The 144,179-nt window shown below is 32.3% G+C and overlaps 13 protein-coding genes across 15 annotated transcripts; 7 read left to right on the top strand and 6 right to left on the bottom strand.

The window, feature by feature from the left end:
• The first annotated feature begins 36,869 nt into the window (after nucleotides 1-36,869).
• On the top strand, nucleotides 36,870-46,404 carry LOC143917290 (synaptotagmin-15-like). The gene is made up of 9 exons (XM_077438774.1): nucleotides 36,870-37,026; nucleotides 38,361-38,497; nucleotides 38,674-38,762; nucleotides 41,364-41,488; nucleotides 43,930-44,023; nucleotides 45,454-45,621; nucleotides 45,699-45,806; nucleotides 45,989-46,199; nucleotides 46,277-46,404. Exons 1-9 carry the CDS (start codon nucleotides 36,920-36,922, stop codon nucleotides 46,402-46,404), a joined length of 1,167 nt encoding a protein of 388 aa, XP_077294900.1. The 5' UTR covers nucleotides 36,870-36,919.
• A 3,020-nt stretch (nucleotides 46,405-49,424) lies between these two features.
• On the top strand, nucleotides 49,425-62,164 carry LOC143917289 (uncharacterized). The gene is made up of 10 exons (XM_077438773.1): nucleotides 49,425-49,545; nucleotides 49,674-49,807; nucleotides 49,897-50,730; nucleotides 50,822-50,979; nucleotides 51,060-52,027; nucleotides 59,344-59,460; nucleotides 59,555-59,688; nucleotides 59,767-60,615; nucleotides 60,675-60,832; nucleotides 60,911-62,164. The coding sequence occupies exons 1-10, from the start codon at nucleotides 49,458-49,460 to the stop codon at nucleotides 61,995-61,997; spliced, it is 4,527 nt and encodes a 1,508-aa protein (XP_077294899.1). The 5' UTR covers nucleotides 49,425-49,457; the 3' UTR covers nucleotides 61,998-62,164.
• Nucleotides 62,165-63,669: 1,505 nt separating this feature from the next.
• Nucleotides 63,670-68,774, top strand: LOC143916346 (arylphorin subunit beta-like). The gene is made up of 6 exons (XM_077437388.1): nucleotides 63,670-63,711; nucleotides 65,539-65,662; nucleotides 66,091-66,224; nucleotides 66,297-67,130; nucleotides 67,209-67,366; nucleotides 67,441-68,774. Exons 2-6 carry the CDS (start codon nucleotides 65,584-65,586, stop codon nucleotides 68,471-68,473), a joined length of 2,238 nt encoding a protein of 745 aa, XP_077293514.1. The 5' UTR covers nucleotides 63,670-63,711; nucleotides 65,539-65,583; the 3' UTR covers nucleotides 68,474-68,774.
• Nucleotides 68,775-77,859: 9,085 nt separating this feature from the next.
• On the top strand, nucleotides 77,860-82,703 carry TpnC25D (Troponin C at 25D). Its single transcript, XM_077438410.1, has 5 exons — nucleotides 77,860-77,940; nucleotides 78,630-78,801; nucleotides 80,672-80,774; nucleotides 81,594-81,742; nucleotides 81,829-82,703. Exons 1-5 carry the CDS (start codon nucleotides 77,938-77,940, stop codon nucleotides 81,855-81,857), a joined length of 456 nt encoding a protein of 151 aa, XP_077294536.1. The 5' UTR covers nucleotides 77,860-77,937; the 3' UTR covers nucleotides 81,858-82,703.
• A 4-nt stretch (nucleotides 82,704-82,707) lies between these two features.
• On the bottom strand, nucleotides 82,708-85,751 carry LOC143917038 (arylphorin subunit beta-like). Its single transcript, XM_077438409.1, has 5 exons — nucleotides 85,426-85,751; nucleotides 85,208-85,338; nucleotides 84,291-85,124; nucleotides 84,056-84,213; nucleotides 82,708-83,972 (listed from the first exon to the last, which is right to left on the bottom strand). The coding sequence occupies exons 1-5, from the start codon at nucleotides 85,505-85,507 to the stop codon at nucleotides 83,066-83,068; spliced, it is 2,112 nt and encodes a 703-aa protein (XP_077294535.1). The 5' UTR covers nucleotides 85,508-85,751; the 3' UTR covers nucleotides 82,708-83,065.
• Nucleotides 85,752-93,224: 7,473 nt separating this feature from the next.
• On the bottom strand, nucleotides 93,225-95,891 carry LOC143916919 (arylphorin subunit alpha-like). The gene is made up of 5 exons (XM_077438204.1): nucleotides 95,707-95,891; nucleotides 95,498-95,628; nucleotides 94,592-95,425; nucleotides 94,358-94,515; nucleotides 93,225-94,274 (listed from the first exon to the last, which is right to left on the bottom strand). The coding sequence occupies exons 1-5, from the start codon at nucleotides 95,786-95,788 to the stop codon at nucleotides 93,347-93,349; spliced, it is 2,133 nt and encodes a 710-aa protein (XP_077294330.1). The 5' UTR covers nucleotides 95,789-95,891; the 3' UTR covers nucleotides 93,225-93,346.
• Nucleotides 95,892-96,738: 847 nt separating this feature from the next.
• LOC143916539 (hexamerin 70b-like) lies at nucleotides 96,739-99,690 on the top strand. Its single transcript, XM_077437679.1, has 7 exons — nucleotides 96,739-96,897; nucleotides 96,973-97,106; nucleotides 97,187-98,011; nucleotides 98,094-98,251; nucleotides 98,331-98,578; nucleotides 98,653-98,865; nucleotides 98,961-99,690. The coding sequence occupies exons 1-7, from the start codon at nucleotides 96,828-96,830 to the stop codon at nucleotides 99,398-99,400; spliced, it is 2,088 nt and encodes a 695-aa protein (XP_077293805.1). The 5' UTR covers nucleotides 96,739-96,827; the 3' UTR covers nucleotides 99,401-99,690.
• Nucleotides 99,691-105,202: 5,512 nt separating this feature from the next.
• On the bottom strand, nucleotides 105,203-108,423 carry LOC143916465 (basic juvenile hormone-suppressible protein 2-like). Its single transcript, XM_077437587.1, has 5 exons — nucleotides 108,304-108,423; nucleotides 108,091-108,224; nucleotides 107,206-108,018; nucleotides 107,009-107,100; nucleotides 105,203-106,220 (listed from the first exon to the last, which is right to left on the bottom strand). Exons 1-5 carry the CDS (start codon nucleotides 108,392-108,394, stop codon nucleotides 105,356-105,358), a joined length of 1,995 nt encoding a protein of 664 aa, XP_077293713.1. The 5' UTR covers nucleotides 108,395-108,423; the 3' UTR covers nucleotides 105,203-105,355.
• Nucleotides 108,424-110,472: 2,049 nt separating this feature from the next.
• LOC143916530 (hexamerin 70b-like) lies at nucleotides 110,473-113,884 on the bottom strand. Its single transcript, XM_077437669.1, has 8 exons — nucleotides 113,824-113,884; nucleotides 113,584-113,747; nucleotides 113,313-113,446; nucleotides 112,411-113,235; nucleotides 112,136-112,293; nucleotides 111,808-112,055; nucleotides 111,518-111,730; nucleotides 110,473-111,399 (listed from the first exon to the last, which is right to left on the bottom strand). The coding sequence occupies exons 2-8, from the start codon at nucleotides 113,663-113,665 to the stop codon at nucleotides 110,954-110,956; spliced, it is 2,106 nt and encodes a 701-aa protein (XP_077293795.1). The 5' UTR covers nucleotides 113,666-113,747; nucleotides 113,824-113,884; the 3' UTR covers nucleotides 110,473-110,953.
• A 1,033-nt stretch (nucleotides 113,885-114,917) lies between these two features.
• Prp5 (pre-mRNA processing factor 5) lies at nucleotides 114,918-123,558 on the bottom strand. 2 transcript variants are annotated; one of them, XM_077437668.1, is made up of 19 exons: nucleotides 123,172-123,540; nucleotides 122,988-123,082; nucleotides 122,742-122,915; nucleotides 122,505-122,664; nucleotides 122,245-122,434; nucleotides 122,048-122,169; nucleotides 121,448-121,580; nucleotides 121,203-121,372; nucleotides 120,906-121,120; nucleotides 119,594-119,828; nucleotides 119,326-119,487; nucleotides 119,133-119,252; nucleotides 118,841-119,048; nucleotides 118,572-118,734; nucleotides 117,803-118,014; nucleotides 117,568-117,731; nucleotides 117,299-117,490; nucleotides 116,994-117,224; nucleotides 114,918-116,652 (listed from the first exon to the last, which is right to left on the bottom strand). In XM_077437668.1, exons 5-19 carry the CDS (start codon nucleotides 122,402-122,404, stop codon nucleotides 116,410-116,412), a joined length of 2,730 nt encoding a protein of 909 aa, XP_077293794.1. In that variant the 5' UTR covers nucleotides 122,405-122,434; nucleotides 122,505-122,664; nucleotides 122,742-122,915; nucleotides 122,988-123,082; nucleotides 123,172-123,540; the 3' UTR covers nucleotides 114,918-116,409. The 2 variants fall into 2 exon arrangements, with proteins under 2 accessions (XP_077293794.1, XP_077293793.1); XM_077437667.1 differs by lacking the exon at nucleotides 122,988-123,082 and having other exon boundaries at nucleotides 123,410-123,558.
• A 1,446-nt stretch (nucleotides 123,559-125,004) lies between these two features.
• On the top strand, nucleotides 125,005-128,017 carry LOC143916435 (myotrophin). The gene is made up of 4 exons (XM_077437541.1): nucleotides 125,005-125,278; nucleotides 127,094-127,204; nucleotides 127,293-127,376; nucleotides 127,456-128,017. Exons 1-4 carry the CDS (start codon nucleotides 125,210-125,212, stop codon nucleotides 127,540-127,542), a joined length of 351 nt encoding a protein of 116 aa, XP_077293667.1. The 5' UTR covers nucleotides 125,005-125,209; the 3' UTR covers nucleotides 127,543-128,017.
• Nucleotides 127,839-130,361, bottom strand: GXIVsPLA2 (phospholipase A2 group XII). 2 transcript variants are annotated; one of them, XM_077437538.1, is made up of 4 exons: nucleotides 130,161-130,361; nucleotides 129,762-130,014; nucleotides 129,401-129,643; nucleotides 127,839-129,305 (listed from the first exon to the last, which is right to left on the bottom strand). In XM_077437538.1, exons 2-4 carry the CDS (start codon nucleotides 129,991-129,993, stop codon nucleotides 129,160-129,162), a joined length of 621 nt encoding a protein of 206 aa, XP_077293664.1. In that variant the 5' UTR covers nucleotides 129,994-130,014; nucleotides 130,161-130,361; the 3' UTR covers nucleotides 127,839-129,159. The 2 variants fall into 2 exon arrangements, with proteins under 2 accessions (XP_077293664.1, XP_077293665.1); XM_077437539.1 differs by having other exon boundaries at nucleotides 130,110-130,360.
• A 937-nt stretch (nucleotides 130,362-131,298) lies between these two features.
• Nucleotides 131,299-135,054, top strand: LOC143916760 (uncharacterized). The gene is made up of 9 exons (XM_077438003.1): nucleotides 131,299-131,454; nucleotides 131,729-131,935; nucleotides 132,007-132,285; nucleotides 132,362-132,481; nucleotides 132,551-132,971; nucleotides 133,056-133,237; nucleotides 133,316-133,508; nucleotides 133,583-134,479; nucleotides 134,562-135,054. Exons 1-9 carry the CDS (start codon nucleotides 131,395-131,397, stop codon nucleotides 135,023-135,025), a joined length of 2,823 nt encoding a protein of 940 aa, XP_077294129.1. The 5' UTR covers nucleotides 131,299-131,394; the 3' UTR covers nucleotides 135,026-135,054.
• Nucleotides 135,055-144,179: the final 9,125 nt, after the last annotated feature.

Below are 144,179 nucleotides of genomic sequence, written 5' to 3'. Positions count from 1 at the left end.
CTTGTATTTTATGTACCCTTTCTTAATATTTTTAGAACACTCGTCGCTTTGGAGCAATCTGTTAGACGAGTGTGCTTGATTAATTATTGATGTCTTATAAAAATAAATAAATAAAATAAATAAATATTTATTGGGAAATAAGCAAATCGGTGCAATACGCTTATGCCAGAGAATATGTACAAAATCGTCTTTGAATTTGTAATATGTTAGTGTTTTACCCGATGACATATCATCGCATGGGTGTTGGCATATCAAGTTATTAAATAAAAACAAAACTTCATCTATTGTCACTACGTACATAGATAAAGTAAAAATTAAAAGAATTGTGTCAGTTCGATCCGCACGCGGTCGATTTTTTTCAAAAATATATTTAATTTATATTTAATTATTTAATATGAAAAAAAAAGTAAAAACTACTTACCCACCTACGTGTAAACAAAATGAAACACCAATAGAAAAAGTAATTAATTAATTAATTTTCAATAGATGGTAAACGGTAAATTCTCTGCCAAGAGGAAACATTGGTAGCAAATAGTATATGTATATAGAAGTTTCTTATTTTGTTATTGTATTCGTATATACTTTTCGGCAGTAGTTTAGATGTGACATACATACATATGTATGTCGAATCGAAACGACTATTATAGTATGGCGAGCCTTATCTCAGACAGACAGGAAGACAGAATAGCGATATTATATTTATATTAATATTGTATGACAAGTATTCTTATACATAAATAAATTTCACATTCCTTGATTTTTATTTATCATGTCCATGTTATTTATTTTATTTTTACATACATACATATTTTTATACATACATATATACAAACATATACCAGGAAGGCTTAACAGGTAAACCCCAAATGCGCCTTCCTGGTTCACATATTGATTGATACATGTAAGTCTGAACAATATCTGACATCTATGGTCAGATATTACAAACATCGTACGATAAATAACAATGAATAACTTATTCATGTAACAATACTCAATAATCATCCATAGAGACATCTATGGAGAAAATCTGGTGAAACCTAAGAGATAATAATATTAACTCTAGGTTTTTTCGCAACAGAAAATTGGATAATAATGCCAATTTCACAGGAATCGTTTCAAATCAGGAAAATTGACAAACTCTGATATGAAACGACCGACCTCGTCAAACCAAGGTCTGGCCAGCAATGAGACTCCAGCGGGAAGCGAACTCGTAACCTATAGCACGATAGAATACAACACTTACCACTAGACCACACTGCTGGTTAATGTTATATTTTATCATGTAAGCATAATAAAATATAAACCCGTTTATTGAAAAGATAATATTTATAACTAATTATAATACACCCCTTGTTAATTAATATTATATTGTTTTATGTAAAAGGTTAACTGAAAGCGTTGAGTTTGTCTTGTTTGTGCTTTTGTGTTTTCTTAATTCTTCATAGAATAAATCTTAACATAATACTTAAATGCTGCTTTGAAAATGCCCAAACGTACCTCTGTATTTACTTCAACATAAATAAGTATATAATTGATGTTATATTTAATCTATTGTTCACTATATTTACGGGGCTAAAATAAACTGGTTATTTGATAAGATTGAGTAATTAAAATCACAAACATACACATACATACTACCAAAAATGTAATCGTACACACACACACACACATGGCCAAGGATCATTTCTCTGAAACGAAAGCTTCAAATTAAAACTCCTAACGAAGCTCTATTCATGTCTACGGACCCCATTTATTAGGTGTAAATTAAAGAACGTCTCATATACTTTATTTTTATGGGAAATTTTGTGGAATTTTATATAAGGTATAATATAATAGATAGTAATGTTTACACTTCGATCTGAAACTTACGCAAGCTTACGCGTGATCAATATAAATGAATTCCAAGTGTTGAAAGCATGTGAAATTAATATCGTATACCGGCTAAAGGTTAAACTAGATTACGAGAGCGTTTTGATAAACAAACTTAACTTCAGTATAATATAATAGAGAATATTGATCAGTATCTATTATATAAAATTATGTATTATACATACATATGAGAGGTTGCTGTTAAAGACTTTTTCTCCGTCCCAATTTTATACTTCATAATTATTAATGATGGAATAAAGATATATTCAATTATTTTTATACATATACATAGATATATTATTTATATTTAGGGCAAATAATGGTCATGCCCAGTAGTAAATAATAGGAAATCAAGAGACTAATTAAATTAGGATGTATGGATTTAGAAATTAATGTATTTTTTTTTTTTTTGGTGCCATCTTATCGATTTCCGATAAATCATCACCAGCGATATCGTTGCTCTTCAGATCATGTACGGGCACTACGGAATCATCACTCCGTCCCCAAAATTGTGAATTGGGCTTCTGAATCTCTCACATTCAGAACACCAATTCGTGAGGCTTTTTTCGCTTTAAACGCCTCTGCTGGTGAGTTGTGTCTAATAGCTGCAACGCTTCTATGTTAGGGTGACGGTGCAGTCTCAACTCGTGCCTCCCGGCGCATTCTCGGATGACTTCTTTTACTTTTTTGATTTTAAGGTCCTTGTGGATCTCTTCATTTGTGACGAAGCGATATGCATCGGTGATAATCCTCAAAAACTGGTTTTGACATCTTTGCATTTTTTCGATATTGGATGGCTTACTGCATCCCCACAGTTGTATGCCATATGTCCATATTGGCTTCACGATTGCCTGGTATATCAGTTTTTTGCATTGTAGGTCTAATTTGGAGTGTCTTCCTATTAGCCAATGCATTTCTCTTTGTTTAATTCGAATCTGTTCTATTTTTTTTTTTAATGTGATGCCTCCACGTAAGCCTTGAGTCAAGATGCAGTCCTAAATATTTAGCTGACAAAGCTTGTGGAACTTGGATTCCGTTTATGAAAGTCTGAGTGCTGACACTATTTCGTCGCAGTGCAAATGTGACCTGCATTGATTTTAGCTCGTTGAGTTTCATTTTCCAGTCCTTGGTCCATTTGCTGATCTTGTCCAGTGCACGCTGCAGGCGTTCGAATGCTTCCTCCTGTGACTCGCTCGATGACATAATGACTGTGTCATCTGCAAATGTTCCAATGAATGTCTCTTCGCTTGTCGGGATGTCATCAGTGTATATCAGGTACATTATAGGCCCTATTACGCTTCCCTGTGGTACTCCTGCAGAGGCTGTGAAAAAGTTAGAGAATGCCTCCTCATGAGCAACTCTGAATTTGCGTCCGGATAAGTATGATTCCAGTAATTTGACATAATTTCCAGGTAATGACTTGCTGATTTTGTGGATAAGTCCTTCGTGCCATACCCTGTCGAAGGCCTGTGAGACATCAAGAAATACAGCCGGACAATACTTTTTTTCCTCTAGCGATTGCTCTATTTTTGAAATAACACGGTGCACTTGATCGATGGTAGAATGTTTCGACCTAAATCCAAATTGGAAGTCGGGAACATCGATTAAGGGCTTGAGTCTTTTTAATAATAGTTTTTCGAATAGCTTAGATATTGCAGGCAACAAGGATATTGGTCTGTATGATGTTACTTGTTCGGGTGACTTTTCTGGTTTCTTCAACATTATGATTTGAGCAGTTTTGAAGCACTCTGGCACATGCTTGAGCCGGAAACATGCATTGTATAAGTATGTTAGCATGATAATAGCCTTTTTCGAAAGTTCCTTGAATAGTCCCGGTGAGATTTCGTCAATTCCAGGTGCCTTTTTAGGATTTATGTTGTCATCTATTTCTTTAGCTACTTCCATAGGGGTGACAGTTTTGATTAGTTGCTGTGGTTGATGTATGATGTGGTATGTTTGTCATTACGAGGAGAGATTTGAAACAGAATACTTGCGTGAGAAGTGTGACAAAGGTAGTCGATATAGTGGACAGAGTGAAGATATTGAAAGATAATAGGTGGGTCACATACGTAGTTAGAAGAATGGCCGAAAGGTGGACAAAGGAAGTGTTTAAATGATACCCGAGAGAAAGTGAAAGGGTGAAAGGAAGGCCGCAAGGAAGATGGGTGTACAATGGATGAGAGTTGCGCAAAACAAAGTCGAATGGAAACGTCCATTCGTCCAGCAGTGGATGGTGAATGGCTATAGACGATGATGACGATGATATGTGTGTATATTACGTATATGTGGATCCAATTTACTAGCGTAATATTATTCAAATATACTTCAAATTGGTTCCTTTTGATAAAATCGAGACCACTCAATCGGTTGTGCAAATTAATGATTAAATACATACATTCTATTTACATATGAAGACCGGGAATAAAAAAGGAAAAAGTAAAGAGTAGTGCCATTTTAAAGATTTTGAGATACATTGGTTCTTGTCGATACATTGTACAACAATTGTATGAGCAATACAAACTTTCCTTTGATGTACACTATTTAAAAACGATTTTGGGGACTTGGACCATATTTTAAAACAAATCGGCTTAAAACCAATTTTGAATTTTTTGACACTTTATATGTACATATGTATATTTTGTATTTGGTATTTTATATGTATGCATATTTTAGATTGTATCTAATGTAGATATAATACATGGGAAAGTAATCTATTTTATAGGAGGTTCATTTCGTTGCATCCGAGCTAGAAGTTTGTCCTTACCCCAGTTTAAAATATGTACATACATACATACATATATGTGTATGCACGAGGATGAGTTTTCGTTATTGTCTCTTTATTTTGATAGCACTCTGCGGTGTAGTTACGTTGCATGAGATGCTTCTCGTTCAAAAGGTTGCAAGAGATATCCACAGAAATGATAAACTTCTTCAAAGACTAGTTAGTGTAAGGCTCATGCAAGTTGTGTTAGAGGCAAACGTGTGAGGATTTTCTATTTTTCGGTGGGACTTCTTAATTAATTCCAAAGGCATTTTTACTCCAAGCTTCAAAAAACTGCATAAATAATCTACAGGTGAATATTTCTAACCCAATCCAGACGAATTATAATATTTATGTTTTGATGTACATATATGTATGTATGTATATACCAAACTCTGACGGAAAGATTTTCTTTTATTAACGATAAAATTTTGATTACAGAAAAAGTCAAAAAAAGAAAGTAACAATTTAAATTACGAGCCAGGGTGACACAAAGTTAAAATTAAAACAAGAGCGGCGGGTTAATTTAGCCTCGACACTGTATCACGGAATTACCATTAAAAATATTTATGTAGGTAAACCGCATTTGCGCAGCACTTCGTCACAGATTGGCACATAAAAATTTAGTTGCATTTTTTATAATAATAACCGGGGTCGCATTAGGTTTCCATTAGGGTAAATTAGATTACCTCGAGGGACTATACCAAATATGGCAGCAAGTAGAAAAATATGGATTTTCATACTATACAAGTATATATAAAAGTATCATAATATTACATACCTACTAGATTTAATTTGATTGAAAGTATCGTGCAAATAAAGCTACATTTATATTATCCAGCACTGCACGTTAACATCTCGGCACAACACTGCGCGAAAAATACAAAATTCTGGCCGTGCTATACAGCACCGCTCGTTTTCGAAACGATCATGCTTGTTTTGGACGAGAGCAAGGAAAAATCGGTTTTTGGGAAGGTGAAATCGAAATCGGAAATTGCTTGCGTCCTATCGTCTAGTCAATATTGTCACGATATGACGTTTCCGAAAATATTCATATGCACATGATAACGCTTTTGATAGCACGGGTGCACTCGCCACTATGACGTCACATTATGTATGAATATTATCACGGTAGCTGAAGAAAACCGGTTCTTCTCGATACTTTTTGGTGACTTGTACTGTTGTATATCGGGAATATGTATGTATGTAATTAAGTTGGAAAGTCAAGTTTTTGTTTTGAACACATTCTTAGAGCTATCGTAATACGATACTTTATTTGTAATACCTACGAATATCAAAGCATTATTGAATTCTAAAGCATCCTTAAAAAAAACGTCAGAGCTGTCAAAACTCAACTGTTTATTGCTATTACAACTGGCGCACATTGTTGAAAGTGTATTAGCACTTGTAGAGATAAAATTTACTATTTGAATTTTATTCGAATATGAATGACGAAAAACGCCTGTTGGAATATATTACAATTTAAATTACACTTCGATTGAATGTATTAAAGAATATTTTTCTTGCTGGTGTTTACGCGCAATAACGGCTTCAGCTGTACTGGCATAAACGAACCTCAGTCTGATAATATATGTGACATATACATAATAATATTGGTACATATAATAGTAAAATGTTTTATCAAAATATGTGCAAAGTCAGTTTATGGATATTTTGTAATGAATTTCAAATATTTCAGATCCATTTTTTTACCAATATTGTTATGTATGTTAACCCGTTTCTCGCTTTACGGATTTTTGCTATAACATAATTGAAAAATCAAATCACGAATTGAATATATGTATATATGTATACAAATTGAATATGTAGATTGCGTTAGGATTTAGGTTGATTCATTGACAAGTTTCGTTTGAGTGACGAATACATACATATGTACATAGTACATCTGTTTTCGTTTGATGTACGAAATTTGGATTTGCAGACAACTTTCGATCAACTTCAATATGCAAAACGGAAGGTTGGATGTAAAGATACATTTTGATTTGCTAGTTAAAGGCTTCCGTTTATTTGTGTTTTATTTTTAACAAAACACGAATTGAATAACTGTTTTTAAAATTTGAATATTTTGTTTGAATTTATTTACGATATTCTTTTATTTTTATTATTACACCTTATATTATCCGTTTCTATCCCTGAAGATGACTTCCCGTTATCAAGGTATTTATTCTTAATTACTGTCCCTAAACTTTACGTATTAATACAGAATTCATGCTGAATTATACACTAATAGAAATACAATGTATAACCTTTGACTTTTAAGACAATTTCCTTACTCTACGTCGTACTGGAGTAATAGATTTTTTGTTGTATTTAAAACTTCAATCGAATCGTTAAAACTCCGAGCTCGTTAAATTCCGAAAAAATTACATTAAATTGTGAATAATTTTTCAAAAATTATTCAATGTAAGTACTTAATCGGACGAGAGCGAAAAATTCGCATTACGCTTCGTAAAAATTCGACGGATTTGCATATTATCGAAATTTTCTTTACGAGCTGAAATTTTTGCGTAACCTACAAAAGTAACAGTCGCTCTGAAAACTTTAGCCCGCAGTTACATTTTTAAATCACAATTAATTAAATACAATTTTAAAGTGGTATTGGATTGAAGCTCTAGCTCACATGTCCTGATGTAATTTCCTTTTCCTTTGACTGTGAGTCTTGATATGCCTGGATAACCAATTCGCGCCTAGTGTTGTTTGGAGACCAAACAAACATTTGCTTTGTTTTGTACGCTCGCGGCTCTAGAAAACAATTTCCCCAATTTCGTATATAAAACGATATGGTGGGAACAAAAAACGTGGGTGAAAACATAAAGAGAACGCTTATAAAATCCGACAATAACAACCTTTCCCGATCATTGTGAAGCCGACGCGTCAATAAAAGATCTCATGTAAGAAAATAAATAAAAAAAAGGAAAAACTAGTGTTATTTCAGTCGATGACTTCCGTTCGTAAATTCTCAATAAACTTGAATATTCATTGTAAAAGACACCTTTAATATTCTTTATAAAAATGTATCGTACACTCAAAGAAATGAAAAATATTTATAGAAGCAAAACTCGAACCTGTGTACATATTTGCATTCATATATTGTGTATAGTGTATGTGAAAAAAAAATATATATTTCAAAGTTACTTTATCAATTTTAAACCGTTAATTCGTTGAAAATTTTACGGTCGCAAATTCGAGAAACGAAGTAACGAAGATAATACAATGTCGTTTGCGGAAACGTTACTATTATTTAATTATTCGAAATTTATTTCGCATGCGGATTGTTCAAAGTGCGAAACCTCTTGTTTGACGAGCACACAAATTGAGGACAATTTAATTATAAATTGGAAACTTTGCTGAGCGTCAAAGCGCGGATGACGTATAAAGATGAGACTAGCTCGTCGAGTGCAAATTTCGCAACTAATAAATGATATGTACATACGACAATTTAGTCCAAAATCGGAATCAGAATCATTACTTACTATGTAAACAATTATTTGTCTTGTATTCTTATATAAAATGTTGATATTTTTATTAAAATCGCGTTTGCAATTGTTTCGCTTTATTATAATTGGTTTAAAATTTCTAATAATACAAACACTTGATACTTATAAAGGTTCGTATATACTTATACAGCTCAAGCCGGAAAGTGCACGTAAACAACAGTATGAAAAATATTATTTAATACATTCTATATGGATACATTCATACGTTCCGTAATAAATATGTATTTGGCGTATCCGTAATAGTAGTAACCGACGCGATCTATTTATATTATACAGCAATACATGTCATCGAAACGTATCAAGCAAGACCGGTTTTCTTTGGCTACTGAGGAAATATTCACGCATGACGTGACGTCATTGAGGCTGGTGCACCCGTACTAATGAAAGTTCTGCCGTATGCGTATGAATAGTTTCGGAAATGTCATATTGCGACAATTTTGACTCAATGTAAGCCGATTTTGACTTGCAATCATCCAAAGCATGTATGAACGTGCCGAAAATGAGTGGCGCTGTATAGTATGAATAGAACTAGTCTTTTCCGTGCAGTGTTGTGCCCAACTGTTAACCTGCAGTGTTGGATAATATAACTGGACTTTAATATGTGCATATGTGTATGTAGAACGTAAAGGTGACAGTAAATAAATAGCGAATTGTTCGGAATTGCTGAAATAAAAAAAAAACGAATGGATCTTTGTTAATATGTATTTAGTAATGTATTGTACTCTTTTTTCAGACGTTTTTTCATTGTGATTGTATTTGCATTAAGTTCGGAGAAATTAGCATTCCTTTTACTCGCCAAGAGCGTCAAATTAAACCATTTACCAATTTTAGGATTTTACTCAACATCTTCAAAAGCATTTGTAATATTGTAAAACTCTTGAGAATATTCTCGACAGTCGAAAATAGTCTAAAATACTCGACTTTTTTACTTATCATTTTTTTTCCAAAATTGCCTGTATAAGAGAACGTGATGTAACAGGAGTATTATAAGGCTTTCTGTTTTATTTAATTCTATCTATGTATTATATTTTTTCAACAGTATTCTGAAGTGGTTTATATTATTTTCAAATATTTTAAAATAAATTTTCTTTCAAGAGATTACACAATATCCTGAAAATTAGATATTTAGTAAGCTCGCAATTCCTACGTATCTAAAAGTTTATTATAATTAACCATGAAAAACAAATTTCTTAATGAATGGAAAATATTCTCGTTTTCGGGTATTTTCTTAACTCGCATCGCAAACCATTTGTATGATTTTGTAACATCAGCATCATTCGTTACTATTTTGAAAAAAAAAAAAAAAATATATATATATATATATATAGGTTGCCCATTTCAGATATGAAATATAAAGTTATTTACAAACTACTCTACACCCGACAATGTGGTTTCGTGGAAGTGAATACTTGAAACGTAATACTATTTAATTTGATTAGATCTATCCTTTGAAGGTGCACGACGAACGGGGTCTTGACGGACGACATGAATCATTTTAAACAATTTTACATAATTTAAGATGAAATTTGTACACGCCTCCGGCTAATTAAACAACGACGGAAAATCAATGAAACAGCCACTGTATCTATACATACGCACAAAAATATATTTAGCTTTATTAGGTTCGTTATAAATACTTTGCATGTATGTATGTTTGTATATTATAAAATCGAAGCAAAGCTACCGTGAAATATCTGCGTTATTTTTGCGCGTCGGGCCCTAACTAATTCGCACAGACGACGGACGCCAATACGATTTCGATTTCGATTGCGAATGACAAACGCAAAATGGAATATAATAGCTGAATTGTTCGCCAATATCATCACGTTGAATATCCATGTGGATTATTGGATGTGTCGTAATTGCGATCGCGACAAAGCTTCACCTGTCAAAAACACCCTCCGTCGGCACACGCAAAATATAGGCATTATTACCTTGTCAAAATGAAACGCACTATTGTATATGTACGTATACGTGTACATTGATGACATTCGAATAGGAAAATTAATCGTCGGGATATTGACGGAATATCTATCTATGTATATAAGCATAATAATACACCATCCGAATTGAATGTTTGCGCAAACGCGTTCATTGTGTCGAGTTTCATCTCCGACACTCGCGTAACTGAAAGTTTTGAACGGTTTTCATTCGCGAAAAGTCAAAAACAGTTCTAAAATACAAAAGATATCCGTTTCGTAATGCCAGCTCTATTGACGTCACGAATTCCCGACTCTAAATCTCGTTTCTTATTGGTCCGAACATGTCAGCGACCAATGGAATTCGTGAATTCTTCTCTGCTCTGAAAACAGTCGTGAAATTAAATATTCCTATGTATGTATGTAGGTAAAAATACATACGCACACAATTTAATTTCCTCATTATCGTATATTGATTTCAAATTGGTTTTGTGGTTGTTATGTAATTCTGTGACCTTTGATTTTGATTGATGCGTTAAAATTTTATTTCGATAGTCATTTTCGGAATTGGATTTGTAATGAAGCAAACGAACAAACATCAAACAAATCAAATAAATGCGAAAGAATAATACAAACGGAAAAATACATGTTTTTGTATTTTGATACCCTCATATGTACACGTGTGAGTAGCAACTGATCAAAATATTTTTGTATTATTTCTCCTTCGAATGTCAAAGTGTGTTTTCTATTTTATTTAAAAATGTGTATGTATACGTATTGTGCTTTAATGTGGAATTAAAAATTGATGGACGTTCAAAGAGTTATTCGATCTGATACTATGTAGAGAGAACAGAAAGGGGTTTCAGAGATATTTAAAGGTTTCGATATTATTTTATCAGCGTAAGATGATCTCGATTTATGGTGCTTTGCTTTGTGTGGAGGTATACATTTTTATATTTTCAACGTTTTCTTTTTTGCTTATCACTTTTATCAGTTTATTCGCCAGTTTTGACCACTTCCACTTACATTGTATTTTGTGCATAAAAATAATATAGAAAAGCTTATAAAAAGCTTGTAATAAGTCGGCACAGCAGATGGATCCAAGGGGTTTGTTAATACAAAAATTTATAATCCAAAACAAAAATCTAAATAAAAATCGAAATGAAATATAAAGCAAAACTAACAAAAAGAAAACTCAAAATGGAGGAAAATAAACGATAAAAAAAATAAAAGAATATACTGAAATAGAACCATAATTTATCCGTGATTATGGTTAGGCTTCTTTCACTCATGAATTTTCTCGTTATTACGAATACGTTTGTACGCTTATACCCACAAGTTGAATTTTACATAATATTCTATCGTTTGTATTGTTCAAAAGCTGTATTCAAAAGCTTTTTTTTCATCGGTCGAACAAAATATTTGAATATCTCAATTGAAAACTACATATCGTACGTATGGTATGTATGTATTTCAAAAGCAATCAACTCATATCTAAAAATAATATTTCATATTTTTTGTATACATGTATATGTATGTATATATTTCCCGATTGTGTAAGTATAGTTTGATATCAGTTATGGACTAACATCTGATATAAAACATAAATATGTACACGTATATAGTAAGATTTCATTCTTGAAAACTACACCGTGAAAATTTTGTTTACGTATATTGATGAAATCGGAAACTTACTCGAAATAGATACGATCCATTAAGGAAAATTGTCCAACATTCTAACCATATATGTATGTATACTTCATAACACACAAGTAGTATATTATAAAAAAATGAAAACGCTCTAAGTCGACCATTAAATCTCCTTTTGTTTGCAGTGAGAATTTCACTTTCGAGTGTTTCCTCTCGATGCTTAACTTTTCTTTAATATATTTTATTTCCACTGAAAAGGAGCACTGAAACGATAAGTGCCTTTTACCTTTCCGCATATCCGTCGTCTGACTTTAGAAAAGGTGAAGTCAAATAAGTGAAATTCTCTTGCGAAAATATTAGTACGCCGCAATTAAGATTGAGGCAAGAAGGTGGATTTTCGAATAAAATAAAAAAAAATCGCTTCTGCATACGTAAACGTATTCGAGTATGTGTGCGTGTGCAAATATTAGGATTGAACTTGTGACCTTTCGCAAAAAGCTTTCAGTGTCTATACAACGGTGCAGGTTCTTTAAAAATACCTACGTAACATCACAAAGAACAATGCCTTCGGATTACATTGTTATTACAAACTAGGTATTTTGCAAACCGAAAATTCTTAATTTTTTTTAATTTAAATTATATTTCAGCATTTAAAAATTAGTATACTTGTTACGTTTGAATATTAAGTCAATGGGCTGAAAGGTTCAATTTTAATCCACGATAATTTCTAAATATTTTCTGAATTGTTTTAACCACTAGTAAAATTTTCATTCGGTCTCAAAAGACAGCTTCGTTTGAAATTGACACCACTATTTTCATATAAATTCAATCATACTCATCCATTAATTATTTTTTTCAGATTTTCACCTGATCTTTTACTATTTACTTCAGTGTGATGGTAGAATATGTAGTATTTACATACATATTTTGAAATAAGTTCAACTTGTATATACAAATTTAATATTATAAGAGTTCTACGCATTATTAGTTTCATATTACTTTTTAGAAAGCGTATATCTATTTTGTTTTGAATTATTATAACGTGTGAAAAAGCTATGGTGGAAAAATTTATGCCAGTTACATAATATTTCCACATAAGTTTTTTTATGTCTGCGATATCATACTTTGTGAGCTCACTTTGTATATGAAACTATGCACATAAACTATTATACGAAGATGAGTGGAAAGATAAGGTGATTTTTAGTAAGACATCAAAACAGTCCATTCCAGACGCTCGCTCGCTCGCATGTTGTATTTTTAGTGTTCTTGAAAATAATATATGCATTTACCGCATGAATCTTTTATTATTTTGTTTTCCACTACGACATTTTCATTTGATATTCATTTCAGTTAAGTTATGAATGTATGTATGTATATCTTTAATTTTACCTTGATGGAAGATCTAGAATATTCAGCGGTCATTTTATCAAGTCTGGATTTATTCTTTAGTGAAATTTGAACCTCTGCGTATGTTGGCGATTTTCATTATGATGTTTTTCTTTCATAACTTTTAAACATTCTTCGGGACTTTTTTCATATCTTCTTTGAAAAGTATGAATTTCTTCGTCGTGGATAAGCGAACTTGAAGTGGCCACTACACCGACGGCTATTTGCTCATTGTTAGCGCAAGAGGCTATCCGCATCTCGAGTGACCCTCCCCTGTGTTTATGGCATGAAAGGGATTCCCCTAACCCCTTATTCCACCCCCTCGCTCGCTCGTTAATAACAGAGAAGGCTTTATGAAAGCTCCAGCGGGCTTTTAATCTCCGTTTCTTCCCCAGCGGCCGACTAGTCCCCTTCAATATACAAATACGGCCAGAACCTTTTATGGTCAAAGTTGTTTTGGTGTTAATGACACGCGTTAACGCGCTCTGTTTATGCAAATGTGATGGCCAAATTAGTGTGTGTGGGCTAATGGTGTTGAACATTCAAACTTACGCGGTAAAAACTATCCACGAAGATGGCGAATGTTTTAATGCCAACATTTCAGAATTGCTGTTTTGTTCAAATCTTTGAACTGTTCGATCAATTCAAAGCAATAATTATTATATGTATCTAATATATAATTTTGAAAGCGACTTTTTATGTTTGTATGTAATTTTTGGTTCATAGAATCCGTGACGTTAAATTTAATAAAGAAACAAATGGATATTCAAATAAATTTAATAAAATGTTTACTATTAGATTAGCCATGTTTAAGCGGTTTATATTAAAAATACAGAGTGAAGCCGGGTAAAACCACTTGTATAATATAAAAGTTAGTTCAAAATAGCTGTCATAAATTTCTTCAAAACATATGTACATCAACTTCATACCAATGTCGTGTGAGTGAGGTAGAACATACATATGTACATATGTACTTGAGGTTAAATCATCTATGTATGTAATATGACTTCCACTGATCCACTGTGTGTGTAGATCAGTGGAAATATTATCGTATATAATAATTGTCTAATGCGTGCGTGCGTGCGTGTGTATGAATTTCTGTCCGTTAATATGCTCCGTCTCTCTTTCTCCCCTTGGAATCGTATATCGAGAAAATAGACGCGGCATAATGTAGGCTTTGCGCTTGTAACTCCTTTGCAGTAACAGAGCTTAGCTCAGATCCCAATCTGATACCAATCAAGTGGAAATGTCTAGCACCGCCTTAAATTTTCGTTACATGTCAAATTAAAATAAATCGGTAAATACACAATGTAACCTTTAAAGGTCTGTTTATATCTATCCAGCACGACCCGTATCCTGCAGGTGTCATGCAAGTGTGGATAGTATTCTTTGGTACACTATATGGACGTATTCATACTCCATTCACGCATGCGCATTTACGCATTCATGCGCGTCCATATAGAATGTAGCAAAGAATACTATCCGCACTTGCATGACACCTGCAGGATACGGGTCGTGCTTGATAGGTATGAACAGACCTTAATATGTGCACACACGGAAATACATGTCTACCAATAGTCTTCCCATAGCTTCGCCAGCATATGCAGAGTTTTCGGTAGCGATAAAATAATTTTCTCTTGTCAACGCACTGTGATCGAATGACAAAATGTTCGTTTTGCCAAGTGACTTGATGTCTCTGCCTAGTGACTTGATGACTTGATGTCGGAAATGCATACAACAAATCCTGAACATTCCACCGTAATCGGTTGAATATTTTAGAAGCCTTTTTTATTTAAATGTATGAAATGCTAGTTTCCCACATTACCTCATTACCTATCAATAACACTGATAATGCAAATGTTCGACGTCGCGTTTCAAGTAATGGTTGGAGTTGGCGGACTAGTATATCGCGCTTTAAGTGATGTTTGGAGATCAAACAACGTTTTTTCAAAGCCGTGTCCTCAAAAACCAACTGGCTATCGTGATTGTCAATAAACAAATTTCCTTGACTACACAATGGCGCTTCATACTTTCGCCTCGATAATACTAATTACGAATCGTAATTACAAATATTATTATTAAGAGGTTTTTTCCGGTTTTTTTTTCACAGTAAATTTCCCGGACATGCATACAACAAATACTGAAAGTTCCATCGTAATCGATTCAGTAGTATAAGAGCCTATTCAAGACAGACAAACATTCAATTTGATATATATATATATATATATATATATATATATATATATATATATATATGGAGTTCGGTCTTTCGTGTCATGTGAGGAGGACGTGCTTCTGCGTTCCTCCCGCTATTACTCGCTTAAACCCGGCTATTGCACGAAATTTAACTTAACCATCTAATCACTTATTTTACTAATTGCATCCTAGTATAATTTAAGTGTAAAAATAAACAGCAAATCGGTCGTAAAAAGCGGTTTTATATCAGTTATTTCGAAAAATTTTGTGCTAATTTTTGTGTCAAATCGGTGTCAAACGAGATACATCTCCCTACCTGAATACAAAAAAAGGGTCCTTCGCCAGCCAAGTCGGTCCCACAGAAGCAATAAATCTTCCACATAATTGCTTCCAGCCAAAAATCTTTAACGAACTTTACTTAATAGAATAATAGCAAACAGAAACGGTGTTTCCCAACTGTCTATCAGTTCTTTTTCATATTTAAATTATATTAAAGTAATTCGTGTAATTTTATATACTTTACTAAAGTTATTATTAAAATATTAAATTGCAAACCGCACTCACATATATAAATCCGTTGTCTCCAAAGAGGCGTCTCACGATAAAGATCTGTAAAAAAGTAGTATAACAATTGCTAATCTATTATTATCATAACTAACTACTTTCACTTACAAAGTAACCCTGTTAAATGGCATGTAATAACTCATAAGTGATCCAAGTGATACCTAGGATGACTATATGTCAAAGCTGACCACAGAGAAGAGTTTATGGCGGTAAGAACTCACTCCTTGAATGGAAATCTCTCTCAAGTACCGCCTTTTTCTCAACACATCTTGGATAAATGCGAGAAAAATAATATCCAAACCTCCAACAAGGTAAGAGTGACGATGGATGATAGCTTAGCTAATAGAAACCTGTATTTAGCCACGTACAATGTAAGAACGTTATCGAGTGAAGGAAGTGTGCTTGCATTAGAGAATGAACTAGAAAGTATCAAATGGGATTTAGTAGGACTTAGCGAAGTAAGACGAAAACAGGAAAACCAAATAATCCTAAAAAGTGGTAACTGTCTCTACTGGAGAGGGCTACCAAATGGTAGAATAGGAGGAGTAGGGTTTCTTATCAATAAGAGAATAGAAAGAAATATTATAGAAATAAACGACATATCGGAACGTATATGCTATGTAGTATTAAGAATCTCGAGCAGGTACACTTGTCAAATCTTCCAAGTGTACGCCCCCACATCTAGCCACCCAGACGAGGAAATAGAAGACTTCTACGAAAAACTACAGGGCGCATACGATAATAGCCGCCACCACTTTAAAATAATCATGGGCGACTTTAACGCAAAAATAGGACAAAAGGCAAACACAGAAAGAGCAGTAGGCAATTTTGGTACCGGCCAAAGAAACGACAGAGGCGATCGCCTCATAGAATTCGCAGAACACAACAGGCTCTTCATCACTAATTCATTTTTCAGGAAAAACACCAACAATAAGTGGACTTGGGAGAGTCCTAAAGGAGACAGAAACGAGATCGATTTCATCCTAACAAATGCCCTGCACTCCGTTAAAGACGTTAGTGTTTTAAGTAAAGTAGATATAGGCAGCGATCACAGATTAGTCCGTGCCAAGATGGCCATTAATATAAATTGCGAACGTAGGAAATTAATAAAAGGATGCAGTAACTCTCCAGATTTCGCTCAACTAAGGTCTAGGAAAAAGGAATTCGAACTCGAACTTGGAAATCGATACGGGAAATTAAACCCAGAAGCAGACATCGAGGAATTGAACACTGTAATTAGTTCGGTTCTAACCTCAACAGGTAAGAAATTAGGTGGTTTCAGGAAACAGATTAAATTAAGCAAAATTTCAGCGGAAACAAAAAACCTAATTAAGCATAAAAGGAATTTAGATAGGGATAATAATAAGCAAGAATACAATCTAGTAAATAAGGAAATTAAGAAGAGAATAGTCAGGGATGTCAGGGATTTTAACAGCAAGCTAATAGAAAATACCATTAAGAATAACCGTAGCCTGAAAAAGTGCAAACAGGATCTTTTCTTAGGCAAAAACCAAATGATCGCAATCAGATCAGAGAGCGGAGTAATAATTAGGAATAGAGAAGAAATCATAGACAGAGTTTACACGTTCTATGCAAAACTATACGAGAACGACAACGGCCAATTCCCCACTCTGGAATCGACACACGGCCAAAGGGTTCCTGCAGTATTGCCTAGCGAAGTAGAGGCCGCGCTAAAAACTGCAAAGAATGGTAAAACCCCAGGGGAAGATAATATTCCCATCGACTTACTAAAATGTGGCGGCCCCCCCCTAATTAATATCTTAGCTAGGCTTTTCAGCAAATGCATCCAGAACCAAGCTATACCAGAAGGATGGAATAACGCAACTATCATTTTAATACACAAAAAAGGCGACAAAAGCGATATCAAGAACTACCGACCCATTAGTCTACTTTCAGCGGTCTACAAGCTCTTCACGAAGGTTATTACAGAAAGGCTGAAGAATATCCTCGACGAGAACCAACCTATAGAGCAGGCAGGGTTTAGGGCAAATTTCAGCACAATGGACCACCTCCAAGTAGTTGGCGAACTAATCGAGCGCGCCAACGAATATCAACGGCCACTGTGCCTAGGTTTCGTCGATTATGAGAAAGCCTTCGATACAGTTAGTCATAATGCAGTACTTAACGCTCTAAAAACACAGGGAGTGCCGGAACCCTATGTGGGACTGTTAGCTACAATATATAAGAATGCCACAGCTTCAGTTAAAATTTTTTCAGGTACAGATAGATTTAGCATAGGAAAAGGAGTAAGACAAGGAGATACAATCTCGCCCAAGTTATTCAATGCGGTGCTTGAGGGAGTTTTCAGGAAATTGGATTGGGATACAGCCGGAGTAAGCATCAATGGTCGCTTTTTGAGTCACCTTCGGTTCGCAGACGATATAGTTTTAGTAGCTCGTGATTCAGCTGACCTACTTATCAGACTAACACAGCTGGACAGGGAAAGTAGAAAAGTAGGATTAAAAATTAACGTAGATAAGACTAAACTAATGTTCAATAGTTATTGCATGCCTGATAGCATCCCCTTAGATGATAAACCAGTAGAAGTAGTAAATAATTATTTATATTTAGGTCAAATAATTGACATGTCTGGTAGTAAAAATGAAGAGATAAAGAGACGTATGAAATTGGGGTGGAGTGCATTTGGACGGATGAATGCTGTTTTTAAATCAAAAATGCCACTCTGCCTGAAGAAAAGGATCTTTGATCAATGCGTTTTGCCAGTGATGACGTATGGATGTGAAACTTGGACACTGAACGCCAAGATGCAAAATAAAATCCAATGCACTCAAAGAAGTATGGAACGCTGTATGCTTGGCATAACGAGGAAAGACAGGAAGCGGAACACGTGGGTGAGAAATATGACAAGGGTAGTGGACATAGTGGATAGAGTGAAGAGATTGAAATGGCAATGGGCGGGTCACGTAGCTAGGAGGATGGACGAAAGGTGGACAAAAGAAGTGCTTGAATGGTACCCGAGAGAAGGCAAAAGAGTAAAAGGAAGACCGCAAGGAAGATGGGTGAACGAAATTAGGAAAATGTGCGGAATGAGATGGATGAGTGTTGCGCAAAACAGAGACGAGTGGAAGCGTGTTGGAGAGGCCTTCATCCAGCAGTGGATGGCGAATGGCTGTAAATGATGATGATGATGATATATATATATATATATATATATATATATATATATATATATATATATATATATAGATTGTATTAAAATATGAATTCATTTTATTTTTTGGTTTGGCTGTATGACAAATATAATGTCAAGTCGGTTAATTAATTATTTTTCACCAAAGTGAATATTTCATTATTGCTAGCGTGCATATTTTACTCAAATTAAAGCGGGGGCGGAGATAAAGTCGAGAAAAAAATTAAAATTGCAAAGCCAAATTTTCACCGCAAGTCGGAATTTTCCAGAAAATTCCCAAGGCGAGCGGAGATGCCGAGAGGGGGTTAATTGACATTGAGCCATTACCGTCGAAACCTTCGCATCATCATCATTTCCTTTCAACGGAGGCTAGGTTTAGCAGTGAGTGATTCTTCAATTTCATCCATTCGTTCTTATTATATGAATTATAAATATATAGAGGAGCTAAGTTTAATATATGTATGTACATACATATGTATATATCGAGAAAAGTAGAATTTTAAATTGTTTTCATAAAACAGAATGTATTTTGTTATGTACGAGTACATTATTAAGGATTTTTTTAATAATGTACTTGTATTTAATTCCTGATAATAAATTAGCAAAATGGCACTTTACATATAATATGTATTTACATATGTACGTATGTTGAATATAAATTATATATTTTGTAATAATTAAAAATATATATACATATATACAATATACATACATATATTTTACTATGGTGTCATTACTGGATTTGCCCCAAGGCGACTCCTATGATTAACTTTTTACATACATATTTACTATATATAAATTTGTAATCCAATAACGACTTCGTAACTATGTATGTATGTAAGGTTTGTTGGGAACATCGTAAACATATCAAAGTTTCTATGACGACAATATTATTTTATATAGTTCAAATAAATTTAATATAAAAATACGAATGTTTACTATTAGATTGTTTTGCCATGTTTAAGCTGTTTATATTACAAATACCGAGTGAAGCCGGGTAAAATCACTAGTATTTTTATTTCAATTTGGTAGGAACCATTTCAACAATTAAATCAGATATTTAAATTGGCAAACTCTGATAGGAAACAATCGACATGGAGTAACATATATCCGAAATGGAGTTACATATATCAGCAGCATAGCTCATTAAGTATAATTGTAGTGCTGCTGGTCAGACATGGATATTTGTGGCTCCAGGTCGATCGTTTCCTATCAGAGTTTGCCAATTTATCTGATTTCATTGTTGAAACAGTTTCCAATTAAAAATTGACTAAAAACCTTCCTACCTACTATGTCACCACTATTTGAGAATGATTAATGCACATTAAAATTTATGTACAATTCATAGATGTCTCGTTAATTTGCGAGTTTTTAGCGTCTCGTAATTCAGCGACTTGTATAATAAAAATTCTGTATTGTTTGTAATTGGCCAGGAATGCGCATTGGGGTTTACTTGTAAGGTTTTCTTGGTATAAAATGTAATAAAATAAAATAAAAAAATTTCCGACACGGAGTAACATACATATGTATATCCAAGGTCTGGTCAGTAACACAGGATCAGGGATCAAACCCATGACCCCTCAGTTGTTCGCATAATACGCCAACCACTGAGCTATATTGCTGGTTAAATGATGAGTATTTTATAAATAGTTTTGGCTTTTGAAGTGCATACATGAAGGAAATTTTGCACTGCAAATGTCGGAAAATTCCCAAACTACCCCTTTGTATGCAAAAGGTTATTAAAGATTCATTGCGATTGTTTAGTCATATCAAGTCGGTGTTTTCATATAATGTAATTTTAAACAGGGCTGGCCGAACCGTCGCCAGAGACCTGTTCAGTCAAGTTGCCTATTCGTCGTATCCTTGACCGATCTCACAAAGGATTACGCACATGATTCGCTCTCGTTCTATTAGCAATATTGTGACCTCAACACGCCATATCAACACGTGGCATTCAATGTGGTATTTAAGCTGATTGTGGTTCAAATTTTGCGAATGTGTTTTTGTAAAACGTTCACTTTGACCTTTCGTAGCTGGTGTGGGATTGGAAAAAAGCTTCAACGAGCTTACATTTTGTACAGATTCAGCGAATCGCTCGTTATCCTTCTACATATAATACTTTATGCGTCTCAAGAGACGTTGCCTAGTAATGAATCTACTTATTTTTAAATTTCGGGATCGGATTTCAGGGGATTTTTATGATATTATCGCACTTGAGATGTTTCTCAATGTGTATTTTGTACTGTATGAAATTACTATATAAATTTTAGCTTATAATATCATCATCATTTTGTACATACATATATAATATTATGTATGTACATCTGATATGAGATTTGGCATCTATTATACATACATATTTTCTGTTTATTTTTTCGCCTCGAGTATCTGGTGTACAGATACATCCGTGTGTTATACATTAATAAATTAATTCATGGTGGATATCAAGTGAAATATATGTATATATATGTAAGCGGGAATTTGCAGGCTTCGCTTATGTGACTGCGACCCGGGAATTTGTACCGTCTCCCCCCCCCCCTCCTCTCCTCTCCGATTATATATTATAATTTTTTTGATTTTAATCTGGCCACAGTGTCATATTGGGGTAACCTGTGAAGACAATTTAGTATATGTTTGTTGAAATAAAAATTGCATACCAGTGGCGTATGGTGGTGTTGATGTTGGGTGTACTATGTTTTAAAAATTGATATTTTTTAAAACGAATTTTATTATTATTTATACATTATTTCAATTCTTCGCTCTTGAGACATGAATTTTTCAATTACGCTTTCATAAAATTTATTTTTCATACACAGCACACCCAACATCAACACCAACCCGTACGCCACTGATGCATACATATGTATGTATGTGTCAATGCATTGAAATTCATAGTAATGAAAATTTAAATATGTATTATTAAATAAAAAAATCACTGCTTTTTTATACGAACCATTTTATATTTAAAGAATAGTTTTTTTTTATCTTTTGAATAGAATATCCGATTAAATTATAAGAAATTCAACCAAGCTTTAATATCTAGGGACAGAGAGACGCGCGACAAAGTGCTTGACGATGCGAAACAGAAGGTCAAAAGGCATTTAAGCATCCACCTCTCGATATCCTTACCGTCCATTTGTGGACTACAAAAGGACTACGATTGAAAGACGCAAAAATCAATTTATTTCACTTGTATCTGATTTTCTGCACAATGTGCGATTTCATCATTTGATAAACGCGAAAACGTTTGCATTCAACCCTTCCGCTCGTAATTAAATTTTGCTAGCAAAACAAACACAACACAGTACCTTTTTCATTACCATTCACTCAAAAGGAAGACCGTAAATGTTAATAAAGTTCGGAGGAAATTAGATTTCCGACAATCGAGTCGATGATTATACAACCGCGATAAATGCTAATTTGCAAATGAAAATGTATAAAAAGGAAAGTTTAGAAATACATAGTAAAAGAATGGTTTTTTTTTTCGTGTTTTATTTTCATCGATGAACGAACGGCGTCGATTTTCCCGTGGAATTTCCACGTTAGCTTTACACATCGAGCTTTGCAAAATTGTGTTTGGGAAAATTAGATTTTCGTTCGGCATGAAAGCTTTCCATTTAAAACGTCCGTTCGCTAAATTTCGCTTATTCGTCAATCAGAAATAATTTGATTACAACATTGACAAGTAATAAATAGCAAAACATTCAATTATATGTGCATATTTGACATTTAATTTAAAAACCATCCTCTCCTATGAATTTCTATATCTTAACGAAATCATCTGTTGTTGATAAGTTAATAATGTACAAAGCTGTCGTTTTATTTAATTGAACTTTCAAAACTGTATATGTATAAATCTTTCTAAAAACAATTTCAATATATTTTTTAAGATAACATTTATTTTTGTAGACACATTATTAAAGACACATTATTATAGACACATTATAATTTTTGAGACACATTATTAAAGTGTTCAAAGAACCTTGTTAGAATGTGTCTGACATTCGATTTTTAAATGCATTTTATTATTACGAAATTATGTTCACAATACATCTTATATCTATTTTAATAGCTACTGATCTACTGATCATTTTCTATTTTACAATTTAATTTAATTTGGTTAGTAATCATAGTATTATATTATTCTAATGTTAATGTACAGCATAATAGGAAAAAGAGCTCAAAAACCTTTGTCTCACATTTAACATCGATCAATTGCAAGTGGAAATTCATTTTTTTTAAACTCTCATCTAAAAATGTTAAATGTAATAAAGTCAAATCGTTCGAGTGGAATATGTAAATGCATTATATTTTTTTTCGAAGGGATAAGCCTGGAGGGAAAACAATTGCGTGAAATCCGCGAATAAATTGCTATTGAGCCGTGGTGGAAAAAATAAATATCGAAAATTCGACTAGGGGATTTCATATATATGTATTGTTTCATATATTTGCGAATATTTCCAGTTCATTCGATTGAAATTTTGCCGAAGGAAATTCGTCTGCGTTCTGAATTGTGTAAATGCAAAATCTTGAAGACGCTTTTATTTCATACTACCGAGGTATACTGAAGTGCGATATAAAAAGAGACGGTTGAGCGCTTCTGCTTTTTTAACCCTTCGGTTGCAGCGTTAGGTGGTTGGGTGAAGCGAAGTGCGTTGAATTTTCCTTTTGATGTTCAAAATGGCGTGAAAGTCAAATTTATAAACATAAATAAATAACATAAAAACGCAAAAGCTCGTTTATTTCGATCTTCAGATTCGTAAATGTCAACGAGGGCAATTATACTATGTACTTTATTTCCATATGATTCGTGGGTAGAGAACTTTTACATCAATTCAACTGGAAATTCGAATTTAATTTGAATTTTGAAATGTTCACTAGCACTGTTCAAATAATGAACGTATGTATTTACATTCTCGATTGATATAATATTAAACTTTTCCGAACATAAAACAGAACTTTGGATTATCCACCCTTTTGTGTGTTTATATTTATCGAAGTTATTTTATATGTTAATTCCAATATAAATATCGATGTTATTTATGATGTATCTCAAACTTTGTTCCGTGGAAATACACGTAGTAATTGAAATTCATATATAATATATCTATAATGCGTGTTTTTTTGGGGAAATTATGTGTAAAGGGAGTTTATCCGTTAAAATATTTACCATGTATTTTTTGCTGTGTGGAATATTTATAATTTTGTATATACATATCTACATACATAATTGCTTAAAAAATATATTATATAACTTTTTTTTCACAAATTCAGATTAATTTATTTTATATTTTTCATCAATGAAAATTTTCCCAGTGATATTTTCAACTAAACGAATACATACATATTTTTCAGACGTCTTTCTCATTCTTATCTAATTTTTTCGTAGAAGCACCATTGACAGTATTTTTATGACTGATCTTCAGACGTCTTTCTCATAGATTGAAGGTGGTGATAAAAATAACAGAAACGACAGCTTTTATGGACGGTACTGGTAATACAAAAACATCAAAACCTTTATGTGCTTTTTCGAATTGAGTTGTTTCTACCTCATTATAATATATATTTGAGTAAAACACGTATAATAAACAATATTTAGACGCAATTTCGGTAAGCTGTCACAACAGGCAGATTTCAGTAATACTTCCGTGTTCCGTTTTTGTGTAATATAAAAAAAATCCTTGTAATAATTGTAGACTTCAAAAAGCACTCAACCTGAATAGAAGCTTTCGCTACAGGAAAATCCGACCCGCTTTTCACGCGAAAATCCGCAAAACAGGAAACGTTGTTTATTTCTATTCGCTCACACAACACCACTTCTTTTATATATACATTTTTTTCGTCTGTTTTTTACGAGCATTTCAAAGCTGCGGTTAACAATCTAACAAAAACACATATTTTCCTTTACATTTTTCAATATGTACCCCTGCGGACTCGTTTCAAGTCGTACTCGATTACATTCGCAAGTGTGAACTTTTCGCAACTGCGATACGACGTCACGTACGCGTCATCCGTGGCGTGTCCGCGCAGTATTCGGTCAAATTAAGTTTTGGTGACAAACAACAAACAAGCGTACCACTTATACCGGTGGATCTTCGCGATTATGCCGTATATAATATTTTGAAAATTACCCTGCGATTGTGTCCCGGTGTACGTTACGCAAATATTGATCTGGGATACGACGCGCCGTGACGTCACGTTCACCCGCCAATCCTCGATTAATTCGAATATGTGTGTACATAAGCGCACGTGTTGCGTATGCTGAGTATGTGGTCCGTTGACGCGAGACGTGTTAATGGTCCGTTTATAATACGGCCGGGACGTGTGCGTTTGTTGCTGTCCGTGATAAAAAGCAGGGGTGACATGTATTAAGGGTGACGAATAGGGTTTGTTAAAAGAAATGAAGATAGAGCAGCCAAGTTTTCAAAAGCTCTTGATCGCGTCGTCGCCGTGCGATCACCGGTGGGCGCTTGAGCTAGGTTCGAAATCGCCACGTCCCCGCCTGTGGTCACATATGTAGTTGCTACAAATGAAGCTAAATTAATTTCGATTTTTTTTTACAGTTTTTAAAACTAATAAAAACTTTATATTTTTGTGAATTTTTCAAAAACATCTTTAGAAGTGTCTACAAAAATGTGTATTACATGAAATTAATTAATTTAAAGAATCGAACACGTATTTTACACTATACGAGTGAAACTCCCTTACGCAAATTCTACATACAAATCAGAAAAAAAAACCAGATTTGGGTTACAATATTACGTAACACGCTTAGTTGTATAAATTCGATTCACTCTACTATTTGTAAAGAAGTTTTCATTCAATAATTTTAAAATGTATAGTTGAACCCGGCATGTCTGCAATGCCACAATAACGCGTGCAATTTCCGTTCCCGTTCTCGTTCCCTTTCCACAGACATTCAATTTTATATATAGGTATAGATATATTTGTTGACGTGAGCCATCCGCTGTGTGTTTGTGGTACAGCCCTGAATGGTCAGTACATTCGAGTGTGAGGTAGGCGTGGCGCGATTATTGTCACACTCGCGGCGTGATGCGTTGAAGGGGATGGCTTTACTTCACGTCAGTAAAATCGTAATTACGAATATTATTATTATGATTTTTTTCCTGTTTTTTTTTCACAGTAATCTTCCCGGACATGCATACAACAAATCCTGAAAGTTCCGTCGTAATCGGTTCAGTGGTTTAGTACTCTATTCGGGACACACAGACAGACAGAGTTTTTATATAATTATATGATGATGTAGATATGAAATATATATGGATATTTTTCATCAAAAATTTCAATTAAAATTGTTGTGGATATCATCTGTTGTAGTGTTTCAATTTTTTTGGAAAATTTTATATGTTTTTGCTTTCTTTTTAATGGGAAGGCTTTTTTTAGGGGCAAACGGATTATTTCACATAATGTGATCGTAACTCTCGTTAGTATGATAGTTCGGGTGGGTAGCTCTCGTTGGATGGAATTTTTGGATGCCAGATGTTACGTGATCCAGATTTTAGTGACGTGAGTGAGATTGCTTTGTGCGGAATAATCACCGAACTGTTTTTAGGTGTCTGAAATATGTATTAACCAAAAAGTGCAATATTTGCATTTATAATTTTATAAATTAAACTTAAAAGATTAATTTTGAAATAATTTAAATCAAATTGAACATCGAACCGTTTAATTTACTAATTTAAAAAAAAAATAATTCTATATTACAATTTCTCAGAAAACTTTTACCTTTATAAAATTGTTTTATCTATTAATATAATTCACTGCAAAATACAGACATTATTAAATTTCACTCCCACGCTATACATAATACACTAAACTCAGAATTTTCTAAGAAACCTTCAATAAAAAAAAGGCTTGTAATAGAACGAACGTATTTATTGACCGAAATAGATAATATTATATATAATAGGTCTATGGAAAATCCTGGCGATTTACGGATGAATATATTACGATAACGAGGGCTTGTTATTTTAAAACCGCAGGTTTAGCCTTGATAATATGTGGACTTGTGACAAGGGATACTTGAAACTGACCATTTTTCGATTATTTTTATAAAATGTATCGTGCGTATATATATATATAATACATAAGTATACAAATAATCGTAGTCAAATCTGATAATTATTAAGATTCACTTTAATGAGATAAATCTGTTGAGATACAGCACACGTATTTCTCATATAAATTATTGGCACGGCCGATTAACCGGGTTTACTGCTTTATCCGGCTAAAGCGATGACAAATGCCAGTTTCAGACGATCCTCATAATTTATACAACTCATCCTTATTATGAAATGTCAAAGTTCGCATAAATGTATTATACGCACTTAGATATTAATTTTATTTCACTTTCTTTTACTATTCACATGTTGGGAGAATAATTTTCTCCTGGTAGCAATATTATTTTCACGGTTCTTTAAAGTTTTGTACAATGGAACCAAGTGATGTACATATAATATAATGTAAAAAATAACAGAGAGCATAAGAATATTGAAGGGAGTTCGTCAAGGATGTTTGCTCTCACCGTTATTGTTCAATCGAAAATACTATTTTTGAAGGCTTGAAAAACATGGATTCTGGAATCATAACCAATGATATGGTCATCAGTAATATTTGATACTAGTGATAAATCCAATGAAATATCATTGCATGACCTGTCAAAACCTTAGAGATGTCAAAACGCCAAGTAATTAAAAGGAAAATCCTATAGAAACCACATTACAAGGTTGCTATAATTCCCATTTCTGCTAATTGTCAAAATATTGAAACCCAGGGTAAACATACATTGTTTGTACCACATAGGGGATGGGACAAACAATTGAGAATACTTAAACTTATGTCTAATAGTTTGTGCGTGAACAAACTAGTTCGTTTGTCAATTTGTCTTTTGTGTGTACACTATGATTGGCCTGATTAGTTCGAATATAAACAAACTAGTATGTTCATAAATGAACGAAATGTACATTTGAACTGGAACATATTTATTATATTGCGTTTAATAATTTCAATGTATTTATTATATTGATTGTGGAGTTCATTTTCTGCATTCATGCTTGGATGTAATTTTTTTCAAAAGATAATACTACGTGAAATAAAAGAATAATGTTTTTAGAATTAATAGAATTTTTTTGAAATATCTATGGAACGAATTCATTGTTTATTTTACTTTTCATTATTATTAATTTATAACGTAAATATAAATGTTTTTTTCAATATACATATATGTGTATCTTTTACCACATATTTCTTAATAAAATAAACTTGATACACTTGCGTGTGCGTACATTCCGATATCTACGAATTCGACCGAACAACATAACAATGTATCGACTTAAATATTACATACATAGAAACAGAATGCTTCGATAAATTCTCCATTGAGATGAAATGCGAAGCATCCAACGTTTATCCAGAATATATGAAAACATCAGTATCGAAAACTATGTTTCTATGTAAAATATTCACGATATATGTACGTATGGGTATAAATGTGTATGGTAAAACTAAATTTTTCGCTCGAATTTTCTTGCATGTAATACGTGTGGGTAATGGTGCGAACCTTAAACGAAATCGCTTGCAGAGCATGATAAATTAGCCAAATTTGCTATACACATAAATTTTATGAGAAGGCACATTCTAATTTCGAATACATACGAATTTAATTCTCTACACACACGTCTCTACACACACATGTGCGATAAATTGTTTCACCTCGCCAGAATGGAAGCAAAACAAATTATTAATCATCGAAGACATCAAATTTCCGTTTGTGGAGAGTAAATCTCTTGGCGAATTGTTAATGTAAATTTCGATTGATTTATGTGGTAAATGTTATTAATTTTAATCAAACAGTATTAGTATGCATACATATATGTATTTGTATATGTACATCAAAATTCAACAAATATACAAGTATTTATTTATTTTTCATTAGCCTTTGTGTATTGTTCGCTGACTCACTAAGGGATGGTAGCGGAATTCTTAGGCTAATAAATACCGTATCTTCTGACAAGACTTCATGAATTCCACAACCTAACAATAAGTCGTGTACCGTTACATTCCACCGTTGTTAATAAGAATCTAAAAAGGCAGGATCTTTTTTTAGAATGCGATTAAAATGGAAAGCATCGATATATGGAGTTTATTTTTGGATTAAAATACATGTTGCTTGTATTGATAAAAATAATGTGAAATAATGTGAGAATGTGAATGCACGTTAAATATTTCAGCAATGTTCGGCTATGAAATTGATATAGACGGCTTTTTCTACCGTGGTTTCCTTTTCTGCCTTCTATTTGAACCGATAATAAAATAAATATTGAACGAGCACACGAGAAGCGTATTCGGTGAATGAAAATATTATTCACATATGTACATTCGCATCAAAAGAATATAAAGAGTGAATATATTTTGGAGGGAATAATGTGGGCGTACGAAAGGAGCTTAATTGCGGCGATGTCCCTTGAGATTTCGTCACAGGACACCCTTTGACACGTTAAGGATGCCTCGGGGAGAAAGGATCGGGGAGTTCGGTTTTCACAAACCGGACAGTCTATCTACTACTGGGAAAAAATTCAAGTAGATAGGAAGTGAACAAAGAAAAGATTACCGAAATCCAATAAGGATATAAAACGAACAAAGAATCCGACTATTTCGGTAAGGAAACGTTCTAAAGCGTTTGAACAGGCTAATAGACAATGCTTTAAGCATTTGGGATTATATGCTGTACCGACGAATAATTGGTTATTTATAAGTATATATATATATATATATATATATATATATATATATATATATATATATATATATATATATATATATATATATATATATATATATATATATATATATATATACTTATATACTTATATACTTATATACTTATATAAAAATTCATCCAAGCATTGCAAATGGAGAAATAATGTAACACATTTGAATTCCTTTGGCATTTATAACGTATCAGATACATAATCAACATACATAAGATTTACGTTACTATAATATATACATAGGTGAGAGACTCGTATGTTTTTATATACATGTATGTAAAATCCCATATAAACATAAATATTCAGTACGTTGCATATGTATATATTTATTCTTTTAAAAATATAATTTATATTTTCCCGTGTTTATATTTTACGGGTTGCTCCTGAGCGATATCTATGGTATTGAAATTGTACATATGAATATAAATTTATAGATCATAAATTTGAAATCATATTCAAATGGTGGTGACAAATAGTATGTAGGATAGTTTTGCCAATTTGATAAGGAACTGTTTCAACAATGAAATCGGATAAATTGGTAAATTCTGATAGGAATTGACTCAAACATCGAGCTATGTACTATGTTGCTGACTTGTATATGTATGTATATGAACGTATATGTATATGAAAATATATGTTTATGAAAATATGTATACGTATATGAAAATATTATGTATGAGCCGTTATATTTGAAAGTGGCGGAAGTCCAATTTATCACTTATTTTAATTCGATATGTCCAGAATATCGGAAAAGCAGAATAATCGTATTAGTGGCCACCAGTATTTTTAAATATTATTAGTATTTGTAAAATCTTAATTACGAATATTATTATTAAGAGGTTTTTTTTTCAAAGTAAGCTTCGCGGACAGGCATACAACAAATCCTGAAAGTTCCATCGTAATCGGTTGAGTTATTTAAAAGCCTATACGAGACAGACAGATAAACAGAAAAACAGATATTCAATTTTATATATATATATAGGTAATATACATAGGTATATAAAAATGTATGTATGTATATGAAAATATACATAGTACATATGTACATAAAGATGTATATATATATATATATGTATATACACATATATATATATATATATATATATATATATATATATATATATATATATACACATATATATATATATATATATATATATATATATATATATATATATATATATATATATATATATATATATATACACATATATGATAACATTTGTATATGAAAAAATATGAATATGAAAATATATGTGATAATTGTTAAAATAGAAAATATTCATATTTTGTTCATGACATACTTCATATGTGTACGTAATACTTAAATATCACGTAAATAGACGAAAAATGGGTTACGACCTACATTTAACGTTTTTTTTCTTTTATTTCGGCCAAACTTAACACGAATATAAATTAAGTGTTTGAGATCAAATATAATTCGTCGCATTTCCGTAGAATTTAAAGGCATTAAAAATATATTTTTCCAAAAGGTTGAATTCGAATCGACCAAAAAAAAACTTTATTATCTCTCCAAAGATACCTCAATTAAATTTTATTAAAAAAATACAAGGGAAGACTTTTCTCAGAAGAGAAAACGCTTTTAATTATTTGTGTGAACGTTCGAAAGCAATTTTTCACTCGGACTACGTTTATTATTTAACCAGTGATCATTTGAATCGGTATATGTACATTATAATTTCGACTAGGAGACGTTAAAATATATCTGGTTTCCTTTGGGGATTTGAATAAATCTCGTTACAAAATTTTAATCTACGTTTAATCCGTCACCTGTCTCGTAACGTTTTTCTGACACTAAATCCATTTGGGCGGCATATTCTACTGAAGTGTAGACCCTTTAAATGGATTATACTCATAAAATAATATCCAAAGCGAAAATTGGTAATTCTATATGAAAAAAACAACAAAAAAGTCTTCGATAGCTATAAATTAAAATGTTTTGACGCTGGCATCCTTTTTAAAACGTTCCGAGAAAGCTTTGTTATTTTCCATAGGAAATTTTCATATCACATTATTGATTTTTTGGTCGTAGTTGAAAAATATTTATAATATGATATTCATTACACATTTATATGGACAACACATACATAAAATAGAATGTTCAAATAATTAAGCTGGAGAAGCTTTTTCTCCAGCCTCGAATCTGTTGTATTTGTGAGCTTACAGTAATATCATTATCATTCACAGCCATTCACCATTCATGCTGGATAAAGCCTTCTCCAACACGCTTCCACTAGTTTCTGTTTTACGCAACTTCTTACCCACGTGTTCCGTTTTCTATCATTCTTCGTTATACCGAGCATACAACGTTCTATATTTCTTTGAGTGCACTGGACTTGGTGTAGCATCTTGGCGTTAAATGTCCAAGCTTCACATGCATACGTCATCACTGGTAAAACACATTGATCGAAGATCTTTTTCTTCAGAAAAAGTAGCATTTTGATTTAAAAATGGCAATGGTATTGCAATAAAAAATGGCAATAAAAACTCGGTCGTGTCTATTATTTGTCCCGAATATAAATAATTACTGAACAGTAATATAATACATACCTAGACAAATATATGTACATATGTACATATGTTTGTATAGAAATTACATAATTCATGATTTCAAACGGAAACAATTAACCTTTTGAGTGTTGACGTATTTTCTGTTGAAATCCCGCCACGGTGAAAATTTCGCCAACATTTCCAACTAGAATTATTTAGAAATCCAATAGAAAGCAGGTATAAAAATTGTAGCTAATCCAAACAAACCCTAGATCACTACCCTAGATAACTACCACCGTGGATTTCGAGTTTTGTAAAGGTGTATTTAGACTCTCTAATATATCTTGCAATAATATAAGATAAGAAAAAGAAGTCTATTAATGAATGTATTTTTCCAAAACTAGTTCCATTTTCTTCATTGTTTTTAAAATGTAATGCTCACAATCTAAATACCAAGCTACAATCTAAAATATTAAGGATACTACAATAAAAGTTAGGGATTTCCAAATTCGGCTATGGTTATAAATTCAGAAATTCCGGTATATACCAGTCTTTATAAACATTGACACGGATTACACGACCTGTGTTCAATGCATTTTTTTTTTCAATGCTACCTGGAAAGGCTTAGCGGGTAGTATTCTAGTTTATTTTTTACATACTCAAAAAACAATACCTATCGGCATATTTCAAGCTCGTGGTATTGATGGCTAAACGCCGATTGGCGTTGTTCAGCATTCAAAGGGTTAAGAGATATTTGCAAATAGAGAGTTGCAGGTATTGAAATACAAACTACATCATCGATCAGTATCAATTATTTACATAGTACATTTTTTCGTTATATCATTCTACTTAAACGTTGACTAAAATAATTGCTTAACTGGTTTCACGTTTTAAACTAAAGCGATATTTCTGAAGTGTATATTTGGCAATCAACACTTGGTATAAATCTTGGATACATTTGAAAATCAAGTTTTAGTAAGTTATCAAACCGCTAGGAAATAAAACGTTTAAATGTATTTAATCAATTTGTTTTGTATTGCAGTGTTGAATCGATTTAAACACAAGGACTATGAGACGCAAGAAAGGAAGTGATTTCGTGGACGGGCCTGGTTCTCGTCCGTGGTATTTGAGGCCGGCTTATCTTCGAGCCGAGCAGCAGCAGAGGATTCGACAGCTTCTGGAAGATCAGAGGTTCAGAGGGCAGCACAAGATCGAAACCGTTCCTCAACATGCTCCAGATTTCCTGGCATACGATTCGTCGACCACAGATTCGGCTAAGGACGAAGATATTCAACAGACCGTGACCACTGCGTTCGACGAGAGCTCTTCGTCTATTATTAGCGAAAGGTTGACCCACAATCCAGAATGGGTCACTTGGCTAAGTATGTCCTGAGCACCTATTTTGACCTTTCTTTCATCTGTACCACTTACTTGATACAGTACAATGTGTATATAAATATTAATTATCTTGTTGGAGTTCACGTACAATCTTAAAAAGATTATATTTTAATATCACATAATAAAATTCGTGATTCAAACAACATCGTGTAAAATGTATAATGAGTTGACTCGTATTTTTGTTGTATTATAAATACAATGCACGTCTCGCTTTTATTCTGGAAAATGGTTGCTTGAAAGTTCATAAAAATATGGAAACGAACTTTATTTCGCTAGCCGTTTCTTTTATGTGTTGTTATTGTGAACATTAACCGAGGCTTTGTTTATGTACTATATCATATAGAAATATTTATGTATATAATATAATAATAAAATATTACGAATATTTCTGGCAGTGATACAAAGAGAACCCGTTGACATTAGTACTCAAATATGTAGATATGTTATTAAATTATATTCCTACTTGTGTTCCACGTATCTCGTTCGCGAGTAATAGTCCCAAGAAAATGTTCAACATTGCGAATAATTTATCATCTAGTTACGGCTCTAATGGAGGAATATAAAGTACGGTTGTTTAGCGATACAACAATGTGAAATTATAAAATATGTACGACACGAACGTACGAAATATCTGTACATACATATGTATATAAAAATATTATATACATACATATGTATTGTTAATCTGTGTCTGATAGCACGGAGCAACAAAAAAATCATGTTTTTTTATTTATCGGAGCGGAAACTAATCAATCTTTACTAAGTTTGATCCAATAATTTCGAATATGACAATAACTTTTATTGGCTTGCTCTTGTTAAAGAGATATGATCGTTTAAAAAAATGGGCAACTTTTATAGATTTTTGGCTTTGGCAGTATTTAATTCAAAGATTAGTATTGCTATGCCAAAAATGAGTATTGTTAGATGTTTTTATGTATTGATTTCAATTTTGTATTGTTTTGATTAAAACACTTATAATTAATTATCTAGGGAATTTGTCAAAAATATTTTTTTTTTACCCATTTTTTCCGTAATATTATGAGCTAATTTCTCTATTTTCACTTTGCAACGTTTATGATGGTTGATATTTAATAAAATCAATAGAAAAAAACATCTGACTGTCGATTCCAATATTCACTTTTGACACAGCAATGTTGAATTAATGACTGCATAACTTTTCAACGAGAGCACGCCAATAAAAAGATTGCCATGTTCGAATTTAGTGGGACTGGGCAAAGATTGATAAGTTTCCGGTCCAGTATTTTTTTGTTGTTATTTATTTGTTCAATATATACATATGTATTTCTTCAATATAACTGTTGATGGGTGATTTCCGGTAAGGAAAATTATTGCTTTCTTTGATATACATACATATGTACGTAAGTATATGATGTAAAGGTATGTATATTAAAGACATTGCTTGCCATGTATTCCGCGTACATGAATTCGTTTAAAATATTGTCGAAGATGTCACACGTATTCGATTTCCCCGTGTTAAGCAGGAAAATGGGAAATGTGCAACGTCACATTGTATTCGACGTGATTTTATTCGTACATATAATATCATGTTCTATTAACATAAAGGTCCTTGTATATTAACCAGCACTGCACGTCGACAGCTCGGCATAACGTTGCTCGGAAAAGATTACTTCTATTCATATTATACGCACAGCACCGCCCCGTTTTCGGCACGTTCATATTTGTTTTGGACGAGTGCAAAGCAAAATCGGCTTACAAATACATTACAGAGCGCAACGATACAGCGCAATATTGCTTGCGCCGTATCGTCTAGTCAATACTATTACAATATGACGTTTCCGAAAATATTCATATGCGCATAACACCACTTTCGTTAGTACGGGTGCACTCGCCATTATGAGGTCACTTCATGCGTGAACATTTACACAGTGGCCAAAGAAATCTGTTTCTGCTTGATACGTTTCGGTGACATGTACTGCTGTATACTATTTTATTTTTATACATATATGCCAGGAAGGCCTAACAGATAAAGATTAAGCCAGCAGTATAGCTCGGTCGTGAAGCTTCTGCTTAGCGTCGAGAGGCGCCGGGTTCGATCCCATGAGCTGACCTCGATTGAAAATATTTTTTTGAGTTTATCTGTAGTGCTGCTGGTCAGACCTGGATATTTGTGACTCCAGGTCGATCGTTTCCTATTAGAGTTTGCCAATTTTCTCTAATTTAATTGTTGAAACGGTACCCGGTAAAATTGGCTAAATATCCTTCCTACCTACTATGTCACCACTATTTGAGATTAATTAATGTACAATAAAATTTATGTACAATTCATAGATGTCTCGTTAATTTGCGAGTTTTTCAGTGTCTCAAAGTTCAGCGACTTGTATAATAATAAAAAATGCTGCAATGTTTGTAGTTGGACAGGAAGGCGCATTGGGTTTACCTGTACGGCTTTCCTGGTCTATATGTATGTAAATAAATAAAATAAAAATAAACCCCAATGCACCTTACTGGCCAAACAATGCAGCATTTTTATTACAAGACACTGAAAAACTCGAAATTGACGAGACATCTATGAATTTTAAAGTGTATATAAATTTTATTGTACATATATACTCAAATAGTGGTGACATAGTAGGTTGGATGGTTTTTAGCCAATTTAATGGAACAACCGTTTCAACAATGAAATCAGAAAAATTGGCAAACTCCGATTGGAAACGATCGACTTGGAGTCACAAATATCATTCTCTTGTATCAAATATCATACTGTCTTGCCAGCAGCATTATAGATATACTCAGAATAAATTCTTTTCAATCGAGGTCCAACTCACGGGATCGAACCCGGCGCCTCTCGGTGCTCGACAAAAGCCCAACCACCGAGCCAAGCTGCTGGCTATGAATAGGTCGTGTTGGTTGCTCCTGTTTCAGAAATATACAAACGTATATGTATATCTACGTCACATATACAAACATTACAGAATAAATTAATGTGTCCGTATATAATGTTTTTCATACTGCTGTTTACGTGCAGTTGCCGGCTTGAGCTGTGCTGGTGAAAATTAAGCTTAATGCGTTACATATGTAGACATGTCCAATTCCAATTTCTAATAATATGTAGTATTAATTGTATTAATCTTTTTTTTTTCATTTTAGATCCTATGGTGTTAGCTATTGGCATTTGTTTTGGCATCCTCTGCGTCTTGGCACTAATGGTGAAAAAAGTTTTGAAGAACAAGACTCCTCTCGGCTCCCAGGAAGTATCCCCACCTTCTATCCTGGTCTACCCGGCACAAAACGGTCAAGCTCCACAGTTCTTGTAAGTTTTACTCCCCCCCCTCTCCACCCCATCCCTCCAGGATTCTCTCCATGAACTCATTAAGCGTGCGGATGTATACAAGTTTGTAAAGTTCAAAGGTGAAATGCAAATTTTGTTAGAGGTAAAACAATTTGATAAGAATAAGTAATTTCGCCGAGTGAGAGAGAGATTAGGCGAAAAAGTCGACCTCTTTGATTATATTTATATAAAAAAATGTTTTATTTGTATGTTAGATAACATTGAAGTCCAATTAATTAAAACGCATACAATGTATGTATATATTTATTGACATTCAAATTATGAGATACTACAAAACGGTATGACGTACAAACGAATCGATATATCCATGTGTTATGTATAATATGTAATAATTACAACATATCTTGAAAATACAATGTATGTTTAATATTTTCTTTTCTATGAAATATGTATGAATGCGAGGTTGAGAGCCGCAGTTGTACTGCGGTTTCTCAAATGCGACGTTTAATATGAATATGAAGAGACTCATTTGTCAAAAGTTTACATCTCTACGTACAATGTACATAAATATGTATTTAATACATTTACATATACAGATCCACTTGATAATTATTCAGTTTTGAATGATTTTTGCTAACTTGATAGACTAGGGTTTGTTTTTTTTTTTGCTCGGAAATATCTTAAAGACCTTATTGGTTATTCAATAAGTCACTTGTGCACCCGCTTCGGCCCGCATGCTTGCGTCAGTACTCGTTAATCTTGTTTTAAACCTCACAGTCAAGGGTTTTGAGTCAAAACCCTTGATCTGTGAGGTTTGAAAATTTTTGACAATGAGATATTTTTACAGCTCGTTTTCTTGACGGATGAAACCTAAAAAAGTCTGAAGATTTATTTCAGTTTAGTTTTGTATATATATTGTAGCTGTCTTTGTATTGATTCGCTCTCTACAAATACCTGTATATAATGTAAAATTTGCGTTCCGAAGGTGTACGTTTCAGAAAGGCATTCAATGTTCGAATTTTTCAAGTACCATCACAGCTCCCCGTTTCGCAAACAAACCCTTTTAATTTCAACGTCGATCTTTTGAAAATTTTCTGGCGTATTTACAACTTTAGAGTGGTTCTCAAGGTATCTGAAAGTCTTAGAAGGATATTTCGTGAATAATTTCGTTGATACAATAAATGCAAATATTTCGCGACACATTAATTTGCCTCAGTATCCATTATGACTATAGTGCAATGTCAATGTCAAAGTCATAAATTTTAACGGTATTTTTAGGGCTATTCAATGACATCTCATTTTTTTTCAAATGCAATAAAATTAACGCTATTCTTTACATTTTTCTGTTCAAATAGAACTAAGGAGATCAACTTTTCGCTTCCGTCACCAAGGTCGAGTTCTCTGAACGAGTTGAATGTGGGCTCGGGGGCGGAGACCGAGCCTGAAGACACTTTGGCCCCCATTCGCCCCCAACAACGCTCCAATTCATTCAGTAAGTGTACATATGTTTCTTACATATGTACATACATATTTTCTTTGTATGTATGTACATTAAAGGTATACTCAATTATGTATGTTAAGTCTCATGTATTGAATTACTGAACTAACTAACGAACGCTTTGCTACAATATACTTAAGATTATTTATTCCTTTTTATTTTTTGAAAAGCTGCTTGTTCAGATCTCGGCGTGATTGATCCATCACTGTATCAGGAGAATTTCTTGGACGACGATCTACTGTGGCCTGAAGGACATGTGGTAAACTTATAATTTTATATATACATATGTATTAAATGGGCTAACTATATACATACATATATAGGTTCCACTCGACTTCGCTCGGTACTTGTAATATAATACAATTAAAAATGGCATTTACGCATCTAATAGTACGCATTCATTTGTTTTTTTTTTTATTAAATTTATTATTGGAATCGAATTTATTTGAATCTTTAACGACAGCCAATCAGAAACGAATTTGACGAGAGCCAATCAGAAATGAATTACTCTACACAAAGCGAAAGATCTTTGTTTTATATATTTACTAGTGGCCTGTGTGTACATACTCGTGCACTCGGTAAAATATCGCAATTCGGATCAACTGAAGCCGACATAAACAAAAGACTAAATTTAATATACGATTTTTTTTTTTCAAAAATTTTAATTAAATTTTAAATATTATTAATGTGAACGAAGTGACATGCACAAAGCCCACGCTATGCCGCGTCTCTTTCCACGATATATGTACGATTCCAAGGGGAGAAAGAGTAAGGGCGCGAACACACAGCGCGGGATGTGGGATGTGGTATATGGGGCTTTTTTCAGATAGTTTTAAACATACAGAAAAAACATGTTATACGGCGGTCATATACACGGTAACGTGTGGTATATGTATGTATATGTACATGGGACCGTCTATTCATTGGAGTGATCTCGTTGAAATTTTATAGTATTGTTTATCCTTGCTTGACGGGGATATACATACATACATATACTAAAACGACCCTTTGGAGCATTGCTTGACAGTGATCGATAACGTTGTAAAATATATAGCAGAACTTGTCGAAAATAAAGATTACATTAAGGATTTCAAGCTTTTATTGTTTATTAATTCAGTTTTAAGCTTAATTACATAGCCATGTTTCGCGTGTGAATGGAGAGAAAAATGCATTTACATACAATATATTTATTTTAAAGTAACATTAAATATTTTGTTATGTGATTCATTTTACATGTTTTTGAAAAAAAAAATCGCTATGTGCTATTATTTTCATCACAATTATTTTAAATAACTGCACAATTTTCAGTTGCACATAATTTTTGCAATTAAAAGAAACCGACAATATCTTTCAGGAAAATGTGTAGTTATTTTATTTGTTAATTTTACACGTCTCAGAAAGACAATTAGCCTGCAAATTATAAACTAATATTATATTACATATACATATGTATATATAATTTTTTTTATATTTTTTCTATTTTCCTTGTATACAAGTATTGTATATTCTGATAAAAATTATTGTTCCATGACAATATATGTACATAAATGATTACTTGAGGCAAACATTTTTTGGACGTGCAACATTTTTTTTTTTAAATAGTGGAGAGACATTTTTTTATGTGGAGCATCCCGTTTTGAGTCTTGGGAAATATGGTGAGCCTATTTATAGAAAACATTTCTTAATATGAATTTCTAAAATAATAAAAGCAAGATATATATTTTCTTAACATAAATTATTGATGTTTACCATTTCAAAGAAATTTAAAAATAGAATATTAATATTGAAGTAGACTTTATTTATTCTTCGTATAAAAATACAAAAATAACCATTTCGAAACATTTATACATTTTATACAAAAATTCACCAAGAATGAGTTGCACATTAAAAAAATAGATTTTTTAATCATTTAAACGCCAGAATACAGGTATTTTGTCGGGAGTAACAATTAATTACGCATAAAAGACCCTCGGGAAAGAGATACGAACTTCTAGCGAAATTTGATTAAAATTATATGTACCTAAATACGTACATACGTGAAACACGACCTTTTTGTACATACATTTATTATGTACACTTAATCCTTGAATATATCGAGATTCGAGAGTGGGTGTCATTGTTATGAAACTGGAGGGAAAAAATAAACATGTAAGGCAAGATTATGAGGGTTTAGTTGAAGGCTTTGAGGGCTTCGTAGCCAAACGCTCCTACCCGGTCCCCGAAGTCTGTGTCTGTATATTAAAATACGAAAGGGCAAAGGGATATGGCTGGGACTCGATAAATTACTGTCAAACTTTACGCCAGCCCAGTTCATACCTGAAATGATCCGTTTAAATTTAATAATAATCGCAATGCAGAACGTCATATGTATGTATTTCACGTCGAAGTTTCAAAATTCATACATTATTAATTTTATACAACGGAATGTTATACCGAATTTTGCATACGCTGGAATATGCACATGGATAATCTGATAAGCATACGCTTTTAAACTGAATAACAGCATCAAAATGTTTAGTATGCAAAGGGTTTATTTCGGAACAGACGTCAATCAGAATCCCATTTTGTTAATGATGAATTAAGCATACTCGTATGTACAATGTACTCCGAGCTCACAATAATTGAAATTTATTATTCAATGTTTGGTCATGTATGTATGTATGTATGTACATACATTCATCTGATATGCATCGATAGTTATGTCAAATTTATGTCCATTAATATGATGACGATAAATTATTCTAGGCCATAATATTATATTATACCTAACATACCTGTTTATTTCAAAGATTGCTCAGTAGTGGTTTTCATCATGGATTAATCAATTATTGTTTATTATATGTTGTAATTAATTTTCCAGGGACGATTGTGGTTTAGTCTGCGGTATGAGAGTGGTACAGAAAAACTCCTAGTTACCCTGGTGAAGGCCAAGAATTTACCATCACGCACCATAGCATCGATCAACACGTGCGATCCTTACGTCAGGTAAACAAAATCAGTCTTACCTGTTTTCTTGTTTTGTAATTCTTGACAAAATAATAGATTTATGTATTAAGAAAAGCGCTGAGATTTTCTGTGTGGGTGGCACAATCATATTTGATTGTGCCATTATTTTTAAATGGTACAATCATATTAGATTGTGCCATTTTTTTTAATATAATAGAACATTTTCACAAAGAAGTGTCACAAAATAGAAATACTCTTTCGAACAACGGGCACTCTAAAGCCATTTTATAAGATTTGATTTTTTCCGATTTCTTTTTCTATCAGGATTTTAGCCCTGGATTTGAAATAAATACTCTGCTGACTCAAGGTAAAAATAAAATGATCTGAAGATTGCTGTTTTGTTAGGTGTGGTATATTATCTACGACGCTAAAGGGGTGGCTCTATGGCCACCCGCTCGGTTAATGGCGTATTGATTTATTATTCATGCAGTGTTAACAATTTGAAATTCATAGCAGCCACTCCCCGTGGGAGATAGTTGGTTTTGTCTCGGAATGTTTGCAAAATAATTGCCACCTCTGTCAGAAAATTGACTTACCAGTCGACCGTTAGTAAAGCAATTAATCCTGTGCAACTCTCAGATCCAATACAAATGTGAATAGTGAAAACAAACTTTGATTTCGAAGTTCTTTAGTAAAAGTTCTGAAGCTTTAGACATTTTACAGAAGATCGAAAAGTTTGATTTTTTGTAATTATAATAATTCCTACAGTTGCCGATTTATTATATTTATATAAAAACAATCATGGAAATTATGCCTTTTTATTTGTTGATAATTATAGTGGCGTGCTGTGACATTTAAAAAAGGGGACTAGGTATGCACAGCAAAAATATTTTGAATTTTTGAATTATAATAATCTGTCTTGAAGTGGTGACTATAATTTTTCATTTTTGGGCTAATAGAAATAGCTTATATAACCCACCTATTTTAAAAACATCTTGTTTGTCTTCAAAACTTAATCTTCTAAATGATTTTCCGAACAATCGTTCGAGAATGCAACATTCCAAGGCCTTGTTATTTGTTTCCGCACGCTCCGCACTAATTTGTTCTGAAGGAATCTGTTCGTGAGCCGAGTCCTTTACCATGGTTGTACTCATATAGTTATGTGTAAATATGTGTTATTTTAATTTAAAAAAAATTGTTCAGAATGATGTTTGATAGATACAAATCAGAATATTCTTAGTAAAAATTCCATATATACTTGAAGAGATGAGTAAATTAAAAAATGTTTTGTTTTCGACGGAACAAAGACAAAACTGCGAAGAAAATAGAATTCTGACGGCTAGTCCGTGCAAGCAAACGACGCGGTGGACCATACTAGGTACCACTACCTGAGAGACGATTCCGGTTTTGAACTTCGCTAATCTGAGTCAACATATGAACTATTTAAATTTATTGTAATTGAATTGTTGATATTTTTTCATTTTGGGGCACTAGCCTAGTCTATTTGGTTTAATGACGGTACGCCACTGCTTTGTATATTCATATGTATGTATGTATGTACAAATAAAATATTTACTATAGACATACATAGAATAGAAAATATATTAGAGTGCAAGTATTCAGTTTCGCGTGGGATAATACTAGATTAAATAAAGGAGGTGATGTTGTTTAATGTTATTTAAAATATGATATTTTTTAAATTTTGTTATTAAATCGCTCTTCAGAAAGTGTACAGCTTAAATTCTAAGTAGGTTTAGGTATAAAAACTATTATAAATGCTAATGGAATAGTTCCAATCTTCCTCGACAATCACATTATATTTATATCCCGACAATTGGAATAGCATATCTAGGATAGAGTGAGTACCTCTATTGACCCAGCTATAAATTACGATAACTTAAATTCGGGCAAACATTTCGGGAAATGGTTCACATCATCTTCTCGATGGGACACGGTGATATGTGCTGGCAATCATTTGCTCTTTGATATGGGCTAGAATTACGAAATCGATCACGTACACACACTCTAATCCAGATTGCGTATTTATACAAGTTCAAATGGTATTTATTTACGTACATATTATGTCGAGTACAATGTGAAGCTAATTATAAAATTGGCAAAGAGAAATTGTATGTATTTTTAACTCTAATTACTGTCGTTGTTTAAAAGTGCTTTTATTCGCGAATATAATGAACTGAGAAAGCTTTTTGCGAAATTACATGCGAGGAAAGAAAGCCGCCGATGGCACGAGGCAAATAAAGTTTTCCATTTTTATCAAGAAGTAAAAATTGTATTATAAAAATAGCATGTCAAAAAAAGAACAGCGCGTTGTTTATGCTAAAATGAAATTTTCGTTTACTTTGAGTGCACTCGAAATGTGTCTCTAAAATATTTTGTGTATTAAAAATATTTAATCTGACGTTAATTTCATTATAATGTCTATTTTCAAAATAATACATGATTCTTTATTAAAATTTCAGGTTGCAATTAATGCCGGACGAGCGTCGAACTTTACAATCTAAACAGAAAAAGAAAACGTGCAATCCATTCTTCGAGGAAACTTTCGTATTTCAAGTAGGAAATTTTAAGCAAATTAATATATTATAATATAACTGCTAGCTTTGAAGCTCATACATATTTACCTGAAAGTTTGAATTTTCACAAAGTCCGCTTTGAAAAAGACCCGGCACTATACGTAAACAGCACCGCACGAAGGAGACTAGTTCTGTTCATAATATACAGCACCACTCGCTTTCAGCACGTTCATACTTGTTTTAGACGAGTGCAAGGCAACATCGGATTACATATACATTACAGAGCGCGACGATACGACGTAATATTGCCACAATATGACATTTCCAAAAGTATTCACATCCGCATGGTAGCACTTTTATTAGTACGGGTGCACCCGCCACTATGACGTCACGTCATGTGTGAATATTTCTACAGGTGCCAAAGAAAACCGCTTCTGCTCGATAAATTTCGGTGACATGTACATACTGCTATATAATATGAATAGATCGGTTGTTACAGATTATAGAACATATGAATGTGTTCATATAGAATGTACTACAGAATATTTTTCGTGCTGCTGTTTACGTGCAGTTGTCAGATTAAGCTACACTGGTATAAACATATAAATATAAGTTTTTAATGTAAACGTATTTGCGTTTATTAATTACGTATATTAAATTTCGTGTGTTATAATTTTTTTTTTTTTTGATTTTTAAATGCTGTTTATTATTACGAAATTATGTTCACAATACATTTTATATATATTTTAGTAGCTACTGATCTACTGATCATTTTCTATTTTACAATTTTAATTTAATTTTGTTCTTAATTATAGTAATATATTATTCTAATGTTAATGTACAGCATAATAGGAAAAATAACTCAAAAACCTATTTACAATTTTTATAATTACTGATAATACATAATATTAATTAAAAACTCTCTAAAGCAGATTGTGTTTAGGTAATCTTCATAAGTATATGCATTTAAATCTATTGAAATAATTCATCAATTGAATTTTCCTCGAAAATTCTCATATAACGCTTTCCAATGACATAAAATAAATAATTCTAGCGAGAAGACGTTAAAGTTTTATAGATTAATCATGAAGATACATACGTTAGAGTACGTTTCATTGCCACGTTTTAACTTTTCACGGCTTATAAAGTTTTATAGCTTTCCTATCCCTCTACACGTTCGCATTTTCTGCTATTTACCATTACGCATTAACGGTTTTAGTATTTGTATTATTTGCGCTCTCCTTGACGACTACGAGTCAATATCGCACAACTGCATTGCGAATGTCACTTTTGCACTATCTGCATATAATTTTAATTTTAATTATCGTGTTACTATAGCGATTGCGTTTTTTTGTTTTTTTCTTACCAATATCAATAACGCTTTGAAAAAAAACGGGTCACGGCTTAAATGATTGTCTTGTTTTCATCGCTGTGCAAAATTATCTCTCCAAAGTCACCTTCATGTTTCAGGTGTCTACTAAGAGTTTCAAGGAGTTGATTTTGAAGATGACCGTGATGGATGGTGGAAGACCAAAAGCTAGACAAACTCTGGGCCACATACTTTTCCCCTTAGCCGCACTACCGGATGAAGAAAATTCCACGGAAGAACCTCACCTTTACAAACTCGATCTGGAAAAGGTGCAAATCAAATCAATGCGTGTAAACTCTGTTTGAAATGTTCGAACAATTGAACTAGTTGAAAATATTTTTTCTAGGATCCACAAGAGCCGACTTCTGATCTTGGAGAAATGTTGGTCTCGTTGTTGTATAACGAAAATTTGCATAGACTCACTGTCACTGTTATAGAGGCACGACGACTTAAGGTGCTATATTTGTTATGATTCAAAATTTAATCAAATACAATTATGAAAAACGTACTTATTGACATTCATAGAGTACCTACGTAGAGTAGATAGAATGACATTTCAATATTTTTTTATAGAAATAGAATAATTTTATATGCAACATCAGCAAATTAACTAAGCTTTTATTCTAAAATTCAAAGATCAAAGGAGAAAGGAAGCAAGTTTATGTACGAGTCACAATGAATTTGCAATATCGTGCTGTAAAGAGCAAAAGAAGTCGTTGGGCACCAGCTACTGGTGATGGAGAAGCGGCTATCAGCGAATGTTTCCATTTTAGACTACCAGCAACTGGAATACCACTGGCTTGCGTCACCTTGCATTTATTGCAAGCTGGAGCAAAATGTTCCAGAGGTGATTGTTTTTACAAAAACATAAATCCTCCGTATATTATAAATAAATAACTCATTGACCATTATGTGGTATTTCAGATAAGGTCATAGGAAAATTCGTTTTGGGATCATTTATGTTTGCTAGAGGAAAAGCGCTAGAACACTGGAACGCAGCCCTCGCCAACCCCATGGAACAAGTTCAACAATGGCATGCACTCAGTATTTAAATTATTGAAATTTTATTATAATACAATATTACTCTAAAATTAAACACATGTCTCATTCAAAAATACCTTGTACACATATGTATGTATGTGTGTGTACATACATATATACTTACTAATATTATCTTACAACTGTTAAGAGGAATTATACAATAATCTTGATGTTTAATATATGTACATGGATATTTACATATGTATATGTGCAGTCCAAGTGTTCACTCTGGTTCGTTCAGGGCCGCTTTAAGGGGTGCAGAACACCCGAGCGCCAAACCCGCAAAGGGCGCCAAGTTCCACGAAAAAAAAATTATATAGTTTCATATCATTTCAAAAATTATATGTGTCAAAAAGCCATATGTTCCATAGCCATTTGGTATAATATTTTAAGTAGAATTAATGTAGTAAGACATATGATTCAAAAATCTGACGTAATGTAGGCCTACAACATTAGAAATGCTGGAAATCGTCAATGATTATCTAAAAGAGTGTAGAACAGACGATGGCTTTAAATCCGTGTTGGGTGAAGCTAAAATAATTGCTGAATCAATAGATTGTGAAACAACATTTCCAATTGTTGGTATAGTTAGACCACTTAAGAGAAAAGCCATGTTTCTGTATGAAAATTTGGATGAGAGTATTGATTTGTCTGAACATCATTATAAAGTAAATTTTTATTTCACTCATAGATAGAGATTTACAAAATAGATGAAAGGTTTGAACCTATGAAGAAACAAAATCAGCCCTTTCAATTTTTAAATAATATAAATTCGTTATTAATACTTGATAAAGCTACAATAATTTACAGATCGAATTATCAAATTAGTGCTTAGATATTAGAAGAACTTCAAATAATTTCAACTTACATTAATATGAATGCATTAGCCGTTTTAGATAATATGTTCGAAAAGGGGCTAACTAATACGTTTCCAAATGTTACAAAAGCTCTTAGAATATGTTTGACTATGCCTGTAATAGTAGCCATCTGGGGAAAGATCGTTTTCTAAACTGAAAAAATATTTGTGATCTACCATGTTACAAGACACTAATTATTATTTTTTTTAATTGGGGGGGGGGGGGTGCAAATTTCGGATTTGCACCCGGGTGCCAACCACCCCTAGAGCGGCCTTGAGTTCATAAACATACTGGCTTGTTCATACACTTAGTGCTAACAGTCAAAAGCTATTTTAAAATAGACTCACCGGGTGTCGCATGAAATTTTCAGCTGTCAAAACCTTTGAGATAAAAGAGGTAAATCCTAGGGAAACTGCATTGCAACGTTGCTATAATTCCCGTTTCCGCTAGTATTAAAAATATTACAACCTAGGGTTGGCATATATACATATTATACATACATAGAGGATGGGTCGAACATTTGAGAATACTTAAGCTTATGCCTAATGTGTAGTTTGTGCATGAACAAACTATTTCGTTTGTTAATTTTTTCTTTTGTGTACAGTATAACTGGTCACATTGGTTCGTGTATGAACAAACTAGTATGTTCATGTAAGATCGAAATGTACACTTTGACTGTTACATATACATGAAAACTACACATATTTACATATTTTTTAATTCGCATATGTATATGTGCATATATTGATTCAATATGTAAATCAATAAATATTTATTTACAGATAAATAGTTATTATAAAATAAATTGGTTGAAATGAAATATTTTGTAAGTATAAACAATATTTACAGTAAAGTTTTATATCCCTGTATACAATATAAATACATAATATGTGTACCTTCCTAGTTAAAACTATTTAATATTTACATTCCATTATTAAATTAAATTAAATCCTAAAGTGATTGATTGAATAATTAGTATTTGTAAATTTATAAGGAAAATAATATATACATATATATGTACTTCTAATTATTAAATTATTTATTTGAAATTATATTAATTGAAAGGGTTTCAATATATTTTTTATATCTTTACACTCCAAATGCTTTTTTTATCATTTTTTTACTACCTTCATAAACTATATTACATTATATAATGTACCTTAAATCAATTATCATACTATGAAACTCATTCTGAAACATATCTTTACTATATGTAAAACATAAAAAATATGTACCTATGTATTTTATAATATCATACAAATTGCAGTTGCAAAGCACAAACTTTAAAATATTTATACCTATGTACATATATATAGGTATCTAAAAGGATAAATAATCATATTTATGTATGTATATTTTATTGGAAGTTTAAAAAAATTTTCTATCTACCTATATATATGTATATATATATATATACATATATATATATATATATATATATATATATATATATATATATATATATATATATATATATATATATATATATATATACATATATTTGATTCAATTAAAACAACACTTTACCTGCATTCTATACATAGTATATATACGAGTATGTAGGTAAATAATGTGAAATAAAATGTTTATGTGAAAATTTTATCTCTTGTTTGTATGATGAGTAATAAAAGAATGTTATATTTATAAAGAAAATAAATTATATAAATACATATAATATATAAAAAAAAACAAGATTCCAATATTAATGTTAAATAAAAAATAGTTGAAAATGTAAAACTATTATTCTCGAGCTATGTAATATAATACTATTTATTTTTATGCAAAATAAAGGTCCCAAAAAAAATTGAGTTTTCTTCTGGAATTAAATTAAGTCATTTTTGAACTTAAAAAAACTACAATTAATTTTGTTTATATAAAAAACTTAAATATTGGCTTCACGATAAAAAGTATTAGGAGGTTAAAAGTTCAAACTCATCTACCTGCATGGCTACAATTTGAAAATGATAATGAAATTTTTAAATGTTATAATAATAAAATTACTTTAATTAAAATACGGATGTGTGGATTGAAATTGTAATACGTATGTACATACATATGTAATCAATTATTTTTTCGAATGAATTTATCAATTTGTTGCAATTTTTTACAAAAAAAGTACGTCGGAGATAGTACGAATCTCGGAGACTTTTAGTATATAAGGAGACATCAGTTTTGAATCAAGCACTTAGTCTTTGGCAACGGTCATCATGAAGTTCTTATTCTTCTTCCTTACCGTCTGCTTGGCAGCTGCTTCTTGCAGTTTTCTCTCAGGAGAAACTGTACAGCAAAAACCAGGTATGTATATAATTACAATTCACCCAACATTTATAAATATTATATAATATAATATAAAAAATATGACTTTGTAAATACAATAATTATTTAACCACTGTATTTTTTTGATTAAATAATTTGTTTTTTAGCGACGAAAGAGTTCTTAGTAAGACAGAAGAATATATTCAGACTTCTTAACCATGTGAACATGAAAAATACCCACGAGGATCAAGTGATGATTGGAAATTCTTTCAACATCCATGCAAATCTGGAAAAATTTAATGTAAGCTATAATCAATATCCATCAATTACAATTTACATAGAATTTTCCCAGTGACTTCATAATTGATTCATAATTAATTTCCTCTCTAGAATGTTCTAGCTGTAAAAGAGTTCCTTAACTTCTACAGCCATGGAATGCTTCCCAAACACAAGATCTTCTCAATAGCATACCAAAGATTGAGGGATGAAGCCGTTTCGTTGTTCCATTTATTCTTCTTTGCCAAGGACTTTGACACTTTCTACAGATGCGCTTGTTGGGCTCGCATGCACATGAACGAAGGCATGTTTGTGTATGCACTTACCGTAGCTGTGATGCACCGCAACGACTGCAGAGGAATCGTCCTCCCAGCACCTTATGAAATCTATCCCTTCTTCTTCCTCAACACTGAAGTCATCCAAAAGGGACATCGTGTAAAGATGCAAGGAAAGATTATGGACACCAAACTCGCTGACTTCTATGGCGTTCACCAAGTGGACAAGACCTTCTTCTTCAACAGCAACTATACCGGATGGTACACGAAGACTAATGATGAAACTGCTATTTCTTACTTCACGGAAGATGTTGGCCTCAACTCTTACTACTTCTACTTCCATGCCGACTATCCATTCTGGATGCACGGAGATGTATACGGACTGAACAATGACAGACGTGGAGAAATATTCTATTACTTCTACCAACAATTGATGGCCCGTTACTACATGGAAAGATTATCCAACGGTCTCGGTGAAATCCCAAGATTCTCATGGAACTGGCCAATCAAGACTGGATTCATGTCCAATCTTCGCTTCGCTAACGGTTTAGACTTCCCATCCAGGCCCAACTTCTTCAATATGAAAACTGAAAAGAACTTGTATCGATTCATGGGTGTCGAAGATTGCGAAAGGAGAATTCGGGATGCTGTTCGAAGTGGATTCGTCTTAAACGTAATGAGCAAATACTTTTTTTTTTATTTATTTACTATATTTACTTAAAACTTTAAACATACTTTATACTTTTTTTCAATACTTTTAATAGGAAGATGGAAGTTTCGTTAGTATCAAACACGGTGAAGATATCAACGTTTTTGGAAATATCGTTCAAGGTAATGGTGATTCTCCCAATCATCGCTTCTACCGCTACATGGGTCTCATCGCAAAGGGTCTTCTTGGAAATACTGACAAAACTACTCACAAGTAAACCTTTTACTGTCAATTTAAAATTGTTTATTATTAATTTGAACGATTATTTTCAATCATTTGTTGCTTTTTTTTAGGCATTTCGTCCGTCCAGCAGTTTTGGAGCAATATGAAACAGCTCTTCGTGATCCCATGTTCTACCAATTGTACAGCCGCTACATGCATTACTTCTTCATGTTCAAGGATACCCTTACACCATACACCCAAGAAGAATTCTTCTTCCCAGGAGTTAAGATTGAAAACGTACTCGTTGATAAACTAGTCACCTATTTCGATGAATTCTATGTTGATATGACCAATGCAATGTATCGCAACGGAGAAGAGATGAACAAGGACCACGATGACTTTACATTTGTCGCTACCCAACATCGTCTCAATCACAAACCATTCGATGTCAGGATCGACGTTACTTCTGATAAGGCGACTGATGTTATTGTCAGAATGTTCATGGGACCTAAATACGATAGCTTTGGAAAGAAAATTGACATCAACAACAACAGATACAACTTCTTCGAAGTCGATTCATTCTTCCACAAGATGGAAATTGGAAAGAAGACTATTGTGCGCAATTCTCGTGACTTCGCTTTCACTCGTAAAGATCGCACTCCAGCACGCACTCTTATGCAAACCTTCGAAAACTGCTTGAAGGGTAATGAAGAATTCATGATGGACATGACTGAAGGACACAATCTCTTCCCCGACAGACTCTTGCTACCAAGAGGCAAAACCGGCGGTATGATGTTCCAATTCTACGTCATCATCTCCCCCTATCATCAAACCAAGACTGCTTTTGGCAAAGGATTTGACGCTAGAATTAGTGCTGGTGTAGGAACTGGTGCTCGGTTTATGGACAACCGTGCCCTTGGTTTCCCATTCGACCGCTTCATCAACGAAAACTTCTTCTTCACCGATAACATGTTCTTCACCGATGTTGTCATCTACCACAGATATGGAAAAGATATCAATAAAACTTTCATGGACGAAAAGAATTTCATGACCACGAATGAAAAGACTTTCATGGGTGACAGGAATACCATGAACGGTGGTGATAACTTTATGAACACGGACGACAGGCATTTCATGAACACGGATGACACCCATTTCATGAACACGGATGACAGGCATTTCATGAACACGGACTATAAGACATTCACAACTAATATGGATAACACGCACTTTTCGGACTTTGTAGATAAGAAATTTTAAGCCAGATCTCGACATGCAACTACTCTAACTATCATATTTTTGATAGAAATGTACATTACGATTTCATGTGATTTATGATTAAAGTTTTATTATCGAATATTAATATAATGCAATATTTAAAAATGTAACCAACACCTTCCAAATAAAGACTTGGGTTACAAAAAAAAACTAATTTATTTTTAATTTCTAAATTAACAAATCATTTACTTATTAACATGTATACACATGTACATACATATTATTTAGAAAATTTATTTTTAAAACTTCATACACATATGTACATACATACATTTACTGAGGAATTTACTAATATGAAAGTAATAGTAAGAGTTAATCTAAAATCCCTTTTTTTATTTTTAAATGCTTTTTATTATTACGAAATTATGAAATCCCTTTTTCTATTTTATTGTCTTTATACAAAACACTAGGTTAATATTAAATTTCATATGGAATAAGTAGCTACGGATTTAAATCAAAAATACACTTAAAGCAAATCTACCAAATACAAACAAAAATTCCAAAACTCATGGGTACCACTCAGTGTTAAAGAAAAGCAGTATACTTCATTTATAAACTTCTGACAATTCACGATAAAGTGCAAATTCATTAATAAAACAATTTTTCAATAAAGTCATTAAAAAAAAACTTAGTCTAGTTTTAGCATTTATTTAACATCAATTCGTTTTATTAATTAAAATTAGTATAACTAATTGATGTTAAACTATCCTAAGCTTAGCAATCTGTACGGAAAACAATTACTAAAATTCATTATACCTAATTTGGTAAACGATCTTCCAATTACACTAAGAAACAAAATAAATAACAAAGACATAAAAACTAAAAACTCATTTCTTGAATGGTCTAAGCCTCTAAAGCAGTGGTTCTTAACCGGGGGTGCGGGAAGGCATATCAGGGGGTGCGGGAGGCGTTTCTAATAATATAAATTTAGTTTTGTGATATTTGAAAACTTTTTCAATATACGATGACATCGACCAATTTTTTTCATTACGAAAGCGCTTGGCTAGCTACATATAACTAAAATAATATAATTTATGGCAGGATATTGCGTCAAGCTCTCTCCTCATATCTTTCAAATAATAACGACAGTTTTCTCAGAATTTGCACACCGTCGTCTCCACTGGTATACTGTTTACAATTGTTTTTGTGACAGTGGCAGATAGCAAAAAACTATAGATAGACAGCAAAAAACTTCTTGAGACTAGCATGTGTACACACGCGAAAGTTGAATTACAAAAGTTATCTACAATTTAAATGCAGAAACAAACATATACTTAATTGTTCAGTGATTAAAGCCCGAAAAGGATATAATGATCACACAAATGTAAGAATTTTCCTCGCAAAATTTTTAAGTACATATTATTATTATTTTATACGTTCTTTCTAATTATTATTTATTAATTATTATTTGACCGTAGTAAATACCGCCAGTCTAAATTCGATTATGATGGTTACGGATTCACTTGTATAACAGAAAAATATGGTACACAACGACCTCAATGCATCCTATGTTCTAAGATGTTTTCTAACTCCAAACTTTAGCCATCAAAGTAGTTAGAACATTTCAACAATGTGCATGGTGGTGAAGGTGCAGGTCATAGTCTGAACATCTTGAAGTCAAATTAGGGCTCGATTTGATGCCAGTGGTACAATCACAAAATTATGTGGCGCAACAATTCAAAAGCCCTTGTTCCTATCAAGTGGCATATCTGTGCGCTGAGAAAAAAAAGCTTGCAATAAATGTATTTATATAAATTAAAGATCCCAAAACTCATTTTTCAAGGGGTTGCAGGAACATATTTTCACATTCAAAGGGGTGCGGCTCACTGAAAAGGTTAAGAACCACTGCTCTAAAGGCATACTTTTATTAAAAAAATATAAGTATTATTATGTTTATATACAATATATTTATGTACATATTATAAAAAATATACATATAGTACATGTATATATACTTGGTTGTATATTGTGTACTTATACAACAAGATCTATATGTGTGTGACATAAAATCTGGATGGCGATAATCCAACGGTGTATGGATAAACCAAAAATGGTTTTTGTACACCGTTTTCATTATAATGTATGTATTTTATAAAAGAGAATAAATATATAGATGATGACTAGTACCAAGAACATTTTACATCAAGTTTCCTGAATTATTCGTATATTTTTAACACGTGAAACGTTTTTACGTTTGTAAAAAATTTTACCTGAGCACAAACTGTAAAGGAATCTACCTATGAGAATAGTTTTAAATTACGTGAAAAATCAACTACAACCTTGAGAAGCAGATAGATTATTTGATATTGATATTACTAATACAAGTGTTCTTAAAATATCTATTATAAATATTTTTGTATAGATTTTTTTAAGTCTGTTAACATTGATAGAATATTTGTAGTCATTCATGGTATTACGCGTGCTTTTATGCGATGATCCATGTATGTACGTACACGTATGATATATGATGTACATATACATATATGTATTATAGATTTGAATCCATGTAGTTATACATATAAGGCAACCATTTTATTTTAGGATAACTTTAAAACAAAATATTTTTACTGTTTGATTTGAGTGATTGTAAGCTGTATCAAAGGATACATTTACAGGCCGAATGATATTAAAATATTTATGATGACGTCAATTGGGTTGATCTTTCGTCCAATTTGACTTTTTTTCTATAGGGAGATAATTTATACTAACAAACTGGGAAAATTTCAACATCTTAACCAAAATATTCGTGACGAAATCAAACATTTCATTCAAAGATCTTCCCAAATTTAATGAAAAAGGTGGTCGAAAGTGTTTATACACAGTACAGTATTTAGTTAAAAGAGATTTTCTGAATGAAAAGAGCTTTTGGGGTAGCCTGTGTATTACACAGGCTTAACTACTGTGTACTACATAGGCTTAACTACACAGTGTATAGTTAATAATTATTACGGCATAATGGGAAAAATAAATTAATTAAAAGACTAATTACTCCAAAATGAAAGATGATAAACAAAGAAAAAATATTGCAAATAACAAATTTTATAATAATTAGTTGCATGACAACTTGAAAAAAATTATCGCACACAACAAATATTTGATAAATCATGACTTTGAAAGTCCTCAATATGCATGATGACCTTTTCAGGTTGAATGTTAAATTAATCAAATTACCTAGCAACTTGATTAAACAATTATGAAATCCACATCGCAATAACATATCCGAGAATAAGTATAACAAGAATCCGATGACAAAAACTGTAAATAAATTCCGATCAAACCTAAAAAGGACCCATATTTTTACATGAATATATACATATATGTACATACATATATATATATATATATATATATATATATATATATATATATATATATATATATATATATATATATATATATATATATATATATATATATATATATATATATATATATATATATATATAATTGCATTTATATATATAAATTAAATTTATATATATATATATATATATATATATATATATATATATATATATATATATATAAATTAATCAAATTTTCTAATACGCATATGTATCAACTTAAACGTACAAAAATATTTAAGTTTTATATTTCATAAGTGAATATGCACTTTTACTGTCAGGATGTTTTGTAAAATTTGTTTAAGAAAAATCAATATTATTTTCTTAAATTACAACCCCATCCCATTTTTTTCACATTTTTAGGAATAATCAATTGCACTGGAGAAAGATAATACTCGCTTTTGGTTTTCAAGCCAATAATGATAATGATTATAGTGCAAATATCAGTAAATGCACATATGTACATATGGGTATCCGGACATGTACCCCCTGGACACATACCCCCCGGACACATACCCCCTGGACACATACCCCCGGTCAAAACCCCCCGTGCTAATAACCCCCGCCAAGTATAAAAACATTTTATAAAAATTGACAGTATCTTTAATAAAAAGTCAGTATCAATACTAATTTATTTTAATTTATTTAATACTAATTTATTTTAGGAAATTAAAAAAATACGATTTTTTAATTTCCTGAACTACATTAAGAATTTTTCTTCTTGCTGAATCTAGACCATGAGAATGATTGTTTAACTAGCCCCCCCAGGTTTGCTCCACGGAGTTTTTGACATACTTAAACAAAAAAATAGCAAACGGTGCTGAAAATTTGAGTGTGAAAAAAGGCGTAACAAGTTTAAAGGCTAAAATTAAACTTGGTGGAGCAAACCTGGTGGGCCGGTAAAACAATCATTCTCATGGTCCAGATCCAGCAAGAAGAGTGATTCTTAAAGTAGTTCAGGAAATTAAATCGTATTTTTTTCTGACTGAAATAAATAAGTATTGATACTGACTTTTTATTAAAGATACTGTATTTTTTTATAAAATATTTTATACTAGGCGGGGGTTATTTGCACGGGGGTTTTTTAAACGGGGGGATAATGACCAGGGGGTCTTTGACCGGGGGTATGTGTCCGGGGGGTGTGTGTCCAAGGGGTAAGTGTCCTTGAACCGTAAATATGTATGGATGTATTGCATACATATATGCAGAAATGATAACACAAATGTAATGAAAATTTAGAATAACATCTGAAATAAAGCGTAGGATGAAAATAGAACTAAGAATATTTCAATAAATCATTTCAACGATCAATCACTTGTCCAATACATATTAGGTGGGCTGAAAAGTTCGTAGGCTGACACATATATGGCGCTACTAGTATTAAATCCATATAATTTGTAGTTAGCCCTAACCTTCAAAAGACACGTGTATAAATTTGACAGCTGTCGTATTATTAGTTTGTGCATATATATATAGCATTTTGAGTGAAGCAACTTTTATTAGTTTGAAAAAATGGATAAAAAGGAATTTCGTGTGTTAATAAAGCATTGCTTTTTGGCGAAAAAAATACTATTGAAGCCAAGGCTTGGCTTGATAAACATTATTCGGACCTTGCACCAGGAAAATCAACCGTTGAGAAGTGGTTTGCTAAGTTTAAACGAGGCGAAATGAGAACCGAGGACGATGCACGCAGTGGACCCCCCAAAGAGGCTGTTACCGACGAAAAAATCAAAAAAGTCCACAAAATAATTTTGGATAACCGTAAAGTGAAGTTGGTTGAGATATTTGAGACCCTAAAGATATTATCGGAACGTGTTGGACATATCGTGAATGAATATTTGGGTATGCAAAAGCTCTGTTTGAAGTGAGTGCCGCGCGAGCTCACAATCGACCAAAAACAACAACGAATTGATGATTCTGAGCAGTTTTTGGAGCTGTTCAATCGTAATAAACCCGAATTTTTGCGTCGATATGTGACAATGGATGAAACATGGCTCCATCATTTCACACCGGAGTCCAATCGATAGTCATTGGAGTGGACTGCACGTGATGAAGTGACTCCAAAGCGTGGAAAGACGCAAAAGTCGGCTGGCAAGGTTATGGCATCAGTATTTTGGGATGCGCGTGGTATAATATTCATCGACTATCTTAAAAAGGGAAAAACCATAAACAGCGACTCTTACGTAGCGTTATTGGAGCGTTTGAAGGACGAAATCGCGGAAAAACGGCCCCATTTGAAGAAGAAGAAAGTGCTGTTTCAACAAGACAATGCACCGTGTCACAAGTCAATGAAAACGATGGCAAAATTGCATGAATTGGGCTTCGAATTGCTTCTGCATCCACCGTATTCTCCAGATCTGGCCCCCAGCGACTTTTTCCTGTTCTCAGATGCTCGCTGGACAGAAATTTTGCGCCGATGAAGAGGTAATCGCCGAAACTGAAGCCTATTTTGAGGCTAAAGACAAATCGTACTATAAAAATGGTATCGAAAAATTGTATGACCGCTATAATCGTTGTATCGCCCTCGAAGGCAACTATTTTGAATAATAAAATCAAATTCTAACAAAAAAAAGATTTTTTCTATGCTAGCCTACGAACTTTTCAGCCCAACTGTTATGTATGTATAAACTATTTAGTTTTAACCTTTAATATTCAAATTATTACTCCATCAAAACCACATATTTTTTCTTAAGCACAATGTAAAAGGCTATAAATATTATAAATGTAGTAATACAAAAAAAAACTACTGTATAGTTCAATTCAAATTGGAAGCCTTATTTTAAAAAAGATAAGAAAAGAAAAGGAAAGTATATCAAGAAAGGGTCCAACAAAGAAGTACAAAAATGCCTTCCGAACTTAAATCACCTTAAAAAATAAATTCTACTTTGTAGACGAGAAGAAAGATAGATGATCTAATTGAAATGTATAAAATTATAAATTATCATTACAATTTTCCTATAATAAACCCCTTACGTTTAACAATATCACTAATCTGAGAGGTCATACTCTAAGACTCCAAAGAGATAATTACTAATAATTCAATGCTTTTTTTCAAATAGAGTGGCTAAAATTTGGAATAGTCTATCCAATTAATTAGTAATTTCTAATAACTTGAGTCTTTTTAAAAGGTATCGGCAACATAAATAATTTATTTATAACATACGTACATATATGCAAATTCCATCTGTAAAGAATATGAAATTCATTAATAGTTTTCGTATGTTTATGTCTCAGAATGATCTGTTCATCAACCATTAGTTACCCTAGAAGTAAATTATTCGGTTATATATGTACATATGTATGTACATACGTATGTTTTGATATAAATTGTATAATATTTATTTATTAATATACATATACGGCTGCAAGGACCATTAACCCATAATACAATAGATAAAAACATTAATAGAAAACAAAGATTAATATAATATAAGAATAGAAAAATTTGAGTTTTAGAACAATGAAAATAAGTGAATAAATGAAAAGAAATGAAATAACAATAAATTAAAATGCATTTAGCCTTTGTACATATTGCAGAAATGAAAATGTCACAGTTTTTTAAATTTTATATATTATATCTTTACCATTAGCCAAATTTTTGTTATTTGATAACTGAAAATGAGCACAATGTAATGTTGCAACATACAATTTGTTGTTTATCAATTTTTTTGAGCTTACATTGTAAAGCAAATATGATAATTAGAATATTTGTTTGTAAAAAATAGTACTTTGTATAATGAAGATACATAGAATCTTTGTTTTAATTTTGTTATAAAAGGTGCATTAAATGCAGCAACAGGCACTCTGTCATCGACATCAGTCAACATGAAGTTCGTATTCTTCTTCCTAGTTGTATGCGTAGCAGCTGGCTCCTGTGGTTTTTTGTCGGGACAAAACCTGCAAAAACCAGGTGAATATTTTAACCATCACAATTTTTACATTATATTTTTGCATATATTGTACATTAGAAATAATTTTAATATTAATCAAATTTCTAATTGCAGCGTCGAAAGAATTTCTCTTGCGACAGAAGAATGTACTGAGGCTGTTCTACCATGTGAACATGAAAAATGCTTTCCTTGATCAAGTGAACATCGGAAGATCTTTCAACATTCGTGCTAATTTGGATAAATTCAATGTAAGCCCACAAATATTTCAATATTGGATTTTGGTAAAAAATAAAATTAGATATCCTAATATTTATTAACTTTTACAGAATGTCGATGTTGTGAAGAAATTCCTTTACTACTATCAATTTGGCATGTTGCCGAGACACAAGATTTTCTCGATTTCATATGAAAATTTGAGACATGAAGCCATCGCCTTATTCAACGTGTTCTTCTTTGCCAAGGACTTCGACACTTTCTACAGGTGTGCTTGCTGGGCTAGAGAATATATGAACGAAGGCATGTTCGTATATACATTGAGAATGGCTGTGATGCACCGTCACGACTGCAAAGGAATGATCCTTCCTGCTCACTACGAAGTCTACCCTCATTTCTTCCTCAACTCTGAAGTCATCCAAAAAGGACAGCGTCTGAAGATGCAAGGAAAAGTTATGGACGACAAGCTTGCCGATTACTACGGCGTGCATCAAGTGGACAAGACTTTCTTCATTCAAAGCAACTACTCCGGATGGTACATGAAAACTAATGACGAAACCGCTATTTCTTACTTCACGGAAGATGTCGGCCTCAATTCCCTCTACTACAACTACCATATCGACTATCCATTCTGGATGTATGGCGATATCTACGGTTTGAATAAGGACAGACGCGGAGAAATCTACTATTACTTCCATCAACAATTATTGGCCCGTTACTACATGGAAAGATTATCCAACGGTCTCGGTGAAATTCCAAGATTCTCATGGCACTGGCCAATCAAGACTGGATTCATGTCAAATCTGCACTACGCTAACGGATTAAGCCTCCCATCAAGACCCAACTATGTGTCGTTGTTTACCGAAAAGAATCTGTATCGTTTCATGGACGTCGAAGACTGCGAAAGAAGAATTCGGGATGTAATCCAAAGTGGATTCGTCTTAAATGTAGGTTTATCAACAGTAATTAATTAATTTTATTCTATGATGATAATTAATTGTATATATTAAATATATAATAGGCGGATGGTGGCAGGGTTGACATTAGGAAACATGATGGCATCAACATTCTCGGTAACATTATTCAAGGAAATGGCGACTCTCCCTTCTATCGCTTCTACCGCTACATGCCGCTCATTGCCAAGCGTCTACTTGGAAATATTGACTTGACTATGGACAAGTATGTGTTAAATATATTATTATTTTTGTTTATGCTTTATGCTTCTTTTTTTATTTCACTCTTTATTAAATTTTTCAGACATTTTGTAAGACCAGCAGCTTTGGAGAACTTCGAAACGGCCCTTCGCGATCCCATGTTCTATCAACTGTACAATCGCTACTTGCATTACTTCTTCATGTACAAGAACACTCTCCCATCCTACACTCACGAGGAATTCGTCTTCCCTGGAGTTAAGATTGAAGACATTGTTGTTGACAAACTCGTCACCTACTTCGACTTATTCGATATCGATATGACCAACTCCGTATACCGCAATGGAGATGAGATCAACATGAATAAGGACAATTTCTTGTTTGTTGGTCGTCAACATCGCCTCAACCACAAAGCATTCGATGTTAAGATTGACGTCGTCTCCGACAAGGCCACCGATGTCATCGTCAGAATGTTCCTCGGACCCAAATTCGACAGCATGGGCAAGAGAATCAACATCAACGACAACAGATTCAACTTCTTCGAAATTGACACATTCTTACACAAATTGGATGTCGGAAAGAAGACTATCGTACGCAATTCTCGCGAATTCCTGCTGAGCCGAAGAGAACGCACTCCAATGCGCAAAATCATGAAATACGTTGATGACAGCATAGTCGGAGATAAGGAATTCAATTTGGACATGAGCGAAGGACATAATCTGTTCCCAGACAATCTCCTCCTGCCTAGAGGCAAAGAAGGTGGCATGTCATACCAATTGTACGTCATCATTTCTCCCCATAAATTGACAAAGGTTGGTTTGGGTACAGGATTCGACATGAGATTATCTGCTGGTGTTGGAACTGGTGCTCGTTTCATGGATGACCGTGCTCTTGGTTTCCCATTCGATCGCATTATCAATGAACATGATTTCTACACCCCGAACATGTACATGAAGGATGTCTTCATTTTCCACAAGTCGATGAAGGATTTGAACAAATCTTACGTTGATATCGATGCGACCTACAAAACAGACAAAGATTATTTGTATAGAGAAGATTACGTTGATAATCTCGATGATAAGATATTAATCGATGGAAAAATCATAGGCGACCGAAAATATGACGGATTCTATGACAAGAACTTGGGATTCCTGGACACAATCCACACTGGATACGTGGACAAGAAATACTAAATTTAGTCAACTGGCCACTTTTAAAATACCTTTGGCCTGAACTGAAGAAATGATTTTCTCTAAACTAATTAATGACGCTTTAAATTTTCTAATGAGTTTTAAATACATACATGTTATGCAAAATAACGTAACTGATGTTTTCAAAATAAAGACAAATAGTTACAAATATAAACAAGTTTTATTTACCAAATTTCCCATAAATCACATAAAATATGATACAAGACAATACTTCTACAATAAATAGCGATACATTTTTAAAACTGTAACCACATTTAAGGATGAAAAATAAACCAATTCGACAAATAACAATCTAAATTCAACACTTAAAAAAATATTTTGTATGAAACTTTGCACACATACCAACATTGAATGCATTAAAATTAAAATTACTATTACATCAGTGCTACTCAAACTTTTTCAGCTGGCGGACCAGTATATATGTATTTTTCAGTAATTCTCACGGACCAGCATAATATTTTAAAATAAAAAGGTTATATATGTATGTATGTACATATGTACATATATGGTTGAAAACTTCTAAACAAATAAAAATAAAATAAAATCTAAGTAATAAAATTTATTTTATTGAATTCAAAGAAGTACAATATGTATATACATACTTAGACAAAGATAAAAAATGAAAAAAAAAACTAATGAGACATGAGCTTGTTTGTTATTAGATAACTTTTGCAGTCGTGGTTTAATCGAAGACAATGCCACACGCAATGGATCATAAATATCCACACTATTACGATGTTTTGTTTTAATTATACTCATGGTTGAGAAACCAATCCGGCAAAGGTAAGTTGATGCAAATGGTAAAAGAGTTTTCACTGCAAGTTCATAAAGATCTGGGAATTCGACTTTTAATTTGATCCAAAAGCCTGCAAGTGAAGTTGTGGTTTCAAAACAATTTTTTTAATTCTTGATTTGCAGTCAGATCAATTAGTTTATCTTCCAAATTTGCCATCATTCCATGGCAAAAATGGATTTCGTATCCATCCTTTTCCCTTTCGTGCATCGTCATCTGGTGGAAAATAGAAATCGAATCGCTCTGACAAATTTGTCAAATGACAACTGATTATATCGCGCAAAGACGTCATAGTAAGCTCCTCTCCTCCTACGTAAATAATATCAGCCAAATTGTGAAACATGTCATAGCAATCTTTTGAAACACGAATCTTCCTAGTTTTAGTTTACGTTTCAACCCATCCGTATTGTCTGCCATTGTAAAACAAGATGACATTCTTCCTTGCATGGATAAGTCAAGGTCATTTAAAATGCGAAAAATATCTGTCAAATAAGCTAGCTTGGTTATACAGTCTATATTTTGAAAGAGTTCTGACATAGGTTGTTGGTTTTATTGTAGAAATATAGCGATCTCATCCCTGAGCTGAAATACTCTCTTCATCACTTAACCCCTTGACAACCAACGTATGTCAGCATGCGATAATAGTCGTTTATAATCAGCGCCCATATCTTGGCATAGTATCCCAAATAATCTTTGTTTGAGTTTGACGCGCACCAATTGATGCAGATCGACACTGACTGATTAATGAGGGGTATGCTAAAGGCGTACGGTGCGTGGTAGCGACAACATCGCAAAAAAGAGTGGGGTGGATAAGATGATGCAACGTTATCATAAGCTATTGTTTTATTTTTTTAATTACGTCTTTCTCCGCGGACCAGTACTGGGCTGCGGACCATAGTTTGAGTATCACTGCATTACATACATTAAAAATTAATAATACAATCCATCAGTTTTCTATATTCAATAATACATACTAGTGCTTCCAATCCCGGAAGGTTACTTCAGCACCGGGATTGCGGTGCTGGGAATTTCCGATCCCGGGATCCCGGTGCTAGCACCGGGATTTCAAATGTATAAGAAAAAAAGTTCAATTGCATGTTTTCATATTTCAAAAACGTTCAATTGCATTTTGCAAACTCTCCCGATGTTTCACGCAAAATATACTCCCACATTGGCATACTAATTTTGAGAGTTTGGCTACATTCTTTAAATTTTCGGTTCGCATCCATAAAATTCTAAGATTAAATAAAACACATCCGAAAATGTAATTAAATAAAGTAAAAAAACATCGATTTGATTCATTGATTCGTTTTATACAAATAGTTTGTACCGTCTAGTAATTATTCAACGAAACAATCTACCTAATATAAAAAAAAACTCCAATTATATTTACTTTATGTAAAAAATTCGGATGTGACCAACCCACGACTTTATCTTTGTATTTGAGGAATATAAGAAGGAAAAACAAAAATCGATAATCGAACATATGTATGTATGTATGTATGTATATATATACACGGTCACACATACCGGCTATAAGCGTTTTCAATAAAAATTGTAGGAAAACTTACACAAGACTAAAGTTCTACTTCCGGCTTACGAACTCCGACCAAAACCTTATCAACTCTATGTTAGTACAAAAAGAATACAAATATACATTTTCAGCTAAATATGTTCAGGGCGTGGAAAGAAACGTTGTCACAACATTTTTGACTTTTCTAAGAGAATAAATCCCACCTGTTTTATTGTATGTAGTATTTTTTGCAAGCCGGTGTCAAAACGGGTCAGAGAAAACAAATGGACTATGATTGTCATTGTTCATTATATAATGTTGTTTTATGATTATTACTTATTATTTTTGTAAAAATAAGATTTATAAACACATTTTTCCAGCACAGTAATCCCGGTATTCAGACTAGTTTCAGCACCGGGATTACCAGAAAACACCGGGATCCCGGGATTGGAAGCCTTAATACATACATATTTTGACATATGTATGTATACCTACATATATTGACATATGTATATATTTTGACATATGTATGTATATCTTGCCACATGTGGTTTATTGTGCCACTGTGCCTAATTTGTTTAGTGGCTAAGATTTAGAAAAAATGCAAAAAATATAGAATAAACCTATGAGAGGTATTTTGAATGTGAGTAGATTTAAGAGTGTTAGAAATATGTTAAATGAATTAGGATGGATGAGTATTAGAATTAGTCTAAATATTAGTACATTGTCTTTTGTTTATAAGTTATTGCCTAAGTACTTTGATGATTATATAATAAGGAATAGCGATAAACATAGTTTTTATACTAGAAATAAGGACAAACTAGTTGTAAGTAGAGTAAGAAAAAATAAGATAGCTGGGGGTGTTTTTCACAGGGGTGTGCTCATGTATGATGCCCTCCCTGAGTGCATCAGGTCTGCTAAGACCATGGATGCATTCTTGCGAGGTGCGAAGAGACACCTCTGTGAGGGACAGTACATATAAGTTAATTATATATTTTAGAGTTAAGTAATTAAGATGTATTTTTTAAATTAGCTTGATAGCTAAGATAATATATAAATAAATAAATTAATAAATATGTATATTAAATATATTATTTAAATTGTTTATTTAATCGAATAACTGATAAAGAAATTATTATATGAACTTTCAATTAAGTGTATCAACAAATACATAATATTCAATTGAGCTGATAATCGCAATCTTGTCATACTTTCAGTATAAAAGAGGCCGAAAATTTTCAATCATTACTCATTTCTCATTGATGATTACCAACATGAAGATCCTTATATTCTTCTTTGCCTGTTTGGCAGTGGTATCGTGCACAACTGGCTTTGGAACAAGTAAAAGAGTTTTTTATACTTGAAATAGTTTTTTACCTTGTTTAAACTTATTATACGGGAACTATGTATTTTTTTGGTGAATTAAAAATTCAGTAATTAGTCAGTAATTTTTTACTAATATTTTCTAAAATAATTCGTCAAAATATCAATTCTATTAAAAAATCATTTCTTTATGCATAAATGAAATTGTTCATTTATCTATAATATTGTCTAATCTAAATGAACATATATTCATATATTACTATTTAACCATTTACTTTATTAACCAACTATTTATTATAATAACTCTATAATAAATAATATGGTAATAAAAAGCATTCAATGTTACTGACCAATTAAATATAGGCAAATATGCATTTTTTGTGCTACATATATTTTTAATATTTGTGTTTTTGTATAATAATATATTACATGTATATTTATTAAAGCGAACGATGAGTTTACCGTGAGACAGAAGAACTTAATCCGTCTGTTTGTACATGTCCATTCGCCAAATGTCTTCCAGGAACAAGTCAATATCGGAAGATCATTCAATTTTATGGCCAATATTAAAAAATTCACAGTGAGTTGTAATATTTTATTTCTCTTACTATATTTTATAAACAACATTTTCTTATATTTTTATTTCTTGCAGAATGAAAAAGCTGTGAGGGAGTTCTATACCTTCTTCAAGAATGGCATGTTGGCTAAAAACACACCATTCGTCATCACCAACGACATTCATAGACATGAAGCTATTGCTCTATTCCACGTTTTCTTCTTTGCCCAAGATTTCGAAACCTTCTACAGAACTGCATGCTGGGCTCGTGAATTCATGAACGAAGGAATGTTCATGTATTCCATGACAGTGGCCGTGAGACACCGTGCAGATTGCAAGGGATTCTATTTGCCTCCACCATATGAAACACATCCCTTCTTCTTCTTCAACAAAGAAGTCATCGAAACGGGAAAGAATTTGAAGATGCACGGAAAATTTGAAACTCCCGACGTGAATCAATTCCATAATGTTTTCCAGAAAGGAAATGATTTCTTTATCAAAAGCAATTATTCTGGATGGTTTGTAGAAACAAATAAGGAACAACGACTTTCATACTTCATGGAAGATATCGGTCTCAACACTTATTATTTCTACTTCCACGTGGACAATCCATTCTGGATGGGAGGATACAAATTTGGATTGAATGAAATGAGACGCGGTGAATTCTTCTTCTTCTTCCATCAACAGATGTTGGCTCGCTTCTATATGGAAAGATTGTCCAATGGTTTAGGTGAAATTCCCAATTTCTTCTTCTCGCAACCTATTAAAACCGGATTCGAGTCAAACTTGAGGCATTTTAACGGATTAGAATTTCCATCAAGGCCCAACTTCTATAACATCCAAACCGAAGACAACGTGTTTAAGCTTCAAGATATGAAAGACTGTGATAGATTTATCAGAGATACCGTTCAACGAGGATTTTTCTTTGATGTATGTGAGATCATTTGAAATATAAGTGCCATATTTTTTATATATATACATATATTTAAACCATTAATTTTTACACAGGAAAATGGCGGAATTTTTAAATTTAATACTCCTGAAACTATCAACGAATTAGGTAACTTTGTACAAAGAAACCCAGATTCTAAATTCGGCCGATTCTTCTACTCCTGTGAATTAGTTGGCAGGAGAATATTAGGTGCTGGAAAAAGAACTACTAGCATGTAAGTGTTTATTTTTTTAACGTACATTTCATAGAGAGTATTGAATTTGTTTTTATGGTTTTATCGCATTTTAGGCACACCTCATTCTCTGGAGCTATGGAACACTTTGAAACTGCTGCTCGCGATCCGATGTTTTACCAATTCTATCAACGATTTTTACATCACTTCTTTGTGTTTAAAAACTTCTTGAAGCCTTACACTCACGAAGAGCTGACCTATACTGGAGTAACAGTTGAACATGTCAAAGTTAGCAAATTATTCACCTTCTTTGATTTCTTCGACACCAATATCAACAACGCTTTTGTACGCACTCAAAACGAAATGAATAAACAGCACGACGACTTTGGTTTCTTTGCAAGACAACATCGCCTCAACCACGGAAAATTCGATGTAACCATCGATGTCAAATCGGAGAAGACCACAGACGTCTTCGTCAGGATGTTCGTAGGCCCGAAGTTTGATCACACCGGTAATATAATCGACTGCAATGAGAACAGAATGAACTTCTTCTTATTGGACGCATTTGACTTCAAACTACAAACCGGCCAGAACTTCATTACACGCAAGTCAGATGAATTTACCACCACCACAGCCGACTTCTTCAGCACTCGCTTCTTAATGGATCATGTGGATACTGACTTCCCCAAAAACACACAATTCTACAACCGCTTCCCAGACAGGCTTGTACTACCCAAGGGCCATATCGATGGTATGACATTCCAATTCTTCGTCATAATCAGTCCACAAGAGACTTTCGTCTATCCCACTACTAAATATACTAAGGAGACATTCGTAGAGCCAAGATTCTTCATGGACAACAAAGCATTCGGTTATCCATTCGACCGTCACATTACAAGTATCAAGGATTTCTTCACCCAGAACATGTTCATGACGGACGTCATGATCTTCCACGACGACACATACAATATGGACAGAACCACTTACAACATCAATAACTTCGTTGACAGAAGTCGCAATTTTTTCAAGACTGAAGACACCGACTTCAACACGGAAACCACCGGCTTCGTGAATACTAATAACAATTTCAACAGGCTGACCAACAAGAATACCAACACAGGATTCATGTATGAGAATACGCACTTCTAAACGATTAATACTATTTATTACGAACTAGCCTGAACTAGAAGTATCAACATATTTAAGCCTGTTTTAATATGTTGATACTTATTTTAACATGATATTGCAAGCATATAAAAATATGCACATGAAAAAATAAAAAAAATAGTAACATACCTAGCCTTTTTATTCATTTATACGAGTAAATTAATATGTAAAAAATATTTGAATACAAACAAAAATACCTAGTGTATGTAAAAATAACTATACATACATACATACATACACACTCGTTAAAAAAAGTTATTTTTAATAAAATTAGTTTAATTCTAAATACAAACAATTCAAAAGATTTGTTACATTGAAAAATTTAAGTATATGTACAATAGGTACAAAGATGTTTGTTAATTTGGCAACGTCTTTAACCCTTTGCCTGCGAGACTAAGTTTTTTAAATCTCACCATCCTTGCGGCATGATCTTGTAAAAAACTATTTTTTCGTAGCGTTATCTCTATACACGCTCATTACTGTGAGAATTAGCGATTTTACTGTCTAAAAAATAGGAATCTAATCTAATAGGTCGTAAGTTAAAGCACGTAATTCAAACGATTGAAATATAGCATTTTTTACAAACGCTTATATAGATTTAAAACATTGATATTTTTGAAGTTTTTTTTTTAAATGTAGTACTATAAGAGTCAAACTGATTTTACAAATAAACCACAATATTCAGACGCGTCTAATTTCGTTGCAAATACTAAATACACCTGAGGACAATATATAATGCCGCTCGCAGAGAGAGACCACTCTCGTGCGACACATATATGTAGATGCCGGTCGCAGTGGAAAGGTTAAACAATTTTTTTCACATGGACACCTTAAATTTTAACGTATATAAATCTGAAACTGACATGATATAACATACATATATAATATATCATCAGAATCTACAACTATTCACTATCCACTACTGGATGAAGGTCTCTCCAACACGCTTCCACTCGTCTCTGTTTTGCGCAACTCTCATCCATCTCAACCCACACATTATTCGTAATTTCGTCTATCCATCTTCCTTGCGGTCTTCTTTTTACCCTTTTGCATCATTCTCTTGGGTACCATTCTAGCACTTCTTTTGTCCACCTTTCGTCTATTTTTCTAGCCACGTGCCCCGCCAATTGGCATTTCAATCTCTTCACTCTATCCACTTTATATATATGTACATATGTAGACTTACTTTGTCATACTTCTCACCCACGTATTCAGCAGCATGGACTAGTGGTTAGCATATCTTGCTATGGTCAATATGGTTACGAGTTCGAGTCACACCGGTTGCTGCTGGCCAGACCTTGGTTTGTGACCAGGTCGATCGTTTCCTATCAGAGTTTGCCAATTTTTCTGATTTTCATTGAAACGATTCCTGCAAAATTGGCTTTCCATCCCCATTTCTCTCGCAAAATCTTGAGTTATTATGTTATATCTCAAGGTTCGCAGGGTTTCTCTCCATAGATGTATCTGTGGATGATTATTGTATAAAAATTCGTATTGTTGTATAAATATTTGTTGATCGTAGTGTAGACGATGTTTGAAAATTCAGTTTGCTATGTTTGACCATAGATGTCGTGTATAATATAATTTTGGATTATGTATATAATTTGGTGTGTTTCTTGATCTACATATATACTTAGTATACTCGTCGCAATGGAGCGATCTGCAATGACGAGTGTACATACATAAATTGATTGATTGAATAAAAAAAGAATATTCCTTTTCCTATATTTCCTCATTATGCCGAGCATATAGAGTTCTATATATTTGAGTGTATTGGATGTCAATGTCCAAGTTTTCCATGCATATGTCATCACTGGTAAAATACATTGATCGAAAATCTTTTTTTCTGGCAAATTGGCATTTTTGATTTAAAAACGGCATTCATTCGTTCAAATGCACTCCATCCTAATTTCATACGCCTCTTTATTTATTTTCCTTTATTACCAAACATGTCTATTATTTGTCCTAAATATATAAATAATGATTGACTACTCTTATATAAATAAATCGAGAGCAAAAAAAATATATTGATGTTATATATTGATATTTCTACCACTGATCATCGACACCACTGAAAATGAATGAATTTGTAGGTCAATGTGAGCAGGCTATAAACGTTTTTATTTTTCTGGAAAGTCATCGCAGTGTGGTCTTTCGATTACAGCTGCTCTCGGCGCAAACGTCGCCGCTAAAAATACCAGAACACATAATAATACAGTAGGAATATAAAAACTGGTTCGTCCGTCTTTTCTGGGACACTAGAGTCGAGGTTTTCTAGCGGTTTTCTCCTGGCGAAACGTAACTGCTGATTTTCGCAGCGGCTGAAACCGGAGACGAGGCAAAAATTCCAGCCATTCACGTTGCCCCATGATCTGATCGAGAACTTAACCGCTCTGAGAATGAAAACCCAAAACAAAAAATTGCACCTGAACATTTCGAGTCTCATAAAGCAAAAATGTCATCATAAATACGCGCAAGGTTACCGGAGTAAGGGGATCGTTGCTTAAAATTTACAACGCCCTAACCCAATCAATCTTCCTAAATAGATTTCAACGTTCAACGGAAATATCTTAGATAAGATATTTTGTATATACTATTTTGTTTGCTTTGGCATCGAAATATATCTTTGAAAAAGAAAAAAGAACTTTCGCATACAAAAAACTGAATTCGTCTTTCGAATGTCGTATTAATGCGCGAGGAATTGCAAAAAACATTTCAAAGGTGTGGAAATTTTTCGCTATTGGCAATTGTGCCAATTTTTAAATCGATTAAATCATTAACATGGCAGGCGTTTAGAGTAACAATATTTTGTTTCGATCTTTTATAATTATTATTTAATATACATATGTATATTTTTTTAATCAAATCAAGCAATTCAGTGTAAGTCAACTATTGTTACCATGAGCTAATAATGAATTGACGGAGAGTTTCCTTTTCTTTGACACCCCCTCCTCTCTTCAAATCTTGAATTATTTTGCAAAAAACTATTTCATCGAAATATTGCATTAAAAAATTCTAAGATCAATCATTTTACAACTATATTTAAGTTATACTACTGTTTTTACCCGGCTTTGTAATATAAACCGCTTAAACATAGCCAATCTAATAGTAAACGTTTTATTAAATAAATTTGAATAATTTTATTTTATTGAAAGTTATTTGAAAAGTTTTATTTTATTGAAATTATTTGAATATTAATTTGTTTTTCTACGAACCAACAATAGTTACATACAAAGTCTCTTTCGAAATTATATATTAGATATTGTATTAGATTCACTGAAATCCAATATTCGTCGACGTTTCTATGTACCTACATACATATATTACACTTTACATATGTTGGACTGAGAATCTCAACAACCACAAACACGTTCGTTATTTATTTATTTGTAAATTTATAACATAGTTTCATTCGGTGGTTCAAATTCTTCGAGTATTTATAGCCACTTAGTATAGAAACAAATCAATGCAGTTATATTATGAAGAAATTTTATATCCTATTCCAGGCAGTTTCTTTAGTTAACATATGTACATATGATAAAATGAGTCGTTTTTAGCATATCTCAATTATAAACTAGCTATAAACTATATAACCATAAAAATATCTCATTTATAAACTAGCCATATTGTGTTCAATAGTAGGAAGTGAGAGTAATCAGCATGATTGTGCAATCGATAAAATATCGCAATTCAAAGGAATTAATAATTTAAAATTTAATTATTTTTTTGAAAAAATATCTTTTGATAATGCCGCGTCTCTTTCCACGATATACGATTCCAAGGGGAGAAAGAGAGACGGAGTATGTTGTTAACAGCGAGTACTTCATACACACGCACGCACGCACGCCCTCATGCACGCATTAGACAATTATTGCATAAGATAATTTTTTACCAAATTTTTTTGTTTGTTTTAAAAGCTTGAAAAGCGCTGTGGGAATACTTACTACTCATTCTTCGTACTGATGAGATAACAAAATATATGTACGTTCGTATAATATATTACATGTTATATTTACCAATCTGGAAAAATGTTGGCATAGCCGAAGAGCATAATCCAGGGAATTCGCTGGATGAATTCCTACACGCGACTATTTCGGTCCAACTCTTTGTGGGACTTGTGGACTATTTGTGGACTAATTTGCGCTGGTCAATGACGATATCTTGCCATTGGCTTGCCACCTATCTGTCGTAGGTGGCAACATAATTATGGAACGGAAACGTCACGCGGGATTTATGTTAACGTGTTTACACGTTGGCCCCCGAATAATCGCGTCAATATTTCACCAAACGTTTTATTTCGTTTTTCAAATTTCACTTGTGCCAAAAACGTGCAAAAAACCCACTTTCAGATTTTACAACAACTATACTATTATTTTTACTTTTTATTGTCTTTGAAAACTACGAGAGAGAATCATTTTCGAAATTATGATATGTAACACAAAAACAACATCGCGTAAGCGGAAAATTTGATGAATACATATAATCAGAGGAAAAACGCTACAAACAAAAAAAGGTACATTCATATAACCAATTAAACAACAATAAGACTGATACAAAGCAAAGAGTATACAAAAATAACATTTAGTTATAAAGAATTACTAGATAAACATATTTTTAAAGCAAACTACATGTAATTTTTCTTAATAGAACTAATTGACATAAGTGGGTTGTTTGTTTTTTTTTTTACAGTCACATCTTCTGCACAATACATTAATGTATAGAATTTCTTAGAAGAAATCACATGTGAAATTGAATTTTGTTATAATTTCGTCGAACTTTTGACATTTTGATGGACACCGACGCGAAAACAGTTCAGTGAACGAACGTTCCGAGTCGAACAAGCAATCCAAATAAATAAACTGGCATTTTCATCCAAAAAATCAACTTTATTCTAATATATATGTAGATCAAGGAGCTTTTATTATGCATCACGAGTCCCCAAAACTAAAATATACTATTTTATCATGGCTTACTAAAATTGTGCAAAACTGTTTTTAAACGCATTTCTATGTATGTATATTACGTATTTACGTCAAATGAAACCACACCTACACAGATATGACGAAAGTTGCGTTTTAATTTGAATCTTTTAATTCAAATTTCATTGGAAAACATTCATCCATAACCTGAGAATTAAATACATACATACATATGTAGTTTTAGTATGGAAATTTACTAATCTTTAAATTAACAATTACCTAAATCCACACATCGAATACTTAATCGAATACGAATAAAAATGTAATGTTGACAGTTTTTCTTAATAATATCAATCGCTAATTCTAATTTAAAGCGCTAGCCGAATTACTCGGCGTTATCCAGGAGAATGAAAGTTCAGATCCCTTCCAGAAACCATCTCCTGTAAAAGTTATAGCAACATTAGATATTAGGTCCTAAATTGTAAACTGTAATTTGCATTGCGGATCAACAAACAAACAACATCCTTATAGAACAAATCAAAGTTTCTATGACGACGATTATATATTCAATTTTCCGATTCAAATAAAATTAATAGAAAAAGAAAAAAAAAATTACTATTAGATTCGCCACGTTTAAGCTGTTTATATTACAAACACTGAGCGAAACCGGGTAAAACAACTAGTATTATATATTTATATATCTATCTATGTACATGTTTGCCGAGTAACCAATTCCCCTTTAAACTAATTAAGTTGCGAATAGATTTTTATTTTGATTAATTAATTAATTTTTCTTATTATTATTATTATTTACAAAATATCTTCGCAGGGGTGTTGACATATTAAGTTATTTAATTAAAAAAAAATCAAAAGAAATGTGTCGGTTCTGTGTTAGATCCGCACGTGGTTGAATATTTTATTCAAATACCTAATATACCAAAATATTTATATTTAATTGTTTAATATGAAACAAAAATGGTAAAAACTACGTAGTAAGTATATTTCTTTTGTTATTATATTCCTATTATATTCGATTATTATTATTAATTATCATTATTATTATGTATTATCATTATTATTTATTATTATTATTATTTGTGAAGAATTCTCCTTGAATGATCTTGAGAATCTCAATAGCAAAATACAAGAAATTGTTTTTTAATGCAATTTGAAAATTAAATAAAGACAGGCTATTTTGTAAATATTTATAAGAATAAATAAAATTGAATGTTTAAATAATCATACATATTCAAGTTGATTAATTAGCCATTTTTTATTATGGTTAAGGGTTTATTGAGACATTTCAGCATGTTGTCAGTTTAATGTGAATTGTGTATACGTACATATGTATGTATATGTATGAAACAGTCAATATGTATTCCTAAGTGCATTTCTACTTTCACTAGTAGAAGTATAGTTTCACCCACTCAGTCGGTGAAACCATGTCGCACAAACCAGGACATTGAAAACGCGCGTCAACTTGGATGCTATGTATATCATAACAGCACCAATCTGAAAAAGGGGTGAGGACTGTCCAATTTATGAAAAATAGGGCATTCAATTTAGGAATCAAACTGTTCCCATGTGGAGCTGTATTTGGACAAACTGCGAACGCTAATTTCTGTATACTTAACTATTTTGTTTTTTTTTCTGTCATATTTTTAACCATTGCGGCGCATTAAGAATTCCTATAATGCCATAATGGTCCAAATTATAGATAAATAAATAAATAAACGTTATCAAATTTGCCTTATGATGTTAAACATTTATACATAGAAGATATCAAATAAAAAATTGTTGGAGGTAGAAGAAGAAGACAACATCAATATAAGTATCAGAAGTAAATGAATAGTATTCGGAATATGGATTCCCAAAATCGTATGAAATAATTGTAACATGTGTATATATTCAAATTATTCCACATTTCAAATCGTCGAGTAATTTCTCAACCAACTTTAAAATAAAGCACAATAGTAAAAATATACGTATAAATTAAATTAGACTACAGTAATATTTGTAAACAACCAACTGTAATATTTATAGAAATTTCATTCATATAGCAGTGTTCAACAGAAATATTTTTAGACTGATTAAGTTATTTTCAGGTATCTCTCTGTATACATATACATACATACATACACTAATGTATTATTAATAAAGCCATTTAATTCGGTTACACATTGGTATTGTCGGTGGTCGATGCATTTGCGTGATGTGTCAGCAAACGGCATCATCATTACTTTCGCCGCTGGTATTCTCCGGTTTACTACGAGTTCATCATCAGCTGACCCTGGCTGACGATGAGCTGCCGCTACATTTTCGACGGATACAGCCCGTTTCGCACAATTCCTGAACGACGCGTCCAAGGCGTCTTTTACTAACCTATTATATTTTCAGTTTCAGTATTATTTGTGTAACCGAAAACACGCGCCGGGGCACACGGTCATACACAGCAGAAATTTACCACTAAAATTGGTCATTATCATTGAAAACATGCACTCAAACTATTCTTACATTTTTTCAATGTGGATGTAAAATACCATGATGGGTATATGAACCCTCTTATGTTCCTCAAATGAGCCTACGTACTAACTGTTTATTAAGTACAGTGTTCACAATCAAATGGTAAACTTAATCCGATTTATCCTAAGATTTGCGCATGGGTTTGTTAAGTACGGGATTTGATGGACCAATTCGGTGAAGCTAGAGTACTATTTTGACGAAAACAAATTAATAATTTTGCAATTATTAATTACTAATTTTCCAAATCGGTTCAAAAAATAATGGAAACGACAAGCATAGTAAACAATCTTCATTTGTTTTTTTTTTTATATATAATGCATTAATAGAATATGTAAAGTTTTGAGCTTTAAAAAAGCATTATGATTTCAAATTGGTAAATGGAGAGTAAAATATATTTTTCAAACCTTTTTGCATCTATTTTCAAATGGACCTGGGAAACGCTAGGATATGTTTGTACATATATGACGTTTAGACATCTATTTCAAAACTTGATTTCGATAAGATATTAAAAAAAAGCAAAGAGAAAACTAACTGAAGAAAAACAAATATATTTTTGAAAACTTCAAATAAAACAAAAGAATAATAGTTTATGTTTAGAAAACTAGATATATTCTATTTATAATTATAGCATTCTTTGAATCAAGTTTCAACAAGTTTTAACGATTTCGATATAATAAATCATTTGCTATGAAAACACGTATTTTCCATTTGTACATAATGTACATACATATATGTATGTATGCATATATGTATGTTTATATTTTTGATTTTTAAATGCTTTTAATTGTTCATAAATCTAAAATCTATTATCATAGCTACTGATCCAGTGATCATTATCTATTTGACACACTATTTTTCTTGTAACAGCCCAAATGTACTTTTCGTTCGTTCATAAAGATACTCGATTTTTCATCCAATCTGACCAGTTACATATTTTGTACACAATAGAACAAATTGAAAACGAACTCGTTTGTTCATGCACAAACTATTTGGCATTAGTTTTAATATTCTCTGTCATTTGTCCCATACCTCTATACATATGTATAAGTATGCTTACCCTGGGTTGCTGTAATTTTAATATTAATATTAAAGGAAACGGGAATTATAGCAATGTTGTAATGTGGTTTCCATAGAATCTCTCTCTTAAATACTTGTCGTTTTAATATATCAAATGTTTTGACAGCTAAAATTTCATGCACACAAGATAGCTTTTGACTGTTAGCACTTAAACTAAAACCAATAGTTCGTGTATGAGCAAACTAGTGTACTCAAAAACGAACCGAAGTGAACACTTCGACTGTAACATAGGCATACATATATCTTATTCTAAAGTTACATCATATATAATATATAGTAGAATATGAAAAAAGCTCAAAAATCTCTATACAATTCTAAGTATGTAACAATAACGCATGCAATAACGAATGCAATTCCCGTTCCTGTTTCCGTTCCCGTTCACGTTCCCGTTTCTCGATGTGTTTCGATAAGTGAATGTTTCAGTTTCCAATTAATACTTAAAAATCAAATTAAATTACAGTAATGATAATTTATCGGAAAAACGCAGGCGGCGAACACAATTGTTTGTTTATTTTACTCTAACAAAGCAGGTGGCGACGCGAAAACATTTGAAATTATTGTGTTGCAATGCCACTCATTCCTGTTTTCCCGTTCTTTTTCCCGTTTTTCGGCAAATTTTTTACAGAAACCATGGCGGGCATGTACACAATAACTCATGTAAGTTTCATCGCAATCGGTAGAATGGTATAGGAACGCATACGTGACAGACAGACAAACATTGATTTTTATATATAGTTATATCGATTGTAAAAGTAAGATAAAGAATCAAAATTTCAGCGAATTGTTCAGCTGGAATATTCCTGGCTAACTGGTCGACGAGCTTGGTAAGGGTGAGGGGGCGTCACATATAAAGGTGTGTTTGGACGACACAGTAGTCCAGTGTCTGTAGAAACTAATTTCGCGACCGTCACACCACAGCCAACAGCCATGGTGAGTTCGAATCCCATCGAGGACATAACCATGACCTAAATATGATCTTTTTGGGAGAAATTTTGGATAGTGCATCGATTAAAGCGGGATGATCCTTCGATGTGATAAAAAAAAACGATATATGGATGTGGGAATACTCTCGACGTATTCTTATCGAGAAAATTTTGAACATATGAAAATGAGAATATGAAAGTGTAAACGATTAATTACATCTGTCTCGTTTGTCAAACGAGATCTTGATATTCGTCTTTGCTGAAATAACTTCGTCGTGTTGCGCGATCTGATAAGCAGGTGTTTCGTTTAAGCGTAAATTGGCATACAGAATATTATAGTATATTATTTTCAAAACAAATATATATATCGGCTAAAATTACTGTAATTAAGTATTGTAAGTAAGTTTATGGGAAAAAGTTATATATATTTTATACTGTATTCAATTTCAAACAAAAAATTGAACAACATGTGATATAATCTACATAATAAAATTGCGATGGAATGATTACATTTGTAAATTGAAAAAAGCTTCTCAAAAGTTACTGTTATAAAGTGTTACAAAAACGCAACTAAAATCAATGCAATAATTATCATTATCGAATTTGCGAAAGTCCCCAAAAATCCTTCCAAATCGAATCAATTCACTTTCAACTGAATCAATGTGAACTTTACATAATATGAATTTGTTTTATTAGGATTCCGATGATGACCAGAAAATGGCCATTATGCGCAAGGCCTTCCAGATGTTTGACACCACCAAGTCCGGATACATCGAGGTCCTGAAAATCTCCACCATCTTGAACACCATGGGTCAACTGTTCGACGACAGCGAATTGCAGTCACTCATTGAAGAAAATGACCCAGAAGGTAAACGAGCCTGCGATTGAAAGCTAATTTGCCTATTATATTATATTTGATTCGATCATTTGCAATAAAATTTGCGTAAACAAGTGCAAGGGTCATCGATTTTACGATTCCCAAGAAGTGGACTCGTTAAAATCCGCCGATTCGGCATGCGGTCTTTATTACGTTTACTCTCGGCAAACATTTCTCACCGCGCGTGGGCTCTTTGATCCTTTTCGATCTGAACGTAAATATTTTTATCTTTAAGTTATTGCACATATAATCTAAATCGCGTAAGGAGCTACTTCAAACAAAAAAAGGTGTATTTACATAATGTTTTGTTCGCACTTGTGGCCCGATCGGCTAATGTTTGATAGTTAAAAACATACGTCGAAAGTCTTGGAAATGATAATAAATTCAAACATTTGCCGATTTCATCTGAACCATCATACGTTTTGAAATCGGTATAACAAAATATGACAACGACCATGATGAAGACACTACCATGTCACGTTTGTCGTCTTTTATGGTAAAAACACACTCAAAAACATGACACGGAATGTGCTCATGGTTTCCAGCTGTATAGGGGTATATTCATGTCATTATTAATTCGTACGATTTCGACAAGTTTCTCATACATTTCTGCAAATATGGGAATCAACGCTTTCGATCACTCTCAAATCTATGCCAATACAATAGTAAAATATCACCGAAAACACTCCAAGGGGTGATTTTTGGCAAGAATCGCGACGGTATAGATTAGGAATGCTAGCTTTTTTTTTGCTTGTGCAAAATTATTTAAAAAAAACACGTGCCGTGTACCACTCTATGCATGTGTCTACACCTTTATTATTTCATATTTGATTTATATCTGTATCCGAAAAACTTACTGTTAAAAAAAATATTAAGATAATTCTTAAATACTACTTCCCATTATAAAAAATTCATAGCTTTGAAGTATTTGCCTGTAACAATATATCGGTACATTAAAATAGAAGATTAATGAATGAACAAGTATTTTTGTAACGTAAGTATCAAGATTGAGAATGTTTATTTTTGAAATGTTATTGTTATAGAAAAAAATTGGCACATGTTTTAATTTTTTTTTTTTTTGCCTATACTTGACGTTTTAAATAAATCATTTAATGACAAAGATATGTCAAGTTACTGATATGTGTGACATCTCTTTGTAACGGCTAATCTTTTGGCACTCACAGTTTCAATTAATTATCATTCCATTATACTCTATTGGTTAGATTTACGAACTAGCTGTCGTTTACGATAAATGATTCTGTTTACATTAATCACTTTGGATAAAGTACCGACATAAAACTTTCGCTAAATTATTATAATATTATCGTGATAGACTGTCCCTTTATTTAGAAATTTAATTAGAGCGAAATTGAGCTGATGTTCAAATGAATGTTGAACTAAAATAAACTTACATATACTGTTATATGAACACGCTAATTTATTTATCTTTCTCCGCTCGACACTCAAAGTTTTGGCTGTATGATGATATTTCACGAGTATAGTAATATAAATTCCACGGTAGGTTTATATATAATGTATGATATATAAACATCCGAAACGCTCACTATGCAGACCGAATAAGTGTGTCGATTCTAAAAACAAATCTGCGAATAATTTCGAGTGTATTCTGCGGTAGCTATTTCCGTCTACGAATGTCTTCGAAGACGCCTGATGATGGGTCTGGATCATTTAGCGTGTTATTCGAGATGACGGGCCGCACGCTTGACGATACCTGAAAGAGGAAAGAGCTATAATCTAGCTATAAGAGTTCGTTCGATTTGAATTTCAATTAAAATAGTTTGTAAGACAAATAAAAATTATAATATTAATGTTACTTACGTATGTTTTATGTTGAATGCAGCTTCAGGAAGAGTCAACTTTGACGGATTCTGCAACATTGCCGCTCATTTCCTTGAAGAAGAGGATGCTGAAGCTATGCAACAGGAACTCAAGGAAGCTTTCAGGTAATTTGTTTATGAAATATGATGCACATGATAAATCTAATACATCAAAGATAAATAGTTTTAGTTTAGCTGATGGGATGAAAATATTCTTCACAAGTAATAAATTTTCATATTGATAAATTATGTTTGGTTATCAAGACGACAACTAATTATTTTATTTGTAATTCAATTTCACAGATGTCATTATAAAGTATTAAATTAAACTCACGAATCTTTGTTTTCTACACAACTATTTATATTATTTTATGTTAGATTTATAAATGAAACATTATTTTAATTAAAATTATTTATCTTTAGATAGCTTGTAATTTATTAAAATCGAATAAAATTTTATAAAATGGTTTCAAAACATAAATTTTTTGCTTAAATCGTTCAACTATAAAATTTTTAAACGTTCAACTATAAACGTTTTGTATAAAAAATAGATAAATCTTAATAACCACCTGTTAAGTTATGTAAATGTACATATGTACATATATTTTATCATTAATTTAGGAACTGAATTTAAGATATTTTCAATAGGTGGCGTATAATAATTTCAATAAATTGAATGATTAATTAATTTTAGAATAAAAATGAATTATTTATATAAGATGATTACATCATTTGATTTGTGGTAGATGGTTTTTATTTGAGCCGTCCCGAAACCAAAACGTCTGCCATAGTTTATCATATAAATTGATTAATGGTTAGCAAAATCGAAACAGTGCCAAATATCGGCACATGTATAATTACTGCAAATGCGCCTTTGAATAATATTGGCAAATTGAATTGTACCTATACTGTGTATTAACGTTGGAAAATTTTCGTTTTGTTTAGGTTGTACGATCGTGAAGGTAACGGTTACATCACCACTTCCACCTTGAAGGAAATTTTGGGTGCTCTTGATGACAAACTCAGCAGCACAGACTTGGACGGCATCATTGCTGAAATTGATACTGACGGTTCAGGAACTGTTGACTTCGATGGTAAATGATAGCTTTTATTATTGTTCAAATTTACAAAACATTGTTGGAGAACTTAAATTTTTACTCGTTTCTTCTTATATTTGCAGAATTCATGGAGATGATGACTGGCGATTAAACAACATTCTTCGTTTTAAGCAATATTAATTTGAATAAATTCATCAGCATACAATCTGAAATTGTAAGTTTTCAAACTAGAACGAGATGACTTGAATTTTAGTTGTGTTGTGGAAAAATATTTTGTTATTTATTTTATTTATTCACAACATCGACATAGTATTATGAATGTTTTGTATTTTGTCTTGTTATTCCTGTGACAACAAACTCACGTTCAAAATATTAAATGTTATTTATAATTTTTAAGAAAAAAATATATTTATATTTTTTATAAGAGAAATTTATCCAGCCGAAAATATTTGATCAAAAATAAAAATATTTTACAATAAAGTTATGAGTTTTATTTTTTTCATTCTGTTGTATGTAGTTTTTCTTTACACATAGATACTATCCATATTTGCTATTGATTTCTAAAATATGTTTTTTAGTGTAAATGATAAATTTGTAAGTTGATATTATATTTGTACATGTGTATAATACAATATTCATTTATTAAATTAACAAATGAACATCATAATATTTGTAATTTTGATTCAAGTAATTTTATTTTTTATCTTCATCTTTTTATATTGTCTTCATCAACGTTTGTTTTTGTTTTATTAATTTTCAAAACAAAAAATTTCTACAAAACATTAAATTTATTGAATAGTTTTTATAATACTTTGACACTATTAGTAACAATATTGAAATCTGCAAATTGGATGTTGAATGCTACGTCATCCCTTTATGTCATCTTCTAATATATAAATTCGAAAGAGACTTTGAATGTATGTATGTATGTTTCTTTGGGTTGTAGATTTAATTTAATAAAAAAACAAACGAATATTCAAATAAAATAAAACTATTTAAATAAATTTAATAAAATGTTTACTATTATTTTAGATTAGCCACGTTTAAGCGGTTTATTAAAACCACTAGTAATAATATAAATTAACTTCAACAGTTAACTATGATCTTGTCCAATTTCCAATAGGAAAGAAATTCCAAGAATATATAAGAATTGAGATGTAGTATTAAGATGCATCCATATGTATAAGTACATACTGTGCATATGTATGTATATGTATGTGAGTGTAAAATGTAAATAAAAGATATTTAAATATATAGGAAACATATTTTATTCAGTTTTCTATTAAAATCAATTGATTGATTGAGATGGTCTTGAAACTTAACTATTTATAAATAATAAAAAGAGTTAAGAATTTTAATTTAATAGGTAACATCATTCTTCTTGGAGTATGAGTCTGAGTGGTAGACGATCATGTCTCCGAAGTGCATGTTGGGTGTGTAGAAGTATGTTTCGTCGATTTCACGATCGAGGGGGAAACCGAATGGAAGGTCCTCGTAGTAGCGAGAGCCGCTGCCAACACCAGCGCTGTACTGGTAGGGGTAGGTGGAACCATGTGGTACCTTGGCCTGTTTGAAGGGAGTGGCGACGACATAGTATTGATAGACCATGCCCTCACGTCTGCCCTTGGGTACCAACAATCTTAGGGGCCAGCCGTTGTGACCTTCGGTCATGTCGAGCTTGAACTCTCCTTCTCCAGCGATTCCGGTGAGCACCCTCTTGTAGATCTCGCGGGCAGGGGTACGATCGTGAACACAACGGGAGAATTCAGTATTCTTGCGGGTGATGGTGTTCTTGCCAGATTTCAGTTTGTAGATGAAATAGTCAACTTCGACAAAGTTGTATTTGTTGTCGTTCAACTTGATGTGACGGCCGTAGCTATCGTATTTGGGTCCGAAGAATACCCTGATGGCGGCTTCGGTGTCCTTATCGGCAACAATGTCGTAGGTGACTGTGAATTTCTGGTGGTTCAAACGTTTCTGGCTGGCGTGGAATACGTATTTCTCCTTGTGTTGGGTTAACTCGTCCTTGCTCATGTATACGCCATTGCTGATGTCGTAGGTGAAGTTTTCGAAGTATGTCTTCATACGGGTGAACTCAACATGATCTACTTTGACTCCTGGGTAGTACAATTCTTCCTTGGTGTAAGAAGGCATGTATTGCTTGAAGCGGAAGAAGTAGCTCATGAAGCGCTTGTACAGTTGGTAGAAGACGGGATCGCGCATAGCAGTTTGGTATTGTTCTAGGGCAGATGGTACGTAGTCAATCCTATTGAAAAATATCAGTAAGCATATAAGTAAGAAATTTTGGAATTTTAGAAATTATAATAACGTGAGACAAATAAAACTTACGTATCGTAAGGTTTGACAGCACCACCCAACAAGAATTTAGCGATGACAGAGAGGTAGTCATAGAATCTGATTTCTCCCAAGTCTGGGTTGCTTTGCACGAAACGTCCGAGAGTTTCGATATCACTGTGGTCTTTCAAAGACAATTTGGTTCCATCGATCTGAGAATAAACAACCAATTAAATAAAAAAATGCCTGAAATAATTTGTATGTGTTTCATGAGATTCAATGTACTCACCAAAGTCACGTATCCTCTGGTAACGGCATCACGGATGCGTCTTTCATAATCTTCGACTTCCTGGACGAGGTACTGGTTGTTATCGGTGTTGACGTAGAAGTTCTCTTGCCTCCTTGGGAAGGGATATCCGTTGGGGTATCTCATGTTGGGGTTGTACTGAGTCTTGACTGGGTACCTCCAGTTGAATGAGGAGATTTCTCCCAATCCGTTGGCTAATCTTTCCAAGTAGTAACGGGCCAAGAGTTGTTGATGAGTGTAGTAATACAGCTCACCGCGTCTATCCTTGTTCAATCCATATTGTTCACCTCCCATCCAGAATGGATAGTCAGCGTGGAAGTAGAAGTAGTATGAGTTCAATCCGATGTCGTTGGTGAAGTAAGATACCCTTTGTTCTTGATCGTAGAAGTCGTACGATGCGGTGTGGTTATCGTAGAAGGTGTAGATATTATCTTCAAAGTGGATTCCATGATATTCTGCCAAATTGACATCTTGGACGAATCCTTGTTGTTTGACGTATTGAGCTTTGGCGAGGACGTCGCTGCTGACGAAGTAATAGGGATAGATTTCATAGGGGGCTGGCAAGACGATTCCACGGCAATCCTCACGGTGGAGGATAGCTACTGTGTAGGAATAGATGAAAACTCCTTGGTTCATGTATTCGCGGGCCCAACAAGCGGTCTTATAGAAAGTCTCCCAGTCCTTAGCATAGTAGAAGACATTGAATAGAGCAATAGCTTCATCCCTATGCATATCGAAAGTCAAACTGAAGAGCTTGAACTTGGGAACGAATCCATGCTTGTAGATTTTCACGAATTCCTTGACAGCTTTCGCGTTCTGTAAATATTATAAATAAATAAAAATTAATCATTCAATATATTTGTAAAAAAATATATCAAGTGAGAATCAATTGAACTTACGGTGTATTTGTCCATATTTTTTTCGACAGAATACTCCTTGGCGATTTTGATGTGCTCATCGCCATATTCTTGGCTAACATGGTTCAACAAGTCGAGGACTTTTTGTTGCTTCAAAAGAAAATCTTTATCAGCTGGAAGAAACAGTAAAACAATAAATTTAGTAATTTTAAATCAATATACAATACACTTTTTAATAAAAGTTCAGTATAAAATATTACCATGTTTGTAGTCATCTTCATGTTTAATATATGTGGCAGTCGCCAACACCAAGAAGGCGGCGAAGAACACTAGGAACTTCATCTTGCTACTATTGCAGCAAACGACTGTACCTATTTGCCGATTGTCTTACCTTTTATACAAAATTGTACCACCTCTAAATTTCTATTTGCAATTATTTAATTATACAAAAAACATTACAAAAAGTTTCGATAAGAAATTTTCAACCGACTAGGTATTGTCCGATAACCTTATTTCATGCAAGTTATTCACATGGTGACAATTCAAATGTTGATTACTAGTGTGATGAGTGCAACTTATCCCAAAATGGTCAAACATCACGCAATATGATCGTGATAAACAAGTTGTTGATGGAAAATAGGTACATATTTACATATGTACATATTACCGAGACTTTATTTACTTTATATTGTACTTACTCCATTATAATCCATTCAATCATACTCCATTTCAATCTTTATTTACTTTATACATACATACTCCGTTATATTAGGTATTATAGATTTATTGTTTATCTTTTATAATTTAAATCATTTAATATTTACTAAGAATGTTAATCGCGTGTATCTATGTATGTATGTATGTAGTACATACATATGTGTTATGCATATGTTGATGTTGCGCTGATCCACAGATTTTAATTTAGAATCACCAAATTTGGTATACATATATATGTAAATACCTATATTATATCATGACTATAAAGTACAATACATATTTATTTCAAAAGTTTGGTTTATTACATTTTTTTTTTCAGGAGCAATTCGTTGGACTTTTCGACTATTTATTATTATTTACTAGTGGTTTTACCCGGCTTCGCTCGGTATTTGAAAAATATAAACCGCTTAAAAATAGCTAAGCTTATAAATTGTAAACATTTTATTAAATTTATTTTAATGGTTAAATCGATTAAATCATTAACATGGCAAGGCGTTTAAAGTGACAATCTTTTGTTTCGATCTTTTATAATTATTATTTAATATATTATACATACTAATATATGTACAATTTTAATGAAATCAAGCATTTCAACTATTGTGACCATTGTCTAATAATGAATTGACAGTTTGACTACCCCTTCCCATCTTCAAATCTTTAATTATTATATATATTATTACTCTAATTATATATATTATTACTATAATTATATATATATTATTACTATAATTATATATATTATTACTATAATTATATATGTTATTACTATAATTATATATATTATTACTATAATTATCGAAATATTGCATTAAAAATTCTCAAATCAATCATTTTACAACTATATTATTTTATACTAGTGGTTTTACCCGGCTTCGTTCGGTATTTGTAATACAAACCGCCTTAACATGGCTAACCTAATAGTAAAAATTTTATTAAATTTATTTGAATAGTTTTATTTTATTTAAATTTATTTGAATATTCATTTTTTTTTATTAAATTTAACGTCACGGATTCTACGAACCAAAACTTACATACATACATACATAAAAAGTCTGTTTCGAAATTAAATATAGATTTACTTAAGTAAATCTAATATTTATAATTATAACAAACAACAATGTACACATATCTATCCATATACATACATACATATATGTTACAATTAACAATAAACTAATACATCAATAATGCACACATATGTACCTAACAACCCCTATGTAAATAAATAAATAAACAGAAGAAACAAATACAACAATAATGTACACATACATATACATATTTATATGCATATATGTAAAAATTTACAACAAAGAAAAACAAATAAAAGAACCTATACTTAACTATTTATTCATATAGAGGTGTTGTTGTAGGGCTACCAGGAATCTGTCAATATTGTTTATTTTCCTAATTTCATCTGGTAGCTTACTTAAGTAGCTACGGTAGCTTATGTAATACATATTTACATATTGCATGTACATATAAAATATATGTTGAAATTTATAGCAAATTATACATTTTCATAACAAAAATATTAACTTACTTTATATATTTTAATAAATAAATTAATAATACTTAAAAAATAACAAAAAATCAGATACTGCAACTGAAGAAGTTTCAGTTAAGTTGGTGATATGACAGATGAAAATATGCAAATAATATATTTATAATACACGTTATAAATCTGTGCTTTATCGTAATTATACATATGAATGTAACTTTGTTGGTTACAAGTTTTTGTTCGAAATTAAAAATATAGTTGCATTTATACATACATCTTATAAGTATGTATGTATGTATGTACATGTGTATCTGGTACTTAAGTCTTCAAATTCTCTTGCCTTTGGTAATACTTAGATATATGTAGATTCTTTTAATAATGTCAATCATAAACTTAATTTAAATAAATTTGAATGATATTCCCGTTTCGATTCCCGAAATGTCAAAAAAATAAAGTAAAAAACACATGTTAAGAAAGGTATTCATATGTACAATGTACATACGCATATGTACGCATCTATGTAAATAGTTGAAAATGTAAATGTCTATTAAATATTTTTAAAAATGCTTACAGTGAATCAATTCAATGAAAATAAAATATAAAACTAAGTTAATAGATATATACTATTTATATATTAGATATGTATATGGATGTATAAAAGGTGTGTTTTAATTGATTGGTTCATTTGATTCTTTCCATAAAAGATAAACACTATTATCTATTTGTTAGAAAAAATGTTTATAGGCTTTTTTAAAATAGATTTAATTATTTTAGTATTAGGTAATAGGTACATAATAACACAATTATTATTTAATCATTAAAGTTTTTAAACATAAGGTGTATCGCAGATTTGACCGCGAGACCACAAATGTCACTGATATATACATACATAGTCTTTGTTCTAAAAAATTATCTGTTGTTATTTTGACAACGCGAACTTGTTTTTATATCATTTATTTTTGTTTAAATGTTTTTGCAATAGCCTGCATTTAAAATCATACTAATTTCAAAATTTATAACATACTATGCCAAATGCATTGCTAATTTAATGAATAGTTTCAGAATTCTGATATTTTTATGTATATATTGTATACTAGTTGTTTCAACCGGCTTCGCTCAGTATTTGTAATATAAACAGCTTAAACATGGTGAATCTAATACTAAATATTCATTTATTTTTTTATTACATTTATTTGAATCTAAATAAATATAATATTCAACCAATTGAATTGTCGTCATAGAAACTTTGTTTTGTTTACGAAGTTCCCAACCAAAGATACTTACATACTTACATACATACAAAGTCTCTTTCGAAATTATATATTAGATGTTACAGTCGATGTGTATTTTCAGTTGTAATATATTCCAATTGGCGTTTTAGGTCATCCATATTCGAATAAAATTCAACTATTAAATTATATATGTATCTATGTACAAGCCGCAAATACATATGCGCCAGTTGTAATATAAAAGTTGAGTTTGAAAGCACTGATGTTTTTACAAATGCTTTAGAATTAATAATGCATTGATATTTGCTAGGTATGAATAAAAGTAACGAGTATCGTATTACGATAACTCTAAGAATGTGTTCAAAACAAAAATGTAACTTTCCAACTCAATTTACTAGTCGAATGACGTTTTCACGAAAATCTAACCTATTCATGTTACTTATAGGAGTGGTGACAATATTTTTTTGGATAAAATAACATACATATAAAGAATGCTTTTAAATATATATAAAAATCGATGACTGTCTGTCACGTATGCGTTCCTGTAACATTCAACCGATTGCGATGAGTTATTGTGTGTATGCCCGCGATGGTTTCTGTAAAAAAATCGCCCAAAGATGGGAATGGGAACGGGAAAACAGGAATGAGAAGCATTGCAACGCAATAATTTCAAATGTGTACACGTCGCCATCTACGTTGTTAGGTTAAAATTAACAAACAATTGAATAATTTCAAAAGTGTCCGCCGCATGCGTTTTTCCGACAAATTATCATCACTGTAATTTAATTTGATTATTAATCAAGTAATTATTAAATAAGTATTAATTTCAAATTGAAACATTCGCTTATCGAAACACATCGAGAAACGGGAACGGGAATGGGAACGGAAACAGGAACTGGGACGGGAATGGGAATTGCATGCGTTATTGTGGCATTGCAACGCATGCCAGGTTCAGCTAGTTTATAATAAAATATAAGCATACAATATTTAGAATTTTATACAATCATATTTATTACACATTATTAAAATTTAAAAGACATTTACCGATCGAATTAATAATTTTAGATAATAAAAAATATTGAGATAGAAAACCAATCCTTATAAACGTGGTTAAGTGAAAAATTTGCGATATAAGCTCATTACATTATGGAAAAAAAGTATAATTTTGCCTTTTAACATTCGCTAGATAATCAATTAAAAGTATTTTAAAGCATTGAAAAATCAAAATCAATAGGAAAAAACATCTGACTATTTTTTGCAGAACTCACTTTTGGCATCGCAATAGTTTGAGATTGGCATCGCAATAGTTTGGCATCGCAAAAGACTTTGAGCTAAAGACTATAAAAGCTTAAAAACTGTAAAAATTGCACATATTTTAAAACGCTCATATATCACAACCAAAAGTCTCCGCTCTGGTATTTTTTGTTGTTGCTCAGTGTAATCAATACAATTTTTAATAAAATGTATGAACTTCATGTTTAAATATTTCGGTGTTAATATTTTTGCGATAGTCGATATTACAAAACAAAGGACAAAAGGGCAATTTTAGAAAATAACTAAATCTAAAGGACAGAACAGTGGAATAAAGGACTGTCCTCTTACATAAGTGGCGTATGGTCAGGGTATGTATAGTTGAACTGTATTTTCAGTTGTAATATATTTTGACCGGTTAGGCGGAATATATTCCGGCTAGTCAAAATATACTATAACTGAAAATACACTTCAACTGTAACATATACATACGCATATAAATTCAGGTAGCTCATCCACCCAAATGTTGAATTACATTTTACAATTAATATATGTATAATACAAATTTGAGGATTTACAAATCTAGTAATTTAGAGTTATATATGCCTAAAAGAAAAAAAAAGCCTGTAAAGATCATCACACCTTAAAATTATCTAGAGACTTCCATATAATAATAAATATTATAGTAATTAGTATTATATACATATATATGTATATCGCTCAATAACAAGTTGTTTTCATTTGTTTTTTTATAAAAGTGAAAACAAACTATTTTGATAATTATTTATATTCAGATAAATTTCATTAGTTGTACAAAAAATGACAACGGTGAAAATCAAGCGCTTTTTCACCTCGTTTTTTTTTTACATTTTCAAAACTGATAACTCTTATGTCATAACAGTTCAATGAACCAACTGTATTTTAGTCAACTATATACATATTTTTAATTGTAATTGTGTAATTAATGTTTGGTCACTTGGATAAATACATTAATTGTATGATGTATTTATAAATACAGTAATTGTATGATGTATTTAATACCATCAAAGTATATAACCAGTTAATATATTTTATCTGTCGTATAATATCACTCATATTCGAATACAAATTAATTAGTAGATATATGTTTTTACATACGTATTTATCAGCTTTGACAGTTGATTTTTTTTCAGAATGCTTTAAAATTCAACGAAGCGTCAATATTACTTGATATAACGAATTACAGAAAAGAGTTTCATATTACGATAATTCTCAGGATCTGTTCAAAAAAAAATGTTCCTTTCTGACTCAAATTACTAGTCGAGTGACGTTTTCACAAAAAGCAGTGCTGTGAATAAAATACATTGAAATCCTAGGTATTGTGAATCATTTTCAATAAATTGGATGAAAGAAACGGAATTTAACGAAAAAATATCATAAGATGAGCATGTATCGTTTTTATGTACATACATACGTTTAGCGGATCATGCGTTAGTGAATACTAACATATTGACTGATTCTGTCTAACCAGTCAGATTGTAAATCCATTGTGTCATTGAAAAAACGAGATGGGATAGATGAAATAAAGTTTGATTGTAACATATACATAAAAGTAATCCTTTTTATGCACAAGTACTTAAAATTAAATTGTATTACTATATACGAGTGTCTATGTACATACTTAACAAATTAACCAAAGTGTATAAAATATATATATATATATATATATATATATATATATATATATATATATATATATATATATATATATATATATATATATGTATATTATATACATATGTGTGAGTGTTCTTAAGATTTAAAAAGATGTAAATTTCACATCGTAATTTTTACTGCATTAGTTTCGCAAAAAGTATAAGACTCACATTAGTAATATTAAACCACTAAAACATCTTTGTATAGTTTATAGTCCATCTTATAAAATTTTATTCTAATATGTAACAGTAGATAAGTATATTGTTCCTCGAGTGTTCACTATTATCAGATTGTTTAGGTTTCATTGTATAAAAAAAGATTTATATTTTGACAATGTATATAAGAGTTATTATCCATTCATACAATAAAAACAACATGGTTTAGTTACCGATAATTTATTATTTCATTTCAAATATGTATGTATTGAAAGTGCAAACAAATGGATTCTGAAACAAAATAAATCTGAAATCGTTCTCGAATTACTAATTTTATGCAAATAAAAATTTCCAACTACCTACATATGTATGTATTGTTTCTACTTAAAAAAAATACAAATATATAAAAAAAAACACAAACAAAAATCATTAATTCAAATATATTATATTAAATCCTGTTACTTGTTATTGCCAATGCTGTAAATTTTGAGTTGTAAATTCTGCATTATGTGATAGAGTACCCAAATTATGGTTTAAGGAAATACTTATATATCAATAAATTGTATTATATATTTATACATTATTTTACAAAATTTAAATATTGATGACATCAAAACGATTCATTATAATTATTTATTATACCGACGAAAAGGCTAAAAACATAAGTTTTAAATAAAAAATCCTAACTTTTCTTTATTTACATGATATCAATCTAAGGATGTTAATTTAATTTTATGGTTAATATAGGTGGCATTTAAAATACCGAAAATAATTCACCGCCAGTTGATACCAGCTATTAATGATTTGAAAATCTTTAAACTTGGCCTTTTCGGATTGCTATAATCCTCAAAACTTTAAACTAATATAGCAATTTTTAGTTAAAGGGGGCTACTGTTCCAGTATAAGGTTTCATTTGAATTCATTAAAAATGTTTTTTTTTTTCAAAATTATTGGCTTTGAAAAGTGTATTCAAACGATTAGCTCATTTTAATAATTTCGATTTAACTTGAGTAAGATGCGTCAATTCATTCTATACATATGTATGTATGTAGGTACAAAGACTATATTTAAAAAGTTTAGATTATATTATTATTTCATTTCCATTTCCATTTATCTCATTTACATGTTTATTTCCATTATTTCTGTTTTGTGTGTTTATTCCTAATTTTTAAACATTTTTTTTATCGATACTTTATTATTATGTTTATTTAATTTTTGTACTATCCATATACATATGTATGTACTTATTTATATGGACAATTGTGAATGAACTATTCGTTTGAAATAAATATTATTATTATTTGTAAAAAATTGTTCTTCTGGATATACAAAAAATTGTTTGAATTAATTTCCCAAAAATTAATTTCTGAAATATTTTTGTGTAGAAATAAGAATGTGCAAATCAATCTAAATTAGATTTGTTAACAAATGTATTGTAAATAATGTATGTATGTAATGTATTGTAAAATAAATGTAATGTAAATATTATTATTAATAATTGCAATTCATAAAATATGTAAAAATAAAAATATATTGATCGGTTTCAAAACATACTTTATTTTAAAAATTCATTGTGTACAAGTTGGTAATTTAGTAGAGATTGAATTTAACGTAGAGATATAAATCAATTGAATTTTTAGTGTTCTTCGGTTTCGAAGCGGTGGGCAACATCGTTCTTCTTGGAGTATGAGTCTGAGTGGTAGACGATCATGTCTCCGAAGTACATGTTGGGTGTGTAGAAGTATGTTTCGTCGATTTCACGGTCGAAGGGGAAACCGAATGGGAGGTCCTCGTAGTATCGAGATCCGCTGCCAACACCAGCGCTGTACTGGTAGGGGAAGGTGGAGCCGAATGGAACCTTAGCCTGCTTGAATGGAGTCACGATCACGTAGAATTGGTAGACCATGCCTTCACGTCTGCCTTTGGGTACCAATAACCTTAGTGGCCATCCATTGTGGGCTTCGCTCTGGTCCAGTTTGAACTCTCCCTCGCCAGCGATGCCGGTGAGGACCTTCTTGTAGAGCTCGCGTGCTGGAGTGCGGTCGTAGACGGTGCGGGAGAATTCAGTATTCTTGCGAACGAAAGAGTTCTTGCCAGATTTCAATTTGTACACGAAGTAGTCAACTTCGACGAAGTTGTACTTGTTGTCGTTCAACTTGATGTGACGGCCGAAGCTGTCGTATTTAGGTCCGAAGAATACTCTGAAGGAAGCTTCTGTGTCTTTTTCGGAGCTGATTTCGTAGTTGACATTGAATTTCTGGTGGTTCAAACGTTTTTGGCTGGCTTGGAACACGTATTTCTCCTTATGTTCGCTCAATTCCTGTTTGTTCATGTATACGCCGTTGGTGATATCGTAGGTGAAGTTTTCGAAGTATGTCTTCAAACGGGTGAATTCAACATTTTCTACTTTGACGCCTGGGAAGTATAATTCTTCCTTGGTGTAAGATGGCATGTATTGCTTGAAGCGGAAGAAGTAGCTCATGAAGCGCTTGTACAGTTGATAGAAAACGGGATCGCGCATAGCAGTTTGGTATTGTTCTAGGGCAGATGGTACGTAGTCAATCCTATTGAAAAATATCAGTAAGAATATTAGTAAGAAATTTTGGAATTTTAGTAATTATAATAACGCGAGACAAATAAAACTTACGCATCGTAGGGTTTGACAGCACCACCCAACAAGAATTTGGCGATGACAGAGAGGTAGTCATAGAATCTGATATCTCCAAAGTCAGGGTTGCTTTGCACGAAGCGTCCGAGGGTTTCAATGTCACTGTAGTCCTTCAAGAACAATTTGGTTCCATCGAACTGAAAATAAATATAAATAAAATAAAAATTTATCTCAAATGATTTAAAAGAAATTCACCAGATTCTAAATATTCACCAAAGTAACGAATCCTTGGGTAACGGCATCACGGATGCGTCTTTCAAAATCTTCGACTTCCTGGACGAGGTACTGGTTGTTATCGGTGTTGACGTAGAAGTTCTCTTGCCTCCTTGGGAAGGGATATCCGTTGGGGTATCTCATGTTGGGGTTGTACTGAGTCTTGACTGGGTACCTCCAGTTGAATGAGGGGATTTCTCCCAATCCGTTGGATAATCTTTCCAAGTAGTAACGAGCCAAGAGTTGTTGGTGAGTGAAGTAGTACAGCTCACCGCGTCTATCCTTGTTCAATCCGAATTGTTCGCCTCCTAGCCAGAATGGGTAGTCAGCATGGAAGTAGAAGTAGTATGAGTTCAATCCGATGTCGTTGGTGAAGTAAGATACTTTTTGTTCTTGATCATAGAAGTCATAGCCTTGGGTGTAGTTGTCGTAGAAAGTGTAGGTGTTGTCTTCGAAATGGATACCATAAAACTCGGCGAGTTTAGGATCTTGAACGTATCCTTGTTGTTTGATGTAATTGGCTTTTGCGAGGACATCGCTGCTGACGAAGTAGAAGGGGTAAATTTCATAAGGTGCTGGCAAGACGAATCCGTGGCAATCCTCACGGTGGAGGACGGCTACTGTGAAGGAATAGACGAAGACTCCTTGGTTCATGAATTCGCGGGCCCAGCAAGCGGTCTTGTAGAAGGTTTCGAAATCCTTAGCATAGTAGAAGACATTGAATAGAGCAACAGCTTCATCCCTATGTTTGTCGAAAGTCAGACTGAAGAGCTTGAACTTGGGAACGAATCCACGCTTGTAGAATTTCGCGAATTCCTTAACGGCCTTAGCGTTCTGAAAGTAAATTATATAATTAATAAACATTGAAAATTTAATATATTTGAAATATTAATTCAATTAATGTACGGTGTATTGATCGATGTGGTCTTCGATGGAATACTCCTTGGCGATTTTGATGTATTCATCGCCGAATTCTTGGTTGACATGGTTCAACAGGTCGAAGATTTTTTGTTGCTTCAAAAGAAAATCTTTGTCGGCTGAAAAATAATAGAATATTAATATTATAAGTTGTTAAATAATTTTATATGGTATTTAATACTAGGTATTAAAGTTACCATTCTTGAAGTCTTCAGTTTGTTTGATGTACGAGGCAGTCGCCAAAACCAAGAAGGCGGCGAAGAACACTAGGAACTTCATCTTGCTGTATTTCGCAGCAAACGACTGTACTCACTTCCAGAACACCAGGCTTTTTATACTAAATTCGCTCTATTGTCTAGCTGTTGTTGATTATTTTTTCAATATCATAATTAGCAAAAATAACATGATAAGAATCCTAACCGTTGTGTTGGGGTTACTTTCGATAACCCCACTAAAACATTTATACATCGCCATGCGAATGTTTCTTTACCTTTTGATATCTTTCAAGTCCGAGTTCGTATGAGTTCATTTACCTCAAGCTAAAAGTTGGCATTGAAAAATTAGTATATGCAATATACGTAAATATGAGCCGTTATATTTGAAAGTTTTCTTCATTTCTAGAAATATCTCGCAAAATATTAAATATAATGTTTTGCGTTTAACAATGTGTCCTGTAAGACGTTTATTCTGCTTTCACGAGATTCTAGACATATCGAATTAAAATAAGTTATAACATTTTATGAATTAAGTTAAACAGAAATAGTGTTTCAAATATAACGGCTTATATAATTGATTATTACTTTTTTCTTAAAAAAAACTTTTTTAATAAACCTAACTAAAGAATATTTGTGCTATTGCTACATATGCTTATTCTTAATAATGATTAGCTTACCTGAATGTTAGCTACCCTAATAAGAATGTCAAAATCAGATCACAATTTTTTGACAGGCAGGAATGTCGCTGAACTAACAGGTGACGCTAATAATAAGAGGCAAACGTAAGTGAGTAAGTGAAACGTAAAGGAGGTTTGTAAAAATCATATAAAATCAAGTTATTCTATGTAGATAGGAAAGTGGAGATCAGAATTGAGAAAAGTCATTATAATGTAATCAATGTTCTGTTTGATAGATTATGGTTATTTTTCTAAAATGATAACTGTTAATAAATAAAATATAATACATACGCAGGTCGCTTATTGATTTGTAAAGGTGACAGAAAAATAAATGATAATTTATTTTGCGGTCACCTTTGAAACATATGTGTAGATTGTAAAAATGTATATATATTGGCTAATTTCTGATTTTATGGGACATTCATCATGAAGGGTTTTGCTGTGTTCTTATTCTTTATTCTGGCTGTGGCTTCGGCTGCTACCGTAGAGCCAACCGGTTAGAAAAATATAAATATCCCCATTTTTATGTCATAAAATAGAAAACAAACTAAATATTTCCTTTTTATTGCAGTGGATAAAGACTTTTTGGTGAAACAAAAGCATGTATATCAACTATTTTATCATGTTCATCAACAAAACATCCACAAAGAACAGGTTGACATTGGCAGAGAATACAGCATTGAATCCAACATGGACAAATATACTGTGAGAAAATGACCATTTACAATGTATATTATTGCATGCTGTGTAAAATACACTGTTAACCAAGGAATTTATTGTTTTAGGATACTCAAGTTGTGAAGAAATTTCTCCACAGATACCGGGAAGGTATGGTACCTAAGGGTAGAAACTTTGCTATTACTAACAGAACCATGATGTATGACGCTGAAGCTTTATACGAATTGTTTTATCATGCAAAGGACTGGGAGACATTCTATAACACTGCTTGTTGGGCCCGTGAATTCATAAACGAACAATTGTACGTTTATGCTTTGAGTATCGCACTTATACACCGTCCCGATACCTATAAAATGATGTTGCCTTTAATACATGAGATTCAGCCACACTATTTCTTCACCAATGATGTTATGCAAAAGGCCTACTACGCTAAAATGCAAGGACATTCTGATGATTTGGGCGATCGTGTGCATCAGGGACCAGATAAATCTGTAATCATCAACTCCAACTACACTGGTTGGCAATTTAACTACAACGAGGAACAAAAGCTGTCATATTTCACTGAAGACATCGGATTGAACTCCATGTACTATTATATGCACTTAAACTATCCATCATGGATGGACGGAAGTAAATATGGATTGACTACTGACAGGCGTGGAGAACTTTATTACTATTTACACCAACAGCTTTTAGCCCGTTATTACTTGGAAAGATTATCCAACGGTATGGGAGAGATCCCCAATTTCTCATGGCGCTGGCCCGTTGAAACTGGGTATCAACCATCGATGAGATATTTCAATGGCTTGGAATTTCCAGTCAGACCAAATCATTTTGATCTCAGGAGGGGTGAATTTTTGGGAAATCTTATGCAAGTTGAAGACTACGAAAGGCGAATCCGCGATGCCATCGACCAAGGATATGTTGTTTTGGTAAATATATTTGCAAATATTTATGATGTTTCTTCTTTATTATATGTACATTGATCATTTACATTTGTATTTAAAATTTTAGAAAAACGGATCTCACGTTAGCTTACACGAACCTGAAAGCATTGAACATCTTGCTAACATAATTGAAGGAAACCCCGAATCTGCTAATATGAGGCTGTATAAATATTCCAATATCATCGCAAAAATTTTATTAGGAAACTCTGTCCACCCAGTCTTGGAGTATTAACAAATTGATTAATAATAATGTTATTATTATATAGTTAAATTAAATTTATAACGATTTTTATTTTTATTTCAGTCACTTCGTTGCCCCATCAGCTTTGGAACAATATCAGACATGCTTGCGCGATCCTATGTTCTATCAATTGTACAAGCGTTACGTTGGATTCTTCAATCAATATAAAAAATTACTAACTCCCTACACCAAAGAAGAACTCAATTGCCCAGGAGTCAAGATCGAAAACGTCGAGATCGAGAAACTGGTAACTTATTTCGACCATTTTAATTCTGAAATCACAAATGCAGGCTGGTTAAATAAAGAAGAAGGTATTTCTTAATTTTGTTTCATACCGAATTTAATCATTTGAATGTTATTTTTACGTCTAATTAATTATTTGCAGCTAAAAATCAAGAAGATCATATGAAAATCATGGTACGTCAAACCCGTTTAAACCACCAACCATTCACTGTGACCATCAACACTGTTTCTGAAAAGGTCACCAAGGTAGTAGTCAGAATGTATCTCGGTCCTAAATATGACGGAAAGGGTAACCTTATCAACCTCAACCGAAACAGATTGAACTATTTCGAACTCGATCAATTCTTATACAACTGTAAGTGTATTATTATTATTTGAATAATTATGAAAAATTTTTAAATATATAAAATGGATTTCAAATTTTAATGCAATTTTTGTTTTCATACATAGTGAAGTCAGGAAAGAATATTATCCGACGTAACTCCAGGAACTTCAGATGGAATACTAATGATGCAACCCCATCCAGTATGATATACAAAAACATCACTGATGCTCTTGAAGGAAACCATGAATTCGTCATCACGGAATCTGAACCACTGTATGGCTTCCCTGACAGATTTGTTCTACCCAAAGGCAGAAAGGGTGGTATGCCCTACAACTTGTATATCATTGTCAGCCCATACGTTTGTTCGAGTCCATGCCCACCTGAAGGACAAGGGTTATCTGATAAAGTAGGCACAGGAAGTCGTTTACTTGATAGTCTTCCAATGGGATATCCGTGGGATCGTGAAATCGTTTCCGAACACACCTTTAGGTCAATGCCAAATACTCACTTTGAGGGCGTTGTTATATTCCACAAGAAGGAGTCAGAAATCAACGAAACTGATTAACTTTGATTGTACGCAACAAAGTTGTTTATAGGAATATAAACAAAAAATCTGTAATAAAATGACAAATCATAAAAACAAAATTTTATTCTTCATTTATTGTTATCCCATTATCGCAAATTTCAGATTGTTCTTTGGAATTTCAGATTAGAACCATTTTAAATTAAATTTCAAATATATATGTATGTATATCCCACAAATGTGATGTAATCCAAAAAATTATTTTAATATGAATAGTTGATACTTACTATGATGATCATTTTCAATAAATATTAAAAATTTTGTTTACTTCGATATCAGCGAGTATAAGAGTTAAAAAATAAAAAAGACCAAAGCAAAATCTTTCTAAAGAACAAAAGTAAATATATCAAATATTATAGGATAATTTGATACAGCAATTGCAGATAGTATAGTTACACATATTGAAATATGTATGTATAACGTGTAGATCTTACTATAATTAGTCATTTTTTGGTACTCTGGATGGACTAGTCAAAGATTCTGACTTGCTGCAAGATGTGCTGATCATTCAAAGCACAATATAATTCGTTTGCAATATTAATTTGAGATATTTAAATTGGATTGTTTTTGTATTTGTTAAATGAGTATTTGCTAAATGCGATAAAAATAATCGACCAATTTTTATATTATTTGATACCAAAAGATATTTCATATTATTTTATAAAAATATAAAATCGCATAAATCCTCATGGTAACCAATAAACAATTATCTAGTTTTACTGGATAATTTAAGCTAGGTTTAGGTTAAATTAAATTAGGCCACCGATGAATGTCACCGACGAAAAATTGTATTTACATAAAGATACTTCAATTTCTATAATATATCATCAATTTGGGGTAATTGAAACAAAAATTATAATCCATAATATAATGTGTACTCACATTATCATATTTTACAATGTACGATTTGGGCAAAGTTTCTGAATATTTCACCTGTTAAATTAGTCAAATACAAATGTATTATAGTCAAATACAAATGTATTAGTCAAATACAAATGTGTGTTCAAAATTATATATATTTATTTTTTTTAATTTAAAAAAAATGCTTTGTCGTATGGAGCTCAGAAATATTTCGAACAAATGGATGTTATCTTTATTATAGGTATTGCTTCAAATTAATATTTCAGTGGCATATTTTCACCTTGATAACCTTAAATTTGAGGTTCATCGAGAGAAGATAGTGAAGAGTTAACTGCGCGTCTAATACAATAATCATTTCTTTTTTTTTTATATATCACATGTCATGACTCGATTGTATTATCAAATTTATTTAATATATGTGTGTGTGTATGGAGAGATTTCAAAAGGTGAGCAACGATTGACATCATAATCGCAATTACACTGAACGTTATTTTTGTGCCTCTCAAATAGGATGGTACGATAAAATAATTACTTTCATACACATAGTAACACAAACAATGACTTATATAATATTAATAATAGCAGGATTTTTTATATTATGTCTTGTAGATTCAACACATTATTAATAAATACTTTCTTGTATAATTTAGGACATTACATATTATAAAATGTATGTGTGAAAGAAATGGTAGTATTTTTTACAACAAAAATTCAATTTATTTGTCAGTAATTACATAAAAATCGTAAATGCATTGACAATGCACAATTCAACAAAACAATAAAAAAATATAAAAATTAAATAAACACGATTTCAATTAGTAATATTATACTTTGAAATTTAAATTAGTAATTTTATTCTACTTGTACTGTCATAAAAAAACGATGAAGTGAGTATCATACTGCTATACACTATTTTAATATAATCTTTTAGGCAGTGCTCTTTAAGTACTAAATACAATATTACGACTTGGAATTTGAATAAAATAAATTATATTATTAAAGTTTATTAAATATTGAAATTAAATTAAAAAACTTCTATGGAAGTTTTAACATATACATAGACATATGTATGTAGTACACATTATACATTAAACATTAGACTAAATATATATATGTACATAGGGTCTACCTCACGGGCCCGAATGTGAAACGCCCGATAACGCAAATATCGGAAGGCAAAGATCGAAAGTCGAAAGATCTTAAGTCGAAAGATAAAAAAAGGGTGCATGGTAAACTCATTTAATTTGCGCGAGCAGGATACACCAGGAACAAGAGGAACAGGCTTTTCCTCCCGTATTCTGCGCGCGCACATTAATACGGGAGGAAAAGCCTGTTCCTCTTGTTCCGGTTGTATCCTGCTCGCGCAAATTAAGTGAGTATGTACCGTTTACCATGCACCGTTTTTTTTTTGATCTTTCGATTTTCCATCTTTGCCTTCCGATATTTGCGTTTTCGGGGGTTTCACATTCAGGGTCGTGACGGAGACCGATATACATAATATATTTAGTACCTAATTCAGATTTCTTTTTCATATATTCTGAAATAATATTCTACTCCGTCTTCAATTTGTTTATCTATTGGAACTAAATCAGTCTCTTTGCCATGGTCTTCCAATAGCTTGAACTTACTGTCGATTTTTGGAAAGTAAGTATCGCACTCGTAATGTTTCATAATTTCAGTCATATAAATTCGATAGCAATCTGGATGATTCATTGCAGTCTGAAATTGGAAATATTATCAGGTCATATATAAATATAATTTATGCAATATACTCACACAAATGGTAAATACATATTTATGTACTCACTTGATATACACTTGAACCTCCAATTATCCAAATGCTCTCTATAGATGGGTTATTTTCAATTGTATTAATTGCTTTATTAAAATCATCGAAAACGAGAACACTTTCGTCGACTTTCCGTTTCAAAGTTTCCACGCTTTTCGTCAGCACTACGTTTAATCTACCTAGCAATGGACGATTCGTCTCTGGGATGCTTTCCCAAGTGCGTCTACCCATCACCACTGCATTTATTTTTTCAGAACTTGTGGTTGCTTTAGTTAGTTTCTTGAAGTAATTCAGTTCATTTCTAAATTATAATGAGACAGCAGTGAAAAGTGTTGTTTGTAAGATTTACACTTAAATACATGTACATATATTATTCGGGTCTACCTCACGGGCCCGAATGTGAAACGCCCGAAAACGCAAATATCGGAAGGCAAAGATCGAAAATCGAAAGATCTTAAGTCGAAAGATAAAAAAGGGTGCATGGTAAACAGTACATACTCACTTAATTTGTGCTAGCAGGATACAACAGGATCAAGAGGAACATGCTTTTCCTCCCGTATTCTGCGCGCGCACATTAATATGGGAGGAAAAGCCTGTTCCTCTTTTTCCTGTTGTATCCTGCTCGCGCAAATTAAGTGAGTATGTACGTGAGTATGTACCGTTTACCATGCACCCTTTTTTATCTTTCGACTTAAGATCTTTCGATTTTTGATCTTTGCCTTCCGATATTTGCGTTTTCGGGCGTTTCACATTCAGGCTCGTCACGGAGACCGATATTATTCATATTATAAATTACCTTAAATTCCATGGTAGTCGATTATTCTTTCCTATGCACATATTTTCACTTGTCACAGCAATCAACTTCAACTGTTTCCCAGACATTTCTCTGAATAACTGGTGGATTTCAAGATATTTTTGTTTTTAAGCTTATTTACATATATACGTATGTACATATAATGCCACCACAAAAGAGATTATGTATCATGGTTTAATTTTTGATCTAATCTCAACCGCAATTTTTTGTGTACTTACAACACATGTTTTGTTGTATTGTTTTAATTTTCAATTGCTATTGTACTTTGAATATTAAGATATAGTCTTTGTAAACTGAAAAACGTCTTACAGTTTTAGTGTTAGAGCCTCTATATTTATTTATCATAACATTTTTTAACAGTTTAAATTTACTCATTACTAGAGACTAGGGTTTCTGACCCGGGTCGACCCGGGACAGACATTCCCGGGAATTCACGCAGTTTTTGTTGTCCTGTGTCCCGGGAATTTTTATCTCGAATCCCGGGAATTGGATTTAAAAAATTCTTTTAAACATACACCATTTTCACGACTGCATGAAGAGAGATAATAAATCAAATACACAATGAATCGTAAAATATTCTCAAAAATTAGAATCGAAGAAAGAAGAAGACTAAAACTGATTTTTTAACATAAAATTTAAATAATTCTGATTTTATACCGAACGAAACATTCTTTAAATGTTGTAATAAAAGCGAATGTATATCCTACGGTGAAGTTTCACATAATATGTAGTTATTATGGAGCGAGTATATCCTTCTTGTATTGACGATTCCACAATGGAAGAAACTCTTTTAGATTTGGATGAAGACGAAACAATTGTGTGTTTGACGATGAATGAAGAATTAAATAAGGAGTTATCAAAGACGAATATACAAAATAACGTAAATAAAAATAACATCGAATTTAAAAAAGAAATTAAAATATACATGCTGACAGGAGAAAAAACCGATAATTTAAAATATTGTTTTCGTTCCTTTTAACAATAAAACCAACTTCGGCCGAAACTGAAAGGGTTTTTCCCATTGCTGGAAATTTTTGTACCAAATCTAGAATTAGACTTTCGGATGCTCATTTAAATATTTTAGTATTCTTAAGAAGCTACTTTAAATAAGTTTACTTTCATAATTAAATTTTTTCGAGTTAATAGATATATTATGTATTGTTTTATAAATATTTTTCTTTAATAAAAAATATATTAAATTGAAAAAAAAAAAGTTTTTTACGTGTAAAAGTTTTTTACGAATCCCGAGAACGACCCCGGGATCCGTCCCGTGTCCCGGGAATTGAAAAAGTCCGGGAAATCAGAAACCCTACTAGAGACACGTATTTTGAGCATCTATTTTTGTCAATTTTAGCATTTTCATTTTGCATTTTAGCGTTTTAGGGCATTCAAAATGTTCTATTTTAGCATCTATTTTTATGAAGAGTTTAATTTAAAATAATAAAAAATTTCGATGAATTTGAATAAAATTTATAGACATTCATATATACAATTTAAAGACAACATAACGATTAAAAAATAATAGAAAAATTTAAAAGTGTTTTGGAATCAGAATTACAATGAAAAAAACATGAATATAAAAATACAAAGACAAAAAATATGAAGATAAAAATATAATACCAATTAAAAAAATTTAAAACTCAACATGGAGCATATTTCTACAGATTATTTTTTGAGATTCGATAACAATTATATTGTATTTACTAAAATACCTTTCAGCATCTACACTTTTGACGAGACACCAAATAGATTTTAGAGCTGCACAACCAAACTCTTCATATTTAATTTTTGTTGCCATCATAATAGCAATATATCCAATAATTTTAGAATCAATTAAGCATTAATAGCAAAATGCCCAAAATACGTGTCTTTATTCATTACGTATCCAATAATAAATTATTATTAATTTATTAATTCAGTAATAATATATTGATAACAGGAATGCTAACGACATCTTTAAATATTTACAGCAATGATTTTCGCATAAGAGAATCCATATTCTCTAGTCAACAATTTATATACGCAAGTTTTTTTAACTACCAAGTGATGTTACCTTAATTGAGTGTCATTGTGCAATATATGTTTATATGTTTTTCTTAGATAAATGTGTGTCAAGGTAAACATTTAACTAATTCTATGAATTCTCATATAAAATTTCAATAATTATATTCATAATTATTTTATTTGTTAAAATAAATTATAAAACAATAATCAAATAAAAAATGTATCTAATGAAATAGTCGGCCTCTAGCTTTCATATGCGATACATAAGAATTATTTTAATTTAATGAAATGTAATGATTAAATAAAAAACAAATATAAAGTAAAAATATATATTTATAACTTATGATTTTATGCTCATAAATTTTAAAATACAGTATAAAATGCTGAAGATACTTATGTATGTATATTATAAATATATGTACTTCATATGTGTTTCCATCGGTCCATTGAAATTTATTTTGTATAAATACTAATTATGATATATCTTTATATCACAAGGCATGATATTTGGTCTAAGGAAGGCCGTTTCATTTATTTCACGGTCGAATGGAAATCCGAAAGGTTTATCATCCCAGAGAAGAATACTATTAGTTATTCCAACACTATTTTGGAAGTTAAAATTGTCAGGCAATGATTTTACATTACTTTTAAATTCAGTTACAATTACATAGACTTCGAAGCCTAAACCTTCTTTTTTTCCTTTCGGTAAGAGAAGGTTGTATGGCCAACCATTCTTCGCCTTGCTTTCATTGACTAAAAATTCCTCATTGCCATTCATTGCCTCTGCCAACATTTTTTTTACCTCTCGCGTAGATGTGTCCTTTTGGGCGATTCGAGCAAACTCAGGATCATTTCGAACTACAAAGTTTTTACCAACTTTCAACTTGTACAGGAAGTTGTCAAACTCGACGAAATCATTCTTCCTGTCATTTAAATTCAAATGTTGATCTGTGTTTTTGGGACCTAAGAAGATTCTCACAGCAGCATTGGTTTCAATCTCAGAGGAGATTTCTAAAATGCTGGAGAATGAATTGTGATTGAGTCTTTCTTGACGAGCTCTGAAAATAAACCTCTCTTTTCCCTTGTCAATTTCATCCTTGCTCATAAAAACTCCATTAGTTATATCATAATCGAAAGGTTCCATAAACGTGGACAGTCGAGTGAATTCAATTTTGTTTACTTTGACACCATGGAAAGACAGTTCATTGTTGTATGGAGGTAGAAGCATTTTCATTTTCTTAAAACATTTCAAGTACCTTTCACATATAGGAAAGAATATCGGATCGCGTACTGATGTTTCCGGTCTTTCTAATACAGACGGCAAATAGTTAAATCTGTAAAACGAATTTCATATATTCAAAATGGTGATCGGATAAATGCACTCAAGAGAATCGCACTCTCGAAACATACAAACTTTCAAATATGCTCAAGAAGAACTAACGCACGGTCTCCCTCACGGGCCCGAAAACGCAAATATCGGAAGGCAAAGATCGAAAATCGAAAGATCTTAAGTCGAAAGATCAAAAAAATAGGGTGCATGGTAAACAGTACTATGTATATATAATATATATATATGAGTGGCATGCGGTGAAATTATCTCTCTTTTTGTCATACAGTTGTGTTTAATGTGCGCGCGCAGAATACGGGAGGAAAAGCCTGTTCCTCTTGTTCCTGTTGTATCCTGCTCGCGCAAATTAAGTGAGTATGTTCGACGGGGGGAGAGACCCTTTTTTTTATCTTTCGACTTTTATAGTTATTTCGGCTTTCGATCTTTGCCTTCCGATATTTGCGTTTTCGGGCGTTTCACTTTCGGGCCCGTGAGGTAGACCCATTCAAAATGGTGATCGGATAAATGCACTCAAGAGAACCGCACTGTCGAAACATCCAAACTTTCAAATATGCTCAAGAAGAACTAACGCAATAGAATTCCACAAAATAGCGTCAAGGGTATTTACCATTTTTTGAGGAATTATATTGCGTAAGTTCTTCTTGAACGCCTTTGAAAAATAGGATTTCTCGAAACTGCACCACTATTAAGTGCAATTCAATACATTCTTCCGGGAACCATTCAAAATCTGTTTAATTTAAAATATTTTGTTTTTAATACAATTTATTAACTTACGTGTCACTTTTATAGAATGATCCACCTAAAGATTTCTTCAACATGATAGGTCCATCTTCGTATATATAAGAGTTTCCCAATGCATTCAAGCTCTATGTATGTAGTAGTAGTACATATTTTTAAAATAAAAAAATATATCAGCACCATTTAAGAGTTAAAGTGTATTGGAATAAAAATTCAATTAATATTATACTTACCAAATTCTGCATTCCACACTGAGCCTTTTCAAATTGTTCAAATTTACTTAAAAATTTCACATTTTCGTACGTATGATAGTCATAATTGTCTGGTCTCATTGGAAGTATATACCCATTGTGGTATCTCATGGTGGGATTGTAAGGCATTCTGAGCAAATCAATCAGATCCAACTCGGCATGGTTTTTGTAATCATTAGAGAATCGTTCAAGATTGTAACGTGCTAACAATTGTTGGTGAACATAGTAGAATAATTCTCCTCGTGCTGCATCGTTTATTCCATAATCCTCATGAACCAAGTATGATGGGAACTCTACATTGTAATGATAATAGTATAGGTTGAGGTTCACATCTTGGGTAAAGTATGACAAAATGTCTTCTTCGCTATTGCGTCCAAATACTCCAACAAACGAGTTGGTAATATTATAGTCATCAGAATCGCCTACAAATACTCCGTATAGTGCGGCCAACTTATTGTCGCTAACAAACCCTTGCTCTTTAATGCGACTGACCTTCATTATCACATCTGACTTCACATAGGCGAAGGGATATATTTCATACAGAGGTGGAAGAAGAAGATATCGACAGTCCTTGCGATGGAAGAAAGCTGTGGTGAAAGCATATACAAAGATACCTTCATTTACATTCTCCCGGGCCCAGCAAGCTGTCTTGTAAAATGTTTCAAAGTCTTCGGCATAGTAAAATAAACGAAATAGGGCTTCAACTTGTTTCGCGTGATTAGGTAATGAAAGAGATAAAATTTTGTATTTGGGTACAGCTTTCAAATTGAAATAATCTGCTACCATATAGGGTTTCTACAAAATTAAAATTATATTTATATTACATACTTTTAACATAAAATGTTCATAAAATAGTAAAAGTCGTACTGTATATTTATCTGTATTATTTTGTGGTGAAAATTCTAATCCTATTTGAACTTGTTCGTTTATAGGATCCTGTTGAATGACGTGGTTTAATAAATCAAAAATTTTCTTTTGATCTGCTAATAGCGTTTTTGATGCTGAAAACCCAATAAAAATTATATGTGAAATTGTATGTAATATATTGATTCTTTTCATAAAACATATAAAGTAACTGACCTATTATAAATTCTCCTTTTTTCTTTATGAAATCTGCTGTTACAAAACTGACAATGATAAGAACAACAAAAACACGCGTCGGAGACTTCATGTTGAGGCTGTCACAAATACACGAATTTAATTATCTAGTTGTTGGTCTTAAATACCAAGTACAGTATGTTTTGAAAGAATTATTTTAAGAAATATCATAATATGAACATATTCGTAACGATTAAAACATCAAAATAAATCAATATATGTACATATTTATAAACCATAAATATTACAGCTAAGCACTATTTATTTACTTTCCATTTGATCTTTTTGATAAACGATATAAAATAATAGCTTTTTTAGTGTAATATAATTTTTGAATTGACTTAATAAATATTTCCAATTTCTTTTCTCAAAATAAGCTGTATGTGTATGTATTTATTATACATAGGTAATTATTAGAGACGCGTATTTTGGGCATCTATTTTTGTCAATTTCAGCATTTTCATTTTGCATTTTAGCGTTTTAGGGCATTAAAAATGTTCAATTTTAGTATCTATTTTTATGGAGAGTTTAATTTTAAATAATAAAAAAATTTCGATGAATTTTAATAAAATTTATATACATATGTATATACAATTTAAATACAACACAATAATTAAAAAATAATAGAAAAATTTAAAAATGTTTTGGAATTAAAATTACAATGAAAAAAACATGAATATAAAAATACAAAGACAAAAAATATGAATATAAAAATATAGTACCAATTAAAATTTATTAAAACTCAACATGGAGCATATTTCTACAGATTCATTTTCAGCATCCACACTATTGACAGGACACCAAATAGATTTTAAAACTGCACAACCAAACTCTTCATATTTAATTTTTATTGCCATCAATAATAGCAACATATCCGGCGAGGATTCACTTTTTATATTCTCTATTAATTGTCTAAAAAAGTGCTGATATCCTTACAAACATTGAGCCTCTGTTAATACATTAGACAATGGTAGGTTTCTAAAAGACAAAACTGTTACTTTAACGTTAATATTAGATTCTGTGCCTGCCACAGATGGATTGAATAGTTTACTCAATATTTGGAGGAATAGATTTTTCTCATTTAGTCTTGAGTGCGAGTCTAGTTTTAAGACGCTTTTTTGAACAGCCTTTTGGATACACAGCTCCAACTGTCTTCTTTTGTTTACAGTAGTAGACAAAAGCAGTTGCTTGGTTTCGACAGGAAAAACACCGTCTATGGTAAACTGCAAGCTCTGTTTTATCCCCTCAATTTCTTCACATAATAAATGGGCAAAGGGATAGGAAGACCCTTCTAAATTGTCTATTACTTTTATAAATTTTATGCAAATTTCACTTTTGTTTGTTATTTTAGCATCTATTCGCATATTTTACGAAATTAGCATCTATTAGCATATATTCCGAATTACAGCATTAATAGCAAAATGCCCAAAATACGTGTCTCTAGTATTACTACTTATCATTAGCTCTGTAACCTATGCACTTTGTTATCAAATATATGTACATATGAACGAAAAATATCTCAGTTTGTTTTAATTAATGACATCACACAGCTAAAATACATATGTATGTATGGCAAACGGAATATGTGTGCGAGAAGTATGACAAGGGGAGTGGATATAGTGGAAAAAGTGAAGATATTGTAATGGCAATGGGTAGGACACGAAGCTAGAAGAATGGACGAAAGGTGCATAAAAGAAATGCTAGAATAGTACCCGTGAAAGAAAGCTTGCATGAAGGTGAGTAGGATGAGAGTCTCGCAAAACAGAGACGAATGGAAGCGTGTGCAGGCCTTCATTCAGCAGTTGATGGTGAATGGCTGTAAATGATAATGATGTAAATTTGTACAGTACTATATTTCCAGTGCCGCTACAATGCGGTCAATATTCAGACAATTGCTTAAATCACCATTTAACTATTGACTATAGTCATTCTAACAACAATGATGTACATATACATATGTATGTACATATGTTATGTACCTAATACCTATACAAAAGAAAATGGTTGATCTGCCCAGGGCACATAAATATTAATTAGTGATACTGAAATTCCCTATGAAAAATGATATTAGTTTACGTTTCATAAAAAAAATGGATGTATAATGTGTTAAATATAAAAAACAAGATTTATTTCATTTCATTTTTTTTTTTAATATTGACATTACTTTTTTTCTAAATTTTTAATGAATTTAACTGATAAATATTGCAATTAATTGTACTTATTGCACATATTGTACTTATTACACTATTAAAAGTAATTTAAATAATATCGCTTAACAGAATGTATTATAAATTACATTAAAATATAATGAATATATAGTAAATGCGTTTATGATAAATGTACGTATGTATCTCATTTTAAAATTGTAAATTATTTTAATTTTTGATTAAGCTGGTACAATTTTATTATATACAAGTGCATACATTGTGTATATGTAAATACATTTACAAACTTATGTACAGGAATACTTGAAAAATTCCATTCAATTTTTTTTTAAATATATTTATGTATGTATAAAAAAATAAGGAGTAAGAAAAAACGTATTAATGGTGTTTTAATTGTTTTATTTTGTACTGTTGTTGTGTACAATTATAAATCGTTTGGCTTTTAATTACAGTTATGTATGTTTTGTTTAGTTGTGGGCAACCTGATTGATTTCAGATTCTTTCTTGTGGAAGATTACAATATCCTCGAAGTGCATGTTGTGCATAGACATGAAGGTGGATTCAGAATAGATTTCACGATCGAATGGATAACCCATAGGGAGGCTATCAACGAAACGAGTTCCAGTGCCCACTTTCTCATTCATAATATCTTTTCCTTCAGGGATGTGTGGAGCATGGAATGGGCTGACAATGACGTACAAGTAGAATGGCATGCCTCCCTTTCTGCCTTTGGGTAGAGCGAGCCTTTCAGGGAAACCAAAGTTTGGTTCGCTTTCATCAACGTGGTATTCCTTGCCTTCTCCGAGAGCTTCAGTAACTTTATTGTAAGTTTCTCTAGATGGGGTTGAGTCAAAAGAGAACCAATCAAAGTTATCATCAGAGTTACGTTTAATGACGTTCTTTCCTGCTTTCACTGTTAAAAAAATAATCGGAATTATAATATTGTACATTTTGAAATGCATATATGTATGTATATGTTATTGCGTTATTGAATTGAGTCACTATATTTATATTATTTATAGCACACTTACTGTCATATGTGAACTGTTCGAGCTGGAAGAAGTTCAACCTGTTTTTGTTGAGATTGAAAATTTGTCCTTTTCCGTCAAATTTGGGACCAACATACATTCTGACGACAACCTTCATATCTTTTTCGGATACAGTGTTGACGGTTACGGTGTATGGTTTGTGGTTGAGACGGCTTTGACGTACTTTAATTTCCATCTGATCATCCATCTTTGCAACTGTGAAAAATTAGACATGAATACCATTCATATGACTTAAATTTATATTAATGGTTATGAACAAAATTGGGAATTACATTCATCCTTGGTTTGCCAGACAGCATTGGTGATTTCAGTATCGAAATGATCGAAATAAGTGATCAATTTTTCGACCTCAACATTTTCGATCTTGACTCCTGGGCAGCTGAGTTCTTCTTTGGTGTAGGGAGTAAGCAGCTTTTTGTATTGGTTGAAGAATCCAACGTAACGCTTGTACAATTGATAGAACATAGGATCGCGCATGCTGGTCTGATAGTTTTCCAAAGCTGATGGACCAACGGCGTGTCTGAAATAAAAAATAAAAAGCATTATTAATTTAGTCTTAGTATATAAAAATTTCATTATTATTAATCGATTTGTAAATACTTTGTAGCTGGACGGACAGAGTTTCCTAACAACATTCTTGCGATGACATTGGAATATCTATACAGCCTCATATTGGCAGATTCAGGGTTTCCTTCAATTATGTTGGCCAGATATTCAATGCTTTCAGGTTCGTGTAAGCTAAGGTGAGTTCCATCCTCCTGAAATTTATTTATGAAATTTAAGTCATGAAAAAAATCTCCGATAAAAGAGTATTTCGAAAAGAGAACAAAATAAAATTACTTCATAATATAAATTCATAATGATATAATATCTACCTTAATAATAAATCCACGATCAATAGCATCGCGAATTCGCCTTTCGTAATCTTCAACTTCAATAAGATGTGTCAAAAATTCGTCTTTCTTGAGATCAAAATGATTTGGCCTGATTGGATATTCCAAACCGTTGAAATATTTCATTGATGGATAAAAGCCAGTTTCAACAGGCCACATCCATGAGAAAGTAGGGATCTCTCCCATGCCGTTGGATAATCTTTCCAAGTAATAACGAGCCAAAATCTGTTGATGCAAATAATAATAATGTTCCCCACGTCTGTCATAAGTTAATCCATATTCTTTTCCATTCATCCATGCGGGATATTCCATATGTTTGAAATAGTAGAAATAGTTCAATCCAATATCTTCTGTGAAATATGAGAGTTTTTGTTCCTCGTTGAAGTTGATATACCAACCAGTGTAGTTGGAATTGATGATTACGGATTTATCTGCGCCAAAATGAACATCGTTGCCCAAATTGTCAATGTGTCCTTGCATCTTGGCATAGTAAGCCTTCTGCATGACTTCATTGCTGAAGTAGTAGTGAGGGAGGATCTCATAAGAAGGTGGCAGTAAAAGTCCATAGCAATCGGGACGGTGGATGATTGCGACACTCAAGGCATAAACGAACAATTGTTCGTTCATGAATTCGCGAGCCCAACAAGCAGTGTTGTAGAATGTCTCCCAGTCCTTTGCATGATAGAACAATTCGCATAAAGCTTCAGCATCATGCAGCATAGTTCTGTACATAACAGCAAAGATCCTACCCTTAGGCACCATACCTTCTCCGTATCTGTGGAGGAAGTTCTTCACAGCTTGAGTATCCTGAAACAATACATTCCTTAGTAACACTATACTTTACATAAAATGTTAATTAAAATTATAAATGGTTATTTTCTAACGGTATATTTGTCCATGTTGGATTCAATGTTGTATTCCCTGCCGATTTGAACTTGTTCTTTGTGAATGTTTTGTTGATGAACATGATAAAATAATTGATATACATGCTTTTGTTTCAACAAAAATTCCTTATCAGCTGAAATATAATATAATAAATGTATAATATATAATTATTTAAATTTAAATGTATATATATATATATATATATATATATATATATATATATATATATATATATATATATATATATATATATATTTATTCTTTACTAACCAACTTTATTTGTTTTAGGCTCCACAAGGTTGGCCGAAGCCACAGCCAGGATAAAGAAAAGGAACACAGCAAGACCCCTCATGGTGCCGCGTTGACAATGAGTGTGCTCCTACTATCTAAGACCAGGCAATATATACTTCCTAATTATCTCTCAGTTCAGGTGACTGCAAAAAAATGATAATTTTTTAGGCCAATGACATATTCACACACAAGTTATCATACCAAAAAAGTTATCTTTACCTAACAAACAGGTCACAAACAACTTTTTATTGAATTTCCCCAACATATATAGGTAATATATGTATATATGTATAATATATAAAGCTATTTTTTAAGATTATCACGGTTGAATTAATTCATCAAAAACAAATTTATATAATGCTTATATTATTTATTATTTTGTAGCATACGCTTAAAAGATATGATATTTATCTATCATAATTTCAATTCATATTTGTACTAAGTAATGGCGAAATGATTTATTTATAACAGTGTTTTCGCGCAGGAATATTTACGATTTGTTCATATATACACAACTATTTAAAAAAAAATAATAAGATATGCCTATTAGGTCTAAAACAATTTTGAATACTTTCTACATATGTATACATAAATATATAATGCACATCCATTAGATTAGCATACTACAAAATTGCATGGAGCGAATTTTCTTTGATTACATCTAAATTTCAATTACAATTCAAGACAGATAATTGCACTGCACCTAAGCCTGCAAGGTGCAAATGCTAATAAAGAAATTATTTTTACCTTGTAATTAGTCGCATTTTATAATTTTTGGTGTCACATATTTGTACATGGAATTTATTCAAATAATTTTTGGAACATACATTGTACATAGCTTTCCACTTTTCAATCAAAGAAGAAACCAAAAATCATATCACATAATTAATGAGTTTCCCATTGATCCTGATTCACAACTGCACAATTTCGTCCATCATTTCAATGCCCAAGCATTATTTTTAAACTAGGTTAACATTAAAACATCAATGAAATATTTTAGAAACCTTGCCTAGATCACACATAAATATATTTATATACAAAAACAAAGTTACTCGGCATTACAATATATACGAAGACTTCAAGTAACCATTCAAACATAATGGAAATATGAAACAAAATTTAGTTTAATAAGTTGAAAAATAAAAACAAATTGTTTTAATTGTTGATTATCATCAATATACATTTATATCTACAATCTAGTCTTATAATGCTTCAACCAGATCAGCATATCTCAGATTAAACAAATCCATACCGAGAGTAATCAGGTTGAGCAAGTTGTTACCTTTAGGGCGAAAACACACTGAATCGTACACCGTGCATGTCCTCATGGCTTCCAGTTGGGAAGGGCGTTCCTTCAGGTCATTATTAATTAGTACGATCTTATTATTTCGATAAGTTTCTTCTACATTTCTTCAAATATGAGTATCACCGTTTTCCCATGTCAAAACCGAAAACACTCCAGGGGGGATTTTGACCCGACATATATCAAGCGTGCTAGCTTTTTTTACACGTGCAAAACTATCTAAAAAAAACACGTACCGCGTACGATTCTGTGTGTCTGCACCCTTGGTGTTATTACGTGCCATAGGAGACCATGGTATTGTTACGTGCCACGCATCTAGTATATCTAGGTGGCTGGGAACATTAAAACTAAATTATGTAAGAGCTTGAAAATTGTTCACCAAACCAAGAAGCAATTAGATATGTTTCCCTAGGTATACTTAACACTAGTGCGTTTTTACTTGGGACCCTAGTTTATAATTGCCTCAAGAATAGCAGCCATAAATACGTTATCATATATGTATATAAGCAGTACACCAGAAACGGATTTTCTAAATTCTTCGTCTGCTTTGTATTAGGTATAAAAACATGTAAACAAAAATGTTTAGCACAGTAAAAGAAATATAGTAAGAATATTTTCAAGAGGTGTTAATAGCATAAAAATCTATGAATGATGGCAATGTTTCTCGTATATTAAAGATACTACATTATTGCAAAAAAAAAAACAAAACATTTTTGTATATATATATTGTATATACAAACTCCTGTTTAAGCAGACGAGAAATTTAGAAAGTCCGTTTCAGTCAAACGAGGATCTATCGAACGGAGTAGACCTTTATGTACCCGTAAGTATAATATATATGATGATCTTTCTTTGCACTTTCTCAATGTGTAAACATTTGATTTTAGCGATTCCTAAGCAATTAATTCGCTCAGTGTAATTTAAGAGTGAGCAAATTTGTTTCGCGACCTGGTGGAACCTGAAGGGCAGCACTTCTCGACATAGAATGGTAGCATATTACTAACAGACCAGACATAAGCAGTCATTGATTAATTTTCATATATGTACTATAGACATTTAATTCATCTATTCAAATTATAATTATCGATGATTCAATTACAAAAATAAGTACACTTGAAACTATTTATTCACAAATTATTTATATAAATTTCTATATACGTTCTCTGTAAAAAAATACATAGATACACACAGCAACGACTCGACAATCAAAAGGTTAAAACTATTGAAAGTGCAATAAATGATAACCTTCTGAATTTATTATAATTCAATTCATCTTACATGGAAGTGTATTTGTAGTGGTTTGATATAAAAATACGTTATCAATTACATATGTATATACAAATACATAAAACGGTATTTTTTATATATTAGAAAAAGATGAAAATCATAATTTGTATTATTTATTTTTTTTAATTTACTTCTAAACAAATGTACATACTCATTAAGGGAATTCAATCAATTGAAAATAACATTTATAAGTAAAATATGTTTTTTATTTAAATTCACACAACTTTGTAGCGTGCTTTGTTTATTGAATGATGAGCCGACGATTGTAAATCTAAAAGTTCTTCTTTGATAAGTCTAGTTATTTCCAATTTCGCCTTGGTGACGGCTAATTCTTGAGAACTTTCAATAGCAAGATATAGTTTCCTTTCACCCTCGGGAGGACTCTTTCCTGGAGGGACATATGTCCCACGAACTGTGATACCAGCTTCAGAATATTCACTAATAAGAGCCAACGCTTCCTACAAAGCAAAAAAAAAACAACAATTATTTATATAACATACATATACAGTTGTTTTAAATTTCAATAATGTACATATACATATAGAATTACACACATTAAATTGTAAAAATGTAATAGGTGAAGATAATTGAATAAAAAATTATGTTACCAACTCAATTAAAGGTCAAATGTCATTTTTTTATGACAGTGATAAGTTAAGAAGTTCATTGTCAAGCAATACGTGCAGTTATCAACCATTTATTTTTCACACAAAATTAGTTAAAAATAAACACCAAAATTCAAACATAACATGTTGACAACAGTTTGCAATTGGGTGTTTACTTAATATTTAATATTTACCTTGCTCGTAACACGCCATCTCGCTTGTTGTGGGAAGTCATTAATCTCCAACTCCTGCTCGTACTTCCTGAACGTTTCCTCAGTTCCAGGAGCAGCTCCCGATCCACCCACTATACCATCCACCCCCGATGAGCCAATAGATCCAGCTCCAGCCGAGCCTCCTTCGTCACGCGGTTGATAATTAAGACGAGTGTTAAGCTTTGCAGCCAACTGCTCAGCAACTGTTTTAGCCTGCACCACAATGATATAAATAAATTATTAAACAATCGATAATTTAAACAATCAATGCTGAAATGAATACGAACCGTAATGTATGTGTGCGTTTGAGATGCTCCTTTAAGAATAGCTTCGGCTGCTTGTTGAGTGGCTCCTTTATGTTCCGAGCCCAAATTACGTTGAAGATGAATACGAGAGGCGAGCTTTTTAGCTAATTCCAGTTTTACACCACCACCGGCTGCAGCTGTAGCCCCACCAACAGCAGGAGTAATACCAGCAACCTGTGATACAAATTTTACATTACAGCAATTATAAAACAAATACAAATATTTGTAATTTTATAAATTGTAATAAATACCTTAACTTCTTTCACGATTTTTTTAGCAGCAAACATAGTTTCGATATGTTGGTCAAGATCACCTTCTACATCTTCATCGTCAGAGTCCTGTAAGCCTAAAGCAGCTTTTTGGAACTTTTTACGTTCATTGGCTGCCATTGCTTCAGACTCGTCAAATTTGAAACCTAAATTTAAATATAATTTGATAAAAAATATAAATGTAGTGTCAAATTAAAAAAAAAAAAATTATATCTACCTTTTCCACTAAATCCTCCTCCAGTGTGAACTTTCTTTCCTTCTTGTTCTTGTTTAGTTTTATATGCTTCCCAAAGTTGTCTAAGATCAGCAGGTGGTTCTTCTCCGGCCATTTCAAATGCTCTTATCACATCACCGGCCGATCTGCCTTGTTCTGGAGTGAGGAAAGTCCAAGCAAATCCTTTATTACCGGCTCGCCCAGTTCTTCCACACCTTAAATTTCGTATAGCAAAATATTATACTACAAAAATATAAATCACAAAGTTTCACTGATGATAAAAATAAACTTTTTCAATATTGTTAATATATGTAGAGCAAAGGTCACTTATTTTTATTATACATACAGTTTATCAAAAGAATATATAAAAGACAATGAATTATATATGTTACAGTCGAAGTGTATTTTCAGTTGTAATACATTCCAACTGGCGTTTTAGGTAATTCATATTCGAATACAATTCAATTAGTAAATTAAAGCTCTACAAGCGCAAATACACTTACAACAATGTGCACCAGTTGCAATATAACATTTGAGTTTCGACATTTCTTATACCAACATATAGTTGAACTGTATTTTCGGTTGTAATATATTTTGACCAGTTGGAATGTAATTCGCCATATGAATCAACTTACCAGGTTTAGACGAAATATATTCTAACTAGTCAAAATATATTACAACTGGAAGATACACTTCAATCAACTGTAACATACATATATCCTACACGCATTAAATATCAAATATCAATAAAAAAGTGCATACTCGTACATACCTATGAACATAATCTTCATAATGATTAGGGCAATCATAATTAATAACTAGAACCAATTGTTTGACATCTAAACCTCTAGCAGCAACTGAAGTGGCTACTAATAGTTTCACTTTACCAGCTTTGAAATCTATAATTGTTGAATCTCGATCAAATTGATCAATACCTAATAATGGACAAAAAAAAGTAAATTCATACACATTATATAATACAATATATTTTTTATAAGCCTCTTATTATTCAATAATTAAAATAAAAGCTTCGAAAATTACCTCCGTGTAAACTCATACAATTATAAGACGCCTTCATCAATTCTTTTAATAGTATATCTGCATTTTCTTGTTTATCCACAAAAACAATTATATTACCATGCTCTTGATACAAGCCGAGAAGTTCTAAGAGTTTGAAAAACTTTGCTTCATCTTCCAATATAGCAACATGTTGTTCAACTTCTTTACAAACTACACTTCTACCACCAACCTTTTATATGGAAATACATAATTAGAATACAACTTACATTAAATATGTATCGGTACATACAATCGTATATTTATTTTTAGTCACCTGAACTTCAATAGGTTTTTGTAGTATTCTTCTAGCCAAGGCTTCCATTTGACGAGGGAATGTTGCACTGAACATCACAGTTTGTCTGTCTGGTCTGATATTTTCAATAATACGCATCACCTATTTACAATAAAACAGAAAAATTAAATACAATTCAAAAATAAACAAGCAAATGAATAAAGCAATGTATTACTTGAGGTTCAAAGCCTATATCAAACATTCTATCAGCTTCGTCAAGTACTATATAAGTAACTCTCCTCAAATTAGTCACTCGTCCCGAGTTAGCAGCAAGCATATCAATCATTCTTCCAGGAGTGCACACAATAATTTCAGCTCCACGTTTCAATTCAGCTATCTGTAAAAAACATTTAAAACGTTAGTTCAGAATACATGTTCAGTATTATTCATTCATAAAGCGAGCATAAGTATAAAACTAATTTAAAATAGCATGAATAATTTGCCTGTTCTGATATTCCGGTTCCACCATAGACGCATACGACGTGCAACATGAGAGCTTTGCAGAATCGTTTGATATCTCGTCCAATCTGCATACACAACTCGCGTGTGGGAGTCATAATAAGTGCGATTGGTCCATCAGTTTCTCCCAGAGGCGGTTGATCTAAAATGTGACGGAACATAGGCAACATAAAGGCCATAGTTTTCCCAGAACCTGTTTTTGCGATACCAATCAGATCCCTAAAATAGAATTGACAAAATCAGACGGAGCAAAATTTTAACATCATAATTTTAAGTTTGCCCTAAAATGATTTTTATATACTTTTTAATCTATATTTCATTTTTTATGGAATACGGTAAATTTAAATTTATTTTATTAGTCTTACCTACATATGTACATATGTATATTAGACTTATGTATTTGTTTACTCATTTTTTCAAAACTTATTAACTCACTATGGGCCTTAATTACATATACTATATCCTCCAAACTCCATACAATTTTATTATTTTTAAGATTTGGTGTCAAACTTCTATTCATAGATATCATACCCAGAATCTTAATGAAAAATATCGATAAATAAATTTAAAAAAAAATTATTTCTATGATTTAAAGCTTGACTTTTTTTCAAAGGAATTTATCGATAATATTTCAAAATAAAAATATTCAGAACAAATCCAAAGATATCAAAATTGACTAGTTTTTTCCAGCGTAGCATACTTCTCAAATTTAATCCTGCATTAAAATGAATAGCACAATGATCTATAAGAGTATGGTTTATTAAGAGGAAATATATACACATTTTATAAAAAATTTAATGCAGCAATCACTGCAGTTTGAGAAACACTGATCTGATAATTTATATGGTTGAAAACAGGCGCGGCTCGTGCATAGGAACTGCGGTGCTGCAGCACCCCCAGAAAAATTACAAAAAAATTGCATTTACAACTTGTATTTAGATATATTTGACATACTCATTAATAATGATTATGTCAAATATCTAATCATTCTTATTTAAATTATATTCACAAGTTGTAAATGTATACAAATGTGATTTTTTGTATTTTTTATGGCGGTTCTGCAGCGTCTGGTTGAAAACAATAGTAAAAAATCTGTATTCCAATTTTCAATTTAATTGTTTAAAAGGTTTAGGAGTTATATTTAATTTACAAAACCTATTATTTTTACCGTAACATACATTGCGAAAAATAAGCACTCTCATAAAGTTTTCGGAAAATTCTGGAGGTCCATAATGAGTTAAGATAAAAATGCTCCAAATGCTATAAAATGTATTAAGTTTTCTAAATAAAAAATACCTTCCGGACATGATGGCTGGAATGGCTTGTGCCTGAATTGGTGTAGGCTTTTCAAATCCTAATTTTTTAAGGATATCTAGTTCTTTCTTACTAATACCACATTGAGCCCATTCTCTAATTGGTTTCGGACAACCTTTACCTCGAACTCCAATGCCTTCCAATTCCACCCTATAAGCTTCTACTTCTACGGAGGTCATTCGACCTATCTCAGGTACCTTATAATTGTTACATAATTGTTATAGAACATTGTAAAAATTTAATCAAAATAAACAAAATTAATACATATGTACATAATACCTCAGTATAAAATTTCTTAGTAAAGGGTATGTAGTTCAAAGAGGCATGATCAACTTTTGCAAGATCTTTCTTTAACCTTGATGCGAGATGTGCAGCAGTGTCTTTAATATCTTCGGTCTCCTCTTCCGATGAATATTCAAGACCATCCTGATTCTGTTCAATTAATTCACCTTAAACAAAAATCAAAACATTAATATTGTTTTATTAAATTTGTGTTGATTCTAAGTTATAAGAAAGCACAAAACCTTTATTTTTCTTTTCTTGGGTTTGTTTGGCAGATCCTGATAGTATTACAACTCCAGTATTGGTTATCGGCTGTCCCTTGGTACCATCAATGATACCTCTAGCTTGATCCAGTTTATTTACTTTACGTACTTCCTAAAATAAACATGTAATTATATAGTAAAAGGGAGTCTACCTCACGGCACCGAAAGTGAAAAGGTCGGAAAAACAAATATCGGAAGGCAAAGATCGAAAATTGAAAGATCTTAAGTCGAAAGATCAAAAAAAAAAAGGGTGCATGGTAAACGGTACTATGTATATATAATATATATCAGTGGCATGCGGTGAAATTATCTCTTTTTTTTTGTCATACAGCCTTGTTTAATGTGCGTGCGTAGGATACAGGAGGAAAAGCCTGTTCCTCTTGATCCTGTTGTATCCTGCTCGAGCAAATTAAGTGAGGATGTACGACGGGGGGGGAGAGAGAGTTTTACCGCACGCCACTGATATATATACTAATCGTTTTTCATATGTATGCATGGTAAACGAACATTTTCGCCTTTCTTACGGTCACCCAGTAAAAGGATATTCAATAAAATATTTATGCAAATTAAAAAACATACCTGTTGCACTTCCAACATAAATGCATCTAAAGGATCAATTTCTTCTTCTTCCTCTTCTTCTTTTGTTACATGTTGTGGTTGACTGGTATCTTCGGCTGTACTAATACTTACTGCTTCTTCTCCTAAAATCGTCAAAAAATTAGATTTGAGAAGTGTTAGAATATTATAATTATTAAAAATCAATGTAGAAAGTTCACCTTCATCTCCAGAATCATCTTCTAATGACCACTTTTTAAGAGTCGGAACTTGAATATTAGCCGTCAGGCTGCCTTTTTGTACTTCACGTTTCGTCGCTTCCAATTCCCGCCTTTTACGTTCAACGCGCCATCTCTCAATTCTATCCCGGCGTTTTTGCATCTCTGCTTCAAGTTGCTTTTGTTCCTCTTCCTAAAATATTTTTTTTTTCGTTTTAACAAGATCATTATTTTTATTCAATTTAAAAATAAAAATTATATACCTTGTCCACATTTCCTGGATCAAATTCAGCATCATCTTCTTTGACGTGTTTTTCTTTAGAACGTGAACGTTCTTTCTCTTTGGGTCGATCTGATTCTTTGGACTTTCGTCTGGATAATCTCGAAGAGCTCGATCTTTTATCACTCTCTCTTTTTAAATCCCTTAAATTTTAATAAAAATAAAAGTAATTGTAAAATATAATAGTATAACAAAAACATTAAACAGAAACTAAACATACGATTTCCTCTCCCTACTATGAGATCGTTTCTCTCTTTTACTCTCACGTTCTCTACTTCGGCTACGTCTGTGCTTTGATGACTTTGAAGGTCTCTCTCTACTGCGAGAGCGTCGTCTCTTACGATCAGGACTCACAGATTTACTGTGAGATCGTCGTCTACTTTCCCTTTCGCGGCTGAAATATTACATAAACATAACAAATATATGTATAGTTTCTAAAATCTTAATCTAATCATAAATTAATTACAGTAATCACTGGTTATATGGCGTTTACGGTGATTGTTTTGATTTGTTTATTTGCACATTTTACGTTGTATCCATTTTGAATCGTATTATATTAACCTACATATTTATTCCAGTGTTAATTTTGTATGTATTCATATTTTTATATTCATTTTGTACAAGTTAATCGGTCGTGGAAGCCAACGAACCTATTATTTTATATGGCCCCTCTAGTCTAGTTATTCGCGGTTCGATATACGCGCAACTTATCAGGAACCTAGCCTGCATGGATAGCGAGAATTTATTGTATTTCATCATCATACAATCGCTTACTATAGTTTCATGTAATAGCGTTCTTTCCAAAATTGACATTCAAAATACGTGACAGCTAACCTTAAAAACATAAAGTTTAAAAGAGCACGAAAATGTTTCGGCAAGCTCACTTACCCGCTTCTTGTCATTTTTCGTAAAATTTTGAATTTTTAGCTGGAAATTTAATCCAGCAATTTGTAATAATTCACAGGTAAACGAACCGTATCGCAAGCGCTATACTCCATTAAAAACACACCATAACAATCAAGGAACCAGCCATGCTTACCTCCTTTGATGCGTAACTGCCGCTCAATAGTGACAGTTCATTGTTATCGAAGTTCTTCTTTTTACTAGCCCCTTCTTATTTTTCTCTGATACACATCGAAAATTTTACTTGCCAAAATACACAATAGACTTGAACAAAGTAAAGGAAACATTAAAGTCGTCCATTGAAGAGTTATGCCTTTTTGATTTATTATTTACTAAATGATGTATGTGAATATTGAATTACTAACGAGAATGATTCACTAACATCTATTGTATATAGATTTGAGTCACAGCGTTTCTTTGTCTTTTTCTCATATATCAAATTGAAGAGAGAACCGATATTTAACGAACCCGTTACGCCCAGGGGATGCATTTTACTGGTTTCATGTATGTATTCATTAATAAAAAAAAATCAAAATATAAAAAAGGGTTTAGTCAAAAGTTAATGCGTAGCCGCAGTACACCACTAGGGTAATTTTTTTTACCAGTAGATATGTTGTAAGTTCAAATCCAGGGACGTCATTTGAGAATCGGGGATTATTCTTTACAAAGCGATCTCCCACATATCACGAAACATCTGGTATCCGAAAATTCCATCTATCATGAAATTACAGATCTGTTACTGAGAGTTGGCACGTTCTCGTGAACTAGTGTTGTGCCGGTGATTTCAATGGGTGGTTTCGGAAAGGAATTGCCACACGAATTAAAATAAAGTTATATGCTATATATTATATAAATATAATATAAGATAATTTATAGGCGTGCGCGCGCACGTATAATCGCAAAAAGTTAAGTGCGCGCATTACAAGCTCACCCGTTCGAAATGTTGAATGAATGCGTGTGTGTTTTCGTGAACGTGTGCATTTGTGTAGTGTGTACGCTCCCGTCGCTCGGCCTGACGTCGCACATGTCAAACGATCAGTGGCGACTCGTGAAAATTCATAAAGGGGGGGGGGGACTGCAGAGATTAATCGAGATGTAATAGCTCGTTGACCATACCGGTGATCATATGCAGACAAAAATAGCATGCATATGTACTATACTGGGAGGCTGCAGCACTGCAGCCCATATGGACGGCAAAAATAGCATGCATTTGTACTATACTGGGATGGCTGTAGCCTCGCAGCCTATATAGACGAGCCGCCACTGCAAACGATCCACCCCCCCCCCCCCCCCACTTCCCCGCGTCTCTTCAACCACTTGACTCTGATTGGCTGTGTCTCCACGCGTCCATCACAAACACATACATCGCGTCCGTTTTTATATATATTTGTACAATGACAAAAATTTTACATTTCAATTTAAAATTTAGATGAGAAAAGACCATTGTTGATTTTATTTTTTGAACCTCAAGTTTTTAGTTATACCAGTGGGATGTTTTTACATTTATAAAATGCAAAAAGTATATTTAGATTTATAGAATGTAAAATAAATTTCGTAGAATGCAAAGGTGGCAACTAGATGAAGTAAAACGTTGCACAGTTGTCGTTCCGGGTGTGTTGTGTGGGCGAGTGACTGACTACTAGCGGCCGGTGTGGCCGAATAGCCGGGCATTTTAGCATCGGTAGCGAATTAGTATTGGGCAAAAGCCGTATAGAACAACCGGTCAACCGGTCGAAACTGGGAGTGGCGAACCATACAATCGAGAACGAACGAACGGCAGCCACTATGAGTCAGCTCGTGTGGGGAATCAAGAACGGAGACATCGACGAAGTGCGATCCATCGTGGACGTCCAGGTGAGACCGCTCTCTCCCCCTTACATTCACTCTTCACTAGCGCGAGCCATGGCCGTCGAGCTCCTCGAACCTCTTATACACGTTTTGCTCGATCACCCATCGATCTAAATCATGAAACTGTAAACCGCTATGAGGCGATGACTAGTCACTTAACACATGTCATATGTCAGCGCTTTCGCGGGTGACATTTCACTGACAGGTGTCAACCGTCGCTTTCCGCGAGCCGTTGCTCGCCTGGTCTTAACGTACACTTATCTGACCATCTTATTATCTGGTAATCGCTCAATTACAATCATATGTAACTTGTGCAAATATCTAATAGAGAAATCTGTTAAGTCTATCTCGTTAAACAAACCAAACCAAAACGTTCAGTGACGCTACTTTTTAACTCATTTTATTCACTTACGACTGTTCTAATTGGTAATTTTTTAACTCATAAAACAATGCGTGTTGGACATATAATTTAAAACTGCACAATTGGTGTTGGTACATATAATACTACACAATATATGTAGATACATTTACATTCCAGATAATTCTATGATCAATGTTTCCTATACATATATTTATTTGTTATTTTTATTGTTCTTTGTTTAGAAACTACTAGTTTCGTTGCTATTTCATTATCTGTTAAATATGTATATTTGAAATGTTCACAGAAAAATAAATAATTTGTTTGAGTCACGTGTACTCTACATTACTTAAATCATTAAGAATCTTATGAATATTGGTTTTGAACCAAGAGTGTATACATAAAGCTATTATAATCTATTTCTTTCAAGATATAGATTTTATTTGGTGATAATCAGTACATTATCATGGTTTTGATAACATATTTATTAGATAATTTCTTCAAAGTTTGTATTTCACTCATTACTTATGATACAATAATAACATAATGCTAAAAGGCAAAATAAATAAAAACTTTATTGTACTTTTTTTTATATAAAAACAGTCTGAAAAAAAATTTCAAACCGAGTAAAAGAAATATCATATTTTTACAAAATTTAGCCATTATTGATCAAACTTTACAGAAACGTATGTTTTCTCATCCACTACTGTATAGATCTGGGATACGATGGTGGAAATGGTTACACGACAATTGGTGCAAGTCCAAAAGGTTCAACGACAAAATGTACCCGAAAATTAGTGCACTGACAAAATGTCCACGGAAATAATGTTCAAGTGACAAAATGTTCAAAAATCCTAAATTTTCCTATTTTAATGGAAAAAGTAACTTTTTATCGTATAGATCGCGGATGTTATTAAATTAGTATAAATTACAGGTGTTCTCAACCGCACCAACATATTCTTATTTAAATTGAACAATTACATTTCAAACGAATGTCATTGAATATCATTTTAGGATGTCATTGAATTAGTTTAAATGTTAGGGATTCTTAGCCGTATCCAATATTTATACGAAAAAAAAAATACTTTTTAAGCGTATGAACTGCAGATTGCATTGAATTAGTTTATATGTCAGGGCTTCTCAACCGTCTCCAAAATTTTCTTTATTTCAAATGAATAATTTACTTTCTATCGTATACATTATTTCCGTGGACATTTTGTCGCAAAATTAGTGCACTGACATTTTGTCAGTGCACTAATTTTTGGGTACATTTTGTCGTTGAACCTTTTGGACTTGCACCAATTGTCGCGTCCCCGGTGGAAATACTATTCATTGTCAAACTTAAGATGCCTTAATTATGTAAATGTTGAATAATATCTACATAAATCATCAAATATTTATTAATATAATATAAACCACAGTTTTGATAAAATAATGTTATAATCTGTATAATCTTTTTATAGAAAATAAATGTCAATGAAGCTATCGATGGCAGAGTTCCCCTTCACTATGCAGCTGATTATGGACAAAAAGATGTTTTAACATATCTTCTCGACAAAGGCGCCAATCCGAATGTAATACCATAGCAACAACCATACACAATATTGGTTTTAGTATTTAAATATAAACCGTACATAATATATTATTTGTTTATTATTATAGGTCGTAGACAAGCATGGAATCTCAGTTTTGTTGGCTGCTATTTGGGAAGGGCATACAGACTGTGTACAAATACTCTTAAAAAATGTAAGTTTGGCTAGTATTTTTTTTTTTTATATATTGCAGTGTTAATGAGCTATTTACTATATTGAATTTAATTTTCAAGGGTGCGTCAAAGACTGGAGTAACACCCGATGGAATGTCTTATATGGACGCGGCCGAAAAGCAAGAAATTAAACAACTTCTTACGTAGAAATACTCCTTAAATTATCATCGCTTCAATGTGTTTTCTGTGTGGGGCCTCATAAAGATACCGTTTATTATGCGTAACGAGATTATTTAAATTCAATTTTTTATTAAGATTCTAGCGATCATATATATATTCATTATATTTTGTCATTCCGATTATATTTGTTCACACAGAGCATTTTATATTCGTATATATATATTTATAATGATATTTTTTCATGTACGATTCAACATAACTAATAGTGAGAGTGTGCAAGGAGAGCAACCCAATTAGTAATATATGATTAAAATTAATGTGTAAGTTTTTCAATATATTTAATGAATTGGTATTGCCGCTTCTGCTGGTGATTGTAGCGTTATTTAAAATTAAATACATTTATTTATAAAATTTCATTGAGTTTCTTTTTAATAGTTATTTCATAATCATACATAATTCATAGTGAACATTGTTTTTTTAAATAAATAACATAAACGTCTGGAAAACAAAATAGTTTTGTATGTTCTTGACTGATTCTTACACTTTTAAATAATTTCGTTCATTAGTTTCTATAGCTGCAGTATTATTAAATGAAGTTAATAAAAAGTTTGTAAAAAATACAGCGGATATGTACACAATGTAAAAATCCAAGCAGTCCTGATGAAAGTCAAAAGATTAAGGCAACTTTCAATAAAATCAGAACTGCTGAAATAAATGTGTACATATATACGGCAAGAAAAAGTGCTATCCATTTCGAATGACTAGCTATTAAGGTCCGTTTATACTAGCACAGCACTGACCGGCAACTGCACATAAACAGCAGTACGAAAGATATTCTTTAGTACATTTTATATGGACATATTTATGTTTCATAATGTATACGTATCAGCAGCAAACAACACGGTCTGTTCATATTATGCAGCAGTACATGTCACTGAAACGTATCAAGCAAAACCGATTTTCTTTGGCCATTGAAAATATACATGCATGACGTGACGTCACAGTGGCGAGTGCACCCGTGCTGACGAAAGTGCGCATGCGCATATGAATATTATCGGAAGCGTCATATTGTGTCAATATTGATTCAACAATACGACGCAAGCAATGTTGAGCCGTATCGTCGCTCTCTGTAATGTATAAAAATGGCAATTTGCCCTGCACTTGGCCAAAACAAGTATAAACGTGCGCTGCTGCATTGTATGAATAAAAGTGGTATTTTCCGTGCAGTGCTGGATAATATAAATAGACCTTTATTCACCATATTTTTTACTACACCTTGTATTATATACATACACATCTAATTTTTATCACATACATTTTTTTAATAAATACATAAATAATTAATTTTATATTCAGTTCATTTTCAAATTAAATTCATGAAAAATATACAACAATATTGAATTGAAAGGGAACATTCACAATAAATATTAAATAATGTATTGACCATGCAAAATTAACATTTAACTATAATATTATTATGTTTGGATAGTAGAAAAATAATATTTAATTGCTTGTAAAACGTCACAGGATTATTTTTCACTTAATGATGTATTTATATATGAGATCTGAACATGAGAGAGCATTACAAAAGTTTATATATGTACATCATCGAGCATAATTATATAATATCATTTCAATAGTATATTAAAGTTCTCCATGTCCAGGTGTATATTTCTTATATTTATTCTTAGCAGGCGGACAATAGCAGGCTTTCTGTTGGGCATCAAGATAAGATTTACAACCGAGAGTGAGTGTACTGGTAAATAAGAGTTTAGACGCCGTTTTACATCCTAAGGAATAAGACAATGAAAAAGATTTTCTGATAGAATAGACAAAAATTTAATGGAATATAAAGTATGTACGTATATTCAATATTTTTACTGACCTTTAACAAATGTTTCACCAGCCACTGAATTCTTATAAGTATCACAGAAAGTATACAAACATCTCTGGAAGTTTATATCACAAACTTCTTTACCCGAATTACATGTGTCATAGCATGTATCATGGACATCACAGCAATTTGTCATTTGACTAATCGGCAAATATTCTGATGCCAATTGTAAACCTAACGATCCACATCCATCAGATTTTGGGACGTGATTTCGATTTTTTACAGGATTCTGGCCTGAAAGTTAGTTATTTGAAAATATAAGTATATCTTTATAAAAAAAAAAAAAAAAACATGAATCTGGATTTAAAATCTTTTTCTACTATGTATTGATTTGAAGGTTTGAACAACATACCTTCTGGGCATTGATATATACATTTTTCTTCCACAGCAGCATCGAAAACTTCATGCAAAGTTCGAAATTTTTCAGCTACCTTTACCACGTTTGTCATCACATCACCGAAGACTGTCTCAGCTGCCAATATAGCGTCTTTAAAATTTTGTAGCATTCCAGAGCCCATTCCGGTCCACGCGTATCCCAGGAACGTCAACGCGTAAATCGCAATTTTCATATATGGAATCTCCATTGCGTGTTCGTTGACAGCAGTCTAAAATTTTATAATAGGTATAAGGCCCTCGAATATCGAAATAAAACTGGGAAAATATCTCATTTAGTCACAGGTGACGTATTAACACGTCATACGTTGTGCTTGGTTGAATGAGATTTGGAACTTGGCCAGAACTCGATTCTAACCTCGTCGAACGAAATTCGTAGCACAAGAAATCACACAGCAATGCGGCGATTTATTTGTTATAATGTGAATAAATATGAAATCATATTATATTTTATTTTCTTTCGTATCTCGTTTACTTTTACGCACAAGTTCGTAAATAGCAAAATTCACTTCATATTGACATTTCACTTGGGTTAGGGTTCTTACCAGTCTTTTCGGCCATGAACGAATTTTTTTGTTTTACTGATGGAAAAAAAATAGCGTTTAAAGCCGTAGCAATTAAGTGAAATTTATTTTAATTTACCAAGAAAAAGCCTAACTTAACAGAAAATCATATGATAAAATTAAATTCAAAACATCAGCTGATTGAAGACAAACGTTAATAATTAATTATATAAGTACCGAAAATTGTAGCATTTCCCTTATAAACTTCCAAGATTAGCGAAAATGTAAAGGATTTTTTTAATAATCAATTGAAAAAAAGGTTTGGCAATAAAATATCATCTTAAAACTTCTATCCATTTCAAGTTTATATGTATAAAACTGGTCACACCCAAAAATTGGTCACGAGAAAACTGGTCACACCCGAAAATTGGTCACGAGAAAACTGGTTACACCCAAAAGTTAAAAATTGGTCACATGATAACTGGTCACACAAAAAAATTATTCGCAAATACTTTTTATTTACGAAATTTTTATTATTATCGACTAGACATATTAGTTTCGCACGTTGATACGGACATACGAGCTATTTCCGTCATACGATTTCTTTCCTCATATGTCTAGTCGATAATAATAAAATTTTCTTAGATAAAAAGTATTTGCGAATAATTTTTTTGTGTGATCAGTTATCATGCGACCAATTTTTAACTTTTGGGTGTAACCAGTTTTCTCGTGACCAATTTTCGGGTGTGACCAGTTTTCTCGTGACCAATTTTTGGGTGTGACCAGTTTTCTTGTGAACAGTTTTAGAGTGTGACCAGTTTTCTCGTGACCAGTTTAAGTGCGACGGGTGATGACGTGTGACCGATCTAGAGCGAATGGTTATCCTGTGACCGGTTCACATATGACTAGTAGTCCGTTTACCGTATGGGTGCACAATAATTTCGTGTGTAATGTGTGGTGGCGAAAAGTATACAGCATCAATGCTAGGTAGCCACTGATGCTAACGTCTCGATCAAATTTGAAGTTTGTGGCTTCGGCTTGTGTTTGTTCGTGTTTGCTGTTTAGTTATCTCATCACAGACCTCATATAATGGAGCAGCTGCTTGCTGGGGCGTCTGCCCCCACGCAAACAGCCTTGCCTCAATTTATTGTAATATTATATTTTATAAATAATGCATTAGAATGTATTCAAAAAGTTGTGAAAACATATGGATAATAATAACCAAAATTTAATCAATATTCATTCTGTTGAAAGTTCAATGAAATTTGATCAATTGTGCAACTTAGTCATTCTTTATGTTTATATATACAAAATTATATACATACATAAATATAAAAATTATATACATACATAAACATAAAAAAAAAATTAAATCGTGTTCAGAATGTTTTATTATTCATAGATAATATATATATATTTTTAGAATACTATATTAGAACATATATCACCTAAATTGGACAAATTGATTGAAAAACTTGAAAATCGCAATGCCAATGAAAACATCACAGATGATGAAATACACGAAAAGAATATAGAACTATATTCTTTATGCAAAGATCAAATATTGAAGTGTGCTTGTCTTATGGCTGATATATTCAAAAGAGAAATTGAAAATTCCTGTATTTTAGAGGTGTGTATTTTGAACTTTGGTATTTTTTATGGTGGTTTATATTTAACGGTTTGTGTGTTTTATTATTTTAGGATAGCAGGAGTTGGGTTTTAAATCGTATGGTTTTATGTTTGGATAAATTAGATCAAATCGAAGATAATGCGTTTGCTGATCAATGTGTCGATCCTCCAAATGCCAAGCTCACTAAAAGCGTCATGGATTTAAATCTATTTGTAAACGATGAGTTTATTTCGTGGGTTGATGATTCGTTGAATTTATTGGATATAATTGAAAAGTTGTTCGTTGATGACATCGATTACATAAGAGATCATGCAAAAAACACTCTAAAACGAAATCAATGGGTGAAAGAGGTAAAGTTATTTGTTAGACATTATTCTTTTTTTAATGCATCGACTTGTTAATATTTTTTTTAATTTTATTTTATAGTGTTCATCGGGACTGTCAGGTCTTCATAAAATTATAAGAGAATTGATATTTTCAGCGATGAATATTTGCACTAATAGTCTTTCTGTTGATCAGCGTATAATCAATGCTAGGTGTCATGTTGTAAGCCTTTTTGTCTATGAAATAAATGATTAATTAATTCATATTACATAAATCGTCCATTTTTTTTAGATTTTACGCGAGTCTAAATGTTTGATGATGGAAATTGTTCTCGATTCAAAACTAATTATCAACGACTGTGATGAATCCGAGTGTTCAAATATACAAATCAAAGAAAATCTCCATTTTCCTACTGTTAGAATGTTTATAAATATTTTGAAAGATGCCATTCACACTCTAGAAGCGTGTATCAATAGAGCTGTGCTCGGCCTCGTATTAAAATGTCTCACCGATCCGATAAAACCACTCAATAAAATAGTCCACGCATCTGCAGAATGCATTGAAGTAAGTCTTCAGGCAGATAAAAACGCTCTTGAATTGTTAGATTCAGAAATAGTTGACAAATCCATCAGTGTGAAAGATTTCGACATGCACAGCGAGCAACTAACTCAAATTGGCTTATTTGCTGTTTCTTGTTCAGCAGATAAACAAAGTTTGTACAAATAATTTAAAAAAGTTATATACATGTACATATTATTATGTTTAAGTTTAATTTAATAACTTTGTTGTTATATAGGAGTGTTGCAATTAAAAAGTTGTCTGGCAAGTTTGGAAATATTGGATGCACATTTAATTCCCACAATCTTATCAAATCCCGACAGCTTGCATGCACAATTTCTCATTGATCATTGGATGCAAGAAATTGATGTTTTAAGGAATTGCGTTTTCTTGATTGTGGATCCAGTGGCTTTTATTGATGTAAAAATATTCATGTTAAAATTTTTTTATGTTTTCTTTTTTCCCATAAATTTATAATATTTATAATTATATTTCCAGCTTGTGGTAGAATTATTTCAGGAAAAAATTAATTCCATAAAATCTGAGTCACCGTTGAAGTGGTCATCAGCTCAACCGCTCATAGGATTGGGAAAATGTGTCTTGGATTATTTTAAAGCATACTTTGACAATGAATCTCAAGTGTTTAATCAAAATGAAAATCTCAAAATTATTATTGAAAATGTTAAAACTGGTATTGTATAAATTTTTATTTTTGTATCTGAGCGTAGATAAAGCATAAATGAATGTAATTTTCTTCTTCAATAGTGGTCAGAGAGTGTAAAGTAGTGGGAGACTTATTTTTGATGAAACCGAATGGACCAATTGTTAAAAATAAAGTCCAAGAAATCGAAAAACCGACGAAAGAAAGAAAATATCAAGAATACAGAGTTATAAAACGGCTTAAACTTTTGTATTCTTTGATTACAAAAATTGTAAAAGAATTGGTTAATGAAACTATTGAAGACGACGAAGCTAGTATTTTGAATTCACCTCAACAATCGTACACTTTAGACATCCAACGTAAAAAAGAAACAGACAACTACAAAGTTGTAAGCACGTCGGAGAATAAAGCAAAAGGAATTTTCAAAATTTTCGATAAATTCAAAACATCGGCTAAAACTACTAAAGCCAATAAGGCTCTTCCAAAAGTGCCATCTAATAACGTTGAAAATATGTACACGGGCAATGTAACATTTTCTAGAACCACAATTGTACGATCTACATATAAAAAACCGTCCAATGTAGTGGATAATCAAAATTCGTGTTCCGTTACATTAGAACCAATAATGGCACGATTGAAAAGAGCTGGTAACGAAACTCGTAATATTGTATTGAAAGATTTTATTTCAGCCAGTGGAATATTGGATGGAATAAATGATAACTTTCTACTGTCAAATATATCCAAAGAAAACGAATCCAAAAGTACTGATATTTGGATGAACGAAAGTCCTAAAATAAGAAGCAGTGTATTTTATAATAATTCCAAAGGTTTACGAGGACGACAATCATCTTTGCGTCGACGAGTGTTGATCAATCAGATGAATGGTTCTGGTAAAAAGAACATTGAAGTTGTAACCAAGTCTCTAAATTTTTCGATAAATAAATCAACACAAGATAGATCCATTGAATCGCTCAATCAGAGCTTAGATCTTCACATTACCGGTAAGTCTATATTCATTTAATTTAAATACAGTTGTTTTGTTTAAATATTTATGTCACTTCCGTTTTGTGTATTGTATTGTAGATATATTGGAGCAGTTGACAAAATTATCAGATACAATGTCATTATTGAAAATTGATTGCTGTGACGAAACTGTCACCGGTCAGTCCAAAACCACACCTGTCGATTCTAATGATGATCAATTAGAATGTCCGAAGAATGTTTTAACATTGAAAATCAACAATAGCAACTTTGTATCACCGAAAAAAGTATGGAATATCAAAGTGCCCCACGTTAACAAAGATGTAGATGATGATGATAACGTGTCCGAAAATGTTAAAAACATAAGAGCTATGAGCGATAAAGAAAATGTAGAAGCTATGACTCCTAAGCAAGCGGACCGATCATCAAAATCGAAGAATTTGGAGAATGTCGATTGTGAAATTGATGTCAGTTTCGGCAGCGAAATATCAACTCCTGAAAGATTGAATGATTTACATCAATTAGAACTGAAACTAGCCAACTTGAAAGATTTTTGGAAAAAATAGCGTCATTATACATACATATGTACATATTTTGTAACGGCATCCAATATTATTAGTTTAAGATTGACAATTCTGCAAATGTATTTGAGTTTACATTTATTTGTAAATACATATTATTATATATATATATTTTTAAATATAAATGTAATTTTTATTTAATTGTGATAAGTTTTATTAATTTCAATTTATTATTTGTAGCATTTAATATCAATTATTTATTCAAGTATGATGAAAAAAAAAGACTGATGAAATTCAACATGAGGTACATATTATAAATAAACATATTTTATTAGAAGAGGAATCAATTTTTATATAATTTAAAAAAAACGTGGGTACATTTTTTTTAATTTAATTTTGTATTTATACGTATGTACAGTACAGTCCATGTGTTCACTCCGGTTTGTTCATACACAAACTATACGTTTTAGCGTAAGTGTTAAAAGTCGAAAGCTATCTTTAAATAGATTCCCACCAGGTGTCGCATGAAATTATTTAAAATGGGAAATCCTGTGGAAACCGCATTACAGCGTTGCTATAATTCCCATTTCCAGCGTAATTGCTCGTGGTCACTCTTGGTCACCCAACTCGAGCAACCAGAATTGGCCAAGAATCCGCTCACTAATACCTCAAAGAGTTCGCAATATGTGACGATGCAGTCACACGTGTTCATAGTTTTTTACAAGCCCCTTCATAACTTCCATTCGCAATCGATTCGGTATCTTTTAGTCTTCTGATCGTTTTGAAACTTTGCTATTTTTTGCGGTTTGGTCATTCACTATGTAGTCGCTGGCAACTAATCACCAAGTGTGGCACCCCTCAAGACAACGTGCTGTTCACTCCAGCAATAAAATCACCGTGACCAGACCGAACACCAGCAACCGATCTCACTGATCGGGTGTTTTTATGATTTGTGCAATCAATGAGCTGCCCAATGTGGTGTGTGCTCCATACGACTGCATACGTTTGATGTGGTCGCGCAAAAAAATCACCCAACAAGTTGCTCGCAAGTCACCCGGTGTGGGCGGGTCTTATGGGTAGCCCTTAGTTAGAGGGTTCTCTAGTCATCTTTTATCTTCTTAGGGTAGATGGTTCGTTCCCTAATTTTCCAGAGATTTTCTTCGTTCTATATATTTTTACTACATAATAATGTGGACACATCGCTTGGGTGTGCAACGTTTACTCGTATATTGGCGTTCGACCTCTGCGCAGAACGAGTGCTGTAAATGTAATCACAAACCCCCCCCCCCCCTTTCCACTTCAATTTCCCTTACCCTCACTTGAGGGTGGGTAGAAATTGAAGATGTAGAGAACGGACGTGTCAATTAAGTGACCTCAGTCGAGTGGGTCAGGTTACCACTCCCGGAGGGTAAATAAATAAAGTCGGTAATAGGGTGCCGAGAGACGGCTTATGTCAAATTGCCCCCGTTTTCGCTCTTATGAGCTTTTTGCGGAAAATCGACACAAATACCTCACTGAAAATAGAGATTTTTCGCAGCTGGCTCGTTACGCACCTATCTATGTGTATGTACGTGCACGATTTTCGCCCTTATCGCTAATACCCAACGTAATTTGTTTGAGTGAATAATACCCTAAGCGTTTCAAAATCGAAACTGGAAATTGCGTTGTTATACCGAGTGGGTGGAATTTATAAACTGAAGCTTTTAATCTTAATTGATTTGTACAGGCATAATGAAAATACGGTAAATGAAATGGTCGACTTTTTAGTTGAGACTTACAAACTTTAGATGTAGCATCACGCCTTTGCTGATTCCGTGATATTGTTTTTATATTTTTAGTCTTTCAGAGTTCTAAACAAAAATCGTTCATCATTCTCAATACCAGCATACCGGTTAATTGTCCGAAAACCCTTTTTTAAATTAAAATCCGTTCTAAAAATAAACTTTTGAAGTATTTATGTAGATATATGAAAATCCCCCTGTTTTTGTCGCACAGCCTCACTCACGCGTGCGACTCGGTATGACGTCACCTTGATTATTGATTTCAATGCGAATTTTTGGATATGTTTATCCTCTTTGAAAATTGACGATACTGCCATTCTGATTTTACACATGCCCATATTGTTTTTAAGCAACTGTATACTACGACTACCATCGATATTGAAACATACATACATATTAAGGTTCGTTTATATCACCACAGATCAAGCTTGCAGCTGCACGTAAACAGCAGTGCGAAAAATATTCTTTAGTACATTTTATCTATATGCTCCCATTCAGGGTCGACAAGAGGGGGGGGGGGGGGGAGTCTGGGTAAAATTCCAGGGCCCTGACTACTCGAGGGGCCCCGTTTCGGAAATCATACTTTCTTATTGTTATATATGATAAATCATACTTTCTTATTGTTATATATATTATTATATATGTATAATATTTAAAAAATGGCAACCAACAATAGGTATTTTTTTTAATAGTTCTGAGATTTTTCGCATAATCAAATATATTTAAAAGATCTTTTTTTTTACTTTGTCATTGGGGCTGGAATTATTTTTCCTAGGGCCCGGGATTCCTCTCGTCGGCCCTGGTCACATTCATATGTTCCTTAATGTGTACGTAACAGCAGCAACCGAGACGATCTATTCATATTGACATTAAACAGCAGTACACGTCTCCGAAACGTATCAACCAGAACCGATTTTCTTTGGCCACTGAAGAAATATTCACGTATGGCGTGACGTCATAGTGGTGGTTGTACCCGTACTAATGAAAATGCTGTCATGCGTATATTGATATTTTCGGAAGCGTCATATTGTGTCAATATTGAACGTGCCGAAAACGGGCTGTGCTGTATAGTATGAATAGAAGTAGTCTTTTCCGTACATTGTTGTGTCTAGCTGTTGACGTGCAGTGCTGGATAATAGAAATAGACCTTAAATCATATAATTCAATCCGTGGATCATGGGTACAATAATTACCAAGTATGCAATTTTGTAGTGTGTATGTTCATGAAAGTTAATTAAACTCACTGGATTCGTCTAAAAACGCCTTTGAATTAAGCGCAACTACTCCAAACTGCTCGAGGCAGATTTGCGAGCTTTTTACAAATTGCGAATTAGCCCCTGGAAAGCTTCTGAGAATTCTCGCCTTGGAAGCTTTTTGTCTTCCACGAGGGGGTTTGGGTGGCGGGCGGTAGATGGGTGACTCGCGATTTCATTATAGTAACGAAAAAGGCTTTTGTCTTATTGTCGTTGTCGGAAATTAATCTTGACATGACCCAGCAAACGTCTAAAGCCCCAGTTCGCAGTGACAAAGCTCGAAGGGGGTCGTTATATATGATTTACGAGAAAATGCATTCAACGCATCCACCCACGTTTCCAATTTGATTTATGAACGAAGAATTTAGCTGCTATTGAAAGTCGAATATTAGCAATATGTACATATGTATGTATGTGCGGCATTTTGCAGTGAATCTGAGTATGTGTGTGTGTGTGATGAATTGCTCGCTACGAAATTCATCGTAGTTTTCTCGCACCGGGTGTTTTCTGGTACCGTGAATCCCGGTGCTGAAACTAGTCTGAATACTGGAATCACGGTGCTGGCAGAACTAAATAAAAAATATTTTCACAAAAATAATAAGGAAAAAACATAAAACAACATTATATAATGAAAAATGGTGAGATGAACAATGACAGTCATATGTAGTCCATTTGTTCATTTGTTCAATGACAGTCATAGACAGCTTCAGCGCGACCCTGCGCACCATTGTTTTTTTAATTGAAAATATTGAATAAGGATAATATTTTATTTCTGATTATGAAATACTTATTGAAAATAAAAAATAAAACTATGTAGGGGCGCAAATTTTTCCTTTTACCTCAGGTGACAAAATGTCTTGTACCGGCTCTGATATGCATGCATATAATGTATTATAATATATACTCGTACAATAAAAAAGATAAAATTATGTTTTGAAAATTATCAAGCGCTCCCGTTCGTGAAAATTTCCATTTTGAGTGCTGGGTATACTCTCTTATATACATATGTACATATGTAGACTTTCATAGGAAAATTGCATAATTATACAGAAAATACGCGTTTTAGTTTCAGTTCAAATAACAAAAATGTCCATTCGTTATTTGTTTGAGAAAGTAATTAAACTGCTGTACACATAATATTATATTGAAATTGCATTGCGTATTCATGAAGCTTTCTATAAAAGTCTATTATGTGTTATATACATAATTGACGTATAGAAATATGGAAAGCTGTACTTCAGCTGTACAATAAACTCCCACATACATATATTTGTTGTACTGTTTTGAAGTACATATTCGAACATTGTTCAGTCGATTATATTATATTATTAAATCGGTATTCATAAAATACCTTGTAATAAAGCTTGAACAAAAGTTTTTAATGAAGCGGCTTTCTATGAAATTGATACGTACATATTGTACATACATGTGAGTGATTTTATAATGCTACGCATAAATATATTTATTGGAATTTTATATTTTTAACAGGTATTTACCCAAAAACTTCCGCTCTGTGAAGTATGAAAAGGGCTCAAGAGAAAATGTGAAAAGCTTTTAAAGTCTCCTTGCGAAGCTGGAAGCTCTATTAATAATCTATGCGACGTGGGAAATTCATTTAATTTTTACAAACTTCAATATATGTCGTGCTCATGAATATTTTATACATAATGTTATGGATGAGTAAAATATTATGGTAGGTATAACTAATATACATATGTTGTATTTTTTTAATTATACTATTTTCAATGCTAATTATACTATTAGAAAAAGGCTTTATATAAGCTATGCTTTTCATTAAGCGGCTTGTTCAAATATGCTTATGCAATTTTCCACGTATTGTCGTTATAATAGTTTTCCAGGAATATTTAGGGGTATGGAAAATGTGAGCTTTAAGAAACTTGTTGCTGAAACTCTCGCGAACAAGTGGTTTCATCTTCTCTTTCTCTCATATTGATTTATCGAAAATGGTTTGTTTTTAAAATTTACATGAATTTATATATTAATTTGATTTAATAACACATTAGTATTAATTTAAAAATGTTGAAATATCTGAAAGGGAGTGAGTGCACATGCGCTGATTGAACCCTCATTCATTTCGGTGCTTTCAAAACTTTTCTGTTAATATAATATCTTTGTCGGCTTACTTAAATAATTTCTTCGATCAATGTGTCTTACAAATTATGACGTAACGCCAACTTGCTGTATTAGGTCCAGTGCAGTCAAAGCAGTATGGAACGCTGTATCCTTGGTACAATGAGGAAAGAAAAATGGAATACGTGGGTTAGAAATATAACAAAGGTGGTTGATGTAATGGTGAGAGTAAAGATATTGAAATGGCAATGGGTAGGTCACGTAGTTCGAAGAACGAACGAAAGAAGTGTTCGAAAGGTACCCGATAGAATGTAAAAGGTTGCAAGAAAGGCTACGAGTGAAATGGTTGGATGAAATGAGAACAATGTGTGGAATGAGATGGATGAGAGTGGCCCAAAACAGGTTGGAGCGTGTTGGAGAGGATGGATGCATCCAGCAGTGGATGGCGAATGGCTGTGAATGATGATGCTTTAAATTATTCAATGCAAGGACTTAATAAGAAACTTTTGATCATGGGATTAAATCGACGATCGCTTCTCGTGTCATTTTTTTTTAAATATATTAATTTGTGATTAAGCTGATCTACTTAACATATGTATATGTACATATGTAGGAAAAGTCAAAATATAGAGTGTATAAGAGTAAACATAAATAGAGATTAAACTGAAACCATTGACATCAAATGTTGCATGTTTGATAGTGTTGAAAGTAAATTGAGGATATGTATGTATGTATATATGAATATGAATATGAGCCAATGGGTCACTGTTCGAAGAAGAGTATCTTCAAAAGTCTTACAAAAGTCATACAGTTTTTCATATCTAACTTGTGTTATTAAAATATCTATCACTTTTTTTCATTTCTACTGTAAATATATAAAAAAAATACCATCATTAGGAATAGATTGTTGATATCGATCCTCAAAAATGTCGGTAGCATGACCTATTCCAATTATTAGTCAAAGGAATGCAGGACAATTTGATTCTTCAGCCATTAATCAATGATGTTACCGCCACTGAAAACTTAATATTTGACGTTTTTTTTGTCGAACAGATGGAGATTCTTTCCTAGAATTTTATTTGTTTCTAACTTTATTTAAAATAAATTTTATTCCGTTATAATTTGCCGCCTGTAGTAACTGCCTTATTTGCCGATACCTTCGAGACGTCACTGTTCGTTCGTATGTAATTGTTAGAAATTCAACTTTCAGATACAATGAAGGATTCTAATGTGGATTCATAAAATATGGATCTTTCACACTAACTGTTGTTTACATAAAATAATTGGAAAATAAAATTTATTATTGAAATCTATCAGTGCATAATATCAGATAATTTTTAAGGTACATATATATTTATATGCTTGTAATATTATATACAATAAAATAGTACTAGTACTTAATAGTACAAGTACTATTATAATAAAAAAAGACTTAAGATAATGTTTCATCCGAAATTGATGTTTGAGAATCTGCGCGAGTTTTCCGGCGTATCTCTACTCGGGAAAGCTGCAGGAGGCTATAAAAGCTGTGTGAAAGGTCGGAAGGCTCACTTCTAGTCCTGTGCGCTTACCGCACACCCAAACCATATTAAATTTTCCGCGTATTTCTTGTAAGTTTTCCAAGTGAATTCAGTCATATTTTAAAGTGTGCAAATCATACTAATCCAAATTAGTTTTATTTTTGTTTTTCAAATTTATATTTTATGGCTCGCTTAAATTTTATCGCCAGAACGTAAACCGTGAAAAAGTTTTCATATTATTTCTTTCGTTTATTTTTAAGTATATAATTATAATTATAACGAGTGCTTCGTAATTTACATAGGTCACAATGAGCACTACAACGAGGTGTCACCGAAGCAAGAATAACGCCACAAAGTTTATCTTGTCGAGCTTTTTCTTCCTTTTGACCGTTTCCGTACAAAATGTAAGTCCAATTTTCACTTTAACAATTTTCTAAATGTAATTAGACGACAGAAACATTTTACGCATACAAATTTGTACATTCAACGAGAAAATAAATGTATGTACATATAGTATAATATTTATTATTTTCAAATTTTAATATAATTTGAGTATACAATATAAATGAATTCGGTATTGATATCAAAAATAAATTTAAAATATTTTAATCTTACATATATAATATATTTGCGCTTACAGATGGTTCGAATTCCATCTCTGTATTTCAATTAGAATACAAAGTGATTTTTTTTTTATAAACTCGCATTTCATTATTAAAGCTATGCTGTTATTCTGTGCTATTTGCTTCGTTCACATTTTTCTCGGTCGAATATTTATCTTTGGGGCGAGAGAGTACGCTCGGAGGCTGTATAAAAACGTGTTTACGTGACGCTCGAACACGGCTTTTCCGAAAGCTCGTCAGGGAAAAGCTCGGCACGTACGAGACAGACGCCCTTTCTCGTTGCCAATTAACGACGTCGTTTTCCTAACACAATAACGGATGGTCTCGTAATTTCACGCTTGTTTTGTATAACACGATATTAACGACGCATATTCGGCGAAAATTCTCCCTTCGAGAATTCATTACAAAGGGAGTTCAAGGCTTTCGCGCGTCTGGATGACGTTGAAAAATTATATCAACGCTTTTTAAGACAATGGCACTTGTAAGTAATCGTCGCCTTTGACTTTTTATTTCGTCATCCCTTGGAAAGTAATTCAGCTGTCGCCAAAACAGGCAAGCTTTCAGGTTTGAGGGCACTGTAGATTTAAAAAATTTGAATTACATCAATATGATAATTAAAAAACATTTACAATTTAAATTATACATTTTATTTAATATTATTATTATTATTTTATACCAGGAAGGCCTTACAGGTAAACCCCAATGCACCTTCCTGGCCAATTACAAACAACACAGCATTTTTATTATACAAGTCGCTGAATTACGAGAAACTGAAAACTCGCAAATTAACGAGACATCTATGAATTGTACATACATTTTATTGTACATTAATCACACTCAAATAGTGGTGACATAGTAGGTAGGAAGGTTTTTAGCCAATTTTTAATCGGGAACCGTTTCAACAATGAAATAAGAGAAAATTTGCAAACTCTGTTAAGAAACGATCGACCTGGAGACACAAATATCCAGGTCTGACCAGCAGCACTACAGATATACTCAGAAAAATTATTTTCAATCGAGGTCAGCTCATGGGATCGAACCCGGCGCCTCTCGGTGTTAAGCAGAAGCTTAACGACCGAGTTATGCTGCTGGCTATATGTAATATTTAATATACATATTTTAAGTATTAAAAAGTTATATATATACTTATATGAACCATTATATTTGAAATTGGCGTACGTCCACTTTCATTTCGAGAAATATTTCGCAATATATTAAATATAATGTTTTGCGTTTTACAATATATAAAATCACTAATGGCCTGTAATAAGTTTATTCTGCTTTTTCGAGATTCAGGAAGAATCGAATTAAAATAAGTGATAGCAATTTGTGAGGTAATTCAAACAGAAATAGTGTTTTTGGTACTGAAAATTGGGCTATCGCCACTTTCAAATATAACGGCTCATATAATGAAACTTCGCGCTAATGATATTTAACAACCCTTTTAAGTATCTCCTATTTTATATAATATATAAAATAGGAGATACATATATGTACGGTTAGCGTATAATGCTAACAACTGAGAGGTCACGGGCTCGAGCCGTGATCCAGTGTTGCTTGGATATATTCTAATCCAGGTCGATAGTTTCCTATCAGAGTTTGCCAATTTATCTGATTTCATTGTTGAAACGGTGCCTCCCATATTGGCCACCTACTCTCATTTATCACCGTTATTTGAATTGAATTTCAAATCTATAATATCATATTGGCCAGGTAGGCGCATTTGGGTTGGGCCTGTAAGGCCTTCCTGGTATATGTATGTATATGTAAAAAATAAAATATAAATTTATATACAGTACATACGTAAAAAGTTGGTCATAGGGCAATCCCGAAATGATATGATGGTAAAAATAATTTAAAAAATATATATACCATTCCGTCAAAAGATTTAAGAAAATCTATGAGAATCGGACACAAACTTATGCAATCAT

Source organism: Arctopsyche grandis, chromosome 9 (genome assembly GCF_051622035.1).
Source record: "Arctopsyche grandis isolate Sample6627 chromosome 9, ASM5162203v2, whole genome shotgun sequence".
Classification (NCBI taxonomy): Eukaryota; Metazoa; Arthropoda; class Insecta; order Trichoptera; family Hydropsychidae; genus Arctopsyche; species Arctopsyche grandis.
Note: the sequence above shows the minus strand (reverse complement) of the source record. Positions and strands in the feature narration are given on the sequence as shown.

Coding starts and splice junctions, on each gene's coding strand:
- LOC143917290 (XM_077438774.1), top strand. CDS start 36,920: ATGGTGAAAAAAGTTTTGAAGAACAAGACTCCTCTCGGCTCCCAGGAA. Junction 45,622..45,698: donor ACAAACTCGATCTGGAAAAG/GTGCAAATCAAA, acceptor TATTTTTTCTAG/GATCCACAAGAGCCGACTTC. Junction 45,807..45,988: donor TAGAGGCACGACGACTTAAG/GTGCTATATTTG, acceptor TAAAATTCAAAG/ATCAAAGGAGAAAGGAAGCA.
- LOC143917289 (XM_077438773.1), top strand. CDS start 49,458: ATGAAGTTCTTATTCTTCTTCCTTACCGTCTGCTTGGCAGCTGCTTCT. Junction 50,731..50,821: donor GAAGTGGATTCGTCTTAAAC/GTAATGAGCAAA, acceptor TACTTTTAATAG/GAAGATGGAAGTTTCGTTAG. Junction 59,689..59,766: donor CTAATTTGGATAAATTCAAT/GTAAGCCCACAA, acceptor TAACTTTTACAG/AATGTCGATGTTGTGAAGAA.
- LOC143916346 (XM_077437388.1), top strand. CDS start 65,584: ATGATTACCAACATGAAGATCCTTATATTCTTCTTTGCCTGTTTGGCA. Junction 65,663..66,090: donor CACAACTGGCTTTGGAACAA/GTAAAAGAGTTT, acceptor TATTTATTAAAG/CGAACGATGAGTTTACCGTG. Junction 67,131..67,208: donor AACGAGGATTTTTCTTTGAT/GTATGTGAGATC, acceptor ATTTTTACACAG/GAAAATGGCGGAATTTTTAA.
- TpnC25D (XM_077438410.1), top strand. Junction 78,802..80,671: donor TGAAGAAAATGACCCAGAAG/GTAAACGAGCCT, acceptor TGTTGAATGCAG/CTTCAGGAAGAGTCAACTTT. Junction 81,743..81,828: donor AGGAACTGTTGACTTCGATG/GTAAATGATAGC, acceptor TTATATTTGCAG/AATTCATGGAGATGATGACT.
- LOC143917038 (XM_077438409.1), bottom strand. CDS start 85,507: ATGAAGTTCCTAGTGTTCTTCGCCGCCTTCTTGGTGTTGGCGACTGCC. Junction 85,339..85,425: donor TGAAGATGACTACAAACATG/GTAATATTTTAT, acceptor TGTTTCTTCCAG/CTGATAAAGATTTTCTTTTG. Junction 84,214..84,290: donor CCAGAGGATACGTGACTTTG/GTGAGTACATTG, acceptor GTTTATTCTCAG/ATCGATGGAACCAAATTGTC.
- LOC143916919 (XM_077438204.1), bottom strand. CDS start 95,788: ATGAAGTTCCTAGTGTTCTTCGCCGCCTTCTTGGTTTTGGCGACTGCC. Junction 95,629..95,706: donor AACTGAAGACTTCAAGAATG/GTAACTTTAATA, acceptor ATTATTTTTCAG/CCGACAAAGATTTTCTTTTG. Junction 95,426..95,497: donor ACCACATCGATCAATACACC/GTACATTAATTG, acceptor ATTTACTTTCAG/AACGCTAAGGCCGTTAAGGA.
- LOC143916539 (XM_077437679.1), top strand. CDS start 96,828: ATGAAGGGTTTTGCTGTGTTCTTATTCTTTATTCTGGCTGTGGCTTCG. Junction 98,252..98,330: donor TCTGTCCACCCAGTCTTGGA/GTATTAACAAAT, acceptor TTTTTATTTCAG/TCACTTCGTTGCCCCATCAG. Junction 98,866..98,960: donor CGATCAATTCTTATACAACT/GTAAGTGTATTA, acceptor TTTCATACATAG/TGAAGTCAGGAAAGAATATT.
- LOC143916465 (XM_077437587.1), bottom strand. CDS start 108,394: ATGAAGTCTCCGACGCGTGTTTTTGTTGTTCTTATCATTGTCAGTTTT. Junction 108,225..108,303: donor AAAAGGAGAATTTATAATAG/GTCAGTTACTTT, acceptor TTGGGTTTTCAG/CATCAAAAACGCTATTAGCA. Junction 107,101..107,205: donor AGTGTGGAATGCAGAATTTG/GTAAGTATAATA, acceptor CTACATACATAG/AGCTTGAATGCATTGGGAAA.
- LOC143916530 (XM_077437669.1), bottom strand. CDS start 113,665: ATGAGGGGTCTTGCTGTGTTCCTTTTCTTTATCCTGGCTGTGGCTTCG. Junction 112,056..112,135: donor TCTGTCCGTCCAGCTACAAA/GTATTTACAAAT, acceptor TTTTTATTTCAG/ACACGCCGTTGGTCCATCAG. Junction 111,731..111,807: donor CTGGCAAACCAAGGATGAAT/GTAATTCCCAAT, acceptor AATTTTTCACAG/TTGCAAAGATGGATGATCAG.
- Prp5 (XM_077437667.1), bottom strand. Junction 122,435..122,504: donor ATCCAGGAAATGTGGACAAG/GTATATAATTTT, acceptor AAAATATTTTAG/GAAGAGGAACAAAAGCAACT. Junction 118,015..118,571: donor TATGAAGATTATGTTCATAG/GTATGTACGAGT, acceptor ACGAAATTTAAG/GTGTGGAAGAACTGGGCGAG.
- LOC143916435 (XM_077437541.1), top strand. CDS start 125,210: ATGAGTCAGCTCGTGTGGGGAATCAAGAACGGAGACATCGACGAAGTG. Junction 127,205..127,292: donor ACAAAGGCGCCAATCCGAAT/GTAATACCATAG, acceptor TTATTATTATAG/GTCGTAGACAAGCATGGAAT. Junction 127,377..127,455: donor TACAAATACTCTTAAAAAAT/GTAAGTTTGGCT, acceptor TTAATTTTCAAG/GGTGCGTCAAAGACTGGAGT.
- GXIVsPLA2 (XM_077437538.1), bottom strand. CDS start 129,993: ATGGAGATTCCATATATGAAAATTGCGATTTACGCGTTGACGTTCCTG. Junction 129,644..129,761: donor TATATATCAATGCCCAGAAG/GTATGTTGTTCA, acceptor ACTAACTTTCAG/GCCAGAATCCTGTAAAAAAT. Junction 129,306..129,400: donor TGGTGAAACATTTGTTAAAG/GTCAGTAAAAAT, acceptor CTTATTCCTTAG/GATGTAAAACGGCGTCTAAA.
- LOC143916760 (XM_077438003.1), top strand. CDS start 131,395: ATGGAGCAGCTGCTTGCTGGGGCGTCTGCCCCCACGCAAACAGCCTTG. Junction 131,936..132,006: donor AAAATTCCTGTATTTTAGAG/GTGTGTATTTTG, acceptor TTATTATTTTAG/GATAGCAGGAGTTGGGTTTT. Junction 133,238..133,315: donor ATCCAGTGGCTTTTATTGAT/GTAAAAATATTC, acceptor TTATATTTCCAG/CTTGTGGTAGAATTATTTCA.